The sequence below is a fragment of the Molossus molossus genome, unplaced genomic scaffold (genome assembly GCF_014108415.1).
Source record: "Molossus molossus isolate mMolMol1 unplaced genomic scaffold, mMolMol1.p scaffold_m16_p_4, whole genome shotgun sequence".
NCBI lineage: Eukaryota > Metazoa > Chordata > Mammalia > Chiroptera > Molossidae > Molossus > Molossus molossus.
In genome coordinates, this window is record NW_023425377.1 from 111,566,526 (window position 1) to 111,710,704 (window position 144,179).

The 144,179-nt window shown below is 39.8% G+C and overlaps 1 protein-coding gene and 2 long non-coding RNA genes across 7 annotated transcripts; 2 read left to right on the forward strand and 1 right to left on the reverse strand.

Annotated features, from left to right (window-relative positions):
* Positions 1-11,208: 11,208 nt before the first annotated feature.
* USP38 (ubiquitin specific peptidase 38) lies at positions 11,209-42,747 on the reverse strand. 2 transcript variants are annotated; one of them, XM_036240023.1, is made up of 10 exons: positions 41,583-42,747; positions 39,903-40,038; positions 34,315-34,444; positions 32,362-32,463; positions 27,777-27,935; positions 25,469-25,662; positions 19,321-19,414; positions 18,472-18,578; positions 15,751-17,113; positions 11,209-12,423 (listed from the first exon to the last, which is right to left on the reverse strand). In XM_036240023.1, the coding sequence occupies exons 1-10, from the start codon at positions 42,262-42,264 to the stop codon at positions 12,262-12,264; spliced, it is 3,129 nt and encodes a 1,042-aa protein (XP_036095916.1). In that variant the 5' UTR covers positions 42,265-42,747; the 3' UTR covers positions 11,209-12,261. The 2 variants fall into 2 exon arrangements, with proteins under 2 accessions (XP_036095916.1, XP_036095917.1); XM_036240024.1 differs by lacking the exon at positions 32,362-32,463 and having other exon boundaries at positions 11,218-12,423; positions 41,583-42,358.
* Positions 42,748-42,980: 233 nt separating this feature from the next.
* Positions 42,981-96,826, forward strand: LOC118615523. Of its 4 annotated transcripts, none has more exons than XR_004956443.1 (6): positions 42,981-43,461; positions 61,624-61,842; positions 65,705-65,779; positions 67,350-67,463; positions 93,542-93,710; positions 96,085-96,826. It is a non-coding gene; the product is annotated as an uncharacterized LOC118615523 (long non-coding RNA). The 4 variants fall into 4 exon arrangements; XR_004956441.1 differs by lacking the exon at positions 42,981-43,461 and adding an exon at positions 58,951-59,030 and having other exon boundaries at positions 65,690-65,779; XR_004956440.1 differs by lacking the exon at positions 42,981-43,461 and adding an exon at positions 58,951-59,030.
* A 28,530-nt stretch (positions 96,827-125,356) lies between these two features.
* On the forward strand, positions 125,357-126,424 carry LOC118615524. Its single transcript, XR_004956444.1, has 3 exons — positions 125,357-125,475; positions 125,978-126,136; positions 126,321-126,424. It is a non-coding gene; the product is annotated as an uncharacterized LOC118615524 (long non-coding RNA).
* The last annotated feature ends 17,755 nt before the right edge of the window (positions 126,425-144,179 follow it).

The following is a 144,179-nucleotide window of genomic DNA, read 5'->3' on the forward strand; positions in this document are numbered from 1 at the left end:
TCTGCACTCTCTGTCTCTGAGTCTGTTTCAAGCTATGACACGTATGTACAATGGAATACTACTACTCGGTGGCCATTAAAAAGTCTGAAATCTTACCATTTGTAACAACGTGGATGGACCTAGAGGGTATTATGCTCAGTGAAATGCCAGAGAAAGACAAACACCATGTGATTTCACTTATATATGGAATCTAAAGAGCAAGACCCCTCCCCTTTTTTCTTTATGAAGATCCCCTATAAAGAACACTGCTACTCTCGTACTGTTCTTCCTCAAAAGCATACCTTCAGTGTACAAGGTGTTGTTAACTGACACTGGGCTGCCTAGAAGATGAAGATGGGGCTGTTTAAGGCATTTATTTTGAGTCAATGGTAGATCCAGGAAGATAATTTATTTGCCAGATGGCAGCCAATCTATTATTTTGTCTCTAGTATTTAACACAAACTTAGCCCTTCATATACTTTATATACTTATATGTGTCTAGCCATGGTGAATAGTGAAATACTCATCATGTTCAAACAATTACTGACCCATTGATATTGACAGCCAGTGTCCTTCCTGAAGACTCAATAGAAAGTGTGGGGCAATCACTTCCCAAAGCAAGATTCTTGGATTTGTTTGGAATGTTTTCTGTTACAGTTTTGTTGGGGTTTAGGGAAGGGCAGTGGAGATTGAGAATCAAGTTTTGTATTATTATCATTATTACTTTACTTTTAGTTTTGTGTTCATCTTAGCCACATCTAAGGACAGTGACAAACTTATTTCTGACCTTTAGCTAATTTGATTATGCAATTGCTTATGTTATTCCTAAAAGCCAAGAGGGTAGACATTATCCAAGGCGAGAAATTATTCAGCAGAGACACACAGAGCTGCACATTCAATTATAACAAACAATTTCTTTTCCATGTTTCTAACCCACTTTTCAATATTTCCTCATTAACTCTGGACCATGTCTGAGAACAGATTGCTCCAGGCAGAACCAAGTTAAGGTCATGTCTGATCTTCACACCTAAAAATGATAAAGTTTTCTGGAAATATAAGCTGTAAAAAATACAGAATGAATAGTATTTATAATTATGAGCCTTGGACTTAGCCAAGCGTAGGTCATGGAGAAATTCCGTGCCAGTGGTGCGCTCTACTGGAACGTTGTGAGTTTGTATCAAGATTACGTACCACGAGGCAGACTTCCTGGAAAACGTTCACCTCTGTGATTGTCTGTTTTTTTCAAACAGTTGCTACTTGATGTTCTATTAGTTTCTGGTTGTTGTGGTGTGTAAAGAAACTAGGGTCAGTGCTAGGAAGTAAAGGACAGAGTACAACCCAAAACTCAAGAAATAAAAATAGACTTAAAAAGAAGACAAGATGTTCTAATGGGGCAAGCAAACATTATGAGTTATTTTATTCTCTATAGCCAGGAAAAGACTGGTTAATAAATGGTCAGTAGGAGCAGCATTAAAATAAGTCTGTTTCTCTGTTGCCTTGATAATGGAGACGTCATTAATAAGTTCCTCTTTCAGAAGTTGTATATGGTCCATTCTCTAAATATGATTGAGACTGAAATTTCTGACAGGTAGCCAGAACTTTTTTTTTTTTTTTTTATCCTCACCTGAGGACATTTTCCCACCTTTTGTTCAGATAGAGTGGGAGGGAGGGAGGGAGGGAGGGAGGGAGAGAAAAAGAGAGAGAGAGAGAGAGAGAAAGAGAGAAAGAGAAACATCCATGTGAAAGGGACACATTGAGTGGTCACCACCCGCACAACCCAGTCAGGGCCAGGGACAAACTGAAACCAAGGCATGTGCCCCTAGCAGGAACCAAACCCTGGTCTCTCTGGACCGCAGGCCGACGCTCTAACTGCTGAGCCAAACTGGCCAGAGCCAGAATTATTTTTATTATTATTTTTTATCCTCACCCGAGGACATTTTTCCATTTTTTGTTCAGATAGAGTGGGAGGGACAGAGAGAAAAAGAAACATCGATGTGAAAGGGACACCTCAAGTGGTTACCACCCGCACGACCCAACCAGGGCCGGGGACAAACTGCAACCAAGGTACATGTCCTTAGCGGGAACCGAACCCAGGTCTCTCTGGACCACAGGCTGATGCTCTAACCACTGAGCAAAACCAACCAGGACAAGTAGCTAGAATTTTTAAGAGCATTTTCAATTATTTCATGATTAGGGAATAGATAAGTATTCAATTTTTTAAAAGGGTACCCAGATATAACAGGTATTCAGGATGGGAAGGAGGCACAGTTTACTTCCACGATAGCTCATTGCCATTATTTAGGGTTGTCCTGTTCATGGTGGTAGCCATGAGCCACTTGTAGCCACTGCCCACACCCGAGGAACTGACATTTTAATTGAAAACTAAAAATAGATGCTCAAATTCTATGTACGCAAACAATTCATTTCCACCCTCCCTATTTTCTGCAACTCTCCCGACTTAACTGCTTTCTTGCCTCTGGTCTTACACTTCGCCAGGGCAGTCTCCAAGGAACTGGCAGTTACAATGGAAGACATACAGAGAAGCACAGAATTATAAGGATACAGTTTGATGAGTATGTATTCCTCGTCTGGTTTGTTTTCAATATTACGCGGTGACATCCATCCATGTTGTAATGTATATCCAGAGTTCATTTTCACTGCTCTGTAGGAATTTAGTATATGAACACACTGCAATTTACCTATTCTTCTCTCCATGGACATTTGGTGATTGCAGGTTTTAGGTTACCATGAATGATACTTTGAACATTTTAAAATGTGTTCTGTGCACACATTTCTGTAGAATCTATTCCTAGTAGTTCCTGGGTAATGGAGTATGTATATATCTAGTTTTCCAAAATAGTTTTACTGTCTACACTCTTGAAGGTTATGTTCTACACTCTCATTAATACTTGATATTGTCGCCCTGGCCGGTTTGGCTCAGCAGTTGGAGCGTCGGCCTGCGGTACAGGGAGACCCGGGTTCGGTTCCCGCTAAGGGCACGTGCCTCGGTTGCAGTTTGTCCCCGGCCCTGGTTGGTCGTGCGGGTGGCAGCCACTTGATGTGTCCCTTCACGTTGATGTTTCTCTCTCTCTCTCTTCCTCTCTCTCCCTCCCGCTCTATCTGAACAAAAAATGTCCTCGGGTGAGGATTAAAAAAATACTTGATATTGTCAATCTTTTAAAGTTTACCATTTTATAGCATTTAATGGTGTACCACTGTGGTTTTATTTACATTTCTAAATTAATGAAGATCAGCATCCTTTTGTATGTGTAGTAGAAATTTGTTGTCTTTTGAAATTCCTGCTCCTCTTTTACTCATTCTATGGATTGTCTTTTTAAATGACTTGCAACCGTTCTTTATACATTCATTTAGGAGTGATGAATATCCCACTCCATGGCTCTCTTGTTCATTCTGAATGATTCTTTGATGAACAGAACTTTTCCATTTTATGTTATCCACCTTACCACCATTTTCCTTCCATGCAAAGGCTTTTTGAGTCCCTTTTAAGAAACCTGTCCTATTCCTAAGATTTGAAGATGTTCAGCAAAAAAAATATTTTCAAAGTGTTATTTTTGTCTTTTAGATTTACAATCGACCTGAAATGCATCTTTGTATAGCGTGAGGTAAGGGCTAAGTTTCTTTTGTTTTACATGATGATCCAATTACTCCACTGTAATTTATTGAAAGACCATCTCTTCCTCCCTGTGATGTGCCATCTTTGTTTAAGGTGACCAGCTCATCCCGGTTCTAGCTCTGAAGGCTGTGTCCTGGGAGCCGTCTCAGTCTCAGGGAAACGAGCATGGATGGTCATCTTGTTTTTCTTTGGTCACAAATCATGTGTGCATATAAATATGGATCTATTTCTGGATTCTCTTGAACATAATAAGAAGCCCGTTCTGTCAATTACTTTAGCTTTATAAGGCTTGTTATCCTGAATGGATATGGCAAGTCATCTACCTTGTTCTTTAGTTCAGAGTCTTAAAATTTTTAGAATTTCCATTTTAGAATCCGCTTCTTAATTAATACAAACAAGAATTCCAAGATTAGGAATGCATTAGTTCTATAGGTCAATTTGAGAAAAATTAGGTATTTATATTAGCCTTTCTAAGCCATGATTTATTTATTTATTCATTCATTCATTCATTCATTTTTTTTTTATCCTCACCCGAGGACAGTTTTCCATTTTTTGTTCAGATAGAGTGGGAGGGAGAGAGAGAGAAAGAGAGAGAGAGAGAAACATCGACGTGAAGGGACACATCGAGTGGCTGCCTCCCACACGACCCAACCAGGGCTGGACCCAACCAGGGCCGGGGACAAACTGCAACTGAGGTACGAGCCCTTAGCGAGAACTGAACGCAGGTCTCTCTGGACCGCAAGCTGATGCTCTAACCGCTGAGCCAAACTGGCCAGGGCCAGCCGTGATTTATTTAGGTTTTCAATTTCCTAAATGTTTCATGGTAGTCTGTGTGGTCTTGTGCATCTGTTGTTAGGTTTCTAAACAAATTATTTTTTTATATTATTGTATTTGATATTATTAAATTGTTTATTCTGATACTTGTTCCTGGTATATAGATATATAATTGAATTTTATATATTGGCTTTCTATTCAGGGAACTCGTTAACTCTAAAAGTTTATATATATGTTCAACATGCTTAAGTTAATTATTTTGGATTTTCTACATAGATAACCGGGTGGCGGGCTCGTAGGCTGTAGCTGGCAAACCCTGCTGTAGATCGTGTTTATACTTCTTGGCCGGAGGGTCGTCTGTGGGGACAGTGAGCTGGCTGCCCCGTGGATGCGGCAGGAGGGCCGCATGTCTGCTCACGGGCACAGTGGGAGTCTTGAGCTTTCCAAAGATGTCCCTCCTTTCCTGAATATTCTGTAAATCGAGTCAGGTGCCAAACCAATTTCCAGCACTCCAGTTCTTCGTGTAGATCCAAGTTTCCATCTGGGATCATTTTCCTTCAGCCTGAAGAATTTTCTGTAACACAGCATGGAGTGCAAGTATTCAAAAAAAATCCTCTCAGCTTTTGTTTAAGTCTTTCACCTTCATTTTGAATGACATTTCCTCTGGTACAGTATCCACTAGGTTGACAGTTTTCTTTCTTGCATTTTTTCAGCTACCCTTCCAGTGCTCTCTAGCTTGCATAGCTTCTGATAAGACTATTGCCTTTCTTGTTTTTCCGTATCAGAGGTCACAAGCTTTATTTGTAAGTACTCTAGTGAATATTTTTGGCTTTGCAGGCCATACAGTCTGTCACAACTACTCAGCTCTGCCACTGGAGTGTGAAAACCACCAGACAGCAGGTGAACAGGAGAAAACGGAGATGGTGGTGGAGCGAATGGACAGTAGCTGAACAAAGAGGTGTGGCGGTGTCCCAATAAATACTGACAAATAACAAGGAGAGAGGATGGATTTGGCTTGAGGGTTGTATATAGTTCGCTGACCTCTGTCTATATGTAATGTGTTATATTTCTCTACTTGCTTTTAAGTTTCTCTTTATCACTTAAAAAATTTTTTTTCACTTACAGTTGACATGCAGTATTACGTTTCAGGGGTACAATATAGCGACTAGACATTATATAACCTATGAAGTGATCACTCCAATAAGTCTATTTTCCACCTGGCACCATATATACTTATAACAACATTATTATGTTCCCTATGCTGTACTTTACTTTTCTAAACATTTTTTTATTGACTTTTAGATAGAAGAAAGGAGAGGGCGAAAGAAACATTGATGAGAGCAAAACACTGATCGGCCATATGCCCTGACCAGGAATTAAAACCACAACCTCCCAGTCCATGGGGTGCCACTCAATCCACTGTGCCATACTGGCCGGGTCCTATGGTGTACTTTAAATCCCTGTGACTGTTTTTTTTAGAGAGAGAAACATCGATGTGAGAAACATCGATCAGCTGCCTCCTGCACACCTCTTACTGGATATTGAGCTGGCAACCCGAGCATGTGCCCTGATTAGGAATGGGATGATGCTTAATCCACTGAGCCACACCAGCTGGGTGCATCACTGTTTTTATATCTGGCAATTTGTACATCTTAATCCCTTTCCCCTTTATCACTGTTTAATTGCTTTGATTATGATGTGCCTTGGCATGATTTCCTTTATTCTGCTAGGGTATTGTTGAGCTTCTTGGATTTTCCATTTGTTCATGTTTTTCTTTACATTCCTTTAAGTTGTTAGTTTGTCAGTTCCTTCCTTCCCATAATTTTCTGAATGTTTCTATTGATTGGTTCTTCCCCTGGGTAGGAGTTACATTTCCCTCCTATGAATGTCTGATGACTTTTGATCAGATGCTAGCTATTGTGAATTTTACTTTATTAAATGCTGTGTTTATTGTATTCCTTTTGAGTGTTGGGCTTTGTTCTCCATGCAGTTGTTACTTACACATGAGTTTGATTCCATCAAGGACTTTTTTTTTATCCTCACCTGAGGACATACATCGAGGGGCTGCCACTTGCACGATCCAACCAGGGCCGGGGACAAACTGCAACTGAGGCACATGCCCTTAGCAGGAACCGAACCCAGGTCTCTCGGGACCGCAGGCCGACGCTCTAACCGCAGCCGGCCAGGGCTCAAGGACTTCTTTCAATCTTTGTTGGGGTAAAGGATCAGCCTTTACTCTAGGGCTAATTTAGCTCCATTATGGAGCCATAGCCTTTTCAAGAAGCATAGGATACAACCCAGGATAAAAGAGGAGACTAATCAGTTTGTTGGTGTAAAACTTGAGCCTAGTGAAAGGTGAGCAGGAATGAATCCACGGAAAGCAGGGAGGGAAAAGGGGGGGAGGGGAACTGTACGGAGACTTACATGTGGAAAACCTAGAGACAGCAAGTACATGATGTCATGTGAACAAGAACTATGCAAGGTTCAGTGTGACTGAAGGACAGAAAGGAAAGAATGGAAAAGACGAGGCTAGTAAAGGAAGCAGAGATTAAACAAGTATAGCAAATACGTTCGCCAGGAACCATGTTTCTCAGCCATTCAGAACACTACCTGCAAGTTTTAACAAAGCACAACTTGTAGCAATCATGTTTGGAGTGCAAAAGCACAAGTAAAACAGATTGTGGACAATTTCATTTCCTTAAATTTATTGAAAGCCTTTATTAATATGTAATTTGCTCACATTTTTCTACTTATTGCTGTTCCTCTATTACAGCATTGACTGTTAAGTTCTGAAGACCTGTGTTAAAATCTCAGTTCTGATTCTTAAAAATCTCAATTTCTGATTTTTTCATCTGCATAATTTTTGAGCAAGGCCCTCAATCTGTCTTGATTTTCTTTATCTGTAAAGGGACTGAGGGCAAATGAAGAATTCACTTACAGGGCTGGCTGGTATAAACTAAAAAGACATAAATATCTACCAATGTCTAGCACATGGTAGACATTCCACATGTTAGTCTCCTTGGACAAAAGCCCTAGGAAACCAACCCCTTTTTTCCAGCCTAGACATTCTCAATCCAGGCTGCATGTTAAAATCACATGATAAACTTCAAAAAATATTGATGCCTAGTCTTCACGTGATTTAATAGGTCTGGGGTAGAGCCTGAGTATGGTATTATTTTTAAAATGCTTTAAAAGTGATTCTAACATGAATGCAAGGTTTGAAACTGCTGATGGAGCCAAGAAAGGCTAACCTTTTCATCTCTCTGAAATCCAGGTAGGTGTGTGAGTGTGTCTAGCACACAAAGCAAAGCCTAAAACATGAGCTCTGTTAAGAAAAAACAACTGCAGGCCATAACTGACATGGATGAGAGCTGGCAACACACTTGGCCGACTTCTTAGATTCTATTTTTAATGTTACATCCACACTGGTTATGTAACATTGGGGCTAAAGGTTTTACATAACAAATCCCTTTGGATTTGTAAACGCTAGGTTGTTTCTACAAAAATATTTACTTCATTTCTTTAAAAGACATTTCTATAGCAAACTTTCTTATATGGGAGAGCTGCAGTTTCTTTACAAGCTAGTGTTATTATTTTAAAAGCACTGTTGACTTTGAATCTTTGTTTTTAAAAAATTCCCCACTCACTTTGAGGTTCCTTCACTTCCAAAGAGGACTCTGTGAGAAAATTAACTTAGTGAAAACAAAATAAGGCTAACACTGTGATGATATATAGCTGTTTGGTAAATGCTTATAAGTGTGTGTGTATATATATATATATAAATATGGAATAACTTATACTTTAAACTTGTTCTTTAAACTTGAGATAAGTTTTCATTAAAATTACCTTGCTGTTGCACTTGGACCTCTTAGTTATGGAATCGCATTAACCTTACTCCTCTAGAAGATATTACTGTGTTATTAAAAACAGCTAACTGTTCTTAGTAAGTTTTCATAAAATGTGAATAACTTATCCTTCTCTACTTCAAAAATATTTAGTTTTAGAAATCTAAACTCTTTAGGAAAATAACAGGATGAAAGTATATACAAAGTAGAGCATTCTTATGAGAAAAGATACCATATAAAGCAATGTTATTTCCTCTGATATATTAATTTAAAAAGCTCTCTTTGTATAGAGTATATTATGTGAAGTACACAATCACGGGAAAAGATGGACTAATATTTAAGAAGTGAAACAAAGTATACAGCATTAAAATGGTGACTTCCAGTAAGGCCTGTGTACTGGACAGACTATACCAATTATATTTTCCTTAAACTGTGCTAGGCACACAAGCATTCAACACTTAGAAGATGGGAAAACATTTTTAAAGAGGTAGCAAATAAAAGCAACTATTTTTACAAATAACATTGTCATGGCCCAGCTGGTGTGGCTCAGTGGACTGAGCATCATCCCATGGACTGAGAGGTGTCCCATGGACTGAGAGTTCCTGGCTCAATCCCCAGTAAGGGGCGTGCAGGAGGCAGCTGATCGATGTTTCTCTCTCTCTAAAAAACCAATAAAAACATATTAAAAAAAACAAACAAAAACCCAAATAACATTGTTTTGAAAAGAACAGAACTAAATGAGTAAGAACATTATAGATTTGAGTCTAAGACTTTTGAAATATTTTTGTTCTTTCCAAACTAGAGTTAAAAATGTAATAGGCATTTTGCCCTGGCCAGTTTGGCTCAGCGGTTGGGCGTTGGCCTGTGGACCAGAGAGTCCTGAGTTCAGTTCCCACTAAAGGCACATACCACCAAAATAAAATAAAGTGTACAATTCAATGGTTTAATATATACATATATATACACATACACACACATACATGTATATATAAGTATATATATATATACACATACATATACATATATATATATATATATATATATATATATATATATATATATATTAGGCATTTTGAACCTGTCACACTCCCCCAATAGCTCTGGACATTATGAGGGATCTCTATGTCTACATCCCAAGGATTCTTCTGGGATCTTAATCATGGAGACAAGTCAGGGATCTCTATCTAGCCCGGTGCTGCCCTGCTTCTCTACTTATTCAGCTGGAAGAGAGGTGGCGGGAAGACACTTGAATGGAGAATGAGCTGATTCCCCCCCAGCTCGGGCTACAGAAGGGCCATGGGTCGGAGATGCATGGGACCGGCTTTGTGGATGGGTGACAAGGGCTTGCACGACTGACCGAATCGCATTTATTCTCTTCTTTGCAAATCTCTCTGAATAAAAAATCTACTTTTTTTTCAATGTGTCAATAAAGACTTTGAAAGGAACAGACTTAGATTTCTAGTTTTTCACTTTTGTCAGCAGTGAGGACTAATGAGCTGTTTTTTGAAAGCAGCAATGAGCAGCTTCATAAACGGATTACCTTGGGCTGGACTAAAGAGAAATAGCAATAGTACTCCCAGCCAGCCTGCAGAGTCAGACCGTAAAACATTTGCAAAAGGCAGAAGAAAGTACAACGGTTAGGAATAGAGCAGGAAGAAGAAACCTAAAATGACAAATAAAGCTGCAAGTAAGTAACAGGAATGCTAATTACTAATTGAGGCATAAACAGATCAGAGCAGTCCTAAGTGGTAGCTTATTTAAAAAGTTCAGTTGGGTGGGTTTTTGAATGAAGCTTCTTCTGATTACTCTGATTCCAAGTCTTCCACAGGCATAACACTTTAAATTCAACAAATAATTAATGTTACTACATTTTAAATCTTAAAAGGAAGTCTTTAATTTAAAGTCTTTGATAATGGAATGAAGTTAGTTGAATGTTTCAGTATTATTACATAACTAGAATTTCATTTTTTTGTTATCATTTTAAAAGTTCAATACATATTACCTTGACACATAAAATTCTTAAATGACTTGATATTGATAGATAAAACTGTGTATAGGTCTAATTGTTTTTTATGGAAGTTTCTAGAAGCAGCTGAGCCCAATATCAATCCACCAATTATTAAATGACTACCAATTTCAGTAAATGCTAAGACTGATAAAATCTGATTATAAATCAATGTCTAATCTGTGGATAACTGATCACACAGGATGGCCTGGAAATTCACCATTAGAACAAGAGGAAGCGCACAGGAAAGGAAGTACAATAAAAATCCTTCTGGTTCAGCCCTGGCCGGTTTGGCTCAGCGGTTAGAGTGTCGGCCTGCGGTCCAGAGAGACTGGGGTTCGGTTCCCGCTAAGGGCATGTACCTCGGTTGCAGTTTGTCCCCCCACTCGATGTGTCCCTTTCACATCGATGTTTCTCTCTCTCTCCCCCTCCTGCTCTATCTGAACAAAGAATGAAAAAGTGTCCTCGGGTGAGGATAAAAAAAAAAAAAAATCCTTCTGGTTCATTCAGTTATAGGGAAGATAAATCTCAATTAATTCTGCGAAGAATTTCCAGTTATTAACCAATCCAGTTAGTTTACCTAATCTTCCCGGTGACTGGACTAGGGCCGAAGTGGGAGGCAGTGGAGTGAAGCTGAGGAGCTGTGTTCAACCACTATCATGAAAAGTATGGGAAAAAGATAAACCCTCAATCACCAAAGAACATTCTTTCCTTAAAATGTTTTCAAAATAAATGAGACCAATCTTCAGAACAATGTACTGCCATGGATAAGTTAAACATTTAGGAAGGCGACAATGGGATAACTCTTGAACACTGTATAATCAAGACTCAGAACTGACTTGTTTCAGCTTCCTGGCAAAAGAAAATGTGGGATGGTAGGATCTGACACGTTAACATTTTATCTGAAACAATGAAATAGAAGCAACGGTGCAAAACATCACTTAAACGAAAAAAAGAAAACCCAAAAGTACAACTCTAAATATATGTGATCAATGTTTAATATTTTGAGGATTAAGTAACAAAATCAAAAAAGATGTTTTTATTTGTTCATTTCCTCTGAAATACTAAGTGTTAAAAACAAACTATCATACTTATTGATTTAGATCAGATTTTACTTCAGGAAAATCTAATACCTTTCAAAAAAGTTATAATTTTAACATTAGCACAAAAAATTACTTCCTAACATTTCATTTTAAAAAAGCTTTCCCACAGCCAAAGATTTCTATTTTTGAATTACAGTACTGCAAGGCACATACAGAACTCACCTCCTTCAAAACACACCGAAGAGGGACTCCCTGAAATAGAATTTTAAAATCCCTAAACAATTAGAAATACTACAATGTTAGCAATTTTTAGGTAAAAATGTTGTTCTTACTGGATCATGCACCTTCCCTAAAATCAATTCAGCACATATGTATAAATAATCCCTTTAAAAACATTTGTACTTCAAATGAAGATACAGTGATGCTGAACAAGCCTGACAAGTTCTACAGCTTGATACATTTCATGTTATTGCCTTCATTAGAGACTCTATTATCTCCAGTATTTTCAAAAATTTGAATTTAATAATGGAATAACTACATAGGAAAAAAAGGAATTACCTTTCTTTTCAAGTAATATTTCCTTCACCTCTAACATAATTCTTTTATAAAGGATGCTAAATGTAATTAAAATTTTTGTTCAGTAAAACTGAGGATAGAAGCACTGAAACGAAATGCTTCTACTAAATTTACTGCAGCTTAATTAGGGACCAGGTACACATTTTCCTGTGAAGATTTTTGGTCAAGCATGTCTAACCATAAAAGCAAATGGAATTTTAAGAGGTAGATTTTTTCCCATGATGCATTTTGTTAATAAATGTATTGTCAAGAAAATAATAACAAGCACTGAGTGTGTTTTCTTAAAGTATAAGGGTCTAATGAAAATAAAAATAAAAGATAGGTATGATACTTATTACATTCTGACATTTTAACAGTCAAAATATTGGATGTTTTGTGACCAGTGCATTTTGAACTCTCTCAAGATCAAAATACGAGTCTGCTGACTGTATTAAATCCTCCTCCACCCCCTCCACCAGTTGGTCCACAGCTTCCCGGTGGGTCATTGTCATCAAATCCATTTGGCCGAAATGAACAGGAGGCAGATGCAGCTTGTAGTGCCCGGGCTCGAGCGTTCAATTCTTGTTCCTACAATTAAAAATAATTTTAACAAAGTTAAAGTCCTAAATACAATGGATGGATATACCATCTACATAAATATTTTAAAACTGCCTTAATCCTTAATAAGCATCCTTCTAATATTAGTAACTTAAAAAAATACTGACTACACTAATTCTTTTTTTTTTTTTTATCCTCACCCGAGGACATTTTTTTCCATTTTTTTGTTCAGATAGAGTGGGAGGGAGAGAGAGAGAGAAACATCGACGTGAAAGGGACACATCGAGTGGCTGCCACCCGACCGACCAGAGCCGGGGACAAACTGCAACTGAACTACGCGCCCTTAGTGGGAACTGAACCCGAGTCTCTCTAACCACTGAGCAAAACCAGCCAGGGCTGACTACACTAATTCTTTCCAAATCTTACTAAAGTACATAATCACTGATGGAGCAAATAAGAGCAAAATCTTGGTGTAAGTCTACATATGACAGGTCCTAACGGTTGTTTGTTTCAATATCACACTTTATAGAGGAGGAAACTGAAGCCTACAGTCCAAAATTTGTCTACAGAAATATTACAGTTCTTGTAACACTCATTAATACATCTAAGAATGGATTTCTTTTCTAATATACAGGATGCAGAATTAAAGGTTATGACAATGGATTATCTACTCTCTATCAAGTGGGACTATTTTAGAAGTGGGTGATTATAGTAAAAGGTATAAATAATAAAAGAAGGCTGAATTTTTCTACCTTTCCTTAGAATATTTCTCAGTAAGTAAAACATCTCAAAAAGCTACTAAGGAAAATGAAGCCTACCTTCTTACAGTAATACTTAAAACTTTTCTCTACCAGACCATTAAAAATTTCATCAGGAATCATATTCACCTATGTGCCAGATACATACTAAGTGCTCAATAAATATTAATGATCTCAGGTTAGAACACTATTAGGTACTTAGCCACAAAAGGAGAAAAAGTAAATAAATAATGGAAAATTCATTTGGCAAGTTCTAAAACTGGGCTCTAAAAACTGGCACCAACTCCTTGGAAGAATATGTAAAATATTCTGGCATATGTCTATAACTGTCAAATGAGGTCGATGTCACCCAGGTCTAACAGTCACTGTGGTAGCATAACCCTTTAACCTATTAGACATAATCATCCTCAAGAACTTTCAACATACAATTAACATTAATAACAAAAACTAAACTATATCCGATTTTTTTTCTTTATTGATTTTAGAGAGAGAGGAAGGGAGAGAGAAACACTGATGACAGAGAACATCAGCTGGCCTCCTGCATGCCCCCCACTGAGGATCTGGCCCACATCCTGGGCATGTACCCTGACCGGGAATCGAACCGGGGACCTCTTGGTGCATGGGTTGATGCTCAACCACTGAGCCACAACGGCCAGGCTATATCCAATGTTTTAAACTAAAAGCCCTGTTACTTTGTTCCATCTGGCAAGGCAGTATTATTATACCATTTTCAGCTAATTTTTTAAGTTAGAAATGAAAGCCTGACTGGGCTTTTATTTTTTATATAAGAGCTTTTAGTATTCCTATCACAGAAATTAGAGTAGTTTCTCATCTGTTCAAAATCCACATCTCTCCTTTGATAAATATCCCACTCAATCAATGATATATAAATAATTTTCATATTTCCAAAAATTACAATTGCACTGGGTTATATTTTCTTTATATTATAGAAAATTTATATTTCAACTTAATCCTCTTACCCTCACTCCAGCTCTTTAATCTTTAAGGACCATGATGCTTAACATCTAGGACTTAGACACTGTCTCGCAAGGCCATGGCTGTATACATTCTATTCCCTGGATCACGAGCCTTCTGATGGATGTGAGAATCTTTGTGAAACAGTTCTAACAAATATTCTGAGTTGCTAACTTTTGATTGTAAAATGTATTGTTTCTGACCCAGCCGGTGTGGCTCAGTGGTTGAGCGTCAACCCATGCACCAAGAGGTCACTGGTTCAATTCCCGGTCAGGGCACACGCCCAGGTGGTGGGCCCGATCCCCAGTGGGGGCCATGCAGGAGGTGGCCAGTTGATGTTCTCTCTCATCTCTCTCTCCCTCTTACTTCCTCTCTCTAAAATCAATAAAAGAAAAAAAATGTATTGTTTTTGTCACTCTAGTACATTGCATACTCCTTTAAAATGTATCATTATTTGAGTATTTTATAATACAGTAAATTTTGAAACTCTGGAGAAAAATTCCTTCTAAAAATCAGTAAAATCAGTAATATAGTGGCCCATTTCTTCTCTTATACTATCTGTATCTTTTAGTAGTTTTGGAAGTTTCAGAAACGTTTTAGAAACTTTAATTTAAACTCATAAAATCACTTGGATTACCAATACACCTATAATTTACTGTTGGTCCTTTATATTAATAGCAACTTGACAGATTTCAAAGAAAAATATTAAGAGCAAGATCTTTAACTTTAAAACAGTAAAATCACTAACTCCTAAAAAAGAGTGTATATATAAATAAATTTAGCTTATATGAAACCTTTATTCCATGACTTTTCTTTACTAATTGTTCATTTTTTTTCCTCCTTGGTTTTATTGCTCAGATCCTTAAATAATACAAATATCCTTTCTTTACATATTCCACCTTTTAGTGTCCTTTATCTACTGGAATGTCAATAAATAGCCCTTAAAATATTTATACGAAGGTCTAGAAGGAATAAACACCAAATTTAGCAGTTGTTTCCCCTGGTAGGTGTGACTAAAGGGAGGAGGGAAGACACTTCCATTTTATTAAACTTTCTATATTTCTGTATGGAGTGATGTAATAATAATCAAGTCTTTTGTAATTAAAAACAAGTAAGGTCTTCTATACTGCACCTAACCGCTACTTTTCATAATTTATAACATTAGAAAGTAAGACAACTTAGTTATATAGGTTGAACCCATTTTATATACACCTAGACTCAAATTTCAAAATTGCCACTCTTGCCCTGGCCGGTTTGGCTCAGCGGTTAGAGCGTCGGCCTGTGGTCCAGAGAGACCCGGGTTCGGTTCCCACTAAGGGCATGTACCTCGGTTGCAGTTTGTCCTCGGCCCTGGTTGGGTCATGTGGGTGGCAGCCACTCGATGTGTCCCTTTCACGTCGATGTTTCTCTCTCTCTCTCTCTCTCTCTTCCGCTCTCTCCCTCCCGCCCTATCTGAACAAAAAATGGAAAAATGTCCTCGGGTGAGGATAAAAAAAAAAAATTGCCACTCTGTAAATTCCTTGAAAATATAGAAGTTAGATTTCAAATTAGGGTGCTCATTGAACCACCTGTCAATTGTTTAAATATTTTCCACAAATGATGAAGCTTATTATTTCCAACTTACCTGTAAATATAATTTATTGTCTTTTGTTATAGCATCCATAAGTTCTTTCTGTAGAGGTGGGTCTCCATTTACCCAGAGTCCACTGGTTGAATTATTGCCACTCAAGCCATTAGTGCTGTTCTGTTTCCTATACAAAAGCACGTAAGCTGTGTCCTTTGGAAATCTACTCGTAATTTTCTGGACTGACTGAAATGAAGTAAATGTCACTCTACTGTCATTAAATAAAAACCATTCTTTTGACATTTCCTTGTTTTCCACATCCTGTTCAATAACTGCACTGGGACAATCTCTTGCTAGTAAATGACTCTGGGAGGAAGCCAATGTCCGAGTTGCAGACTGGTGGCACATCTGGAGCGAGGACTCCGTACCTGTGACATTTCTGGCGTACGAATAGTAATGCCCACTCTCAGAGGATATGCCGGAGTGGACGACAACAGAACTTAAGAGATAGGGTACCAGTTTTGGGCAGCAAGCTTCTTCAGTCCCAGAAGGCTTTAATTTTTTAGCTAGGTTTTCACTAATATCAGTGAAGTCAACATCTATAGACCAACTTTCTGACAACGAAGAGAAAGAAGTAGTTCTTTTAACTGGCAACTCTAAAACCAGTGGCAGTGACACATTGTCTAAAATTTTTCTTCTCACGTGATACTTCTGATCATATGAAAATCTCAGAAGAGTAAGAATAAGGTATTCAGGTTCCTCCGTGATTTGCATAGTTTTCTCGGCATTCTGCAGAGAGGCACAGTTTTCACAATAATACTGGTTGTCTCCAGTGAGAATCTCTGGAGCCAAAAAATAATTTAGTAAGTCAGTTACTGAAGGTGTGGTTTCACCTCCTGGTTTCTGAGGTACATCTTTATTAACAAAAATCTTGCTAGATTCATTAGGGACAGAAGTGTTTCCAGTACAGCAAAACTCATCAGGAGGACTGCCTACCATCCTTTCATCCACAGCTGAGTCACAGACAAAGGCAGCTGGTGCTGGATTACAAATTCCTGGTTCTTCCAAAGGACCAGGTACACAGGCTCGCATTAGACCACCATCCTGTGTGTTGGGTGATGATGCTGCATCTTGAAAAGACAAGCTGTCCATAGGAGAGGAAGGACAAAAGGCAAGGGAAAGATCCGTAAAGGCTTCCACTTTCTGTGAGGTACTCCTGCAGTTCAAACAACATATGTGAGTTCGTAGTTTTCCTCCAAACATCTTTTCTATCAAAGTCTTCTCACCATCACTTGTGTAAGGGGTCTCTGCCAGTCCAGCTGCCTTACTGACAACGTCCTGTAGAGAAGTGTCCATGCATCCCAGACTTTCAGGAGGCTTGTGCGAGGACTGAACTTTCAAGATCTTTTCTTCTTCATGGAGCCTGCAGAAGAGTACATCATTATACAGCTACTTCACTTACGTTTAAATGTCATTCCTATTACAAATATATTGGTGGTTTATACGTATAAACAAATTATTTTTATCAAATACAATGCTTAACTTAAAAAAAAAAAAAAAATTCAAGAGTTGCCTGGCCCTGGCCGGTTTGGCTCAGCGGTTGGAGTGTCGGCCTGTGGTACAGAGAGACCCGGGTTCGGTTCCCGCTAAGGGCACGTACCTCGGTTGCAGTTTGTCCCCGGCCCTGGTTGGTCGTGCGGGTGGCAGCCACTCGATGTGTCCCTTCACATCGATGTTTCTCTCTCTCTCTCTCTTCCTCTCTCTCCCTCCCGCTATATCTGAACAAAAAATGGAAAAATGTCCTCGGGTGAGGATTAAAAAAAAAAAAAAAGTTGCCTGGCTGGTGTGGCTCAGTGGATTGAATATTGTCCCGTGGACTGAGAGGTCCTGGTTCGATTCCTGGTCAGGGCACATGCCTGGGTTACGGGCTTGATCCCAGTAGGGGGCGTGCAGGAGGCAGCCAATTGATGTATCTCTCTCACATCGATGTTTCTATCTCTCTAAAATCAATAAAGAAAAGAAATTTTAAAAAAATATTTAAAAACTATAAACCCATTACTTGTAAATATAAGTAACATTTTTTTTTTTCTGAAAAAATAGTTATATTTCATAAAACCAAAAAAATTTAGCAAGAAGAATGGTATTGCCTTACATTTTGCAAATACTTCCAAGTACTTGGCTTAATGGAAGACAGCTGGATCCTGTCTCCTCTGCATTCAGTCTAATGTAATATGTTGTTCTGGAGAAAGTATATAAAGAAAATCTGGCCTCAACTACATACACAGATATACAGGTAGACAAAGAAAGACCCCTGAAAGTGTTTAGGGAACCTTTAGGGGTCCTTGTACCACACTTTGAGAATAGCTGGTCTAAAGTAAAACAAAAATAAAAATAAAAAAATTAATAAAAAACATAATAAACAAAAGGTATTTTAAAAATTAACACTTGAAATATATATTTTAAAGCTAAAAACAATATTGTACGATGTAATCTGTTATGAAAGAACACGATTCAAATCATAACTTTAAGAATACTTTTTACCTGGCCCTGGCTGGGTGGTGCATTTGGTTGGAGCATCGTCCCAACACCAAAAAGGCTGTGGGTTCGATTGCCGGTCAGGGCACATGCCTGGGTTTCGGGTTGGATCCCCAGTCAGGGCATGTGCAGGAAGTGGTGGGTCCATGTTTCTTTCTCATGTGGATCTTTCTCTCTCTCTCTCCCTTCTCCTTTCTAAACATATCCTCGGGTGAGGATTAAAGAAAATATATATGTACTTTTTACCTGTCCAGCAGAAACCTGAGGTACTCCGAACAGTCTTGCTGTGACCTGGGGGTAAACCATGGAGGTCTGGAAGCCTCAAAGAAGATCCGAGGTGCATATGCGTCTCTCTTTGGATATCAGTAGAGAATATACAAGGAAATGAGTCTCATATCAAACCAAATAACTGAAATCTTAATGTATGTTTAATAAAGATAAATCAAAATTACATTGCAGTTAATCTTTAGTATAAACTGTCAAACACGAGAGCAGATACATTAGTTACAAATAGATTTAGAAAACTGTCAGTCATAACTTCTCATTCTGCAGATGAGAATTAAGATGCAGAAAAACGATGTAACGTGCCCAAGGTCATTCAGTGAAATTAGTGGCAGAGGAGATTATATCAGAAACCAGGTCTAACTTAATATAATGCTCCTGGTATTATCCCTTTATGACAATCATGTGCTTGGGTCCACAAAATTATTTTAATTGTTCATTACTGTGAAAATATATCAATTTAGTATCTATAAAGTATTAAAATGTATTTTAAAAGATTTCTTCTTGAGAGCTTTTTTATTAAATGGAAAATCAGATTTTATCTATAACAATTAGAACAATGGATCAGCATTATAATCATTTATAAGAATGGAAAGCAGGAGAAAGAAATAAAGAACTTAGGGTATTATCCTGATTTTAGGCAGTATGTCTTTAGCATTTCTAAGTGGATGTGTTGTAAGTGGGTGAGATATATTATTTCACCAGTTAAAAAGGACTTACCAAGTTTGGTATAATGTGAAGTTTAAAGAACATTATCATAATATGTATATTATATGTATTAACATATTACACACTACACATACTTACACTCACCTGTGTATGAGCCAAAAAGGCAAACAGATGCTGTAATTTTTTCATTAACGAATTGCACCCATTTAGATTTAAAGATAATACTTGTCTCCGGAAACTGAGAAAATAAAAAATGATTTTTGTATTAATGTGTACATACACATGCATTTTTAAAAGCCAAAAGGAAGTTAGTTCAAGAACTTATCCTCAAATAAAACTACTGACCTGTTGGCCCTTTACCTAGCAAAGTTACCACCTACAATGCAGTAAAGGGGGAAGGGGAGAATGATGGGACATAAGCACTTCCTATGTGGCCTGGTAATGGCCTACGCACTGTCACATACCATTCCTATTTTCTGGATTAGCAAGCAGAAATAGACTAAAATATTAATTAGTAACCTAAGTAAGCAACTTTAAAAATCTTACAAATCTTCAAGAAATAAAAAATATCTTGTCATTAAAACATACTATAAAGTTAGAGTGATTCAAAGACTATAGTATAGAAACAACTGAGTATCCATTTGGGAAAAAAATGGAGTTAGATAAGATTTTACATCATCACTTGGGATAATGAGCTAAATGTAAAATACAAAACTACTGAAATATTTAAAGAAAAAAAGAGAGGAAAATTTAGAGGGGGAAGGGTTCCTAACATTGAGACACAATAAATGAAAAATAGCAGCCCAGCGGTATGGCTCAGTGGACTGAGCATCGTCCCATGCACCAAAAGGTCGCTGGTTTGATTCTCAGTCAGGGCACATGCCCAGGGTTACAGGCTCAATTCCCAGCAGGAAGCATGCAGGAGGCAGGCAATCAATGTATCTCTTTCATCAATTTTTTTCTCTCTCTCTCCCTCCCCCTGAAGTCAATAAAAATTTATTAAAAATAAGAAAAAGAGCATAAGTGACTACATGAAATAAAAAATTACAAATAAAACACTGCAAATTTGAGTTGCACAGACTGGAAGAAAGCATGTAACAAAGGGTTATCATTCAGAAATATATGTATATATAAGACCCAACAGAAAGGTGCACAGCACTAAGGAAAGAATATTTAGAAAAGAAACACAAATGAACAATAGAAAAAAGTATAATGGTCAGCAAAATGCGGATTAAATCAAAAGGCATTTCCACTCACACTAGCAAATATTTTAAAGACTGATTATATTAAGTATTGCTAAAAGTATGGGGTCATAAGTATAATCATGTACTAATTTGCAAGTGCAAATACTAGGGCCTTTTTGTAGAGTAGGTGGCATGTCCTATTCAAAGAATATCCTCTCGTAGGCATATGGGCTGAGAGAGATTCATTATGAGCAAAACAAGCTAACAGTCATCAATAGGAGTAAGGGTACATGGATTAGGGCAGACCCTTTACTGAGAATGACATCGTTCTGTCATTGCCCTAACATGGGAATATTTACAACACAAATCATTAAAAAGCAAAAATAGCCCTGGCCAGTTTGGCTCAGTGGTTGGAGCGTCGGCCTGCAGTCCTGAGAGACCTGGGTTCGGTTCCCGCTAAGCGCACGTATCTCAGTTGCGATTTGTCCCTGACCCTGGATGGGTTGTGCGGGTAGCGGACACTAGATGTGTCCCTTTCACGTCTCTTCCTCTCTCTCCCTCCCACTCTATCTGAATTAAAAAAAAAAAAAAAGGAAAAATGTCCTCGGGTGAGGATAAAAAAAAAAGCAAAGATAAAAGCAAGTAAGAGTATATGTATGTATATTGGTATATATATGTATTTCTTCTTCTTTTTCTTTACAAATTTATCTTTATTGTTGAATGATTTAGAGATGTCCCTCCTTTCCGCTGCCCCTTGACCCCTTCCTTCCCAACTCCTGCCCTCCCCACACCACTGTGTGTCTATTGGTCATGTATAATAAGTTCTTTGGTTTCTCTCTTCCCGCACCTCCTCCCCCCTTCCCTTTGAGGTTCCTCAGTCTAACAACCAATTTGTACTTCTTAATCCCTTCATCTTTTCACCCATCCCCTAACCTCCACCCCATCTGGCAACCAACAAAAAGTTCTCTGTATCTGAGTTTGTTTCTGTTCTGCTTGCTCATTTTATTTGTAGATTCAATTGATAGATATGTATTTATTGCCATTTTATTGTTCATATTTTTTTTATCATCTTCTTCAAGAAGACCCATCAACATTTCATGTAATGCTGGTTTGGTGGTTTTGAACTCCTTTAGCTTTTTCTTGTCTGAGAAACTCTTTATATGGCCATCAATTCTAAATGATAGCTTTGTAGGATAGAGTAATCTTGGTTATAGATCTTTGCTTTTCATCATCTGAAATATCTTTTATTTATTTATTTTTTCTTTATTGACTTGAGAGAGAAAGGAAGGGATAGGAAGAGATAGAAATATCGATGAGAGAGAACACTGATTGGCCACCTCTTCCATGCCCCACAACCTGGGCATGTGCCCTGACCAGGAATCAAACCAGTGACCTCTTAGTGCATGGGTAGCCACACCAGCTGGGCTAAATCTCTTGCCACTCCTTTCTGGCCTGCAGTTTCTTTTGAGAAATCAGCTGACAGTCTAATGGGAGCTCCCTTGTTGGTAACTAACTGCTTTTAAGATTCTCTCTTTGTCTTTAACTTTTGGATTTTGATGATGTGTCTTGGTGAGGACCACTTTGTGTTCATCTTGTTTGGGACTCTCTGTGCTTCTTGTACTTGTATGTCTGTTTCCTTCACCATGTTAGGGAAGTTTTCTGTCATTAGTTTTTTAAATAGGTTTTCAATTTCTTGCTCTCTCTCTTCTCCTTCAGGAACTCCCATGATGTGAATGTTGGTACACTTGAAGTTGTCCCAGAGGCTCTTTATACTATCCTCATTTTTAAAAATTCTTTTTTCTTCTTCTTTTTTTGCAGTTCTGATTGTTTTTTCCTTCTTGGCTTCACCTACTCTACTATTGATTCCCTGCAAATGATTCTTTATTTCAGTTAGTGCACCCTTCATTTCTGACTGGTCCTTTATTATGCTCTTGAGTTTCTCACTAAGTACACATTAAGTGTCCTTATAAGCAGTGTTTTGAACTCTGCATCTGATGATTGCTTATCTCCACTTCATTTCATTCTTTTCCCGAAACTTTGTTCTGTTCTTTTCATTTGGGACATGTTTCTTTGTCTTCTCATTTTGGCTGCCTCACTGTGTTTGTTTCTATGTATTAGGTAGAGTTGCTATGTCTCCTAGGCTTACCTAGGGTGGCCTGTTATAGTAGGTGTCCTGAAGGGTCCAGTGGCACAGCCTCCCTGATCACTCAGCTGGGCCCTCGAGGTGCACCCCTCGTGTGGACTTTATACCCTTCTGTTCTAATTGAGTCTTGATTGTTGTGGCATATCAATGGGAGGGTTTTATTCAGGCGGATCAGCTACAAGGACTGGCTGTGCCCACTAACCACCAACCTCTGACTACCTTGGAGGATCAGCTGTGCAGGGGCCACCACACAGAGCAGGACTTACTTCAGCAGTGCTCTGGTACCCCGAGTCCATTCCTTGAGTGTATCACTTGTGGAGGTTGTTGGGTGGTGGTGCTTTGACGTATTCTGAGCTGTCCCCTGGGTGTGTTGGCTCTGGGGCAAAGTCAGCCACTGCCTGTGTTCTACCTGGGGCATAACCTACAAAGTGATCAGCAGCTGATGGCTGCTTCTTGTGCTGGGCTTGGAGGTGCCCAGGCAAGGCCAAGCTGTGAACCAAGGCTGGATGCTTCTAGTGCCAGGCCTGGGGCCAATTAGTGAGAGGTGTGGGGCTCACTGTAGCCAGATGCTGCTTGTTTGAGAGGATTTAGGAAAATCTGAAGCAGGAGCCAAAACAGGCCAATCCTATGGTGAAGCCACTGGAAGCAGCTTGGGTGGGCCCAAAGGTTGGGTGGGGCAGGGCCTCAGGGAGTCACCAGGGTGGGGCTACCAGTGTGAGCCAGGTTGCTGGAGTCCCAGATATGGTGCCCATCTGCTGGCTTCATGGGGGAAGGGCTCAGCAAAGGAACACGGCTTCTGCCAGCACATCTGTCTGAGAGAGAGCTGCCTCTCCAGCTCTCACCTCGATGCTAAACAACTCAGTTCTTCCCCGTATGTCTCTGGTGCCTTTCAAGCTGCCTCCCCTCTGCGCTGGAGCTCAGAGGGAGAGAGTTCGAGTAAGTCTGTGCTTAGGCTCTTTAAGAGGAGCCGCCTGGGGCTCCAGCAGCCTCAGTTCCCACTGGTTTTACAGCCAGAAGTTATGTGACTTCTCTTCCTGGCACTGGAACCCTGAGCTGGGCGCCTGGTGTGAGATGGGGACCCTTGCTCCTCAGGGAGGACCTTCACAGCTGAGGTAACCCTCCTGATTTTTATCCGCCACAGGTGGGTATGGGACCATCCTGCTGGCGGCTCTGCCCCTCCTACCCATCTTGATGTGGCTGCTTCTTTAATTTTATAGTTGTAGGACTTCCATTCAGCTCGATTTCAGGCAGTTCTGAATGATGGCTGCTCTGTAGTTTAGCTGTAATTCTGATGTCTGTACATGTATATTTTATTTTATATTTATATTTTTATTGTTTACATTATTACAGATGTTCCCTATTTCTCCCATCTTTGCCCACCTGCATTTTGTTTTTGCACTGGATAAAATCTTATAACTACAAACAAAAAAGTCTGGAACAATGCACACAAAACTTAACAAATTATCTTTGGGATGGGAATATCTGATTTATTTTGGTTAAAAATTTTTTATTTTATATACTTTTAGATTTAATTTTTTTAAAAATATGTTTTTATTGATTTTTTTTTTAGAGAGAGGAAGGGAGAGATAGAAATATTAATTGGCTGCCTCCTGCATGCCCCCTACTGGGGACTGAGCCCGCAACTTGGGCCTGTGCCCCGGCCAGAAATCAAACTGGGACCTCTCAGTCCATGGGCAACGTTCAATCCACTGAGCCACACCAGCCCTGCTAGATTTAATTTTTTTTAGAAAACCATGAAGAATTTATATATTACCAAAGAAAAAAAATATGCAGGCTACCTATTCTGAGAGAGTATTATTGGCCACTGTACAAAAAGATGAGCTCTTTGAACTGCTGTTGCCAGTTATAACTGAATTGAGTCTCTGCTTTCTCTATTATCCGTGGAGTAAGATGGCTGGACTAGATGACCTCTGGTGGTGAGATACGGATTCTTTCAGGTTTATGCCTAGTATTACTTGTGTCTAAGAGTACACATTTTCTTAAAAACAACAAATCCCAAATACAAACAAACCAAAAAACAAAAGAAAACACTAAGCCAAACAAAAACATTAGTGTTGATAGTAAACAGGGTGGGGCAAAAGTAGTTTTATAGTTGTTTGTATGGGAAATAATACAGTATTTAATAAATAATAACAGAAGAATAAACTGTTTTGCATACTCACAACTGTAAACCTACTTTTGCCCCACCCTGTATTTTGGGGCCTGGAAATAAAGTAAAGCTAGCTCTTCATCTTTTAGTTTATGATTCCTCTAGGCAGGCACAAAAACTTACAAAGACTTGGAACTCAACTTGCAAACATTTTCAGTCAGGTTCCATGAATCTCTATTGTTACTGAAGAGAAAAATTCAACCATGTTTTTGCTTTCAGTAAAAGTTTATCATTAGTTTGTATCTTTATAGATAGCATTCACATTGCTAACAACCTCTGGTTTCCTATTTGTTTGGCTGTAAAAGTAAATGCATTTGAAAACAAATCTGTAAGAGGGCAAAGGAACATATACATTTGTTCAGTACCAATTAACTTGGGGTGGGAAGCAGAGCTTAAATTTAGCAGCAACAAAAAAGTTATTGATTTGATAAAGAGCAAAATCTCTACAAGGGAGAAAAAACTAAACAGGACCCCCTCAAAATATATACTTGTTAAAAAAATTCACTGTCTTATAGGACAATAACAAATTAGTACTTGAGGACACAAATTCATTGGCATAACCCCTGTTACAATAAATAAATAATAAATATATAATAATAAAGTAGAACTTACATAAGTTAATATTTTAATAGTTCCTGAGTACTAAAAGCAATTTCATTTCTAAATAAGGCAATTATATGAAAATATTAATATTTCTATTTATAATATGAAGATAATCTTACCATTATACATTTCATCAGCATTCATCTATTTCTACAGTTAAAATGAAAACAAAAGGTTCAAATTTTGACTTACTCTGTGGCCATAAACAATGCTTGTATAACACTGTTCATATAACACGTATTTCCTAGATTAATAAGACCAGTTTTCCCAGTTTCAGATTTTCCAGAAAGTCTAGACAAGCAAGATGCCAAAGCGTTGGATTGAGAAGTCCAGGCACTTTGATTGAGAATCAATTTAATCTTCTCTTCACTGGGTTTAGGGAAGTCCTGTAGATCATAAAAAAGAAAAAAGTTTAAAAATATAAACTATTCTTGTTATTAAATTAACACCACAAAGAAGAATCTGCCACTGATATCTAACCTATTTTTCCCCTCCCACTTAGTTTTGTTTTTTTTTTTTGGTTAATCCTCACCGGAGGATATTTTTCCCACTGATTTTTAGAGAGAGTGGAAGGGAGAGAGAGAGGGAGGGCAAGAAAAAGAGACAGAGAGAGAGAGAGAGAGAGATTGGTTGCCTGGTACACACTCCCTGACTGAGGCCAGGGATCGAATGTGCAACTCAGGCATGAGCCCTTGACCAGGAATCAAACCTACGACCCTTTAGCGTGTGGGCCGACACTCTAACCACTGAGCAACAACTGGCCAGGGCCCCTCTCACTTAGTTTTGATAGTACTTGACCAGTCGTCAAAAAATCAAATTACACCATATACAAAAATAATTGTCTCCTAAAATGAATGAAAATCTCCTAAAGGTGGAGTTTATCAAGCTGAGGAATAAAAAACCAGGAATTCAAGTCACATTTGAACTATTTATATTTTCTATTTGCCAGATCAGAGAGTATACTGCAGTGTTATTCAAAGGCAACAGAATTAGGACTTAAACTTGAACACAAATGAATAAGCTAAAAAAACAAAATTTTAAATTTTGTAATGAAAATAAAAAATACCTCCTTTTTATTCACTACTAATATTTACCCAGTATTAACCCTTATAAATAAAATATCAAAATAATCAGGTGATGAAAAATGAAAGCATCCAAGTCCTCTGACTTTTAGAAATAAAACTCAATCTCATGTTTAACCATATTAAAATTATTACAAAATACAGATTCTTCTTACATGATTTGTGATATATAAATAAAATTTTAAGAGTAAGTGATTTCAAACATGAGTAGAGCACTGGAGAAATAAGAACAGTTGGTAAAATCATTAAGGCTTTATTTTGGACTGCTATTATCATCTGGTACTTATACCTTACAGAACAAATAATTTCTGAAGGAATTTTAACCTCCTTATTTTTTGTTGCTGTTGTTGACAGTTATTAGAAGGTGCTTTCCTGGGTTCAGAGTGAGACCCTCACTTCTTCTGAGCTTATTTCAGTCAACAGAATTTTCAACATGTAAAGCACGGAAGAATAACAATCAATTAACAACAGCACTAGCTTTCATCTCTGGACACAGCGACATCATAGATGTTATTCAAATCCATGACAAACAGCTCCTATACATAGACATTTACTTCTGCAAGTGTCAAATGTCATACTAGTGGTACGCATTAACTGTTGAACAGTGTTGTGTTCTGGGCTCAACCAATAGCATTATGATTTAGTGAACTATATAAAGAAAATGTTTATTCAGTTCAGACACAGAAGATAGTAAGACCTTATATTGTATTTCAGACCTCAAAAAGAAATACTATTAATAGAACTGACTTATAATAACTTTGGATTAAGTCTGGCTGAGGCAGGTTCTCCAATTCTTTTGCCACACCTGATTATGCAGTAAGTTTACTAAAAGGAAAGTGTGCTTATTGTGACCTATTCTTCAAGACAAATAGAATAGTGCTTTTTAGGTCAAAAGTGTTTACAACCTTAAAAAACAAGTTCACAAATGGTTCAAGTAAAGAGTCTATGAAATATGGCTATTCATGAACAATTCGTAGCTAAAATGGAAAAACAGCAAAGAAACCAAGGTCAAATATTTTATTAAATTGTCTTTCCTTGATTCTAAGATGCATCTTACATATTTTAACACTTCTGATACTGAGATACAACTCTGATGTATGTAGTCACTTAACGTAGCATTTCTTTAATAAATTTCCTCAAAAGATGTTACAAATGTAAACAAATGCCCTATAATTGATGGCATTTTAGAACTGAGGATATATGGTTATTAATTTAAATTAGTTATAACAAATAAGAAAGAAATTACCCCCTAAATACTAATGAACCCTAATTTCAACTGCATTACTCAAACAAAAAGCATGTTACCATAAAGTAGCATACTGAATAGCTAGCTGGTTACAGGAATGTTTCGCCACCCACATCCATTGATCACATCACGAGCTACAGATTTATAAATATTGGTGCAACTATTATCATACCTTTATTGCTTCCAGAATAGGTTCATAAAGATCTGGAAATCCAGAGTAATGATACATCATACAGTGTATCAATTCTGTTAACTGTACTAAGAAGGCTGTACTGGAAGGCAGACCATCACTTCTGAGGGAGTGAACCAAATTAACCACGTGAGGAACAATCTGAAGAGAAAAGAAGGCAAACACTCCTCAATTTATACAAATTGGCAACGTTCTCTAGCCTACGAATAGAATTCAACTGTTATACCTTTCTACATGTTCATCTACAGACTTTTTTTTTTTTTTTAAAAAAGAGAAGTAAAAAATTTTGTAATATCAAGATAAATCTAGTTTCAGTCACCTGATTGTAATTCCATATAAGACCCCTCTCTTCATCCTTATTCTCCATCTAAAATGCAAACTAAGGTACAAAATTGGTTCCTTAGTCACTGCAATCTATAAAATATCTTCAGTTAAAAAATGTTAGTTTAGGGCTATTATATTACCAGATTGTTCAATAGGAACAAACTTAAAAGATGAACATAGAATTAGCTTAAGAGCTCCATCTAGTGTGAATTTGAGATTTTTTCACTTAAAAGAATTATACATTGCACATTCAGGTTCACTTCAAGAAAATTCTTCAAAATACCTTATGCATGTAGCTAAAGTTATAGCTCAGGCTATGATTACCTTTCTTTTAGATAAGCATAGGGTGATTTCTTATGTTAGCATTGTTATCCTTACAAAATGGCCCCATTCCCCCCTCTAAAAATAAAGGGAATCAGAAACTATTATTTTAAAGGAACTGGGGTTAAAAATAAAAGGGAAATCTAAAATGCTTATTGCTCATAAACATGTAGAAAACAGTGTTACAAGCACAACAATGTTCTTTCATTATAAAATTAGACTAAAAAGTCAATACAGAACTAATCACATATTTAAGAGATTATTAATAAAAACACAAACTATTTTGCAGAAATGGCTCATTTCATTATTACAGTGCTATACTTGTTCGAACTAATTTATTAATTGTAATATGATACTAGATATTTATACTTCATATATAAAACCATCTTATATTCTATTTGTAGAACATATTTTTGGTTGCTAACTAGTGATAAAAGTGAAGCTCTATGGTCTTATCATCAAAGAGCAGTAACAACAGTTATAGTAATATCCCAATCAACTCCCTCTCCTTTCCCCTAAAAAGAATAATTATATTCTTAAATTAACACCACTATTCCCACTGTGCGCTGTCTGGTTTACACTTATGCTTGAGGTCTTAAATCACATTTTAGCTTTTGTACTACCTTCTTTATCTTTATCAAAGGTATTAATCTCACCATGAAATTACCAGTTCTTAATGAGTTCACTCTACTGCTATCACCTCTTCATTTCTAAGCATATCTAAATGGTAATTTTACTGCATACCTATTAGATTTTTTTTTTTTCTAAAATAGCCAGAAATCTACCTTTATTTTGTTTCTTCAGAAGGGAAGGGCAAGAGAAAGATGGAAAAGGAGAAAATAATTTAAAAAATGATTATTTAATTTACAATTCCAAATCTTCCAAAAGCTTTTCTAGTGTAAATTTGGGCTTTGCAATCAGATAATATATTGTTGTCTACTACTATGTCCTATATAGTCAAAACTATCATCAACAAAGAAATAAGACTAAGTTCTTTACAAGCATGTAGATATATGTCCAAGCAGGCTATATTACCTTCTGAATGCTTGAAAGTTGATTTTTTTTTGAATGAGCAAATATAAATATAGAAGTGGGCAAAAGTAGGTTTACAGTTGTTCGTATGGAAAAATACAATAATAATATAAAAATAAACTGTTTCAAGTACTGTAAACCTACTTTTGTCCACCCCTGTATTTGTACATTATTGTAATACTCATTACTTAAGTTATTTCAGAAAATGCATATAATTTATTTAATTAGAAACTTTGAGATATATATATATATATATATATATATATATATATATATAATTTATTTTTATCCTTACCCGAGGACATTTTTCCACTTTTTGTTCAGTTAGAGTGGGGAGGGAGAAAGAGAGAGAAACACTGACGTGAAAGGGACACATCGAGTGGTTGCCACCCGCACGACCCAACCAAGGCCGGGGACAAACTGCAACCGAGGTACGTGCCCTCCTTAGCGGAAACCGAACCCGGGTCTCTCCGGACCACAAGCCGACGCTCTACTGCTGAGCCAAACCGGCCAGGGCTATATTTTTTTATTGATTTTTAGAGAGAGAGGAAGGGAGAGGGAGAAAGAGACAGAAACGTCCATGAGAGAGAATCATCAACCAGCTCCTCCTGCACACCCCCTACTGGGGATTGAGTGTGCAACCTGGACATGTGCCCTAACTGGGAATCAAACTGGTGACCTCTTGGTACATGGGTTGACACTCAACCACTGAGCCACACCGGCTGGGCAGCGGCTTTGATATTTTTACTTCTAATTTTTAAAAAATTTATTGATTTTTGAGAGAGAGGAACATCGATTTGTTGTTCCACTTACTGATGCATTCATCAGGTGATTTTTTTTTTTAAGTCCTTACCCAAGGATATGCTCATTGATTTTAGAGGGATGGGAAAGGGAGGGTGGGGGAGAGGGGGAGAGAGGAAGAGAGGGGGAGGAGGTGAGAGGGAGAGAGGGGGAGAGGGGAAGAGGGAAAAAAAAACACCGATGTGAGAGAGAACGTCACTGGGTGCCTTATGTATGTGCCCTAACTGGGAATCTAACCTGTAACCTAGGTATATGCCCTGACCAGTAATAGAACCCACAACCTTTTGGTATATGGAACGATGTTCCAACCAAATGAGCCACACTGGCCAGGGCCAGTTTAGTCTTGTATGTGCCCTGACTAGGGATAGAATCTGAAACCTTGGCATATCCTAACCTTGGTTAGGATGACACTCTCTAACCAACTGAGCAACCAGGTAATGACATATTTTCACTTCTGTTTAAAATTTTTTCCACTCATAAAAAGAACATAACAAGCAACTTAGTTCATAGTAACACACATAATATTAATCTTGGTTTGCTTTACAATACTCTAAACATACAATCAATAATAATGCTGGTGGTTCCACATTACTGTTCAGACTTAACAATTCCTAACCCGAGTCTTTTGCTGTTATTTAGAGTTACAGGTGATTTAACTACCACATGACTCATTACTAGATGCCAAGTTAATTTTAGTTGAGTAGCAGTTCGGGGTATCCTGAAGATGCAGTCTTTATTTTTCGGCTTTACTAAGCCAGATCACAATTTTCAATTTCAGATCTAACTGCTCCTTAAATTAATGATTTCATATTTACTTATTTCAATTAGGCAAATATTTCAAAGGCAACCATTTGTTATCTCAACTACATTTTCCTTTTCAGAAAGGTTGAGGAATGTGCACGTGCTCCACGGTAAGAGCAATAAACCTCAGGATGAATGACTAAGTTATTATGTCAGAAGATCTCCTTCTCGGAAATTTTGAAGATAAACCCTTTCTCAAATAGCTTACACATGCCTGGGCCTGAAGACAGGGACAAATAATTGATGGTTTCTTTCTTGGGAGGCTTTGCTAGTATATCTGCTACATTAGCTCAAGTCTGAGTTTTGTTTGTATAACAAATAGACATAAGGTTACTGACTGATGACCAAGCCCAACAATTAGGGCAATTAACTACAGAAATCACTCATCCTAACCGATGTAGATCGTGTAATTGTTAGTAAGGCTTACTTCCTACAAAGCCTGTCATTTCTTTTCTGTGGAGACGAGGCACTGAGCAGTCTATGTCACTATATGGTTTTCTGGGACTAACTACATTTCCAGTTAATAACCAATACCTGCAATCCTACACTTCATCGATCTCCTTTCAATTTGTCTGTGGTGGTCAGTATTCCTAAGACTTTCACATTGGGTACACTGATAATGATTTTAGTAAAACTGAGATCCTGTAAAAGTGAGGCTCTGACCCTGGAGGAAGCGAGTAAACAGATAAAGCACTGCTTTCCTGGGATGCCCTAGATAAACGGACCAGTTCCCAAAATAACATTTCGTCACTTCTCACTTGTAATAATTGATAATCAAATTACTGAAATCTAACAAAATCAAAACCAGTGATATAGCTGGTTAAAAGTGGTAGAAATCTGGATATATTTTAAAGGAGGAGTCAATAGAATTTATAGGATATGGGCTGAGAGAGAATGAATAGCCCTAATCTGGGACTAATGTTTTCGTGGTCTTGGAATTCTAAAGCAGTCAATGGTTTTCATGTATTTTATTCCTTTACACTGTTCACATGCGCAAGAGATAACCATCAGTGACAATGACATGTGACATCTCATGCAGACAGAGCAATAACTTTAAATTGCTGGTTGTGGTGACAAGTGGAGTGGTTTTGAGGAGATCCAAAACACTCTGAAAATATATTCTTTGGAGAGAAATGCCACAATCTCAAATTTGTAAGAAATCATAAAGTTACATGTAAATAGATTTAGGACTAATCTACCATCTTATCACTATACACAAATGCAACTCAACATTAAACTAAAATTTCCAGACACAGTTTTTCAATGTAGAAAGCTTGTCGTGACTTACCAAATGGAACGCCTCTGGAGAATGCTGAAAACTAAGCAGCATGTGAGAAAGAACTGCAAGAGCACCAGGTCTCACAAGAGGAAACCGAAGTCGATTAAAAACCTTCAAAAAAGACAAGACATCCATCTACAGTGTTTGTAAGGAAGCCATTAACCCAATCAGTGGCTATTTTGCTAGGGCCAAAAATTATTTATGTGAATATCCCCCAACTTTTTTTTTCAAATATATTTCTATTGATTTTTTTTTTTTTTTTTAGAGAGAGAGAGGAGGGGGAAAGAGATGGAAACATTGACAAGAGAGAAACACTGATCGGCTACCTCCTGCACGCCCCCCACAGGGGATTAAGCCTGCAACCTGGTCATGTGCCCTGATCAGGAATCGAACCAGGACCTCTCAGTCCGTGGGATGACACTCAATCCACCTAGCCACACCAGCCGGGAAAATCGCCTAACCAACTCTTAAACTTCCTGATCAAATACAACTCTGTCAAACCATGTTTAAAGATGGTAACTCTCTGGTCCATTAGTCATTCAATTAATCTGACAAATATTTATTGAGCACCTACTATTGCTTAGCACTGTTCTAGGCACTGGGGATACAACAGTCAATCACAAAAAATCTCTTACAGAGCTTACTCTCTAGAGGGTAGGTAGAGACAGTAAAAAGTACATGGAGCCCTGGCTGGTGTTCTCAGTGGTTAGAACATAGGGCCATTCACTGAAGGGTCATGGGTTCGATTCCCTGTCAAGGGCACATACTTGAATTGTAGGTTACAACCCCAGTGCCGGTGAGGGAGCATGTGGGAAGCAACTAATCAATGTGTCTCTCTCACATCAATGTTTCTTTCTCTCTACCCACCCCCTTCCAGTCTCTCTAAAAAGAAGAAAAAAAATCAATGGAGCCCTGGCCAGTTGCTCAGTGGTTAGAGCATAGGCCTGCGGTCCAGAGAGACCTGGGGTTCAGTTCCCGCTAAGGGCACGTACCTTGGTTGCGGTCTGGCCCTGGCCCTGGTTGGGTCGTGCGGGTAGCAACCACTCGATGTGTCCCTTTTACATTGATGTTTCCCTCTCCCTCCCACTCTATCTGAATAAAAAATAGAAAAATGTCCTCGGGTGAGGATAAAAAAAAAAAGTGGTAGCATTCTGGATATTTTTTAAAGGATTTGTAGGACGTGGGCTGAGAGGGAATGAAAGGAGACATGGATAGCTTCAAGGTTTTTGGCCTGAGCAAGGGGAAGGATGGAGTGGCCATTTGAGATCAGGAGACCAGTTCTAGAGGGAAAAATCAAGGGTTGATTGTGGATAAGTTGAATTTGAGATCCAAGTATGGACAACTGGATACATGAATATGGAGTTCATGGAATAATAACGGACTAGAAATATAAAACTGCCAGTCATTAACTTAGAGGTATGCTAAGTATGGGCTGAGAAGAAAATAAACCAAAGATGAAACTCTAAGGCACTCTGAGCTTAAAAAGATCCACTATAGGAGACTGAGATTCCAGTGAACTAGGACAAGAACAAGGAGAGTATGATGTTCTGGAAACTAAGAGAGGCAAGTGCTTCAAGAGGGAGTGATTAACTGTGTCAAATGCTGCTAACAGGTCAAATGAGAGGAGGGCTGAGAAATAACTCCTGGGTTAGTAGCACTGGAAAACACTGGTGTCAAAGACAGCTTTGGCAGAATAATCTTAATAAAAGCTTGATTAGCTGGATTCAAGGGAAGATGGGAGACACAGGTTTTCATATTAGATATTTGAAAACAGCAAAATTATTTTAGTTACCCATACTTAAATAACATTTTAAATTTCTATAGCCTATTCAAAATTATTATCCAAAACCAAACCAAACAAGAACATACTCAAAATTAAATGCTTTAAGGGGACAACCCAAAGATAAAAAGATTGATTATATAAGTTCATACAGTCTAACAGATCTATATACTCCCACTTACCAGTTCTATTTTCAGTAAAGTAACATCTATCAAAATAGTAAACTTTTGGACAGCTGCCAGTCCTTTCAAGAGTGCAATCACCCATGTATCCACATGCTGGGCCAATGGCCAGGACAGCCAGTCAATCATTCTGAAAATTAAAGAAAAACAAAATTATCAGCATTAATAATATTTTCAATATTAGTTAGTTATAACAGGTTACACAGTACATAATCACCCACTTAGTGACTCAATATTTACTGAGCTTGCTTATGGAAAGCACTAATCAAGATGTGGAAATGAATATAGTGGGTGCTTATACCCAAGGAGTTTCCAATCTTGTAAGAGGAATTTCTTATCTAACACATTTCCATAAAAAGGATTTCTGATAAACTATCATCTCACATTAAGTTTTACTTTCCTCCCTTCCTTTTAATCCTCACCCAAGGATACCTTTCCACTTTTGTTCAGACAGAGTAGGGGGAGAGGGAGAGGGAGAGAGAGAGAGAGAAAGAGAGAGAGAGAAACATTGACGTGAGAGGGACACATTGACTGGCTGCCTCTCACATGACCCCAGTCAGGGCCGAGGATAAACTGCAACCGAGGTATGTGCCCTTGACTGGAATTGAACCCGTGACTCTTTGGTCTGCGGGCCAACACTCTAACTGCTGAGCCAAACCGGTCAGGGCAAAACAGGTTTAATCTTAATTAATGGAGAATAAAACTAATTTTCCCTTTTAGATGGCAACTTTCGGGCTAGATCCAGCCTTCAGTTTTATTTGTTCCAATGTTCTAAAAATTGGGAAATTTCATATAAAAAATTGGATTTCTGACTTCTTTACCTTACTCCATGTGTACCCAATCTCCTCACCACTCTAAAGAAATTTCAAATCAGGAATAACACAAATTAGAATCCATAAATATTTGAGTGTCTATTATGTAACAGTACTGTGTTAAGTGCTGGTACTGTGTTAAGTACTGAGGATATAATAGAGTAAGATATGACTTCTGCCCTCAAATTGGTAAGAAAAGTTAGCAATTTGTCAGCAGCTACACTTTTATTCCAGTTCTGCTTCAATCTAATTGAACTTGCGTAAGCCCATGTCCTCTCAGGCACAGGCATTTATAATGAGTTATTTTTATGGTTAATTATGGTAATCTTACCCACCATGTATTGGTTACTATTTGAATTTTAAGTACACTTAACACTGATATTCTGATTTAATTTCTTACTATTTAACTATAGTTGTTACTTTTGTTCTTTGAAGTCTTGTTTCCTCCATTAGACCACAAGCTTAAGATTTTATCTTAATTTGTGAAGAATAAAATCAATTTTCACTTATAGATGACAGCTTAAGGGCTAGACCCAACCTTCAGTTTTATTTGCTCCAATGTTTAAAAATTGGGAAATTTCACATAAAAAACTGGATTTCAGCCTTCTTTTTATTTACTTTTTTTAAAAACTTATCTTTATTGTTGAATGTATTACAGATGTTCCTTATTTTTCCCCCATTGACCCCCTCCTCCCCATTCCCACCCCCTCCTGCCTTTCTCCACATTGTTGTCTGTGTCCATTGGTTATGCATATATACATATAAGTTCTTTGGTTTATTTCTTCCCACCCCACCAACCCCTTTTCCCTTTGAGGTTTGTCAGTCTAACAACCAATTTGACCTTCTTAATCCCTTCACCTTTTTCACCCATTCCCCCAACCCCCCTCCCATCTGGCAACCAACAAAATTTCTCTGTATCTGTGAGAATGTTTCTGTTCTGCTTGATTCAATTATCGATAGATATGAATTCACTGCCATTCTGTTTGTTCATATTTCTTATCTTTTTCTTCAAGAAGACCCTTCAACATTTCATATAATAATGGTTTGGTGGTGATGAACTCCTTTAGCTTTTCCTTGTCTGGGAAACTCTTTATATGGCCATCGATTCTAAATGACAGTTTTGCAGGACAGAGTAATCTTGGTTGTAGGTTCTTGCTTTTCATCACTCTGAATATTTTTTGCCACTCCCTTCTGGCCTGCAAAGTTTCTTTTGAGGAATCAGCTGACAGCCTTATGGGAACTCCCTTGTAGGTAACTAACTGTTTTCTCTTGCTGCTTTTAAGATTCTCTCTGTCTTGAACCTTTTGCATTTTGATGCTGATGTGTCTTGGTGTGGGCCTCTTGGGGTTCATCTTGTTTGGGACTTTCTGTGCTTCCTGGACTTGTATGTCTGTTTCCTTCACCAAGTTCGGGAAGTTTTCTGCCATTATTGTTTCAAATAGGTTTTCAATTTCTTGCCCTCTCACTTCTTCTGGCACCCCCAAGATGCGAATGTTGGCACGCTTGAAGTTGTCCCAGAGGCTGTTACACTATCCTTATTTTTTTGAATTTTTTCTTTTTGCTGTTTTGATTGGGTGTTTTTTGCTTCCTTATATTCCAAATCAATGATCTGCTTCTTGTCTTTATCTACTCTACTACTAAATTTGTGTAAATTACTCTTTATTTCAGTTAGTGCCTCCTTCATTTATGACTGGTCCTTTTTTATGCTCTTGAGGCCCTCACTAAGTCCACTGAGGTTCTCACTAAGTCCATTGAGAATCCTTATAAGCAGTGTTTTGAACTCAGCATCTGTTAGGTTGCTTATCTCCATTTCGCTTAGTTCTTTTCTTGGGGTTCTGTTCTGTTCTTTCATTTGGGACCTGTTTCTTTGTCTCCTCATTTTGGCTGCCTCCCTGTGTTTGTTTCTATGTACTACTTAACAAGAGGTGTGGGGCTAGCTGAGACCAGATGCTGCTCGTTTGAAAGAATTTAGGAAAACCTGAAGCAGGATCCAAGACAGGCCAAACCTATTGGTAAAGTAACTGCTTGGGTGGGCCTGAAAGTTGGGTGGGGCAGGGCCTCAGGGAATCACCAGAGTGGGGCTACCAGTGTGAGCCAGGTTGCTAGAGTCCCAGATATGGAGGCTGTCTGCTGCCTCAGGGAAGGGCTCACCAAAGGAACAAAGGTCTTTGACAACGCGTCTGTCCAGAAGTAAGCTGCCTCTCCAGCCTTCACTCCAGTGCCAAACAGCTCAGTTCTTCCCCATATGACTTTGGTGCCTTTCAAGCTGCCTACCCCACGCTGGAGCCTGGAGGGTGCGAGTCTGAGTAAGTCTGTGTGCGGGCCATTTAAGAGGAGCTGCCTGGCCCTGGCCGGTTTGGCTCAGCGGTTAGAGCGTTGGCCTGCGGTACAGAGAGACCCGGGTTTGGTTCCCGCTAAGGGCATGTACCTTGGTTGCAGTTTGTCCCCGGCCCTGGTTGGTCGTGCGGGTGGCAGCTACTCGATGTGTCCCTTCACGTCGATGTTTCTCTCTCTCTCTCCCTCCCGCTCTATCTGAACAAAAAATGGAAAAATGTCCTCGGGTGAGGATAAAAAAAAAAAAAAAAGAGGAGCTGCCTGGGGCTCCAGCTGCCTCAGCCTCAGTTCCCACTGGTTTTACAGCCAGACATTATGGGAACTTCTCTTCCTGGTACTGGGACCCTGAGCGGGGCACCTGGTGTGGGACGGGGACCCCTCAGTCCTCAGGGAGGACCTTCCCAGCCGAGGTGTCCTCCTGATTTTTATCCCCACACGTGGGTGTGGGCCCAGCCCGTCCCCTCCGCCTCCTACCAGTCTGGATGTGGCTGCTGCTTTAATTCTGTAGTTGTAGGACTGCCATTCAGCTTGATTTCAGGAGGTTTGAATGATGATTGTTCTGTAGTTGTAATTTTGATGTGGTTGTGGGAGGACAAGATATGGCGTTTACCTACCCGCCATCTTGACCAGAAGTCCTCTCGGGTTTCTTTTTAAAAAAATCACACCAGCAACACTTAACTCATATTTCCTTGTGGCAACAGGACGTTGGATTGAGGATCAGCTTTCTCTTTTTGAAGGTGGTTGGGTACCCATTCCCTATTATTTCAGCTGTACCTGGGTTAATTCATACTTTGATATTGCTTATCTGGTCCTGGTTTGGTATTTGCATTTCTTTGCATTACAGAAAATGACAGTAAAACATGTGTGGGGAAATATAGAGTATAGGAAAATATAAGGTGGGAGTATGATAAAAATAAACATTGCTATCCTTTTTTTTTTTTTTTTTTAAATTTTTTTCCCTTTATTGATTTTAGAGAGGAAGTGAGAAGGAGAAAGAGATAGAAACTTCGATGAGAGAGAACACTGATTGGCTGCCTCCTGCGTGCTACCCACTGGGGATCTGGCCCACAACCTGAGCATGTGTCCTGACCGGGAATTGAACCAGCGACCTTTTGGTGCTTGGATCAATGCTCAACCACTGAGCCACACCAACTGAAACTGCTATCCTTTTCAATTACATTTGTAATATAAGAATAACTCCAGGTAGATTATGGGTTAAACAGCATCACGTAACTAAATTGGAAATGCAATACAAAAACTGGATCACAACCTCCCATAGAAACAAATAGGTAAAAATTAATTTCCACATATGTTTTAACAACAAAATAAAATCATAAGTTGGATACTATGGTTGTTTTGAAAAGACTGAAAAATTAAGACCCGGAGTGCTAAATGCCAAGAAGTGGAATTTGCACCTGACTTAGTAGTTAAAGTCACTGTAGTTTGATCAGAAGGGTAAAATGAGTAGGTCAGGCTGACTTAAGAGAGAGATAAGTCACTTCTGGCAGAAAGACCAACTAGAGGACTCTGCTGCAATATTATGGCACAACATAAAAATGTTACCTATAATTACCTAGGCAATGAAGGTGATGGACCAAGTGATTTCTAATTTCACTTTCATTTGCGAAATCTGTAATTCTCTGCATCTTTCTATTTTACTTCGAGGACAACATAATTTATGATCTATTCATCTTAAAAAGGAATAAATTTTAGTGCTGTTGCAGTCACACTGACAAAGGAGTATAGCTGCTAAATAGGACACAGAAGTTTCGTTGTGGAGAGATGGGGGAGATAAAAGTGGTCCTTAAAAGTAAATGAACATGAGGACTCTACATAAAGACTTGGAACTCAACCACACATGTATGAGAATTGATCAAGTGATAAGAATAAAGGGAAAAGTAAATAAAAAAAACACTATGAAGAAGATCCTAACATTATGGTGTCAAAGGACTAGCTACTGAATAATAAGGAAGAAAATCAATATAAGGAAGAATAAAAATCCTCATTTTAAACAGACAAATGCTAACCGTGTAGTACTCAGAGACCCCAATTGAAAGAGAAAGTAAAAGCATATATATAGCGAGGAAAAAAAAAAAAGATCTCAGAGGGAAGAAATAGGTAGCAAGAAACAATGAGCAAAGGAATTATTAAAATATACTAATAATCCAACCAACTCCTGACTGTACAATAAATGTAAATGTATGTTTTTGGAAATTAAAAAAACTGGAATAAAAATGGATGTGTTCAATACTGGGATGCCTAGCAAGCCTATATGGTAAGGTAAACAATCCATTCCAATTAATTTAGAGAATTTTTATATATTTGATTCCATGATTTCACTTTTAAACATATCTCCTAAATTTTTCATTATTGACAAAATACAACAAAATATCTTCTCCTCCCAAATCTACAGTTACCATCTATAGTGTCATGAAGAAGTACCTGCAAAGAGCTTGGGTCATACTTGCATCTTTGACATTTGGATCCGTAGTAAGGCTCCTGATGAGAACTGTAATCATCTGAAGAGGAATATGCTGCACAAGGCTTGCCAATGCTACAGAAGGTTCAAATGATGCATCTATTTTTTTTTTTTTAATTAAAAAGAAAAAGGGATATGGCAAGAAGGTTCAAGTGAAGTATTGAGAGAGAACAATTAACAACAACAACAACAACCTGCAGCAAAGGTGTTAATCAGGAAATAGTTGTTATGCTGTACCTCATGGGTACCCTAACATAAAAGGAATGTTACATTACAGAAATTAGAGATTAAGAGTAACAATGATTGCTCCTTCAATATAGACAGAACTACTGCAATATAAAAACTTGTTCACTATTGCCATATTTGGTCCATAAATTACTTTATTTTCTTGCATTCTTTAATATTAAGTCATCGTCTGCTAAAATGTTCACTTAAAAAGAAATGTAAAGTTTAAATTTCCACCTTAGATCCTCCAAAGTAACTTATAACTATTAATTACAGTAGTCTCTAAATTGTTCTAAAGGAAGATTTTAAAAAATCTCTTAAAGATGTAGAAATTAAGGTGAATTTGGAGGGTATTTTGCTTAAACCATATAAAAATTAAGCAAATCCAAGGTCAGCATGTTTATTGCTACAGTTGACAAAGTTCTGGGGAAATGTAACAGCTCTAGCAACACAGGCAATGCAAGAAAGATTACAATTAAAAATAAATAAATAAACCAGCTCAGATACTGCAAGTACATAGTTGATAATTCTTTCATAAATGTACTTAATTCATCAGAATGCATGGGGCTTGTCAAAACTCTGTTCTTACTTCTGGTTCTCAAGATAACGGAGGACACCTCCTTCACAACTTCAATTTCCAATAACAGCCAGGGAGAATAGTTGTACCAAGTAGAGAGGAAGTTTTGGATCTATTGTTGCACAACCCACAGAGCTAGAAGCTCCAAGTCCAAATAAGGAATGTAAATGCACAGGTAAAATTCCTCAATGACAAAGCATTTTCTCACTAAATATCAAGTGACCTCTCCCTCCTTGCTTTATAAGGATGCAGTTCATGGGCTATTATTCCTTGAGTGAAAAACACCTATTTAGGTCTGCCTATTCTTTCCCTTTCCTCATTCTAGTTGCAGTCTTTCTCATGAACACTACTGCAGACAGAAAATGTCAATAATCAAAAACTACAGAGTTAACTCGCATAAGCCAGTAATGAACCGCACAGACCATGAATAAAAAATTGGAAAATTAAAAAACTCATGGTAACAAAATGACAGGGTTAGAGTGCAACAATAATACATATGGTAAACATTATTAGGCTACCATTAGTCACTAATGAATAGAAGCTTTACATACTAGCTGTCATCCCCAAAGCATTCCATATCTTGAGCAGAGGCTGGGTAATTAAGCAACTTGTTTAGTGCCAAAAGGTCTTAGACCTAGAAGTTTCCGGCCAGTTTTTTAAGGGAGAAACGGCAGCCTGAATAGGGTAGTGGATGGGAATAAAATTTTGGATGAAGTACTAAGATTTGCTCTCCACTAACAGTATTTTCAGGGTAGGGAAGCAAACATGGTGTTTGTGTGTGTCTGTGTGGGAGGCAGAATTTCCAAGAGAGATTTTTCTTAGAATAAATGATGACCCTTACCTGTGGAAGAAATGCTTGCAAAAATTTCTTGCAGGGAAGGCAGCAGTGTGGAGGGCTCGGCCTTCCAGATGTTCTGCAGCAAGTTACTCACTTTTGTCACCTGAGAGACATATTCTCGCAGCTCCTTCTCCTGGGTGGACTGGCACTGGAAGTGGCCGATCGTACGAACCAGCTGTTGACAGAACGTGACGGCCAATTTCCCCTTGGGGATGCACTGCACGAAGTCGGTCAGGAGGTCGCTCAGTCGGGCACACAGCAGCGGCTCCGGCCTCTCGCACACCAGCCGTAGCACCTCCACCTGCAGCAGGCTGAAGAGGTCCAGCACCGAGGGGCAGCTCATGATGAGCTTCAGGCCGTTGTGAATGTAGTCCAGGATGGCTACGTCCTTCCTGTCCAGCGAGTGGTAGCCCTGCTGAAGGAGGCTCAACACGAACGTCTTGTTGAAGAAGGCCTCGAACTCGGGCCGGTGGTACCGTGCGTAGGCCTCCAGCACCTGGTGCCCCACCTGCCGCTGAAAGGGGTCCTGGCCCTCCAGGATGAGCCGGGTGGTCAGGTCAAACATGGCCTCGCACTGCGCCTGGTCTAGCCAATGCTCCGCCGACTCCACCACCTTCCGCACAATCATCCGCTTTACCGGCAGCGGGTGCGAAGAACTCACCAGGCCCTCCAGGATCTTGTCCATTGTCGTCACGCGGCCAGGCCAGGGGACAGGGGACGGGCGGAGACAGCCCCGAAGCGGGGCAGGAGAGCCCCGGGGCGGAGGTGAACTTGGAGCGCAGCAGCAGCAGCGGGACCGACCACCGCCACCGCCGCCTCAGCAGCCACATTTATCGGGCAGGGGGTCCCATCCAAGCCCGGGCGGGAGTCGGCAAGCTCGGGGCGCGTCAGAACCGGCACGGCCCGCGGCGGGCCTAAGGAGCCAGGGGCCCGCACTCCGCCGCCGCCCCGGGCCCGCGCTCCTTCTCAGCATCAGCACGGAGGCGCCCGCGGGGCCCCCGGCGGCGGCGGGCGCGGAGGATCGGGGCTGCGAGCCGGCAGGTGGAGGAAGCACGCCTCCGCGTCCCGGGACGGGGGTGGACGTCGGGTCCCGCAGACAGGAAGATGAAACAGGCCCCGGGTTGAGCCTGGAGCCGCTGTCACCGAGGGTGTCTGATCAGCCGGGAAGAGGAGGTGAACACCCTTGACCCGGATTCAGAAGGTCCCGCAAACAGGAAGTGACGGAGTAGGAATCTCGGGGAAGGCCCGCCCCTCCGCCCCGCCCCAATCCGTCCCTTCCCACCGAATCCCTCCCGGCTGCGCTCTCCCCGCCCCCCCGCCGGCCCGCCCCTTCGCGGCTGCGCAGGCGCGCCACCGCCCTCGCCCCCGGCCCCGCCAGTCCAGTCACGAGGCGACGCTTGCGTCATCGGGATCGAGTGTCGAGTCACAGGAGCCTTTTCAGGAGGAGGCCCGAACCTGGGGCGATGGAGGTGGCCTCGACCCCAGGATTCCCACCTTCGGATCTCTGTGGGTTCTTTCCGGGTCAGGTGGCTCGTCAAAGCCCGAGAAGGTGCTGTTGATGTGACATCTTGCGAAGGACAGAGTTTTGGAAACGCAAGCATTTGGGGCGAAAGGAGAGAAAACCCTCAAAACTCAGATTGAGGAGAAGTCGTGTGAGGCCTTGGCTCCTCCGTCAAGAAATGAGCTAGGGTTCCTGAACGCGGGGGCCTCTCTCCTCCTCTGTGGTTCCTAAAGCAAGGGCCAGGCTGGCCCCGCGCTTACATTGACCAAGGCCGATCAGAGGTCTGTTTTACCAAACCTCTAGCACGTCTCTCTCTAGTGAGCTTTGGTGGCATATAGAAAAATTATAAGATTTCCAAACACTGGGAGGAGAAAATGACAGGTGAGAAAATGAAAGACGGATATGTATGTGCCTGTGTCACATTGAAGAGTACTTTGAAATAGAAAACGAGATGAAAGTTTTACATTATTTAATATATGTGTATGCTGACATTGAAGATGGTTTACAATAAGGAAGAACAGGTGCAGTCATCCAGCTTGTACTCTTTCAAGTTCAATTCCAAAGATTCACAGTAAGAATTTTGGCTTTCATCAGAGGCCTTTGTATTGGAAAATATTCCCTAATTATAGCCCTATACAGAGTTGGCCTGTAATAGTTGTGAAGTCAGACATTAATGGCCTGTAATATAGACGCAACATTAAACAAATGGTTTGTTTTAAGTGTTTAATAGAAAAATGAACAACATTGTAAGTTGTTTACTTTGCTAAGTACCGTTTTGGTGTTTTTTTTTTTTGTTTTTTTTTTTACAAATATATGAAATGATTACACCAATATATTTAACACATAAATTAGGGTAATCTTAAAAAGAATAGTAGTTCAGGTGAAATAGGAGCTGGGTAGAGGAAACTTGAGACTGAGTTTGTGGGAAGAGATTGGAAATAAAAGAGAAATGAGGAAACTGATGGATGAAAAAGTCAACCATTCTAGAGAATAGCTTCCGAACTTTTCCTTTTCGGATAGATGGAAGGCAAAACTAGAGAGGAAAGTTTAATTTTATGGACTGGTGCCACATTGGAAGAAAAAAATAATGTAGAAGGCAAAGCATTAAGAAGAATGAGTATGTGGGTTTGAAATGTAAATGTAACAGAAGATTTGGAGCCATTTAAGGATGAATGAGGATTGGTGAACAACAGTAGTGAAGTAATTACTCCAAAGCTGATAAGAAAAAAATATTGGTTAGTTAAAAATTTGACAAATGTTCTGAATCATCAATAACATTTCCGCCTTTCTGTTAATAATATGTCTTCAAAAACAGTATTGCAAAATAAGATGTCTGAGAGATACATAGTGCAATTTGTTCTCAGCCTATATAATATAGATAAGGTAATTTCATACTATCAGGCTCCAAAAGCACCATGACTCAGAATTTTTCAAGTACTTCTTGAGTGATAGATGCACAAAATAAAATATTTAATAGGTTTTTTACACCAAGTATTCAAAACATGTTTCTTTCTTTTGCCATTAGTAAAAATATATACATAATATATTCTGTTATGACTATAAGATTTCAGTTGGAAGTGATCTACTTTAAATAATTTATTTGATAACATAACTAAAAATTATGTAACAGCACCATATTCCTGTTCAACATTTTAAACTATTTTCAGAAGTCTATGGAAAGGTTTTGCTGTACTATGCCTTGCTGCTAATGATTAGATTAGTAGGTGCTATTCCTACAGGCTTTAAGATTTTGTGTAAAGATTTAGTCTAAGACCCCAGCTGCTAACTAAATGGTTTTGTAAATATACATCTGGGAATGAGAGTCACCATGATAGGGCTTAAAGAAAAAAAGCTCAGAATAGAAAATGATTATTTCTTAAACACCCTCTATTTGCCTGAAACTCAGTATTTATACTTTATCGTAGTTCTCAAAATAGACTTTTGGAAGTAGACGTTAATAGCTTCATTTTGTAGATAAAGTAATGAGGTCATGAGAGGTTAAATAAATAGGTAGTTAGGTGAAAAGTGTGTGTGTTTGTGTTTGTGACTGGCAAAGAGAAAAAGCATTTCAAAGAGCAGGTTAGAATTGGCCAACTGAAACAACTCTACATTAAATTAACTTTCCAATGTGATATTTATGTCACCCTATAGCATCAAAAGCTAACTTACTGTGTGCATTAGAAAGAGCTTTTGTTATCGTGGAAGTTGAGGTTTCCTTTCCCCACTGAGTGCTGAGGGTGGAGTCCTTACTGTATCCCGAGAAAAAGAATTTTCTGAGACTGGCATGGCAGAATGAGTGACTTTTATTTGTGTGGAAATACATCTCTGTGTTTCTCAAGCCCCACTCCAGTCGCAGAAGAAGTATAGCTGAGGTTTCAGTAGAGCTAAAAACAAATCCAGTGTCCGGTTTCCATCCCATGTTGCATCCAGGTCCAGTTCGGTGTCAGGATAGTTACAGTTCATTAGTCCATTGTGAGTGGGGGTCCACATGGCCATGGGCCATACGAGAGAATGCCAGGAAGCAGGAGTGAGAGCCCCGAAAACCAGGAGTCAATCAAGAGAGCAAACTCCTTTATTCAGGGGATTAACTATCCCAAATTTTGGCCCTTGCAGTGGCCACGCCTATAGTGGCCAATGACTTATTCCAAGGTGCGACTGACAGCAAGCACCTTTGCTAGTCCCCCCAACTTTCCTGGGCATACAGGTATTTTCCTCCCTGTTTAGTCTCTTCCCTCAGCCATCAGAGGGGAATAGACCAGTGGCTCCCTGGGGAGTGCAAAGCTTTAGCTACCTGGTGAAGCTGCCCCAATGACATGTCTATAATATTTGGCCTTCCCTTTGCTCCTTTCTTATTAATAACTAGTTAATTACAATGTTATCATTGTGATTAAGAAGTCATCATGTGAAGTAATTATAAGTAATCCCTTACTTTAAACTATGTAATGTATGTTTAACTATGTAGTAAATTTTTTTAATTATAAGGAAAAAAACTGGAAAGAAATATAGCAACCACTTTGGTAAGATGTGTTAATATATATATTTTTTGACTTGTATGGTACACCAAGCTAATCTCACTACCCTATTTTAAATCCTTCAGTGCTTCCCATTTTATTTAGAATAAAATCCAAGCACCTGCTATTGCTATAAAGCCTTACATAAAGTGACTCGAGTCTTTTCCTGCCATTTTCTTCTTGACTGTGTGAGCCACACCGGCCCTCTTATGGTTGGTCCTCTGGTCAAAATCTCAGGTTCTGGGACTTTCGTACTTATTGAAACTTTCTTCTACGGCTCCTGTAATTTAAGTCTCTGCTTAGAAGTCATCTCCTCATGGTGTCAGTTCCAGATTATCTACTACTTTATTTTGTTACTCTGTTTATTTTTTAAAAATTAAAGTATAGTTGACAATATATTAGCTTCAGGAGTACAGCTTAGTGACTCTATATTTATGTACCTTATGAAGTGCAAATCATGGTAAGTCTAGTAACTATTGAAAGGGACGGGAGAGAATAATAAAATAGAGAACTAATCGTAGTGGCATACCAGCCAGTTATAAGAAATGTTAATCATCCTTTACAATGTTAATCCTGGTTGGTTGAAAAGCCCACTCTGACCTGGCTGGGAGGTGTGCGCCTCGGGAGCTTACCTCAGGAATGCTGTCCCTTCTCCTGATCTGAGGACAAGAGGGACTGCCTGACATCACGGAAAGATTAACAACCTGATTAGCAGAACACTGGACTCGGGATTGTGACTCACTGGCCTTGTGATTGTGACTCATTGGCGACCAGCTCCTGCAGCCCCCAGCCCACATTCCTCTCCCGTTGCTTGTAACCATTTTACCCATTTTTTTTTTCCTTTTTGCCCACTGCCCTTTCTCACGTCCGTAGCCATTGTTTCTCTACCCTTTAAAAGCAGCTGGCAAGTGATGGGGGCGCAGAGGAGATTTTACAGGATGACCCGCTGCTCTCTCATGCTGCTGGCAGTATTGAAATAAATGCTCATATGCAATTCAACCTTGTCTCTGCTTAATGGGCTCAAGTACTGACAGGTGGCCTGGACCCATTTGTTGTCTGGTTTCACGGTCACCAAACTTACTACCATATTATTGACTATATTCTCTGTGCTGTACATTACATCCCTGTGACTTATTTATTTTATAACTGGAAATTGTGCCTCTTAATCCCCTTTATCTTTTTAGCCCATCCCTGTTTATTTTTTATAGTACTTGACCATCATGTGAAATTAATTCAATGTTACTTGTTTAATTTCTTCACAGTCCTTTTCATTTCTTCTAGAATCTATGCTCCATGAGGTCAAGAAGCTCTGATTGTCTTAGTAATTTCTGTCTACTACAGGTACTAGAGTTAGAATAGTATCTGGCACAAAGTAAACAATCTAACAATTTGTTGAATGAATGAACATTTTAATGAAATGAAATGTCTAAAAAATCCCTAGGAATCCACAGAATAACTTCTAGGACTAAGAAGTGAATTCAGCAAATATTAGCAATGAACACATGGAAAACAATAAAAAATATAACACCATTTGCAATCACTGAAAACTTAGGTATAAGTAACAAAACATGTACAGGACTCATATACTGAAATAAAAAAAACACTGATGGAAAACATCACAGAACTATGTATGTGAAGAAACATATTGTAATGGATTGAAAGACTCAATATAGTAAAGATGTTAATTACTTCCAAATTGATATACAGGTTTAACAAAATTCCGGTTAAAATCCTAGTAAGATTTTATTTTATTTTTTGGAGATGCAGACAAGATTATTCTAAAATGTGTAAGGAAGACAAACCAGAATAGTGACAACAATTTTGAAAAAGAAGAATTAAGTAGGAGGAATAACTCTACCCAAATTTAACTCCTATTATATATCACAATAATCAAGAGAGTGCGTTATTGGCAGAGGGATAGACACAGATCAATGGAACAGATTTAAAGTATCCAGCAATCAAAGCACAGAAGTATACTTAACTGAATTTTGACAAAGGTGTAAAAGCTATTCAATGGGGAAAGGATAGCCTTTTCAACAACTGGCCCTGGAGAAATTGGATGTCCATAGGCATAAAAATAAACCTTGACCTCAACCTCACACTTTACACACTGGGAGAAAATATTTGTAAACCAGATATCTGACAACAAACTTGTATCTAAAATAAACTCAAAACTCAATGGTAAGACTTGTATATGAAATAACACTATCAAGAGAGTTAAAAGATCATGCACAGAATGGGACAAAATATTTGCAAACCCTATATCTGATAAGTAACCAATATTCAGGATATATAGAGAACTCCCACAACACCACAATAACAAAACAACTCAATTAAAAAATGGCCATAGGACTTGAATAGATACTTCTTCAAAGATATACAGATATACAAATGGCTAATAAACACATGAAAAGATGCTTAACGTTACTAGCATTAGGGAGATGCAAATCAAAATCACAATAAGATACCACTTCATATGCATTAGGATGGCTTTTATTAAAAAAAAAAGTGTTGGTAAAGACATGGAGAAATTGTGCATTGCTGAGGAAACAATTTGGTGGTTCCTCAAAAGGTTAGACATAGAATTATGTGATCTGATCCAGCAATTCTAGGTATATACCCAAAAGAATTGGCAGGGACTCAAACAGATAACTGTATACCAAATGTTTATAGCAACATTATTCACAATATCCAAAAGGTGGGAACAACCCTAATGTTCATCAATAGATGAATGGATAAACAAATATGGGCGATTTATATATATATATTATTCAGTCTTAAAAAGGAATGAAATACATGCTAAAACATGGATGAACCTTGAAAACATTATGCTAAATTAAATAATACAGACAGAAAACATATATGATTCTATTTATATGAGCTACCTAAAAGAGTCAAGTTTAAAGAGACAGAAAATAGAATGCAGGTTACCAGAGGCTGGGGGAGGAGGAAATGAAGTTATTGTTTAATGGGTATCGAGTTCTGTTTGGGAGGATAAAAAGATTTAGAAATGGATAGTGGTGGTGACTGTACAACATTATAAATGTACTTAATGTCACTGAACTGTGCACTTAAAAATGCTTGTAATGCTAAGTGGTAGATATATTTTATCACAATTTCTTTTTGTTGTTGGTAAATCAAGCTATCCAATTAAAAATGAGCAAAGGCTCTCTCTCCCTTTCTCTCCCTCTCTCTCCCTCCAACTCTATCAGGATAAATAGAAAAATATCCTCGGGTGAGGATTAAAAAAAAAAAAAAGTTCTGGCCAGTTTGGCTCAGCGGCAGAGCATTGGCCCACGGAGCAATGAGTCGCAGGTTTGATTCTAGTCAAGGGCATGTACCTCGGTTGCAGTTTATCCCTGGCCCTGGTCGGGGTTGTGTAGGGGGCAACCACTCGATGTGTCCCTCTTGCATTGATGTTTCTCTCTCTCCCTTTCTCTCCCTCTCTCTCCCTCCTACTCTGAGGATAAACAGAAAAATATCCTCGGGTAAGGATTAAAAAAAAAATTTTTTTTTTTAAATGAGCAAAGGACATGAAGACATTCATTGAAGAGGATGTACAGATGGCAATTAAACACAAGAAAAGATGTTCAATATCACTAGCCACTAGGAAAATAGAAATTAAAGCAATCAGATATCATTACACACCAATTACAACAGCTAACATAAAAAATAGTGACAATATCAATATTGGCAAGGATGCAGAGAAACTGGATCTCTTGAATATCACTGGTAGGAATGCAAAATGTTTCAGCTACAATGGAAAAAAATTTGGGAGTTTTAAAAAAAATTAAATATGCAACTATTTTATGACCAAGCAATCAAACTAGGTTTTTATTCCAGAGATATGAGAATTCATGTTTATACAAAAATGTACACAAATGTTCATAGAAGCTTTATAATAGCCAATAACTAGAAACAACCAAAATGTTTGTCATTAGGTGAATGACTAAACGAACTGTGGTACATTCATTCCATGGAATTCTATTCAAAAAGGATCAAACTATTGATAGACCTGACAACTTGAATGGATCTCAAAGACATTATGCTAAGCAGAAAAAGCCAATCTCAAAGGTCACATAATGTGTCATTCCATTTATATAACATGTTTGAAATAAGAAAATTTTAGAGAGGAAGAATAGATTAGTGGTTTTCAAGGGTTAGGGAAGTGGGGTGAGGTTAGGGGTAGGGTATGACTATAAAGCATATGGTGATGAAATAGTTTTGTATTAGTGTGGGTTCTCCAGAGAAACAGAACTCATAGAAATAGAACCATATGAGACTTATTATAAGGAATTGGCTTACACAGCTGCGAAGTACCAGGATCTGCAATCTGAAGTCTCAGGAGAGTTGGTGATATAGTTCCAGTCCAAGTCTGAAGGCAGGCAGAGAGCATGAGTTCTCTCTTACTCTGCTATTTTGTTCTGTTCAGTCCATTAATGGATTGGATGAGGCCCACCACACTGGGTAGAGCAATCTGCTATGCTCAGTCTACTTAGTCAAATGTAAATCTAGTTCAGAAACATCTTTACAGACACAGCAGGGAATAATATTTGACTAAATATCTGGGTACCTTGTGGCTCAGTCAAGGTGACATAGAATTAACTATCACAAGTCCACCCCTTGTCAACTTGGCACCCCTACATATCTCAAAACCATACTTAATTTCCAAATAAGATCACAATTCTACCTAACCTGCATACAACCAGAAACACTAACCCTTCCCCAGAAGAGGAAATAAAGTCCTTGAGTGATGTTTACTTTTCTCCTTGATACCCTGTAATTTAAGTACTATGATGTAAAATTAATAATACTTAAGTACTATATGTTATATGTTATGTTACATGATAAGGCAATAAGACAAGAAAGAAAACAAAAATATTTGCAGTATATATATAGCAAATATTTTTGTTATATATATTATGCAAATATACACACAAACATTTTTATAACAAAATAAGGGGAAAATACCTATGACAATTAGTTTTCATTATTTTAACTGGCCATGTGATAATAGATGGTGTTTATAACAACTCTTTTACACTATCTATTCTGTATTCCCTTTGCCTTCAGCAAATACTTCAATTGGCTGTAGTTCTTTGCCTGGTGGAGTGACCCAAACCTTTATTCCTGAAGTCTGGGCCATTAGTGGTCCTGTGTGGACTGGATTGTTGTAGATTTCCATTGACTTTAACCGCAGGGCAAGTAATACTAGGAGATGCCCTAAGCCAAGGGATCTCTTGTAATCCAGACAGAGTACATTCCTTATTTCCACTGTAGAGTAGCAGTCCAATTTCTCCTTGATAGTCTGGATCAGTCACTCAGCCAGCACAGCCCTTCTTTGCCTGTTGATTCATAGGTATGAGGAGTCCAAAGTGGCCGAGTGGCATTCTTAACTCCCAGTTCAATGGAATCATTGTTGTGCTTCCTCATGGAAGCATCCCTCCCTTTGGAGCTAAGATTTATAAGCCATCTGAACATAAGATAGGGAGCAAAATTTTTGCTAATAGGTCACTATGGGTAATAGTGAGTGACACCACTCCCATTTCTACCCCTTGATTTTGGACCTGTGAATCCTGGGTATGAGAGACATGGCACCACATATCAGCATTTGATTCAGAGCATATACAGCCTTTTGGAGAACTTTGCTCAAGCCCTGCAAGTTATTGTCACTTAGCTGGCATTGTAATCGAGTCTTTAAAAGACTTTTATTCTGTCAAACCAGCTCTTTGGGATGTTGGGAAACGTGGTAAGGCCAGTGAATTCTATGATCATGGGTCCGTTGCTGCACTTTATTTGCTGTGAAGTAAATTTCCTGATCAGAAGCAATGCTGTATAGAATACTATGATGGTGGATAATATATTCTGTAAGTTCACAGATGGTAGTTTTTTGCATGAAGCATTGTATGCAAGGAAGGGAAATCCATATCTATAGCAAATGTCTATTTCAGTAAAAGAAAACTCTGACCCTTCTGTAATGGAATAAGTCCAATGTAATCCACCTGCCACCAGGTAGCTGGCTACCATCCTGGGGAATGGTGCTATATCAGGGACTCAGTGTTGGTTTTACTGTTGGCAGATTGGGCACTTAGCAGTGGCCATAGCCAGGATGGCCTTGTTGAGTGGAAGTCCATGTTGCTGAGCCCATGTATAACCTTCATTCCTGTCACTCTGGCCACTTTGTTTATGAGCCCATTGGGTAGTAAATAACAGTGGTGACTGGGAAAAAGTAATTGGGTACAGACTATGAATTGATATGCAATCATATTCCTGGCCATTTCTCCTTCTAAGCAAAGTGAACGATGAGGTACATTGCTCAAAGTTATGCCCATTGGGAGAATTTCTCTTTGCCACTGTCTTTCAGGTACGTCCCAGAAAGAGGGACTGTCATGTTGCAGTTGCCACTTTGGGTGGTGCCTGCATGTTGTCCAAGACTATCTGTACACCAGGCCAGTCTTCTCTTCCTCTGTCAACTGATGATAGGCAACTCCCTATGATACCAGACATGCAGATGACTGGTAGGAGTGGGGAACAGAGGCATTTGGGTCACTTGTACTGGTAACTTAGTTGTGCTTTCAGGGCCTGCTTAGGCCCAGTCACATATATAGCATTTCCATTTGATGACAGAGTGCTGCCGTGCATTCTACATGTATAGCTTGGTGGATCAGATAACACCTAGTCATGACGGGTGGCTTCGGTCACATGGTAGCTTGGTGGCTCATGGTTGTGCATTCAGTCTCTCCTAAGGCTCAATAGCAGTCCAAGAGCTGTTTTTCCAAAAGGGAAATAGTATAGCTGCATGCAAGTGTCTGACCAAAAAGTCTAGAGTAATTGCTGCATTTCGCTCATTAGGTTCAATCAGCTTAGTGTCATCAATTAAAGGACCAATGTGCTATCTGGTGGAAAGGAAAAGTGAATTAAATTAAATTATGACTCCTAAGTTATGGCTAGAGATTAAATAGTCCCATGAGGTAGGAGCAGGAAGGTGTATTTCTGGCCTTACTAGCTGGAAACAAACTGCTTCTGGTGGTCTTTACTAACAGATACCGAGAAGAAAACACTTGCCAGATCAATAGCTGCATACCCAGTACCAGGGGATGTCTTAATTTGCTCAAGCAACAAAATCACATTTGGTGGAGCAACTGCAGTTGGAGTCTCTACCTAGTTAAGCTCATAATAATCCATTGTCATTCTCCAAGATTCATCTTTCTTCTGAACAGGTTAAATAAGTAAGTTGAATGGAGACGTGGTGGGTATCACCACTCCTGCATCGTGCAAGTCCTTGACTGTGGCACTGAATCTGTGCAGTCCTTCCAGGAATATGGTATTGCTTTTGGTTTGCTGCTTTCCTAGGTTGAGGCAGTTCTAATGGATTTCACTTGGCCTTTCCCACTTTGCTAGTCCTCACTCCACATGTCAGAGAACCAGTCTGGGGATTCTGCAAGTTGCTGAGTATGTCTGTTCTAAGTATAAATTCTGGAATTGTGGAAATAATCACAGAATGGGTTAGGGGAACTACTGGGCCTACTTGGAGACAGACTTGAGCTACAATTCCACTGAACACTTAACCGCCATACTCTGGTGGATCACAATGAAGTTTGGATCTCCCAGAATTGGTGTCAGTTCTGAATCAGTGTCCAGGAGTCACTCAAAGCTTTGATTATTTTTTTTCCCCAGTGCACAGGTACCCAGGCAAAAGACTGTAGGTCACTTTGGAGGAGGCTGGGAGAAAGATTAACAGTATACGTTTTGGGCAGTGTACTGGAGTCCTTCCTCAAAAACACCCAGTCTCTCCCTTATTCAAGGATTTCTGGGTCTGTAAACTGGCTCAAGTCTGGGAACTGGTTGAGGGGCCATGTCTCTCTCTCTTTTTTTATGATTCACATTAGACTTTTGTTCAACTGACCTAGAATTTTTCTGCTTATATAGGTCAAGTAAGAATTCAGCGGGCTTCCTGTCTATTTCACTTCTAGCAACACCATGATAAACTAGCCAGCTCCATAGTTCTCTGCAAGTCAAGCTATTCTGATTGCTGCTTTGACTCTGCTATCCATTATGGTAATCACACCCTCCTTGCCTTTTGCAATAGAGGGCTGTCACTGGACTCCTACCACCCCAGAATCCAATTACTCCCATTGCATTTAGGTTTTCCAGTTCAGTGACTTCAATCTCCCCTGTAAGATCTGGTCTAGAGAGAAGAGCAATCACTGAGCTCTTCAAAGATGTTGGGGCTCTCCTACAAATTTATTTCTCACACTAGCAGTGAAAGGGATGTTTCCTGAACCCTCCCAAAGTGGGTAAGTAGGTCTTAAATGATAAATCCATGGTAACATTTTACTCTCTGTAAGCCTTCAAATCCCTTCTACATTAAACCAAGGCAGTTCTGGCATTTCTAATTTGCTCACTGTGGGGGGATTGAGATTACAAAGGGAATTAGTAGATAAGAAAAGAGAAATAGCTGGAACGTGGGCACTCCAATGTTAAGATAGTAGAAAGACACGGAGGAAAGAAGAAAGAGGCTATGAAGAAGCTACTAGTGTGGTAGGAAGAAAACCAAGAGAGGGTGGACTCCTGGAAGCCACATGAAGAAAACAATTAGCTATATCACATATTGCTAAGTGGTCTAATCAGATGATGATTGAGAATGGCTACTGGATTAAACAACATAACAATAAGCAGTTAGATGGAGTGATGAGTATTGAAGCCTGATCATAGACTCAAGAGAAGAGGACAAATTGGTGACAGTAGTATAAACAGTTCTTTCAAGGAAATTTTCTAATGAAAGGGAAAAAATGGGGTGGTAGCTCTAAAGTGAAGCAGGATCAAGCAAAAGTTTTGGTATAAGAGAAAAAGCATATTTTTTGGCTAATGGAAAAAAATCTAGGAAAGAGGAGGAACTTTTGGTACTGGAGAGAGAAAGAAGAATTGCTGAGACAATGCCCTTGAGTAGATGGGGGAATATCTTGCACACAAAGGGGTTTCCCTTTGCTAGGAGCATGAACAAGTTCACTCAGTAGCAGGAGACACAGCAGCTGCAGGTAGGTGGGTGAAGGTGGTTGTGGGAGTTTGTAGAAGTGCTCATCTGATCGATTCTGTTTTATCAGTAAAATAGAAGGCAAGGTTGTCAGCTGAGAGTTGCCATCTCTCGGCCTGCCAGGATCAGTGCAATGCAATGAAACTACAAGCACACACTGCTTGGAGTGAGGGGGAGCTTTGCAAGGGAGCAAATGCTCCAGATCTCTGGACACAGTCCCATTTATTTGCAGATTGGTACCCCCAAGTCACAAGTGGATTTAGAGTAATTATTTCCTTGAGATGGCATTACTGCATACACCCTAGCTTTGTCTCTTGCTTTTTACAGGAAGAGACCTTGAAGCCAAGAGATAACAAACCCTTATTCACATGCAAATGAAGCACCCAATACACATGGGTGGGCCAGGTCCCCCAGCCCCAGGATTCTGAGAACGCATTAACACAAGGTTGAGAGTGCTTAACACAAGGTTAAAAAACGTCCATCTTCCAACCCCAAACTCCACAAGAGTGAGCCTGAAAGAAAAAGGGTTGGAGATTTTAGGAGAGAGGTAAAGCTATGTAGTAGTTGTTGAGGAGAATGGAAACCAGTATATGTCATAGGCAGCATTAAAGGCCTATTTGAAATTAGAGCTCATGAATGTAAATAAGACCAGTCTATTTATTGTTTCCTGCAGCCATGTTTACATGCACAGGTGCAAGTATGTAAGAGGCAGGAAGCTGAAAATAACCAGGGCTGTGGTTTGGCCAAGTACAAGGAGACAAGAGAAAGGCAGGAAAGTTAAGGGTGTACATAAGTGTGTGATTATGATTGACCATGCAATTGAAGCTAGATAAGGATAAAAGTTAGTATGTGAAGGGTGAGAGATAATAAAAAGATGTTAGAATAAATAAGTTGTAGTTTCCAGTGGAGTCAGAGGGTTGTTGGAGTTTTCCAGATGTCAAGTAGAGGTAGTGAGCTAGAAAGAGGAGGTGGTGGTCAGAGAGTAGAATGCCTCTAACTGAGATGATGGAGAGGTTATAGTTATTGGGAATGACAATGTCTAAGGTGTGGTGATGAGAGTAAGTAGCTGGAGTAGGGTGGAGGAGAGGAGGTCAAGGCACTGACTTAAAACTTATTAGATGGATTGTCTATGTGAACACTGAGGTCAACTGAGAATTATAACAAGAATAGGGTTTGAGACAGTGTCAGGAGTTAGGAACTGAAATCTCCAAGGAATTGGGGGTGGGGGAGTGGATGTTGTTTGAGCTTGGCTTGGGTGTTGTTTGAGCACTGGAGCAGGAAAGGCAGTTAGTGCTGGAGTCTGACGTCACAAAATTTAAATGGGAATGTTTATGGAGGAGGGAGGAAGAACGGAAGGAGCAGAAAGGAGCGAGAATGTCCTCTTCTCTACCTGCAGTCCTAGTAGCAGTGGAGTTTGGGCTGCAGAGGAAGGCCTGCAGGGCGATCTGGTTTTACAGCAAGAAGTGAAGGGAATGTTCTGAGAAGGCAACTTTGTTGCTGATTGTGTCTTAGCGGGCACAGTGGAAAGATTTGAGGTATTGAACAGGGTAAAATGGGTCAGAAAAGAGGATGTTCAGAGCCTTATGGAAATTAGAGTCCCAAAGATGACTTTGGCTTTTTGTGGCAACTAAACCCAACAGGCATAAAGGACATAATGGGATTAATTTTGATTAAAGTCTTTGATAAAAAACTTTCAGAATCGAAGCGATAAAAGAAACAGATGTGAAACGTCAATGCCTGTTCAAGGACAAGCTGGGGCTTAGTGAGTGAAATGCCTCTTGGCAAAATGTCTGCCTTGTAAAGGGCACAGGGTGGTGTATGAGATTATGAAGAAATCCGAAGACCTTGAAGATAATCAAGGTTTATTGTTCATTACCTTTAATTTACATCATACAGCAATTATTGCTGCTATCTCAAAGACTTTCATTATCATAAGAGGAGCTTTTTCAAAAGCTAGTGGTAAGTTTCTGCACTCTTGCCTGAGAGGAGTTTGAACAGCAGTAGTGTCTTGTTTTATAGACATTTTACTAATTGGTACATTCAAACAAAATTGGATACTTGAAATTTGATTTTTTTAAAAATCCCAAAAGATCAAAGCAGTCGTAACTGGCTAACATGAATTGAAAATAAAAATGGTGGGGGACACTGAACCTCAAAAAAAGGACATAAATGTCTGTAGGCACATAAAAAGCTAATGGGTCTCTGTATGGTACCTAAAATCATCAACACATGATACAGGAAAAAACAGTGGCAGGGAATATTAATTATTATTTGATTCTTTTTTTTGATCAACCCCCTTCTCCTTAAGACTAGATCCATGTGTCTCCTCTTCACTTATTTATAACAGGAATTCAGAACTATTATTGCTACTTTTGAATGTTGAGAGTTGAACAATTTTCTGGTTGGGGGCAACTAAGGTTATGACTGGTTTGGAGAGGGGCATGTAACCACAGGAGTTGAAAGTTTTTTCTTTTTTTTTTTTTTCCATCCTCACCCGAGGACATTTTTTGATATTTTGTTCAGATAGAGTGGGAGGAGTTGCCACCCACACGACCCAACCAGGGCTGGGGACAAACCGCAACTGAGCTACGTGCCCTTAGCAGGAACCGAACCCGGGTCTCTCCAGACCGCAGGCTGACGCTCTAACCACTGAGCAAAACCAGCCAGGGCTGAAAGTTTTTTCTTAAAAGTTTTATAGAAATGATCCTCTTAATTTTGGAATGTTTTACATAAAATAATGACTCTGGTTGCAACAAATCTCTCTAGTTGTTTAGATAAGTTCTTTACTGTTGTGAATATATATGTGTATGTATAAAACTGTAGTTATCTTCCCTCTCACAGTTCCTTTTCCCAAGTCTCACTAGCTCATCCTTGCAGATCCCAGCTGTCCCATCTTCAGGGGACGCCTTAACTAACTACAAAACAGGTCAAATGTTCTGTGAAATATCTTCAGAGCATCCTGTAATTCTTTCTCGCACTTATCACAGTTCATTATTTTTTATTTAATTCTTGACTGTCTTTCTCCTACCCTGCAAGGTAAGTTCTGTGAGGACAGGGGTCATGTTTGTCTTCCTTCCAGCTCCTTTCTACGCGCCCAGCACAGTGTCTCCCAGTATGCAGCACTCAAGAATTGTTGAATAATGAATTTTGGTATTAGTGAAAATTCATTCTGGGACATCCTCAATTGGCATAATATCAATATTTTTAAAGAGAGATTTGACAGGAATTAAGTTCTTTAGTGATGTTATAAAACTTTAGGAATTATGCATATTAGCTTTCTTTACTGTAACTGGAATATCTATTGCAGGATTTGCTTAAGATGATGTGGACATTGGCATCATAAAGGTCATTAAATATTTCAAATGAAATTTTATTGCCTTATTTCTGAGGTTTTGTACATACTCCTTCTCAAACATGTATCAACAGGGAGCTTTATGTCTTAGATAAAACAAGCTGAGATAGTCTGTCCTAGGCTTTGATGTAGTAGAAAGTATTTGTATTTTAGGAAGATGGAGCTTGACTCAGCTTTAATTATAAGTACTCTCATGTAAAGAGCAAGCCAGAGCGCTCATTTGAAGTGTCCCCGGTACGCATAACCAATAGACACGGACAACAAAGCCAGGTACAGGGTGAGGGGGATGGGGAGGAGGGTGTCAATGGGGGAAAAAAGGAGAAACGTCTATAACAAAAATAAATTAATAAAAAATTTTAAAAAAAACTTAAGAAAAATAGCCTATGGTGGTAGCAAACAAAGAACCAGAGAATTAGGAACAAAGCAGGCCAGTTATCTTTCTGTTTTTTAGTGTCACATACTTTTTTAACTTTCAGATTAATGAAGTATCACTGTTTTTCAAAACAGACCTAACTAGATGGACTCTACCTTCTCTTTTATGTTGTGTCCGTGGGTAAGTTACATACTTGGACCTCTCCCTCCTCATCTGCAAAATCAGGCTAGTACCACCTTACCCCCAGGGATGTTTTGTGGGTTAAATATCTTAGTGTACATCAAGTGTCTGACACACAGTGGCACACAAGAAATGTTTCTTTCCCCTCTTGTATCATTTGGTGGTTAAGGGGGAGGGAGGTAGAACACAGAGGGTTTTTATGACAGTGAAACTATTCTATGTGATAGTGTAATGATGGACACATGATGCATTTGTTAAACTCATAGAATACATAACACAAAGTAAACTCTAAGGTAAACTGTGGCCTTTAGTTAATAATATAGCAACATTGGCTCATCAATCATAACAAATGTATCACACAATGTAAGTTGTAAATAATAGGGAAAATTGGGGGCAGCGGAGTATGAAAATCATTTAAAGTTTATGTGGAATTTTTCTATAACCTAAAGCTGCTCTACAAAAAAAAACTATCACAAAATAAACATATTCATCTATTCTGGACCCTGGGATCTTCAATACCATGTCAAGCAGGGTGAGTTTGTTCTAGGCTTTTACTTTACCATGCTTGTAAGCTAATAAGTCAGCTTGTTACTGTTTCATTGATGCATCAGTATGTTTGCATTGGTTCCCTTGTGCCTCATTGACATGGGGCATGGTTGGGAACCTGCACATGCAATTGTTTATATTATAAGACAGGAACACTGAACTTGGGAATCTGCTGTTTTTATAGCGAGCAGTAAGCAAGCCTGTTCTTTGTGTGGGATGGATGCATTACCTTATCTCTCAATTTACTCTCTGCAAATACAACCTTGAGAAATGGCCAGGGCAAAGGGTATTCAGGGCTGTGCATTCTTGGCATACCCTGAAAGAGTGTAGGATGCTAACTGCCCATGGCAGATTGCTTCTCCCAATAGGTGCTTTCAGTTATGGTATCTCTTTCTAACAATACGTAGGGAAATAAATTTTTGCCACAAGGACTTCTAAAAACAACAAATATGCATTTCTATATACAGTTGACTTAGGTATAGGTATATCAGATTAAATATTAATTATTTACAAATGGGATACTACTGTCAGTTTCATTTCTTCCTTAATAAGTATTCTTATCTTTTTTGGATTTATTTTCATCCAGGTCCTCCTAATCTTCCTTTGGAAGATTCAATGCAAATCTGCCATGGAATGGTGGCATTTTTTTGTATCAAAGCTGTTATTATTATTTGCAGAAATTTCTTTACCTTTTCATCTGTAGTTCCTAGTGCATACTTCAAGTATGGTGCTTTTCTCATATGACTGCTGTGCACCTTGTTTTCTTTGTCACACCCTATTTTCTGCGAATGCAAAGATTATGGTCTACTCCCTTGGGCAGGGAGAACTGCTTCCTGTTTGATATTCAGACTGAAAGCCAAACCACAATGGACAGAAACATGGCCCCTATAATGCTTCCTGAGTAACACTGTTAGGAGATCTTCCTTTTGCCGGCATCAGGGCCAGGGACACTGCTGTTTAGTCATTCATTCTCAGTATTGTGGGGATTGTTAAAATCCATGGAAATAAGATTTAATATTCAATATACAGTCATTTTATACAATGAATGTCCTTAAGGAATGTAATGGAATAAGACTAAACAGAGTATACCTATAGTTTTTCATTATAATTTATATAACAAAAGCTGTGGAAAGCCTAGGCCATTTCAAAATATAATTTCAAATCCTATCCATACTCTTTTATCGTCCGGAATAATATGTCAGTCATGTATGTTGATCTAACTATTGCTGTTAGCAAAGTTGATAGAGTTGACTCCTATCTCTCACTTGTCTTTGCTTATCCCTGTTGTTTAAAAGAAAGCAATGCAGGCATGAAAGAGCCTACATGATCTGTGGGCACAGAGAGAAAACGAGAAACTCTCCAAACCTCGTGCCAGTTTTCCTAAAGCTCCAGTTTTACCTCATTATTTCAGAACTGACCAGCCCGTGCCCCTTGTTGGGGAAGCACATGGGGGTTATGTTCAGTGGAATATCAAATGGTGATGACATTTCTAGAAATGGAGTAAAAGGAATAGATAGTGTTCCCTATTTCTACGTCTCCTGACGTAAGTGACTCCCTGGGTAGAAGTCACATATATTCAGAAACTGCATTAACATTTTAAGGCCATTTTGGTGCTAGTTAATAAATTATACTTTCATCCTACTAAAATAGCACCTGGAATGGTTTTCAGAGACAGAATAGTGTAACAAGGCAGTGTTATTGAGAATCAAGAACATGAGCTCAGTTGGGGAGTTAGACTGACTGCCTGGGTTTAAAACGCAGTAGCACAATATACTAGGTGTATGACCTTGGGAGCATTTCCAGGCTTCGGACTTCTCGGGATGGTGTTAGACATAGAACTTAGGGCTTTTTGGACAACTAAATGAGATAATCCATGGAAGGCACTTAGCTTAAGTGCCTGCCACCTAATATTCATTTTATAAATGAGAGCTCTCATTATTTCTTGGGATGATAATAATATATTAATAATAGCAATACTTAATGAGTACTTGCTATGAACTTGGCACTGCATTTTCAGAAGCATTGATTTATTTCATCTTCCCCACAGTTCCCTGAGGTGGTGATGTGACCACAAAGGATTGCATCATGAAACCAGACACACGGCAATCAGAGATCTTACCCTGCATCAAGCTTTCCTGATATTTGTTATCAGCAACCACGAGGCCCAGGCTTCGCAGAGAGAGGTCTGAGCCCACCAGCACAGATCCCCTCATCCTTCCTGCATCAGGATTCACTCTGGCACAGATTCACTGAAGTCTCTAAGGAAGTAATGCAAGTTACTCTGTTATTTACACAAAGGGAGCTTTTCCAGTAATGACACATTTCCATTTTATACTCAGTTACTAGTTTATATGACATTTTCTAGTACCATGGCCCATGAATCCTTAGGTTCCAGATTTTCTACTCTAAACAAACGTGATAGACCAGGTATGTCTTGCTAACGTCTTTCCATAGGTAAGGACTGTATTAGTCTGCTAGAACCGCCATTTAAAAATACCGCAAACTGGTAGCTTAAACCACAGAAATTCGTTTTCTCAGTTCTTGGGACTCAAAGTCCAAGACCAAAGTGCAGGTGGGTTTCTGCCGAGGTCTCTCCTCGGGGCTGGTAGACGGCAGCCGTCTCGCCATGTCCTCACGGGGCCTCACTGTGTGTGCAGAGACCGAGAGAGGGCTCTTGTGCATCTCTTCCTCTTCCTAGAAGGACATCCGTCCCATCAGATTTAGGTCCCACGCTGTGACCTCACATAATTTTCATTACTTTCTCATAGGGGCCCTGACTCCAAATATAGTCACTTTGGGGGTTAGGGCTTCAACATGTGGCTTTGGGGGAGACACAGTTCGGTGCATAACAAGGACTCTCTCACTAGTGTCATCTGATGAAATGATTGCTTGGCATAATTAACTTTGTTCCAAGTATGCCGGGAGCTTTGTCATTAGTATTTTCATAAGGAAATTTAAGTAGGGCAACTTCTTCCTTTCCTGGGGCTTCCCTTTAGTAAAGGGAGAGAATGGACTGCAGGAACTGTTAGCTGGTTTCTTCCCAGGCAGGTGTTGTATTGTCCCCTCTTGAAGGTGGAAGAAATTGAGGCACAGAGAAGTTAAGTGCCAAAGTCAATCACCTAGTAAATGATGGAGCCTGGATCTAAAAGATTATAGTTTATTGAATACCTACCTACATGAGACCCCAAATTGCATAAATATCCTCAAACAAATTCACATTTAATTTCTTAATAACTTAAATTTGAAAGAAGATAATTCAATAAATACATACAATATACAAATACGCAGACATACATTGAAAGAGAATATTATAAAATATGGTCATCTAGTCCGTTCATGGGAATGGCATCACCATCTAGTTATATAAACCAGAAGTGTTGGAATTGTCCAAGACACTTTCCTCTTCTTCAGCCTAGTACCCAATCCTCCATTACAAATTTTGTTGTTCCTACTGCTTAAATAACTCTATAAGTAATTTACTTCACTCCACTTTTTCCCCACCCCCTAGGTGAGCCCTCTCATCTCTCTCCTAAAATATTGCAATAATAAATTCTCAGTTAAGAAAATAATCTATACCGGTACGCTCTTAAAATATGGTCTCCACACCACTTGCAAAGTGATTTTTCAAAATGTAAAACTGATTGTGTTATTCCTCTACTTAAAATGTATTCAGGATCCCCATTCTTAAAATAACCGAAGTCTTTCCTGTGGTGTGTGAGAGACAGCAGTCTAGCTCCAAACTATATTTCTAGCTTCAGATGTCCTCTGTGCTCCCGAGTGTTCTCTGCTCCAGCCACATGGGCTGTTCTGCAGACTGTTGCAGTTTCAGTGCTTCCTACTGCACATAGGTTCTGCATATGGTGTTTCCTCCCCCTTTTGCTCATTGCTTTTAAAAATAGATCCTTCTCGTCCTGGCCAGTTTGGCTCAGCGGTTAGAGCGTCGGCCTGCGGTCCGGAGAGACCCGGGTTCGGTTCCCGCTAAGGGCACGTACATCGGTTGCAGTTTGTCCCCGGCCCTGGTTGGTCGTGCGGGTGGCAGCCACTCGATGTGTCCCTTCACGTCAATGTTTCTCTCTCTCTCTCCCTTCTTCTCTCTCCCTCCCACTCTATCTGTACAAAAAATGGAAAAATATCCTCGGGTGAGGATAAAAAAAAAAAAAAGATCCTTCTGACCTCAGTTCAGTTGCATTTTCCCTCAGTGACGCCTTTTCTTACCAGTCTGACACGGCCAAATTCCCTAGTTTCATAGCAGGAACTTTAGGTCATTACTGAGAAACAGTTAACTCAGAATCAATTCCATGAATGACCAATTTGCTAAAAATAAATTTGGCCAAAGTCGGTTTGCAGAGACCACTCTGTCACTCTGTTCTAGGATAGGTCTCTGCAGCTGTCTTTCTGGGAGAGGCAGAGGCAGGCAGAACTTAAGTCTGACGATAGTAAAGTGCACTGAAGAAGCAGCCCATGGTGAGGTTTCACTGGGGTCCTAGATCCCCGGGCATTAGGGGAGGGCTCGGCGTCTGACACGTGAAAACCTGAAACTGGCACTCAGCCCAGACTGTCGAATCTGGGGTTAGAGAGCTGCAACGAAAGGACTGTGTCAAAGCTTCTGTGGCATGAAGACTTCAAAACCTCCCTAATAATTCACTGAATTGGTCCTTTGGTGAAATGATGATTTGGCAGATTACTTTTCATCAGATTGATTTTCTAGAAATTGACTTTTGGCGAACTGGCTTTCAATGAGTTGTCTGTCAGGGAATCAGAGAATCAGTCCTTTGGAAAATTGGCTCTTGGCAAATTGGCTTTCTGCAAATTGATTTTTGGCACATTGGCCTTCTTCATTTACTTCACCTGGTAGATTTTTCATGGTTAGTGTTTCCCGGTTACTGGGTTGGTGGTCCCTCCCCCACTGCTCATAAGGGTCGCCGGGGGAGAGGTAATATGTGTTTTTATTCACCATTATATTCTCAGCTTACAGCGCAGTGTCCGCCACATAGTAAGTATTCAATAAATATATGTAGAATGCATGAAAAAAAAATAACACTTTGCTAGAGATAAAAATGGATTTTAGGCACCACTCAGTGGGGCTAGTTACCATATATCGAGAGGAGCTGATTATGAGGCAGTTGCTTTTAAATAAGTGTCTATATGAATCTCTGTGTGTATACCATTTTAACCTAGTAATAATAATAAAAGCTAACCCTTATATATCACTGACTACATGACAGACTTTATAGTTATTAAGTCATTTAGTCCTTGCAACAAGACTATGGGGTGGATTGCCACCGTTATCCTCACTTTCTAGATGAGGAAGCTGAGGGCTCGGTGGAGAGAAGGAAACTTGCCCAAGGTCACTCACCCGCCTGAACACAGGCAGTCTGGCTTCAGCATCAGTCAGTATATTGCAGCTCTCTTGATTCAAAAAACAAAAGTTTTGGTCCAAATCAGGGGATGAGGAATCAGTAGTTTCTAACTTGTAATATCTCTTAGGGTAGTCATGGACGAATAACTAGGTTGTGAGAAAGGAAGAGTGTTTTGGGCATGGACACTACTGGGATCTACAAATGCTATTTTGAAAAGTGCCATGGAGCATAATGTTTGATGATGGGCTAAATGTTGGAGGGACACAATGGGACAAGGGGATCTTTGAGGTCTTTTGTATCTCCATCAGCGTCCTGAACAGCTACCCCTGAAACATACAACCTAGATAAAAACAGGGTGCTTCTTTTGCAAGCACAGCATCAATGCAAAAGTCCCTCATTTACACTGAAATTCGTTGTTGTTTTTTTATCCTCATCTGATGACATTTTTTTGCATTTATCTTGAGAGAGAGAGAAGAAGGAGGGAGGGAGAAAGGGGTGGGGGGATAGAGAGACAGAGACAGAGACAGAGACAGAGACATTGACTTGTGAGAGACACATCAAGTGGTTGCCATTCGCAAAACCCCAATCAGGCAATCAGGGCCAGGGACAAACTGCAACTGAGGTACGTGCCCTCAGCGGGAACCGAACCCGGGTCTCTTTGGTCCTTGGGCCGACACTCCAACCCCTGAGCCAAACCAGCCAGGGCTGAAATTCGGTTTTAAGACAATTTTTCTAATGTCTCCTTCTTACCAGATTGTTGTTTCCAAGTTCTTTCTATATAGAAATTCTGGAGCTGAGTCCAGTTCTCAGAGGGCCACCTGGATGAGAATGAAAGCAACAGAGGTGAGAAATGGATCAAGGATAACTATGGAGAGCTTGTTAGCATCATCAAAATACAAAGTGTTCATTACCTTGCTGTGCAGAAAGATAGAGATCAAAAAGATAGAAAGAACTTACTGCTTCAATGTAAGCCTTTGTGTTTATCATTTGGTGGGGTGAGGAGTACATCTATATATGTTCTACATCTGATTTTTACAACAAATGTGCAAATGAAGTATTATTCTTCCTATTTTACAAATTGTGAAATAGATACAGTGCAGGTAATTTTCCCAAGGTCATGTGTCTACTAGGTGATCTTGGGATTCTAACCACGATCTGCCTTATTTCAAAACTCGTGTAATTTCTACTATGCCACACTGCCCTTGTAGGATATTGTAAAGTAGGGACAATGATGGAAGTGTTGAAAATGGTAGGTTTGTTCTCAAGCATATATTGCACAGAATGTGAAGGAAACCAATGTTTGTGCTAAGAAATGAGTGTTGGTGAATGATACAAAGGAAAGAGTTAGATGCCTGTGGTGAATAGAGTCCATTTAACTAAATGGAGTAGTGTGTCGCCATAGTCATCTGTTAAAGAATATATTAGCAGCACAGTCATCTTTGGCTTGAAAATAGGACTGAGAGGCTATTCTTGAGAACACGCCACTGAATTTACCTCCAGAGATGGAGCATACACTTGAAAGAGACTCGATGAGTCAAATGAAAGATAAACCATTGCTACCTGCAAAGTTTCTTTTCTCAACATGATGAAAATGTTGATTATTGCTAGAGATTTTTTCTGAAGAAGGTAATAGCTGTAGATCAAAATTGAAAGGTTCAAAAATGACTCATGCAATGTTTCACCAAGTTTCATCAGCAGCTGTAATCGGTCTTGCAGGGAATTGTTAGTTTCATCAAATTCTATAGAGGCAACAGGAATGGATTCATGTATATATTTTTAATCACCTTATGCTGTTTTTTTTTTTTTAATTGCCACCTATGGGAACTTCTGGTATTAGGCTAAAATTAGATATATTATTAGTCATAGTCATGCTTAAACTTTATTTTGAGTTAAATACTTTTCCCCCCTTTATGTGCTAAAAGCCTGGTGGGCACAATATGTAAACCTGTGCACATCTTTAGATCTGTGCATTTTTTTACATTCTAGAAAGAGTTAATGGAGGTATAAATTTGAGTCTCAAATATTTTAGAAGGAATTCAATGCATTGTTTACTAACAATTATTTTTTTGAAATATAATTTTTGTATTTTGGATGGAGGAAGAATTTAAAAAATACTTAAAAAAAAATGTTTCTCATCTTTAGCCATTTAAAAAGAAATCTCTGAATGAATTCCTTCCCAACTCTCCAAATGCATGCACATGTAATGACATACATTTGTAACCAGGATATGTTGTTTGGTGATACGGAACGGTGCCTTTTAACATTTTTTTTCTTTGGTATAATAGCGGTAACAGTTGTAAATTTCCTTCTGTCTGTATGAATAATGCTGCCTCATTAATTTTGTGGTTTCATCTGTGAAGGAACTAATTGTGATCTTCACATCTCTATCTTTTATAACTTTTTAATAACATAGCTCAAGATGAAATTACTTCCAAAGAAAGCAGTAATGAAGACATTAGTTATTCCGTAAGGTTTGATATGCAGCAGGATCTTTTCAAAGCGGAGCTGATTCAACATAAAAAATAAGGTACTCAGAATATTTCTTTCCTCTGGCTCTTTTGAGTTGATAATCAAGAGAGTAACATTGCTTTGTTTAAAGAGTGAACAATATTAATTTTCTGTGTGTTTGGCTAAAAATGGGGTTAAATAAATAATAGAAAAAGTGCTGTTTCATACGGTTATTATTACTATTTTTATTATTTATTTATTTATTTTTAAATCTTTATTGTTGAATGTAGAATGTATTACAGATGTTCCACATTTTTCCCCACTGACCCCCTACTCCCCACTCCCGCCCCCCTCCCGCCTTTTCCCACACTATTGTCTGTGTCCATGGGTTATACATATAAGTTCTTTGGTTTCTTTCTTCCCACCCCCCCAACCCCTTTCCCTTTGAGGTTTGTCAGTCTAGCAATGAATTTCTACTTCTTAATCTCTTCACCTTTTTCACCCATTTCTCCAACCCCCCTCCCAACTGGCAACCAACAAAATGTTCTCTGTATCTATGAGAATGTTTCTGTTCTGCCTGTTCATTTTGTTTGTAGATTCCATTGTCGATAGATATGTATTCATTGCCATTTTGTTTGTTCATATATTTTATCTTTTTCTTTAAAAAGACCCTTCATCATTTTATACAATAACGGTTTGGTGGTGATGAACTCCTTTAACTTTTTCTTGTCTGGGAAAGTCTTTATATAGCCATCGATTCTAAATGACAGCTTTGCAGGATAGAGTAATCTTGGTTGTAGGTTCTTGCTTTTCATCACTCTGAATATTTCTTGCCACTCCCTTCTGGCCTGCAAAGTTTCTTTTGAGAAATCAGCTGACAGCCTAATGGGAACTCCCTTGTAGGTAAGTAGCTGCCTTTCTCTTGCTGCTTTTAAGATTCTCTCTTTGTCTTGAACCTTTTGCATTTTGATGATAATGTGTCTTGGTGTGGGCCTCTTGGGGTTCATCTTGTTTGGGACTCTCTGTGCTTCCTGGACTTGTATGTCTGTTTCCTTCACCAAGTTAGGGAAGTTTTCTGCCATTATTGTTTCAAACAGGTTTTTGATTTCTTGTTCTCACTGTTCTCCTTCTGGCACCCCCAAGATGCGAATGTTGGCACGCTTGAAGTTGTCCCAGAGGCTCCTTACACTATCCTCATTTTGTTGGATTCTTTTTGCTGTTCTGATTGGGCATTTTTTGCTTCCTTATATTCCAAATTGATGGTTTGCTCCTTCATTTACTTACTCTGTTATTGACGCTGTGTAAATTATTCTTTATTTCAGTTAATGCCTCTTTCAATTCTAACTGTGCATCCATGATTTCTGACTGGTCTTTTTTTATGCTCTTGAGGCCCTCACTAAGTTCACTGAGGTCCTCACTAAGTTCATTGAGCATCCTTGTAAGCAGTATTTTGAACTCAGCATCTGTTAGGTTGCTTATCTCCATTTTGCTTAGTTCTTTTCTTGGGGTTCTGTTCTGTTCTTTCATTTGGGACCTGTTTCTTTGTCTCCTCATTTTGGCTGCCTCTCTGTGTTTGTTTCTGTGTATTACTTAACGAGAAGTATGGGGCTAGCTGAGACCAGATGCTGCTCGTTTGAATGAATTTAGGAAAAACCTGAAGCAAGATCCAAGACAGGCCAATCCTATGGTTAAGCAAGTGGCAACAGCTTGGGTGGGCCTGAAAGTTGGGTGGGGCGGGGCCTCAGGGAGTCACCAGGGCGGGGCTACCAGTGTGAGCCAGGTTGCTGGAGTCCCAGATATGGCTTCTGTCTGCTGCCCCAGGGAAGGGCTCACCAAAGGAACAAAGGCCTCTGACAGCACGTTTGTCCCAGAGAAAGCCACCTCTCCAGCCCTCACTCCAGTGCCAAACAGCTCAGTTCTTCCCTGTGTGTCTCTGGTGCCCCTCGAGCTGCCTCCCCTCCAAGCTTAGAGGGAGCGAGTCCGATAAGTCTGTGCGCGGGCCCTTTAAGGAGCTGCCTGGGGCTCCAGCCGTGTCAGCCTCCCTGAGCCTCAGTTCCCGCTGGTTTTCCAGCCAGAAGTTATGGGGATTCTCTTCCTGGCACTGGAACCCTGAGCGGGGCATCTGGTGTGGGATGGGGACCCCTCAGTCCTCAGGGAGGACCTTCCCAGCCGAGGTGTCCCCCTGATTTTTATCCGCCACACGTGGGTGTGGGACCTGCCCGTCCCCTCCGCCCTCCTACCAGTCTCGGTGGGGCTGCTGCTTTAATTCCGTAGTTGTAGGACTTCATTCAGCTTGATTTCAGGAGGTTCTGAATGATGGTTGTTCTGTAGTTTAGTTGTAACTTTGATGTGGTTGTGGGAGGACGCGATACTGCGTTTACCTACCCGCCATCTTGACCGGAAGTCATTATTACTATTTTTAGAACATGGTATAAAGGTTGATTAAGTTTTCACTGATTATTTGCACATTTTCAGGGTAATTCTTTTGCCTTGCTAAACTAAGCAATGCCTTTCTTGGGGAGACTTTTTCCAGTCTGAGTGATACAGATAGGTGCAGGTTGATTCTGTTTCAATCAAGACACATTGGCCTGGCCAAATGGCTCCATTGGTTGGAGTGTCATCTCTATACAGAAAGGTTGTGGGGCCCGTAAGGGGTATGGTGTACGGGGTGGGGTAGAGGGGATTGACCAATGTTTCTCTCTCCTCCTCCTCTTTCCTCTTTGTAAAGAGGATAAAAACAAAAAGACATGACAAAATGTTACTGGCAGCTGACATTATCAGGTAGGCTAGCATCTAATAGATCAGTATTTATGGACACAAATATTAGCCTGTTCCAACTGATCAGGTTAAGAGGAATTTCCTCTTAACTCCTGCTGTAGGGTTTCTTCCACTTTAGAATAGGGATACAGGATTTATTGGTGTAATTTTGTTTTTTACAAGTTTTTCACAGTACATCAAATGATAACTGTTTTACTGACATGATTTAACATTGCCTAGCCTTGTTATGGTTGAATTCGTAGGTTAAAACAATAAATTTCAACTAAATCTTCTTTTCCTACTGTATCCCTTTCAGTCCCTTAAGTTCTTTAGTTTGTTGACAATTCAGAGTTTTAAAAATGCTCGTAAAAATTCAGTACTACCCACCCTGGCTGGTTTGGCTCAGCAGTTAGAGCATCGGCCTGCGGTCCAGAGAGACCCGGTTCAGTTCCCTCTAAGGGCACGGACCTTGGTTGCAGTTAGTCCCTGGCCCTGGTTGGGTCATGTGGGTGGCGGCCACTCGATGTGTCCCTTTCATGTTGATGTTTCTCTCTCTCTCCCCCGTTCTGTCTGAACAAAAATTGGAAAAATATCCCCGGGTGAGGATAAAAAAAAATTCAGTACTACCCAGCTCTTCTTAGTGGACTTCCTTTGGTTTTGAGAATAGTTGTAAGCATTCATTTCCATTATGTTTTGGCCAATTAATAAAGAATCAGGACAATTAACAAAGAGTCTTGCAATAAAATGACCTTAACCACTTGCTTTGGGTAGGCCAAACTTAAGAGATATGAATAGTATTTGCTGTGGAGGAAGTTTGCCAACATTTTGCAAATGTGATCTGTGCGTGAAAGTTGATTACAAATCTCTATCTTTGCCATTTACCTGATACTAATTCTCAGGTAGATCCAATTTGGGGAGACTTCCCCCCTCCATGTGTGAATAACTAAGAGATGGTAAACAGTTCACTTCATAGTTCACTACATTTCTATCTTATGCTAATGTGTTTTAGATCAGACTTCTGGGCAGTGGTGTGAAGAATGGGCCGAGGAGGGACAAGATGATACAAGACCTGTTAGAACGTTACTGCTGATCAGTTAGGATGTTAGCCAGGACAGAGAGTTGAACTAATACAATGTCAATAGGGATGATGTTAATGAAATAATCTGTTCATTGAATACTTTCTATGTGCTAGGCACAGAGATGTGCTCTGTACATAGACCATAAAATTTAATACTCAGCACATCCCTATGAAGTAGGTTCCACCCTCAGTTTACAAAGGACAAAAACGAGGTCTAGAGAGGCGAAGCAACTTACATTTAATGTTGCTCAGTCAGCAACAGCATAGCTGCGATTTGACTCCCGAGCCTGGGCATACAACCAGCATAGAGCAGACTGAAATATTTAAGAGGTAGAATTAAAAACTGATTAGAAGCAGGGAAGATAATGATGGGGAACTCAGATGTGACTCTTAGGATTCTGGATTGGGCACCCTGGTGAGTGATAATGATTGTCTCTGGGTCAGAGAATACAGAACGAGGAACATGTTTGGGAGATTAGGGAGTAATGTGTTTAGTTTTGGACACCTTGCATTTCAGATGCCTTTGAGACACAGAGGGAGAAATCGAACTGGCTGTGTGGATCTGGGCCAGAGTGCTCGGCATGGTGCCTGGCATGGGATAATTGTCGGTGAATTCTTGTTGGATGCAATGACAGACAGATGGAGGTGGAAACAGAGACAGAGATAGAGAGGGAGATAGAAAGATATATAGAGAGAGACAAAAAGAATTGGTAATTAAAAGAGTACAGTCGGTACTTGGGACGATGGGAGTGAATGAAATTTCCCGAAGATAATGTGCCAAATGGGAAGAGAATCCAGAATAACTCTGGGGCCCATCAGTACTTAAGAGTCAGATAATGAAAGAGAAGCTTGAAAAGATGACAGAGAAGGATGCACACATCAAAAGAATGATACCACAGAAGCCAAAGAGATTGAGGATTTCAAGAAGGATATTATTAACACTATTAAATGCCGTAAAAAGAGGCCCAGTTAAATAATGATGATAAATAACAGTTACATGGCAGTCACCATAGGTCAGGCAATGCTTTAAGTATTTCACATGTATTAGCTCCTCAAGTCAAGTCTGTGATCTAGGTATTTCAATTAATCATGCTTTATGGATAAAGAAACAGAGATGAAATAACTTACCTAAGGTAGGTTGCAGAGCCAAGATTGTGAACCCTGAGAGTGATGCAAAGTTGATGTTCTTAAACCACTATGTTATTCTTGCTCACAAAAGCAAGGGCTAAAATGTGTCTTCTAGAGAGGGCAGTTAAGAGGACATTTATGTCTTGGAAAGTTCAGTTTCAGTGGGAGAGTGTGTGTCAGCTGAAGCAGAATGCTGTTGGAGGTTAGGAAGTCAAGGGTTCAGTGGGCAAAAAGTAAAACAGTGAAAAAAATAAAATAAAATGTTAAATACATAAATAAATAAATAATTTCAAAAGAAAATAAAAAAAAAAGAAATATATCCTATGTGTTATATGTGATGTGTGTGGGTATATATATATATAACATAGAAAAATATGTAGTAATTAAAATATATTTCTAACAACAACGACAACAAAAAGAATTCAGTGGGCTTCTCTTCTTGGGAGCTTGGCTATAGGAAGAAGGAGTTGGCCAAGAAGATACTAGGACAAAAGGAATTATTTTTAGGGTGGGAGAGATTTAGTCATGTTTATGTGGTGAGATGAAGTGTCCTAGGAGAGAGATTTTGGAAGATACTGGAGAGATGGCAAATGGAGAGATTGGTATGTATAACCTCTAGGCACTTTGGGAGATATTCAGCTTGGACAGAAGAAGGGAAATACTGGTTTACAAAAGAGGAAAGGGTAATGTCTGGGTAGGGATGTATATGGTTTTCTTTGAGTGGGTGAGAATGTCATTATGTTGATGGAAGTTCATGCTTATTCCCCCAGCTTTCTCTACAAAGATTACATGTTACTTATTTTTTTAAAAAATATGGTTTTATAGATTTTTTTTAGAAAGAGAGGAAGGGAGAGACCTACAGAAACATCAAGGTGAGGGAGAAACATCCATAGGCTGCCTCCTGCACGCCCCCTACTGGAGATTGGGCCCACCACCCTGGCCTGTGCCCTGACAGGGAATTGAACAGTCCAAGGGACGACACTTAATCCACTGAGCCACACCAGCCGGCACTTACTTATTTTTCAAGCAGCCACACTTCGATACTATTCCCATCCCATTCTAAACTCACATTGTTCCCTGTCCTCTATGTGAGCAAAGCTACAACCAGTTCTTACTCTTCCAAAGTTAGACCTTCTGTAAAGACTCCGAGTGATAGGAGGCAGTTAGAGCTGAGTCATTTGATGGCAATAATGTCTCGAGCTGGTTGGGTTCTTGCTCTTTCAGAGATGTCTCCTGTTCAGATCTTCTTTCAGTTACATGAGCTCCAATAAATCCTTTTTCTTTCTAATAATGCTGTTCTTGGTGAAGTCACTTGCAATATATACCCTACCTGGTAAAATCTCTTGAGGGAGCTTGAGTGAGGCATACAATAAAGAGTTTTGGGATTCTGGATTGGCTGTGATGGAACAATCAAAACAGGGTTCAACGAGAGACAGATGAAAGGTTTGCCCAGAAGCACCGAGGCCCCGCTGAAACAGAAACCATCCTCTTCATTTGTAATTGCTTTTTTTGTTTGCTTCCATCACCCCAACCTACAGTAGAAAATGCAATATAGGGAGTAAAGAGACAACTCATCAAAAAGTTATACTAATTTTTCCAATCACTGCTTTATAGTTAGGTGACTTAAAAGGAAGAGTTTTGAGGCAAGTTTCATTGGAGTTATCAAAAAATAAGCACTTAAAAAGAATTTTTAAAAAATCCTCATCACTTGAGAATATTTTTCATTGATTTTTAGATAGAGTGGAAGGGAGGGAGAGAAAGAGAGAGAAAGGGAAGGAGAGAGAGAGAGAAAGAGAGAGAGAGAGAGAGAGAAACATGATTGGTTACTTCCCAAACGACCCCAACCAGGACTGGGGATTGAACCCGAAATTGAGATACGCGCCCTTGACTGGGAATTGAACCCACAACTCTTTGGTCTGTGGGCTAACACTCTAACCACTGAGCCAAACCAGCCAGGGAGCACTTTTTAAGAATTTTTAAGTTAAGGATTATCAAAGGGAGTTATTTAAATGCTGAATGAAGTCTTTACCTTCCACCAAATTCTTCATCGTAGATTGTTCACAGTACAGTATTAACTACATTTTCCCAATTAAATTCAGGAGTGCTCATGTACTATAAGCATTCTCCATAATTTCACACTTGGATGACTGCTTTAACAAAAATAGAATCTGAATCTAGGACATACGGCATTCACTCAGATTACCAGGATGAAATTATCTTTTGTTGTCTGCCATTCCTCATGAATACGTTTTCATGATTTTGTAGAGTTTTACAGCTCTTATATTCTTTTGCTGCTGGTCACTTTTCACATATTGTGAATTTGTACTAAATTTTATTATTGACAATAAATAATAGAATAGTAAAAAAGGAAAATAAGCTAGTGGAATGAATAGCAAAATAGAAATATGCTACTATGAAATGGTTTGGTGAACAAGTTTTCCAATTTCATTTTGAACATGATTAAATTTCAAGAAAAGAGATTTATATTAAACACTTGCAAAAATTCTCTGACTGCTAGAATTGTGTTCATGACAAATTGGAGGTCTTCTTGACGCTCTGTGGGAGTAACACACACAATTTCTTTGTCCTGGCAGGATGCTCTTGAGTGATTCTTTAACTTGGTTTTCTCATTTGTAAAATGGGATGAAAAGGCTCAGCTTGATCACTGTAGCACTGAAAGCAGCCATTACGATAAGTAAATGACTGTTTCCAATGCAACCTTACAAAAACGGAAGGCTACATGGATTTGACCCGAAGGCTCCAGTTTTCTGATCCCTGCCCTGGCGGCACCTGTTTGGCAGGGAAGCTTCTCTCTCTCTTTCTGGCTTTTTAGTTGAAGGACATACTTTGATTAATTTGGGATAATCTGATAATTCTGTTTAATCGGATGGTTCTTGCTTAGTGGATTGGAGAATAGGGAAATAGGATTTAGCCTGAATTAAGGTACCCCAGACTCTTAATTTCTTTCCTTTTCTTGTATTCCTGACTATGTGAGAATTTGAAAGAGACGTGGCCATTTTCCTCTGAGTCAGGGAGAGTTGGCCACTGTCTTTCAAGGCCTTGTCTTCGTCCTGTGAGCCGCGTGCTGAGTGGCCTCGTCTTCGCCCCGTGTGCTGCGCTGAGTGGGGTCTGGGACGAGAGCGATGGCCCTGGCGGTCGGCTTCAGATCTGCTCTTTGGTTCTGCTTCTCTGCATGGCTGAGTGGTAAGGACCAGGCTCAGGGTGTTAGTAGATGCCTACTCAGGTCTCAAGTCCACTTCACTCTCAAATCTCACTGTTAATAGGAAGACCTGAATTTTAAAGTGACTGGGCATTTGTCAAACTTGAATAAAATAGATTCTATAGTTATACTTTTTTTGTAAGAGTACTTTATAGGTTAGAACTCAGGAGGTGAGTTTAAGTTCTCTGAACTTCCAGTGTTAAGAATCAGGTATTCAAACTATTTCAAAAGCAAAAAATAAAAAGAAAAGAAAAAAGAATTAGACTTTTCACTACTTCTCTCCAGAATAATATGTCTCTCAAACATTTCTCACTCCAACGAACCTGAGAAATATGACACCCTAAAGTGATTCTGCTTTGGAGTGAGGTGGACTTGTGGGGCATGGGACACTGAGAAGAACTCCTTGAGACGAGGGTGGCAGATGTTATAGATTGGCTACACCACATTCTTTTATAATCCCCTTTGGTATTTCCCCTTCTATTAGAGTGGTTGAAACTCTTAAAGGTTTGTGTTCTTTAGACTCCCTTGAAGCTAGGGTGAGCCATGTGGTAAGTGAAATAGAAGTGTGTCTTTTCCCCTTTCTTTCTGGTTGAGATGGTTCCTAGCAGCTGCCTGCAGGTACAGCAGCTGTCTTGCACGCGTGGACAGGAAACCTCCCCGTGGAGGGTGCTGGCACCGCAGGTGGGAGGAGGCTGCTAATAACACCACTGAGCCTTTGGACCGCCTGCGCCAGGCTTCCTGGGCCTGAGATAAATAAATTCCTGTGACTAAACAACTGCTAGTCAAGATTTTAGTCACTCAGAGATGAACACAATCCTAACTGACACCAAAAGAAGCTCAGCTTGTTAGGTGGGAATTGTTATAAAATAATACTAGGAGAACATGTCCTAAATAATGAGTGGGGAAAAAAGCTTTTGTTTATAATTTAATACTTTGAATGAATAAGTTGTAAGTTATTTATAATGCTAACCTCCCCTCCCCCCCGTTTTTTTTTAACTACAAGAGTCTGAGTGGGGCTCTTATTTAGAACTTTATAGTTATAGTAGTTTTCAAACTAGTTAGATAAAATTTAACATCTTTTCATCCCCAATGCCCTTCAGATACCTAGTATTATTAGGTATGTTCAATAAGTGGATGTCGAATGAATAATTAAAAATGCCATTGAAGGAATAAATGAATGTGAGAGGTATTTCCTGGAGGAAGTATCATAGGTGACCTCTCTAAGAATATTTAAAAACACAAATCAGGGCCCTGGCCAGTTTGGCTCAGCAGTTAGAGCGTTGGCCCACGGTCCGGAGACACCCAGGTTCGGTTCCCGCTAAGGGCACGTACTTCGGTTGCAGTTTGTCCCCGGCCCTGGTTGGTCGTGCGGGTGGCAGCCACTCGATGTGTCCCTTCACGTCGATGTTTCTCTCTCTCTCTCCCTTCCTCTCTCTCCCTCCCACTCTATCTGTACAAGAAAAAAAAAAAGGAAAAATATCCTCGGGTGAAGATAAAAAAAAAAACAAACACAAATCAGGAAAGGTATAAAAGTTCTTATACTCTTTTTCATTTACGTCAATAACTCTAAAAGATATATGTAGAACCTAACAACAAAAAATTTTGATGTTCCAAGAAGATATGATCACACCTAATATGAGACTGTACGTACAGTTTATTTAATCTAGGAGTGTGTGAACAAAATAAACAAATGGAAACATGACCTTTTGATTATATTATGAAAGTTGAAATTAATTTGGAAAATGTTCATACTTGTGCCAAATTATTTTCTGGAACTGAAAGGGAAATACAATATTACAGAATATTAAGAAGTACAGTGACATTTTAGAATATAGAATGATGAGTGATGAGTGTTTTGGACTCTGTTTTATAAGTTTAGGAAGAGTCTGAGTTGTATCCTTTATTATAAAGCTATAGTGGTAAATACAGTGCTTTCCTAAGTTCTGTGAATTATACTAGTGAATTATTGAATCTCAGGGGGTCATGAGAACCCTTGGACTTGCAGCCATTTGGTCAGAAGTGTGGTGTCCTGGGGAACCCCTGAACTTGCAGTTGGCATCTGATGTGAGGGCAATCTTGTAGGAGACTGAGCCCTTAACTTGTGGGATCTGTGTTAACTTCAGGTGGTTAGTGCCAGAACTGGATTGAAGTACACCCAGTTTGGCTTGAAATGGAATATTGTCCATGATTTGAGACAGCTCTCTTGCTGGATGGACACCTTTAAGATTCATAGTAGCCCTGGCCAGTTTGGGTCAGTGGTTAGAGCATTGGCCTGCAGTTCAGAGAGACCCAGGTTCGGTTCCTGCTAAGGGCATGTACCTCGGTTGCAGTTTGTCCCCAGCCCTGGTTGGGTTGTGCGGTGGTAGCCACTCGATGTGTCCCTTTCACGTTGATGTTTCTCTCTCTCTCTCTCTCTCCCTCTCCCTCCCACTCTATCTGAACAAAAAATGGAAAAATCTCCTCAGGTGAGGATAAAAAATTAAAAAAAAGATTCATAGTAGCCATTTGTGTAATTGAGAGTATCTTGTAGGTACCATCTTAAATCTTTCTGAGGTCTTAGCAAAGAGTCTTATGGCCACACCCTTCAGTTGATTTTTACTCTGAGGTCATTTCTTTTTTTTTTTTTTAGGGCTTTTATTTATTTATTTTGTATATATATATATATTTTAATTTTTTAATTTATTTTTTTGTTACAGATATTTTACCTTTTTTACCCCATTGGCACCCCCCACCCCACCCCCGCCCCTCCCCGTCCCCGGCTTAGTTGTCCAAGTCCATTAATCATGCATACATGCATATAAGTTCTGTGGTTTATCTCTTCCCACCCACCCCTACCCCCTCTTCCGAGGGATGTCAGTCTGTGCCCTACTTCCATGTCTCTGGGTCTACTGTATTCCTCAGACTGTTATGTTCATTATATTCCGTATATAAGTGAGATCATGTGGTATTTGTCTTTTTCTGATTGGCTTCTTTCACTTAGGATAATACTTTCCAGGTCCCTCCATGTCGTCTCAAAGGATAAGAGATCTTTCTTACTTACCGCTGCATAGTACTCCATTGTGTATATGTACCACTGCTTTTTTATCCATTCGTCTATTGGTGGACACTTGGGCTGTTTCCAGATCTTAGCTATTGTAAATAGTGCTGCTATGAACATGGGGGTACATATATTCTTCCTGATTGGTGTTTCAGGCTTCTTAGGGTATATTCCTAGAAGTGGGATCACTGGGTCAAATGGCAGTTCCATTTTTAATTTTTTGAGGAAACACAATATTGTTTTCCACAGCGGCTGCACCAGTCTGCATTCCCACCAGCAGTGTATTAGAGTCCCCTTTTCTCCACACTCTCGCCAACACTTGTTGTTTGAAGATTTGTTGATGGCGGCCATTCTGACAAGTGTGAGGTGATACCTCATTGTTGTTTTAATTTGCATTTCTCTGATGATTAGTGATGTTGAGCATTTCTTCATATGTCTCTTGGCCATTTGTATGTCCTGTTTGGAGAGGTGTCTATTCAGGTCCTCTGCCCATTTTTTAATTGGGTTCTTTGTCTTCCTTTTGTTGAGTTGTATGAGCACTCTCTATATATTGGAAATTAACCCCTTATCTGATACATCATTGGCAATGATGTTCTCCCATACAGTGGGTTGCCTTTCCATTTTGATGATTGTTTCTTTTGCTGTGCAGAAGCTTTTTAGTTTGATGTAGTCCCATGTGTTCATTTTTTCCGTTGTTTCTGTTGCCTTAGGTGATGTATCAGTGAAAACTCTGCTCCGTATGATGTCCGAAATTTGTTGCCTACATTTTCTTCTAGAATTTGTATGGATTCACGGGTCACATTTAAGTCTTTTATCCATTTTGAGTTTATTTTTGTGTATGGTGTAAATTGATGGTCTAGTTTCATTTTCTTGCATGTAGCTGTCCAATTTTCCCAACACCATTTATTAAAGAGGCTGTCTTTACTCCACTGTATGCTCTTGCCACCTTTGTCAAATATTAATTGAGCGTATTGCTTTGGGTCCATTTCTGGGTTTTCAGTTCTGTTCCACTGGTCTATATGCCTGTTCTTGTGCCAGTACCAGGCTGTTTTGGTTACAGTCGCTTTGTAGTATAACCTGATATCTGGTATTGTGATCCCACCTACTTTGTTCTTCCTTTTCAACATTGCTGTGGCTATTCGGGGTCTTTTTTGGTTCCATATGAACTTTTGAAGTATTTGTTCTAGTTCTATGAAATATGTCGTTGGTATTTTGATGGGGATTGCATTGAATCTATAGATTGCTTTGGGTAGTATGGACATTTTAATTATGTTAATTCTTCCAATCCATGAACAGGGTATGTGCTTCCACTTTTTTATATCTTCCTCTATTTCTTTTTTCAATGACCTGTAGTTTTCTGCAAATAGGTCCTTTACTTCTTTGGTTAAGTTTATTCCTAGGTATCGTAATTTTTTTGGTGCGATGGTAAATGGGATTGTTTTTTCAGTTTCTCTTTCTGTGAGTTCGTCATTGGTGTACAAGAATGCCGTCGAGCCCTGGCCGGTTTGGCTCAGCGGTTGGAGCGTCGGCCTGCGGTACAGAGAGACCCGGGTTCGGTTCCCGCTAAGGGCACGTACCTTGGTTGCAGTTTGTCCCTGGCCCTGGTTGGTCGTGCGGGTGGCAGCCACTTGATGTGTCCCTTCCCATCGATGTTTCTCTCTCTCTCTCTTCCTCTCTCTCCCTCCCACTCTATCTGAACAAAAAATGTCCTCGGGTGAGGATTTAAAAAATAAAAAAAATAAAAAAAAAAGAATGCCGTCGATTTCTTGATGTTAATTTTGTATCCTGCTACTTTGCCAAATTCGTTTATTAAGTCTAGTAGATTTTTGATGGAGTCTTTAGGGTTTTCTATGTATAATATCATGTCATCTGCAAATAATGACAGTTTCACTTCCTCCTTTCCAATTTGGATCCCTTTTATTTTTTCTTCATGTCTGATTGCTGTTGCTAAGACTTCCAGTAAAATGTTAAATAAGAGTGGTGAAAGTGGACATCCCTGTGTTGTTCCTGTTCTTAATGGAAATGTTTTTAGTTTCTGTCCATTGAGTATGATGTTGGCTGTAGGTCTTTCATATATGGCCTTTATTATGTCGAGATATGATCCCTCTATTCCTACATTGCTGAGCGTTTTTATCAGAAATGGATGCTGGATTTTGTCTAATGCTTTTTCAGCATCTATTGATATGATCATGTGGTTTTTATTCTTCATTTTGTTTATGTGGTGTATCACGTTTATTGATTTGCGAATATTGTACCAGCCTTGCATCCCTGGAATGAATCCCACTTGGTCATGGTGAATAATTTTTTTGATGTATTTCTGGATCCGATTTGCTAATATTTTGTTCAGGATTTTGGCGTCTATGTTCATCAGGGATATTGGCCTGTAGTTTTCTTTCTTCGTAGTGTCTTTTTCTGGTTTTGGAATTAGAATTATGCTGGCCTCATAGAACGTGTTTGGAAGTCTTCCTTCTTCTTGAATTTCTTGAAATAGTTTGAGGAGAATGGGTGTTAGTTCTTTTTTGAATGTTCGGTAAAACTCCCCCGTGAAGCCATCTGGGCCTGGGCTTTTGTTTGCTGGGAGAGTCTTGATTACCTCTTCAATTTCCTTAGTTGTTATTGGTCTGTTCAAGTTTTCTGTCTCTTCCGGGTCCAGTTTTGGGAGTCTGTGTGTTTCTAGAAATTTGTCCATTTCGCTTAGGTTGTCGAATTTGTTGCCATATAATTGTTCATAGTAGTTGTTAACGATCTTTTATATTTCCGTGGTGTTGGTTGTTACTTCTCCTCTTTCATTTCGGATTTTGTGTATTTGGGTTCTCTCTCTTTGTTTCTTGGTGAGTCTAGTGAAGGGTCCATCAATCTTGTTTATCTTTTCGAAAAACCAGCTCTTTGTTTCATTGATCCTTTGAATTGTTTTTTTTTTTTGGTCTCTATGTCATTTATTTCTGCTCTGATCTTTACTATTTCCTTCCTTCTACTTGCTCTGGGGTTTTCTTTTTGTTTGCTTTCTAATTCTTTAAGTTGTGAGGTTAGACAGTCAATTAGAAAATTTTCTTGTTTTTTGAGGTAGGCCTGTAGTGCTATGAACTTCCCTTTCAGAACTGCTTTGGCTGCATCCCATAGATTTTGTGTTGTTGTGTGTTCATTTTCATTGGTTTCCAGGATGTTTTTAATTTCTTCCTTGATCTCCTCGGTGACCCATTCATTATTTAATAACATGCTATTTAGCCTCCATGTGTTGAAATGTCTTTGCATGTTCTTGTTGCAATTGATTTCTAGTTTCATGCCATTGTGATCTGAGAAGATGCTTGATATGATTTCAATCTTCTTGAACTTGTAGAGATTTAGTTTGTGTCCTATCATGTGGTCTATCTTTGAGAATGTCCCATGTGCACTTGAGAAGAATGTGTATTTTGTAGTTTTGGGGTGTAATTCTCTGGAGATATCTATTAAATCCATTTGGTCTAGTGCTTCATTTAGAGTCTCTATTTCCTTGCTAATTTTTTGCATAGAGGATCTATCCAGTGCTGTCAACGGGGTGTTGAAGTCCCCTGCTATGATTGTCGATTTCTCCTTGGAAGTCCTCCAGAAGATTTTTAATATATTTTGGTGCTCCTATATTGGGTGCATATATGTTTATCAAGGTTATATCTTCCTGTTGGATAGATCCTTTCAATATTATGTAGTGGCCTTCTTTGTCTCTAGTTATGGTCTTCGTTTTGAAATCTATTTTATCAGATATGAGAATTGCTACCCCAGCTTTTTTTTGCTTTCCATTTGCTTGGAAAATTTTTTTCCATCCCTTCACTTTCAACCGATGTGAGTCTTTTGTTGTGAGGTGGGTCTCTTGTAAACAACATATAGATGAGTCATGCTTTCTTATCCAATCAGCTACTCTGTGTCTTTTTATGGGAGCATTCAATCCATTTACATTTAAGGTGATTATTGATATGTACTTATTTATTGCCATTTTTGTTTAGTGTGGTTCCATTTTTCTTCCCATTTCTACTGCTAATTATAGCAGTCCTTTTAACATTTCTTGCAGTGCTGGTTTGGTGCTAATGTATTCCCTTAGCCCTTTTTTGTCTGGGGAGCTCTTTATTTGACCTTCTATTTTGAATGATAGCCTAGCTGGGTAGAGTAGTCTTGGATTCAGATTTTTGTTTTTCATGACTTTGATTACTTCATGCCATTCCCTTCTGGCCTGTAGTGTTTCTTGTGAGAAGTCAGCTGAGAGCCTTATGGGGTTTCCTTTGTAGGTAACCTGTTGCTTATCTCTTGCTGCCTTTAGGATTCTCTCTTTGTCTTTAATGTGGCATTTTAATTACTACGTGTCTTGGTGTGGGCCTGTTTGGGTTCTTCTTACTTGGGACTCTCTGTGCTTCTTGAACTTGAATGCCTTCTTCCTTCACCAAATTAGGGAAGTTTTCTGTCATTATTTTTTTGAATATATTCTCTATCCCTTGCTCATTTTCTTCTTCTTCGGGGACTCCTATGATGCGAATATTATTATGTTTCCAGTTGTCCCACAGTTCTCTTAAGCTGTCTTCCTGTTTTTTAATAGTTTTTTCCTTTTGTTTTTCTGATTGGTTGATTTTTTTCTACCCTGTCTTCTTTTTTTTTTTAATCCTCACCCGAGGACATTTTTCCATTTTTTGTACAGATAGAGTGGGAGGGAGAGAGAGGAAGAGAGAGAGAGGGAAACATCGATGTGAAAGGGACACATCGAGTGGCTGCTACCTGCACAACCGACCAGGGCCGGGGACAAACCGTAACCGAGGTACATGCCCTTAGTGGGAACCGAATCCGGGTCTCTCCAGACCGCAGGTGGATGCTCTAACCGCTGAGCCAAACCGGCCAGGGCTCTACCCTGTCTTCTAATTCACTGATCTGGTCCTCAGCTTCCTCTACTCTGCTTTTTAAACCTTCCAATGTGTTTTTCATTTCTGATATGTCATTTTTTATCTCTTCTTGATGGTTTTTAATTTCCATCTGGCTTATTTTCAGTGTCTCTATGTCCTTACTCATGCTGTTCAGCTTCCTCAAGATCATGGCTCTGAATTCTAGCTCTGTTAACATGCCTAATTGCTCCACATTGATCTCATCTTCAGTGGAGGTCTGTTGCTCTTTCATTTGGCTTCTGTTTCTGTGTTTCACCATTTTGACTATCACTGTGGGCTTTGGAGCCTGTCAAGTTTTCCCTGTGGGTGTTGGTGTTCTGCTGTTTGTGGCTCCCTCTCCTATGTTTAGATGAGCGAGGAAGGACCCACATTAAACACCACTGTCAAGTCTTACTTTGCTGGTTAAAGTTGCCAGCCCAGGAAAGTTACTGTTATCCTCTAGCTTTTGCCTGAGGGTAGCAGTCCAGGTTACTTGAAGAGTTTTGGGTTGTCAGTTGATTGAAAAACTCCCTCAGGTGCTCAGCACAAGGCGCTTTCACGAGGGTGGGGCAGATGCTGGTTGTTAATGAGCCTCAATTAGCACTTCAATGGCCCACAGGGTGGGGTTGGATCTCCGAGGGAGGGGCTGCTGCCTCTCCTCAGAGCCCTGGGAAGGAGCAATGTGGCCACCGTCCTGGGTGGCTGGCACTCCCCAAACACTCTGGGTGCCCTACAAATCCCGAGTGTCCCCACACAGTTCCAGTCCAGTCTGCCTTCCCTCTGCGGAGCCCAAGGTGAGTGGCTGTGGCTGTTTCAGCCTCTGTCCCGGCTGCGCTGTGGGGCCGCCTGGGAGTGTAACCCGAGGGCGCTGCTCCCAGCTGAGGCCCTGCCGAGCTGCCGACCGTGGGCTCCCAGCCCCGTCTCGCGCCTTCGCAAGCCTACCGGGATGGAGTCAGTGTCCCTCGTTGTATGGTCCTCGCAAGCTGCTTTCCTGTTGCTTTTTCCCATCAATTTGTCTGTGTTATAGTTGTAATTCCAGTTTGGTTCTGGGAGACGGTCTGTGTAGCTCCGTTCACTCCGCCGCCATTTTTTTTCTCCCCCTGAGGTAATTTCTTATTTAAAATTTTTTATTTTGCTGGAGAAACTTGGGATGAGAAATAGTTTTATATTCCAAACTAGCAAATCCAGGACTCTCTCTGTTTCCTGTTACTCTGTTTGCAGACTGGTCAATTCCTTCTTTCTAATCTCTCTTCTTGTGCCTTATCATATGTAGTTTAAGGAAGATCATTGACACTTTCAACATTTTGTCTAACTCATTAGCTAGATCCACATATTTGTTAGATACATTATCTAGTTTTTAAGTGACTTCAGGTAACATTTAAAAAATGTTACTATATGCCATGGGTTTCCATTTTCCCAGACTCCAGTAACAACCAACACCTTTCTCAAACTCTCTAACAGTTGGTTCACCATTTCTCCAACCACCCCTGTTCCTTGTCTAGCCTCTGCTTATCATATGATCCCAAATACAATGATACATGTTTATGTTTTGTTAAGTTAGCACCTCAAGTCTAGTTACACATTTTTGTATCAATTACTTATTGATGTATAATAAAGCACCCCGAACTTAGAGGTTTAAGAGAGCAACTGATTTACTTATGATTTTGCAATTTGGGTTCAGCTGCGTGGTTCTGCTGGCCTTTCTTGGGGTCACTGGTGTAGCTGCAGTGATCTGGCTGTTCTCCTGGGAGTATTCTGACTGTTAACTTGGGCTGTTGGCTGGGGGCTTTATATGTCTGCTCTTGTAGGATAACCTGGGTTTCTTAATTAGTCCCTGCACACATTCAAGAGGGTGACAACAGAATTGTAAAGTTTGAGTCCCAAAACTTAGAAGTGACTAGCTTTACTTTGCCACATTCTATTGGTCAAAGCAAGTCACTGACCAGCCCTGATTCAAGGGGGTTGGGACACGAACTGCACTTCTTGATGAAATGTAAAAGATTCTGTGGTCAAATGAAATCTTTATATTTTAAAATAGTCTTAGTTAGCTCCCTCTGATAGCTTCCCCAGGCAATGTCTCTCATACTCACCCATTCCTTCATTCTCTTCTTTTTTTTTAATCCTCACCCGAGGACATTTTTCCATTTTTTGTTCAGGTAGAGTGGGAGGGAGAGAGAGGAACAGAGAGAGAGAGAGAGAAACATCAATGTGAAAGGAACACATAGAGTGGCTGCCACCCGCACACCAACCAGGGCCGGGGACAAACTGCAACCGAGGTACGTGCCCTTAGCGGGAACCGAACCCAGGTCTCTCAGGACCGCAGGCCGACGCTCTAACCACTGAGCCAAACCGGCCAGGGCCATTCTCTTCTTTATTCAGGCATTCAGAGGAAATTTAACAAGTATCTGTGGGATACTTAATATGAATCAGGTGTTGTGATGAGCATTGGCGTTGCAAAGATCTATTCTTTAGAAACTGATAAATTTATACATTTCTTTTAAAATTGTAAAATTCTTAGAGCTCTATTATGGCTTTTGCTCTTGAGTTTTAAACGCTTTATTATTGTGAAAAGCTTATAACTTATGATTCAATTGAACTCCTCAGTTGCAAACAAAAGTTATAAAAGCTGAATGAAATGTCAAGATGAACAATGTCTTTCTGTGAACAAATTTTTCTAACTTCATTTGCAGACTAGCTTGGTTTCAGACCACATAAATTAATAAAGAATAAGCAAGGCTTTGTTTTTTTTTTTTTATTTAAAACAAGACAAAAATAGGGCTTTTTGTTTGTTTTGTCTTAAAGGATAAGTTTATTTTTGTTGTTGTTAAATGATTCAGAGAGTCCTTGGATACCCAGGCATCTGTAAGTGCTACCTAACCAGCCCTGATGGACCGTGAATGGAAGTTGCCTCTCTGGCTGGGGAATTCTGATGCAATGAGTGCAGGTAGGGTGCCAGACACCATGATACAGGAATGAATAGAGACTCTATTTTTGCCATCAAATAGCCCACATCTAGCGGGCAAGGTGGATATTTAAACAAATCAAGACAGCGTGCTGCGATTCATGATTTGTGAGAAATATTCATGCTGGGAACATAGAAGAGGAGGTAATGAATCATTTAGGGGAGGTGGTATCAGGGAAGCCTTCGCTGAGAAAATGAAGTTTGAACTAATCCTGAAGATTGAGTAGGAATTTACCATTTAAAAAAACGTAACCTCTGGAGATAACAATTCCACTCTAAGAAATGTTCTGAGTCCCTAGGAGTAAGGGCAACATCAAGAAAAGGTCACCCTAAAATATGAAATGTGCATCTAAGGAGTCTTAGTGATAAGATGCTTATGACCTAATTAGCTGTTTTTATGTTTTAAAATTCTGCCACACACAGAATGAGAAAATAAAGAGCTATATATAACATAACATGATATGTATATAAAAAGAAGAGTTACAGTACTTAAGAGAAAGGAAAGATCGGTGTGATATGGAAAGTTCTGGAAGTCTTTATGAGAAATAAAGCTTGAGATAAAGCCTTAAAGACCAGGAAGGGTTGGGTGGATGGAGAAAGAGAGAGGAGGTTGATCATAATAGTACCATGGATGCACAGGAGGAAAAGAATGTCAAGAAGAAAGGGATGATTAATAGAATCAAATACCCCAGAGCTCAAATAGGACAAAGATGAAAAGGAGACCAACTAGTAGATCATTGATGGCAGATTGCAAGAGGAGGTTTGGGTTGGGGAATGGGCTCTCAGGACAAGTGGATTTTCTTTTTTTAATTTATTTTCTTTATTGATTTTAGAGAGTGAGGAAGGGAGAGAGAGACAGAATCGTCGATGAGAGAGGACATCAATTGGCCGCCTCCTGCATGCTCCCTACTGGGGATTTGGCCCACACTTGGGCATGTGCCCTGACTGGGAATCAAACTGGTGACCTCTTGATGCATGGGTTGATGCTCAACCACTGAACCACATTGGCCAGGCAGGGATAAGTGGATTTTCATTGCATTAGGGAATGAATGGAAAATAGATACAGTGAGCAAATCTATGAAGAGATACAGCGTGTCCTCCCTTTGATGCCTTGGCTTGTTTATTAGGGAGCCAGTTGTTTTAAAGTGAATGAAATGTCAAGACAAACCATGCTAGATTGAGCAATTATTAATGGCTGAAGAATGAAAGAAAACAGCCTTCTCCCCTCCCCCCAATGGAATTTGTATAATTTGAATGAAATCTCGTGGTATTCCGGAGGCTCTAGATGTCCTCAGCAGCTGATACTTCAACAGGGAGTCTGAGCTACTTGGAGGTACTGACGTTTCTGTACTAGGGACTTTCAAAGTTTTCTGACTGTATCCTCAGTAAAAAATACATTTTATATTGTGATCAATACACATGTAGGCACAAACACACTTAACTGAAACAGATGTTTCAAAACACAGCATTATTTCCCTTACTACTGTTGTAACCCAGGAGATCGACCACACTCAGACTCCATTTTTCAGTTTTGGGGGATGTTTTATTACCTGCGCAGGGACTGCAGCCAACCTACACAGAGGAGAACTGCAGCCCCGAGCTCAGGGGGAGGGTTGCTTATATAGGGCAGGGGTCATTCAAGAGTTTAGCAGAGCAAGCAAGCTGCTTGTACAGAAGCGGAGGCAGTCAGCGATAAGCAGGAGGGAACGGAGGTGGGGGGGGGGGGGAGCTGAGGAGAAAGGGAACTGGGTGAACTGGGTCAGCTATCTGTCCTGCTATTTATTCTATTATCCAAGTTTTAAAAACTAACAAATTCGAGACAGATATCAGCGGTCAGTCAGGTGCAATACACACATGTTGAACAGTTACAGTTTTATGGGGTAAAGGGAGCTTCAGTTTCTCCCTATCAGTTTCTTTACAGAGCATGCAGGACACTCTGGCCTTGGGGCCGTTTCTGTCCTCCCTTTTCCTGAAGGATGTTGCTTTTCAAATTCCCAGTGAAGGTCAAACTCTAGTTAATTTTTATGGGGCTAAAGCCCTCTATAACATTCCCCATTGTTCATCTTGCTGTCTCTGAGGTTGTTAATTAGGGCAGCTTAAAGACAAGTTGGAGTCTAAGGACAGTGAGCTACAACACTACAAGGGAAACACTGATGCTTCCTCTTCTCTTCAATTTATTTATTTTATTTATTTTTTTATCCTCACCCGAGGACATTTTTTCATTTTTTGTTCAGGTAGAGTGGGAGGGAGAGAGAGGAACAGAGAGAGAGAGAAACATCGATGTGAAAGGAACACATCGAGTGGCTGCCACCCGCACAACCGACCAGGGCCGGGGACAAACTGCAACCGAGGTACGCGCCCTTAGTGGGAACCGAACCCGGGTCTCTCAGGACCGCAGGCCGACGCTCTAACCGCTGAGCCAAACCGGCCAGGGCTCTTCAATTTAATTTTTAATAATTGATAATCGTGGCTTCTGTTATGCAGTGCCCTTCGCTTTGGACTGTCAATTTGAGTTTTAGCTCTCTAAGATTGTTTTTTTTGACTGTGGAAAGGATTATATATTTTAAAAATATTTATATTTAACATATTTTGAATATTTCTAAAATCTTTCTTGTTTATTTAATTTGCAGGTTACCAATTAATCTCATTTATATATTTAATTATATTTTCTGAAACATTTTAAATTGCCTTTAATAAATTTAATATATTTGATTTTCCTTTTAAGTACTTCAAATGCCAGACTAGGCAAGTTATGACTTTTTCTTTTTAAATTTTTTTTTTAATCCTCTCTCGAGGACATTTTTCCATTTATCTTCAAATAGAGTGGGAGAGAGAGAGAATGAGAGAAAGGGAGAGAGAGAAAAACATTAACATGAGAGGGACACATTGACTGGTTGCCTCCCGCATGACCCCGACCAGGGCTGGAACGAACCGCAACATAGGTACTTGCCCTTGACCAGAAATGAACCCGCAACTCATTGGTCTGTGGGCTGATGCTCTAACCGCTGAGCCAAACTGGCCAGGGCTCTTTTTAAATTTTTAAAAAAACCCTCACCCAAGGATATTTTTCCATTAATTTTCAGACAGAAAGGGAGGGAGGGAGAGAGAGAGACAGAGACAGAGACATTGATGTGAGAGGGACACAATGACTGGTTGCCTCCTGTAGGACCTGACCAGGGCAGGGGACCAAACTGCAACCGAAGTACTTGACCTTGACCGGAATTGAACCCAAGACTCCGTGGGCCAATGCTCTAACTGCTGAACCAAACCAGCCAGGGCTCTTTTTCTTTTTCTTTTTAAATCAAGGATATATTTTTAAAAAATTGATTTTAGAGAGAGAGAGCAAGAAAGCGAGAGAAACATTGATGTGAGAGAGAAACATGGATCAGCTGCCTCCTGGGTACACCCCGACTGGAGAGCAAACCCACAGCTCAGGTGTGTGCCCTGAACAGGAACTGAGCCTGAAACCTGTCGGTGTACAGGGGACGCTCCTAGCCCAGCCACCCGGCTAGGGCAAACTACAACCTTTTATTTATTTATTTATTTTTTATTTTTATTTTTAATCCTCACCCGAGGATACCTTTCCATTTTTTGTACAGATAGAGTGGGAGGGAGAGAGAGGAAGGGAGAGAGAGAGAAACATCGACATGAAGGGACACATCAAGTGGCTGCCACCCGCACGACCAAACCAGGGCCGGGGACAAACTGCAACCGAGGTACATGCCCTTAGCGGAACCGATCCCGGGTCTCTCCGGACCGCAGGCCGACGCTCTAACCGCTGAGCCAAACCGGCCAGGGCCAAACTACAACCTTTTAAAGCAACAATCCCCTAAGTACTTCACTTTTGTAAATGTAATACATTAAACTTAAAAATAGAGCAAATCTCAGGTTCTTCTAACAATGTTCATGACATGAAAGAATCACTCCCAAACTTAGTGTGGAGCAATGTAGTCTACAAACCTTTCTGGAAATAATGAACATTTCTCATCAGATGCTCAAAAGCAGTTTTACTGATAGATTTGAGAGCCTCTTCTGGGAGACCCCGCCTGATAATGAATCATGGAAGCACCCTAACAACTTTTAAGCAGTATTGCGAGGAGTTTAATGATCCTTAATCAGGTATTATTTTATATCTAGTCTCACAATGATTATCTAATCACTCTTTTTAAAAATCCTATAAAATATCACTAACAGGACACAAATCCTTGAATTGGTTCTTTTATTTTATTTATTTATTTATTTATCCTCACCCGAGGACATTTTTCCATTTTTTACTCAGATAGAGCGGGAAGGAGAGAGAGGAAGAGAGAGAAACATCGATGTGAAAGGGACACATCGAGTGGCCGCCACCCACATGACCCAACCAGGGCCGGGGACAAACTGCAGCCAAGGTACATGCCCTTAGCAGGAACCGAACCCGGGTCTCTGTGGACCGCAGGCCGACGCTCTAACCGCTGAGCCAAACCGGCCAGGACTGAATTGGTTCTTTTAGAAATCCCTCCTTCTTACAGCAAGTTTGAAATAAAATTTAAAGTATAAGAATTTGTAACATGTTTATGTTAAAAAATAATTTTTTTAATAAGAGGCAACATCATAGCTCTTGTACAAATATAAAAAGTACACGTTTCAGACATTTTATTTAATTAATAAGGAAACCAGTACTATGTAAAACAAAATGGGTGGCAATCGGAAACTCAGGAATGAATTTGCTAATAGATAGACATAGGTTCTTTCTTGGAAGGGGGTGATGATAGTAGTGAAATCAACTGTACTTTTCAAAATTCATTTACATCTCTCTGGATAAGAGTCACTTACATACTAGCAGTTCTTTTTTACTAGACAGACTTGTATAATAGTTCAGTTAGAGACCATGAAAAGGGCAGACTCCCAAGCAATCATAACCTGGAGGCATTCACTAGACAATGCCTTGTGTTCTACTGAAAAGATGCTCATTAATCTTCCTTTGCCCGTTCCTGTATCTTTCACAATTTTCTTACAATGTCCCCATCTGATGATCATAATACTCTCAAAGATTCTTAATCTCTCAAGGTTCACGTGAGGGGCTGGGCTCACTGGGGTTAGCCTTGTTTGTTACATAGGTGCAGCAGAGTTCACATATGCCTCCTTGGGTTGGCTAGCAAATCCAGGGTCATACTTCATCTATCCAGAAAATGCAACATTATAACAAAAACAACATTCCAATTACTACAGTAGAATTTCCCCCATCAATTTATTCAACTCTATGTAGGTTTTGTTCCACTGGATCTTAGGTTGGGGGTCTGCTTTTCTGAAATCTTCTGCTTCACAGAAAAAAGTTCTGGTAATTAGCCTACTGGTAGTTTTCTAAACAATATCAGCTCAAAAATTTGTACCCCAGAGTCAATCATTTGAAGTGTCGGTTTAAAGTACCTGTTAGAGTCCTTTCCCATGAGGCTGCGGGACACTCTTTTGTCCAAGAAGGCTTGCGGCTTTGTTCTTCGGGTTTTTCTGCTTCACTATCAGACATAAAAAGCCAACATAAAGCACAGGAAATTATATTCCAGTAAGAGAGAGAAGTCTAGCAAATTTAAAGTGTTAAGGGTTCAACTTCCTTATTTTCTCAGATTTTTAGAAGTGCTTGATTTATGTAAGTGCCTTTCCATTTCTTTAAAGCTATGCTTGTCAGTGGGTATATGGAGATGGAAAACTGTTTACCAATAGGGAACACACATAGGAGCTATTTTTAAATATATACTTGCTACACTCTGAGAATGGGTGATTTAAATGGGAGCCAGATGCACTTAGGTTTCTGTGGGCTCACTAGGTTTAAAAAATCTGTAGACTGGAAATTAATATTTAACCCAACCTCTGATGATACATATATTCTTTAGCATTCAGAGTTATTCCTGAAAATGTAGATATACAAGTTTTATTCTGAATTCTGGGGACACTTTACTTAACTCTGGTGTAGTAACTTAATTATACTTTTGTGTAGTAGCACTTACCTATCCTAGAATGATCTCTGCTTAAAAGCTTCTCTCTCCTTTGGATTCATATGAATTGAGTGCAAGGAGCTTGTCTTTTCTTACGTTTCTTATCATTGCATTCTCAGCAGTCAGCATAACACCTGGTGCACAGGAAGGGCTCAAAAGTCTTTTGTAAAATAAATGTTTAAGCCAATAGTTAACAAATACATTTCACTTTAAAAGCGGCAATATTATAAAAGGCCACAAGATGGGCTCATTACACTGTGCTAGTTCGTGAAACACTCCTGAATCTGGAAACGAACATGACTTTTTTTTCCTGCAAAAAGAACAAAACAAAACGAGGAATATTTTCATATGTTTCTGAATCTTAAGAAGGAATTAGAATGCTTTTAGTGACAAATCCTGGCAACATTTAGTCATTTTTAATTCATCTAAATAATTGTATTAAACAAAGTCATAGTGTTATTTATCATTTCCCTCCTGTGACTTTGAAGAACATTAAGGTTTTATCTTTATCACCCTCCCCATATATTTCTTACTATAAAATGGAAAAATGTGTCTTGCTATTTATGGAATAATAAATTATATCTCTTCTTAGAATTTAAAATGGTATTTGCCAATATTTTTTATTCAAAAGATTAAGCTTACTAAATTGAATAGCCCTTTTCTGTAAACCAATATTCCTTGAAAGTCAACTCTGCGAGGCCAGTGTACATTGTTATTTCACTTGAGCTACATTTTAGTGGGAAGACAGATACAAACCAAACAAAAACAAATCAAAGACGCACGAGAATATGAGCTGGCAATAAAGCATGGTGATTCGACAGAGAACGACCGAGGTCCTGCTTTAGGTTGGATGGCCTCTTTGAGAAGGTGACATTTAAGCTAAGCCAGGAGTGATTTTGTGAAGTTCTGGGAAAGAGTTTTCCAAGTAGAAAGAACAGTTGGTACAAAGGCCCAAGGTGGGGCAGCTATTGCTCTCCATTTGGGTGGCACTAAAGATTCATCCAGTAACACGATGACGACTTCGACGCAGCTGATGTTAGACATCTCCTGTCCCAGCTTCCTTTGGAGATAAGCAGACACTGGTGTGTGTCTTTATAACAGCTGTAGCGTTGTTGTTCATTTTAAGTGACTGGTATGCACCACCAGGCAGAAGGAAGAACTGTTCTGAAGCTGGCTGTTCTTTGGATGAACTGGGTCAGGACTGTCGTCTATCAGGACGACTCCAAGCCAAGCAGGACCTCCTGGCATCTGCTGAAGCCATGAGAAGATTGGAATGTTCCTCATGTAGTCAACAGGTGTGTATATAATACGTATCTATTGCCAGGCATTGAATAGAAAGCAAGGAACAGAACAGTCCCTGCCCTGAGGAGCTAGTATTCCATGACATCTGCTTAGGTAATTTACACATGGTTTACTTCCGTTCTGGTTAGTCCACCCACAACTGACTAAATTGGGAACTTATCTATTTACTGGGTATTGGAATAAAGAAGGAAGTGCTGCCGATGTCAGGATTTCTGTTCTACCACAGCCCCAGTTGTGTTCCTATAACAGTGGGAATTCTCTTGAGGACAGGTGTGGTTTCAGTTGTCCCTGCCTACAGCGATCTGAGCATTCCTGCCGACGTCAGAGACCTGACAGATGCAGAGGTTCACATCTGCATCTCGGTCTAGGCGGTCCAGGCTCCGCAGGGCTGCCTCACTGCCTGCCCCGCTCCTGTCCACCAGACAGACTCAGTTCTTCACGTTCCTGCTCCCTGAAGTTTCTTACAGGAGAAGCAGAAACTTGTCCCTCAAGGACTGAAATCTAAACCCAGTGGGAGTGTACTTACAGGCTCACCTTCCTTTTCTGGAATGTTTTCATACTTAGGCTCCCTGGAAGAAAAAGGCAGGAGAGAAAAAACAAACTACATTCATACACTGACCTTTTGACATGAGGGACTATACCACGCGAGAACACGGTGTAGTTTATGCCCTCACATCTCACGAATTCATAGGAAAATCTTCTAAATAGACATTGAAAAACCCTTCCCACCCCATGCACAGCTCTTTTACAATTTTTCTGTGATTGGACGAAAGTGATATTAATAGACTCTAGGTCTCAGACCATCTTATGTCAGGTTTTCTACTACTGCAACAGCAAATTACCACAATCTCAGTGGTGCAAAAAACCACACATTTATTACACAGTTGGATGGGCCAGAGTCTGACAACAGGTCCCACCGGGCTGAAGTCACAGGCTGTAGGCAGGGCGAGGTTCCTTCCAAAGGCTCTCGCAGAGGATGTTTCCTTGGCCGGCTTCTAGAGGCCACCCGCGCCGCCTGACTTTGCTCCCCTTTCTCCACCTTCAAAGCCAACAGCTTCACACACCTCTTACTTTCCTTCCATCATCATGTCTCCCTCACCACAGCTGGAAAAGGGTCTTCTCGAGGCCACACCGCAGCCACATTGTCAAAGCTCCTTTCCACGCGTACATTTCCAAGGATAAAGACTTAGACGTCTTTGGGGCCATTATTTTGCTCACCATACCCTTTTCTAAAAATGTAAGGTGCACTGAGAAATGTATACAGGTAACTCCTGTAAAGTCTCTGTATAGAAATCCCGCTATTTTATTTTATTTTTCTTTATTGATTTTAGAAAGAGAAGAAGGGAGAAGGGTAGAGAGAGAAACGTCGATGAGAGAGAACATCGATTGGCCACCTCCTGCACGCCCCCCACTGGGGATCGGGCCCACAACCTGGGCACGTGTCCTGACCGGGAATCGAACCGGCGACCTCCTGGTGCAGGGGTCGATGCTCCACCACTGAGCCACACCAGCCAGGTGAAAGCTTGCTGTTTTCAATGAAAACTCTTCTCCCTTCTCCTCTCTCCTCCCCTCCCCTCACTTCCAGTTTTCTTCTCTGGGGGATAGATGTGGAAAGAAAGTGAGATAATGCTGTGCTTTTGTCTACTCGGCTCCTTTTCCCTACTTCTTCTAACAAAAGTACCCCTCTCTTAGCCCTTGTTGGGGAAAGTGAGGCTTCTTTTATTCACTCCAATCCTGAGAGTCTGTTAGGGTTTCCACTCATAGCACCCCTCCTCCGCCTTGCCTCAGGGCTGTGCCCTTACCCAGCCCCTGCCCAGTTAGATGAGCACATCCACCTGGACACTGACTGCTCGGGGGGTGGACATTTAACCTCAGCTCAGCGAATCCGAACACTTCTCTGGAACTTTTCCCCTAAGTGGCTCCATGGGGGAAAATTTCTTTCTCTGTTGTGGGAAAGCTGAAAGTATGTGGTTCAGAGCTGCTGGTTCTGTCTCTTACCACCTGGAGAAAGAGAGACTGATGAGAGGCAGGAAGAGTCGATGGGTGAGTTACTCCTTGATTTTGTTCCTCCAGGTCTTGTTTCCTCTTTGAGTCTGTAAGTTACCCACGTTTGTTTCCAAGAAATCTCCCATTTGCTTAATCTAGTTTGTTTTGAGGTTTCTTGCAATTACAAGAGTTTCAATTACTATAGGTTGTTTTTTTCTCTCCCAATTCTATGCCCCGAACTTTATTATTTATGCCATTAATTCACTGTGTTTAAAAGCCAGATCTAAGGTCAATGATATCTCCCGTGGGGAAAACATTAAAAAAATAATCAGAAGAGATTTGGAAATGAGTTCACACATTATTGTTTATGTTAATTCTTAGCTCACACTCTCTGAAAAATGTACCTCCTGTCTCACGGTCCATCTTGGATTCTGCAACTCAGCTAATTAAAGAGGATTATATCCCCAGATGCCAGTAATCCTGTTACTACAATGACAGTCATGTGCAAAGCTTGAAATCGGAATACTTCCTGTTTCAACTGTCAGGTTTTCACAGTGAAATTAAAATCCTTCAAGTGAAATCTCCCTTTTCATTTTTGTTACTCTTCTTCCGGAACCTAAATTTCCCCAAGAAAACCTTTAAAGGCGACGCACTGTAAACCAGGCACTCCCGTGCCTGCCTTTGTCCAGAGGTTAGAAAGTTACGGAAGAACATTCCCCCGCAACACCCTGCCTGGGGCGTCCCGACAAGAGCAAGCTCTGCCGATGTGCATGTTGTCGGCGCCGATCTAGGATGGAGAAACCTGCTTCCTAACGCGGCCAAGTCCCCTCCGGAGGGATCGGTGGGTGGACGAAGGTCCGGCCAGCACACGAGGCCAAGCTCTCCCCTTGGTGGTGACACAGACCGACCGCAGCTGGAGGTGCTGAGCCGCGTTCACCGAGGACACCTGTTCTGTCTTCTGTTTAATTTCGGAAATAGTTCCTCCCCCGGCCCGTGGAGACGCCCATCACAAAGCAAATGGAGCTTGGGGCTCAGAGGGGGTGCTTTCACCAGTGCGCGATGGGGGCTGTGCCTCAGTTTCCCGGCGTAAGGAGCACATTTCATGCAGCAGAACCGCCAGTCCCGCTGGTAAGTAGAGACAGTGCACCAGCACAGTTATTCCAATTAATGTACTTATTCCCCGTGTGCTTGCGGAGCATACGCTAGGTACTTGGTATATATATAAAGGTGGACAAAACAGACCTGATTCCAGCTCTCACTGAGCTTCTTGTCTCATGGGAGACACCAAATAAGTAGCAAATAAAGTTGTAATTAAAAATTACCTCCTGGCCAGTTTGGCTGAGCGGTAGAGCGTTGGCCACAGGCCAAGAGTCTTGGGTTGGATTCCCGTCAAGGACACGTGCCTCGGTTGCAGTTCAGTTCCTGGCCCTGGTTGGAGTCTCTCTCAAGTCCATGTTTCTCTCTCTCTCTCTCTCTCTCTCTCTCTCTCTCTGTCCCCCACTCTATCTGAAGATAAAAATGGAGAAAAGTATCTTCGGGTAAGGATTAAAAAAAAATTACTCCATGTGCTATAAAGAAAAAGGGCAGGTTGCTATGCGAGAGAATTACAGCTGTGACCTATTTTAGGTTGGGTAATGAGGAAGACTTCTAGAAGAAGGTGACATTTAATCCAAGATCTGAATTTGATGGATGAAGAGGGACTAGTCAAGGGGAAACTATTAGGAAGCTGGTTCTAGGCAGTAGGAAGAACAGCCAAAGTTAAGTTTCAACTTTCTACCAGTTTGAAAACCTTCATCCATGTCCCTCCGATTTAGATTTATTCTATTGCCCTGCCCCCTTAATAAGAATTCTTCTCTTAGAATTGGCAAAGCTGAACTTTTGTTGCGAATGAAGCAGTCTATGTGTCCTGAGTGTCAAACTGCTTTTTAATCTCACCCTGAGCTTCTTCCTTCCTCAGTTATCTGCCCCTCCTTGGGCTCTCCTTCAATCACACGGTTGTGTCTCAAACCAGAGGCCCTGGTTTTCCTTAGGGAAGCAGAGGAATACCTAATTTATCACTATCACTCAAGACTTAATACTTCTGTGACAACTTCACAGATTGTGAGCATGTGTAAAAGGTTTATTTCAAACTTGCCACAGGGAGAAGGCTCCTAAAAAAGCTGATCCAAAGATTTCCTTTTGGTAGTGATCTCTTTGGGGAAAAGTAAATGGTTAAGTAATCATTGTTAGATCAAATTTCTTGCAAGATGACTGGAAGCTGAGTGGTGTTAATCTAATTTCTCAAAAGGAGTTTGAGTGTCATTTCCATCTATCTGAAAGTTGCTCCGGCATTTTATCATGAATACTAGAAATTTCCCAGAAGGTGCTGCTCATTATATCACACCCTAGGGGTCTGCCTCCGCTCGAGTATGGGGCACTCTTTTCTCAGTCTTTTTTTTTGCTTTTCTACTGAGAGATTTTTGGTTTTTGAAAGAACCATCCTGATCAAGAAAAATTTGTCTCATTGCGCTTTTATCATTGAATTTGTTCCTTTAGACACTTATTACATTTTAAAATGGTGCAAATTATACATAAGTTGAATTTACTCCATCACCATCAGCAATAATATTTGTTAACAGTCCATTAAAGAATCTGTTTAGTTAATATTTCTGAAACCAAGATATGTCTTACAACCGAATACACAACACACACCAGTAAAGCCATTGTGGAAATAATGGTGTGTCTTTTTCTTTTTTTAAATATGGTTTTTATTGATTTTAAGGGGAGAAGAAGGGAGAGGGAGAGAGAGAGAAACATCAATGAGAGAGAAGCATTGATCAGCTGCTTCCTGCACACTCCCCACTGGGGAGTAAGCCTGCAACCCGGGAATGTGCCCTGACTGGGAATCAAACCAGTGACCTCTTTGTGCATGGAACGATGCTCAACCTACTAGCCAGGCTGATGGTGTGTCCTAAATAAATTTAAAGAAACATGACATTATACCTATTGGCACATGTAGCTTTAGATTGTTAGCTTTTTGAGAGCAGGTTTTTTGTTTTCTTCATCTGTTTCAACCCTTTATTATATCTTGAACCTAAGAATGTGGGCTAATACAATCCAGACACCACTTTGTGAGAAGCAAGAAGCTTACTGGTTGTTGACAGTAGGGAATGTGAAAGACTGTTGCATAGTCCGTGTTGCATCCTCAGTACCTAGAACAATATCCACCACCAAGCAGGCCCTCCATAAATATTTGTTAACTAAATGAATAAAACTCTAGTGATGAATCTCACCTGACATCTTCAGAAGCACAGCAGGCTCATTATGCTACATATACCCAGAAGGAGGGACAATTATCAGAATTATGTGGAGGAATCTCAAATATGCAAATGACATGTAAATGAGGATTCTCTTAGAGATGAGCCATGGTTCAGCGGGAGGCGAAGCGGGGTGTCAGTGCAAGGTGAGGCTGAACAGATCAGGGACCCACACGGATGAAAACATCTAGGTGGAGAGGTCACGGGAAGCTCCTTATCAATAAGTTCCAGGAAGAATACATTTGTGTTCACAGTGAATGGAAGAACCCTGAAGTTATTTTTGTTTCTCTGGGAATAGAAACAGAAGCTAATAATTACTATTAAAAAACAACAACAAAAAACAACAACCCAAATAACACCACTGGATTCATGGTTGTCAAAGAGAAACTTACATATATTAAAATATTTATGCTATTTTCATTACTATCTCACTGACAAACCTTACCACTTGTACTGGTTTTGAAAGAGCAAGAAAGCAAGATAAATTATTTTATTGACTTATTTTTTTGGATGTATGCTAAAGATATTTTTATCCTTAGTCAAAGACTAATTTAAAAGCATGTTTTTTGGTATGGGGGTGGTGAAATGAAAAAAGCTAAAAGTTTCTATTTGTTCAGTTAAACATTAAGAACAGACAAAAATAAATAACACATGTACTACAGTTACAGCTTAGGGAAATTTAAGAAGAAATAAGTATCTAGGGCAAAGAAAGGGAGACATTCCACACAAGAAGAAGAAAGAGGACTGACTAGGAAAGCTTGTCGGAGGGTGAACTTCCATCCCGAGGGGCCTGGCAGACGACATTACAGGTACTGTGTCTGGTTGGCAACTGAGAGGATGCAAGATGTCTCTCTGTCTAGAGAGGCTGACGCTACCCAGGGCCAGCTCTTTGTCCCCATGGGACTGGGGCTGTGTTGCCAGATCTTTAGTTTGTTGTCAAGAGGTACCTGACATATGGAATGTCAAGTCCTTTTAATTATTATAACATTTTTTTCTTTATTGATTTTAAAGAGAGAGGAAGGGAGGGGGAGAGAGAGAGATAGAAACATTGATGAGCGAGAACATCAATTGGCCGCCTCCTGCATGCCCCCCACTGGGGATCAGACTCACAACCTGGGCATGTGCCCTGACTGGGAATCGAATGGGTGACTTCTTGGTGCATGGGTTGATGCCTAACCACTGAGCGACACTGGCCAGGCAAGTCCTCTTATTTTTAAATGTTGGCAAGTGTTTCAGATTTTTATGAAACTTAGAGCAGTTCATATTAAATATATCTCTAGGGTTGAATTCTTTAAGGGAAAGAGAGAATGGTAGAGAAATGCATAGGAATTTTGAGGTAAGAGTGGAAAGTGGAAGACAGCCAGGCAAGAAGGAGAAATAAGTAAGAGGGGGAGGCGAAGCGATAAATAAAGCCCTTTTTTTTTTTTTTTTTTGCTCACCCCGCCCAGTCTCCCTCTCAAACCACCTACTCAAAGCCCAGGTGAGATCAATCCTTCCCAAGGCCTCTGCTCCTGCTTCTGCTCGCCCATCTCTCTGTGCGCTTGAGTGAAATGTACACCTTGCCTTATAAGCGGCCGCCAATTCCATAGGGAGTGTCCACAAATTCTGCTAATGGTTTTGGACATTCTTCAAAAGTTCCACACATTCTTTTTTGTTTTTTTTTTTCACACATTCTTTTTTGTTTTTTTTTTTCACACATTCTTTTTTGTTTTTTTTTTTTATCCTCACCCGAGGACATTTTCCCATTTTTTTGTTCAGGTAGAGTGGGAGGGAGAGAGAGGAACAGAGAGAGAGAGAGAAACATCGATGTGAAAGGGACACATCGAGTGGCCGCCACCCGCACGACCGACCAGGGCCGGGGACAAACTGCAACCGAGGTACATGCCCTTAGCGGGAACCGAACCCGGGTCTCTCCGGACCGCAGGCCGACGCTCTAACCGCTGAGCCAAACCAGCCAGGGCCACAATTCTTTTTTGATCTGCCTAATTTCAGGTTTGTACCTGACTCTGCATCCTTCTCGAACTCCCTGCTCTCTTTAGCTTGAGCTGGCTTTCTAGTCCTTGAAAGATTCACTTCTCTCCTCTTCTCTCTCTCCCTTTCTTTCCCTCCCCATTCTTCCCTCCCTCCCTCCTTTCTTTTAAATACTTCTCAAATAACTTTTAAGTGGAAAAATCTGCCTCCACAGTCCCTTCACCTTGTCTGGGGACACACACACACACACACACACACACACACCCAGCATTTTAAAATTTGACATACATTTATCTTGGGTTTTCAATCAAGTGTTCACAAATGCTTTCCAGCTTCCTGTGGGTTATTGAATTTTTAAATGCTATCATTCAGTTTTCCCCTAACTAATCTCTATAGATTCTTCAGGTTCTTTTTCTAAAATTAAATAATTGGGATAGATTTTTGTTTCATTTTGCTTTCCCTCTCCTACTGGTATGCTCCAGTTAATTGGTATTTTCACAAATATTTATGTAGGGCCCCACACTGCGATGCACTGGGCAAGGGGAGAGGGACCCAAAGAAGGATGTGATGAACCTCTGGTTCTCAAGCTGCTTATAATCAAGATGGGGAGACAAGATTTCACTTGAAAAGATAAACAATGATAAAAGGTCATTTTTGCTAAGTGACACACAAGTACTATAAATGAATGCTATAGGAATTCAGTGATAGGAATTATGAGAGCCTGGGCTAATTGGAGAAAGAAGGGTAGAAGCAAATGCCCGTTGAGCGTGTATTATGTTCTAGCATTTCACATGTGCCACTTTCTGTTATTTAATTATCTCAAGAAACTGGTGAGGTTTATACTGTTACCTCTTTTTCAAACTGATGAAGCAAAGACTCAGAGTGATCAAAACGATACCTCCAAGAACACAGAGCTAGTACATTGCAGATCCAGGATGTGAAATGAATAGTTATGACATGTTTGGGAAGTAGAGTCTAGAAGTGGAGGGTGCTTATGGGGTGTACTAGAGAGAAAAGTTTTAATGATAAAGACCAGATTGGGCAATGCTTTGCATGCTAGCTTCTCAGTGTGTACTCAGTACATACTAGAATACTATTTTAATTCAATTAAATATTATGTTACTTTGGAAAGATAATATATCTACTAAAAATATTCTTATTTCAAACAGGAATTTAGAAAACACCTCCTACATATCTTTTGCTTAGAAATTCCTGGTCTTATGTCATCTTACAGAAATACTGGCAGAAGTGTGCAAAAATGTATCTGGAAGGTGTTGATTATAGCATTGCTTTTAATAGTGGAAAAAATGGTGGAGACTAGCTACATACTCATTAGCTTTCTTTTACTTCCTGGGCACAAACTCAGCAAATTTTCTAGCCTTTTTGGTGGGTTATATGACTAGCTCTTGACAGTGGAACATGAGTAGGAAAAATAGATCACTTCCAGTCCAAGGCAGTGAAGAGTGGTGTACCTTTGCACTTTCTCTCTCATCTTCTCGTGTGCTGAGTGACCTTGAAGAAGGAAGGAGCCGATCCCTGAAGGACTGCGTGTCCTACTGTGACCTGAGGTCAGCCATAACTTTACTGGGTTCAACTGTTGAAGTTTCTGCATTGTTTGTTCTAACTCTTAGCCCATCATAATGAATAAAATCAGATGTATGTCTGTTAGGGGACTGATTTCATAACTGTGGTACTTTCATATTGTGGACTGCTTTGTGGCTGGTTAAAAGAATTGGGCATATTTTTGGAACTGTCATGAAAACGTCTCCAGGCTACTCTGTTAAGTATAAAAAGCATTTCACAAAATTGTATGTATAATATCCCACATATAAATAAACACCTGCCACCCCAAACTCTGTGTGTGGACACATGCATAGGGAAATGGTTGAAAGGACACTGGGCTTGAACTAGAGGGTCTTCACATTTTGCCCTATGTACTGTGTCACTTAAACCTTAAATAGTGCGGTTGCAGTTTGTCCCCGGCCCTGGTCGGTCGTGCGGGTGGCAGCCACTCGATGTGTCCCTTTCACATCGATGTTTCTTTCTCTCCCTCCCTCCCTCCCTCCCTCCCTCCCACTCTACCTAAACAAAAAATGGAAAAATGTCCTCGGGTGAGGATAAAAAAACAAACAAACAAACAAAAAAACAAACCTTAAATAATGAAAATCTATGTATGGCTTTTATAAATAAAAAGGAAAAATCTATTTGGACCTTTCTACAGGCTTGTGATAAGTTTCAATTAATATAATTATAAAAATTCTTCAGAGAAAGTCCTAAATATATATGAGATTTTAATTATAAAGAACCCCTTCAAATATCTATTATATAGATGACTGTTTAGATTTCTGAACAATTTTTTTGCACCATAGGAACATTTTAGAAAATTGCAGGTTGCTATAGAAAACAAACAATCCAATTAAAAAGTGGCCAGAAGACCTGAACAGACACATCTTCAAAGAGGACATACATAAACATATGAAAAGATGCTCAACACTACTAATCATCAGAGAAATGCAAATTTAAACTACAATGAGATTCACCTCACACCTGTCAGAATGCTATCATCAGTAAATCAACAAACAAGTATTAGCAAAGACGTGGAGAAGAGGGAATTCTCATTCACTGATTGGTGTAGCCACTATTTAAAACAGTATGGAGGTTTCTCAAAAAATTATAAATAGAAGTGCCTTATGACCCAATGATTCTACTTCTGGGTATATAGCCAAAGAAACGCAAAACACTAATTAGAAAGAATATATGCATCCCTGTGTTCATTGCAGGGTTATTTACAATAGCTAAGATATGGAAGCAATCCAAGTGTCCATCATTACACAAGTGGATAAAAAGTGGTGGTACATATATACAATGGAATACTACTTAACCACAAAAAAGAAGGAAATCTTACCATTTGTGACAGCATGAATAGCCCTACAGAGTATTATGCTAAGTGAAATAAGTCAGTCAGAGAAAGACAAACACCATATGATTTCACTCATATGTGGAATCTAAACAATATAAACGAACTAACAAAACAGAAACAGACTCATAGATACAAAGAAAAGACTGATGGTTGCCAGAGGAGAGGAGTGTTGGGGGACTGGGAGAAAAAGGTGAAAGGATTAAGAAGTACAGATTGTAGTTACAGAATAGTCCCAGGGATGTAGAGTACAGCATAGGGAATGTAGTCAATAATATTGCGAGAACTGTAGAACTGTGTATGGAGTCAGGTGGGTACTGGAGATATCAGGGGGAACACTTTGTAAAGTATATGATTATCTAACCACGGTGCCATACACCTGCAACTAATACAGAATAATATTGAATGTACACTTTAATTGAAAAAAAAATAAAAATGTTTCAGGCTGCTGGGCTATCTAAGCTGCTCAGGAAAGAATCACTGTGACTGCAGTTTGAGATGTCCCCTGTCCTCTTGAGCTTTTGGCCTCACTCATTCTCTTCTTCCATTTAGTTCTAGAGATAAAATATTATTGGGGAGAAGGAGCGGGTTCTCTTTCCTTTGAGAGTAGCAGAAAAACGTTGCCCCATTAAATAAAAAGATTCTTAAATGGGTTGAAGAGGTGCCCCCATGGCAGGACTTTTCAGCTCTCTGCTTTGGGAAGAGGTAGTCAAGCGCGAGGATGTGATAAGGTCAGGAGGAACACTAGCTATTTCTAGCTGAAAGGAGACCGAAGTCAAACCGAGTTTGCCTCTTTAGTCCGTTTGAACAGGAAGTAATTCAAAGGCATTGTTTATGACTTCACATGAATCTCCGGAGCTCCCACGTTTTGGCTACATATGCCCTACTCCTGCCTTGTGGCTTTTCTGAGGTCACGTAGGGAAACAGTTGACATGGTGTTGAACGCTTAGAAAGCTGTGTGAGACCTATGGGTGGTCAGAATCCCAGCATTGTGTGATCTCTGGAATTTCCATTCTGCTTACAAACCAGCCAGGCCCTGCAGAACTTCCCCTCCTGCTCACACAGCTAAGGATCTGGCTGGAACTCAAGAGAACTCGTGTAGATTTATGTGTCCTTTTCTCTGCTTGGCTTCCTTCTCTCTGGCACCACGTATAGCAAATTTCTACTGTCTCAGCAGCCCCCAATTCCAATATTTATATTCTCCACCTAGTAAGACTGATTTCAGCTCCGCTTTCCTGGGAGCAGTTTGAAAGTGCTCCCACTAACAAAAGCAGTGTGAGTAGCATGTGCCTCTGTGTCCCCCTGTCTCAGATCACAGTCCCCTGCTTTATTTTTGTTTCATGCTGAAAACCTTTGCTTCATGTATTTATCCCATGTCAGTGTTACTTACGGCAGGAGGGTAAATCTGAAACCGATGACCCACTGTGGCTGAGCTCCCAGAGGACATTAGAAGCCAACCGGTGCTTTGTCTTTGCCATTGCCATGTGTGCTGTGACACAGGGAACTTCTACATCTTGTCACTAGCATGGAGATGAACCTAAAACCCAGGAAAGGTCAAACCCAAAAGAAACTGAGTCCGAGATCCTGGATCAGGCTAGCCTTGAAGAATACCCTCAGCCTGGATTTTCAGTTCTGTGAAGATATAAACGTCTTTTTATTGTTAAATTTTTTTTTATTTTTTATTCTCACCCGAGGACATTTTTCCATTTTTTGTACAAACAGAGTGGGAGGGAGAGAGAGGAAGAGAGAGAGTGAGAAACATCGATGTGAAAGGGACACATCGAGTGGCTGCCACCCGCATGACCAACCAGGGCCAGGGACAAACTGCAACCAAGGTACAGGCCCTTAGCGGGAACCAAACCCGGGTCTCTCCGGACCGCAGGTGGGCGCTCTAACCGCTGAGCCAAACTGGCCAGGGCTTTTTTATTGTTAAATTTAATTTGAATGTCATTTTATGTTACTTGCAGGCGAGTTGTTTTAACTGATATAAGCCCACAAAACATAGAATTTACATATATACACACACACACACACACACACATATATATATATTTTTTTTAATCCTCACCTGAGGATGCTTTTATTGATTTTTAGAGAGAGAGAGAAACATTGGTGTGAGAGAGAAAAACATTGATCATTTGCCTCTCATACACACCCCCAAATGGGATCGAACTCACAACTTAGGTCTGTGCCCTGACCAGGAATCAAACCCTCAACATTTTGGGATACAGGATGATACTCCAACCAACTGGGCCACCTTGCCAGGGCTATAATTTATATTTAAAAATTAATATTTAAATCATGTTATAACATACTGTGAAAGAATATTAAAATTTTTTTTGTACTGATGTTTTATGTGTCAAACAGTATATGAAATACTCCATTGGCTGGGGCTAAATATAATAGAGATTTTTTAATACCGTCAACTTTTGTACTAATTAATTCCTCAATGCTTTTGACATCCCACAAATATTTAACACTCTGTGAGGCACTGGGGATACAATGGTGAAAACACAAAATGATGCACAAGTCTGTATCTATAAGCACTTATGTATATATATATGCCTAGAGGAAAGTCTAAAAAAATTTAAAGAAAATGTCAAAAACAGTTAATATAGATAGTAGGATTATAGACTATTTCACTTTCTACTTAAGGTTTTCTCTAGTTTTTGAATTAAAAAAGTACGCTGATACTAATAATACAATACTTTGTATCTGGCACTGTCATATATAACATATATTAATTTTCTCTTAATTTTCACAACAAAAGAATTACATTATTCTCATTTACTTATGAAGACATTGAAGCTTTGATTTTATTTTATTTATTTAAAAAAATGTATATCGTTGAAAGTATTACAAATGTTCCTCCTCTCCCCACCATTGATACCTTCCTCCTCAATCCTGCCCTCCCTGCCTTCACCGAGCTGTTGTCTGTGTCCATTGGCTATGCATAGATGCATAGAAGTTCTTTGAATTATCTCTTCCCATCCTCCTACCCCCTTCCCTCTGAGGTTAGTCAGTCTGTTACCTACTTCCATGTCTCTGGATCTATTTTGATCATCAATTTAATTTATTCATTAGCGTCCACAAATAAGTGAGATTAAGTGATACTTGTCTTTCTCTAACTGGCTTGTTTCTCCAGGTCCTTCCATGTCCTCTCAAAGGGAAAGAGATCTTTCTTTCTTACAGTTGCACAGTATTCCATTGTGTAAATGTACCAAAGCTTTTTCATCCATTCATATGCTGATGGACATTTGGGCTGTTTCCATATATTAGCTATTGTAAATAACACTGCTTATGAACATAAGGGTGTATATATTCTTTCTGATTGGTGTTTCAGGTTTCTTAGGGTATATTCCTAGAAGTGGGATCACTGGGTCAAATGGCAGTTCCATTTTTAATTTTTTGAGGAAACACCATATTGTTTTCCATGGTGGCTGGACCAGTCTGCATTCCCACCAGCAGTGTACTAAAGTCCCCTTTTCTCCACACCCTTGCCAACACTTGTTGTTTGATGATTTGTTGATGGTGGCCATTCTGACAGGTTATTTTAATTTGCATCTCTCTGACGATTAGTGATGTTGAGCATTTTTTCATATGTCTCTTGGCCATTTGTATGCCCTGCTTGGAGAGGTGTCTATTTAGGTCCTCTGCCCATTTTTTAATTGGGTTCTTCGTCTTCCTTTTGTTGAGTTGTGTACTTTATATATTTTCAAAATTAACCCCTTATTCAATGTTAATTGGTAAATATGTGCTCCCATACACATATGTTCCTTTTTCATTTTGATGCTGGTTTCTTTTGCTGTGCAGAAGTTTTTAGTTTGATGTAGTCCCATTTATTATTTTTTTCCCTTTTTTTCTCTTGCCTTAGGCGATGTATTGGTGAAAATGCTGCTACATGTGATGTCTGAGATTTTGCTACCTACATCTTCTTCTAGGATTTTCATGGTTTCACAAGTTATAGTTAAGTCTTTTATCCATTGTGTATTTATTCTTGTGTATGGTGTAAGTTGGTGATCTAGTTTCATTTTTTTCATGTACCTGTCCAATTTTCCCTACACCATTTATTGAAGGGATTGTCTTTACTTCATTACATGCTCTTGCCTCCTTTGTCAAATATTAATTGAGCATAATTTCTTGGGTTGATTTTCTTGGGTTCTGTGTTCTGTTCCATTGATCTATATGACTGTCCTTGTGCCAGTATCAGGCGGTTTTGATTACAGTGACTTTGTAGTATAACCTGATAATCTGGTATTGTGATCCCTCAAACTTTGTTCTTCTTTTTCAAAAAAAGACCCAGAATAGCCAAGGCAGTCTTGAGAAAGAAATGAAGCTTTGATGTTAAATAAGTTGTCCAGGTTAGAACAGTTAAGTAGTAGAGGATATATTACATTTGGTCTTGAGCATTTCTTTTTGGATTTCTCTCTCTCTGCTTACATTGCCTTTTTTTTTTTTTTTTTGCTTTCTGCCTATGCTAGCCTTTAGAGACTTTATCATATTAATCATAACTTTAAAAATTATGTTTGATTTTTATTGTTGACATTATTACAGTTGTTCCCCATATCTGCTCCCCCACCCACCCCAGTCTACCCTTTTAAAAATCCTGTTATGATCATTTTTTGTCCCTGCTATGTCTGGTTCTGATGCTTCTTCTATCTCTTCAAACTGTGTTTTTCTACTTTTTAGTATGCCTTGTAATTTTTTCTTGACAGCCAGGCATGAACAATGGACTGTTATAAATAGACCTTTTCATCATGTGGTGGTGAGGTAGGGCCAAGCAGGGTAAGTATTCTATAGTCCTATGATTAGATTTCAGTTTTTTAGAGTTTTTTAGTAAGCCTGTGCCTCTGGACTGTAAACTTAAGTGTTCCTCACTTTTTTCTCTCCCCTTTGGTAGATGAGGATGGCTAGAGTGGGCTGGAATTGTTATTAGAACATGCTCGAAACATTTCAAACCATCTCTATGGTGGACATCTTTTTCTTTGTAGTGGAAACTGGTGGGATTGCTTGCCTCACTGGTTTATCTTGAAGCACTTGTGCTCTTCAGTAACTTAATCTACATGACTGTTGTGAGAACAACCATGTTAGTTCAACGGAACTGCTTCCTGGCCATGCCTATGCAATATGCTGGCCAGTCAGAGACTCTAGGAAATTAAGCTGCTAAATTTCGTCTTACTCTGGTTGGTCTTTTGAATATTCAACACTAGATTTATTGTTGGCTATGTTTTCTGCCCTATGGATTACAAAAGCAGAGACTGCCTGGCTGCAGAAACAGAAAGAACACTGGAGCTGACTTACACAAATGAGAAGCAGTGAACAGTGGAGTAAGAATCCGGAAGGCATTTGAATTCCTGGTTTCCATTTTCCCTGAGGCCTAGTCACATCTATGTCTTTGAGATACTCTTGTATTGTTATGATAAAGTCCCCTTTAAAAAAATGTATACTACTCTGGTTTGGATTTTCTTATTAACAAGAGCTCTAATAAACATATTTCTCAAGACCCAGAGTATTTAGATTAATATTGTCTATGTTATTACAAAAAAAACACAATATAAAAATGAAACAGACTAAGTTTTGCCAAATGAATGTAAAAAAAAAGTGATATATGTAATTTTCAGGTTGATTTTGTATAAGGAAACTACATTACATGTTTTCCACAACTTCATTTTCCCATTTTCCATGGCCTAGAATGTGCACATGATTGTCCTTGCCAGCATAACCACATACATGAGGACAATACTCTAACAGCAGAGCAAAAATGTAGAAGGAGTCTGGGTCCTCATATGACTTAATGGGACTGTCCACCTACCTACCAGGGCTCATCTTCCCTGTCTAAACTCTTATAAGAAAGAGAAATAAACTGGAATCTTATCAGAGCCACTGTGTTGTGCAAGTCTTTGTTTTAGCTTCTAAACTTGTTCCCTAACTAAACACCCTATTTTCAGGGTTTCATATTTTAAATACTTCACATAGTCCTTTTATACTTTTATTTTAGCATTCTTACTTTTAATTTTCCTCTTCTCTGAAGAAAATTTTTTGTTTAATTTTTCAAGCACGTGTGTGTGTGTGTGTGGTAGTAGTAGTAGTAGTAGTACTAGTCGCTGAGCATTTCATCATGTTATCTTGTCTGGGTATAAAATTATTGCCACATCTTTTTTCTCCTCAAATTCTGAAGACAATTCTGGTGTTCTACATTCGATGAAACAGGCCTGACTTTATTTTTTCTAAAAAGTAATCTATTTCTGGCCCTGGCCAGTTTGGCTTAGCGCTTAGAGCGTTGGCCTGCAGACCAGAGAATCCTGGGTTCAGTTCCCGCTAAGGGCATATACCTCGGTTATGGTTTGTCCCCGGCCTGGTTGGGGTTATGTAGGTGGCAGCCACTCAATGTGTCTCTCTCGCATCGATGTTGCTCTCTCTCCCTCCTTCTTTCCCTCCCGCTCTGTCTGACGATAAATGCAAAAATGTCCTCAGGTGAGGATAAAAAAAAGTAATTTATTTCTGCTTGAATTTTTATAAAATCTTATTTTGGAATTTAAAATTTTGTTTAGTTTATATTTAATTTAGCCTATTATATATTAATTTTACCCAGAATTTGGTAAGACTTTTTAATCTGTCAATGTCTACATTTTAATTTTTTTTTTTTTTACTTTAGGGCATTTTTATTTATGTTTTCCAATAAATCTTTTACAATTACATCTGCTCCAATTCTTCTGATTTTTTTTCCCCCAGTGGTGATGACTATTCAAATGTTGAATTTTCTTTCACTGTAACTACCACTGTCTTAGAGAATTTCTCTACATTGTTAATGATTAAGTTTTATGCAGTTTTAATTCTATACTTTACATACTCCGATGCATATTTTAATTATTCTATATTTTATTGTGCTTTTTTTGAGAGTTTCCTGTCCTTTTTATTTTTCTCTGCCAGTTCAATTTCTAACTTGTGTCTTTCTCTTCACTGAATTCATGATTTATATTTCATGAGATTTCAAAAATAACCCCAGAAACAATATAAACTTTTATTTATTGGATAACTTATTTAGAGGTCGAGATCTATGTACTTTTAAGGCAATAGCTAAGTTCTATCTTCTATATCACTGAAGGTTTTTTTATTTTAAAGGTCTCCTTTTACCCATTTCTTTCTGATTTTTCAGCGTGACTTGAGAAATTATTTCTCTGGGCCTGATATTTATAAAGTAATGTGATAGCTTCATTCCCTTTGAGTATGTTATCCACACCTTTATTGCTAGAATTCCCCTATCAGCCCTTAACCCGACGACAACTTCATGAGGACAACATCCAGCACGTTTCTGGTGTATATGAGACATTCATTTAGGATGGCTTTGTTAGATAGAATGAGAAATTTCTTCTGCTCTCAGTTTTTTATTTTATTTTTAATCCTTACCCGAGGATATCTTTCCATTGGTTTTTAGTTAGAGTGGAAGGGGGGAGGGAGAGAAAGAGAGAGAGAGAGAGAGAGAAAGTAAGAAAGAGAGAGAGAAAACATTGATGTGAGAGAGAAACATTGATCGGGTACCTCCAGCATGACCCTGACAGGGGCTGGGGACTGAACCTGCAACTGGCCAGGGCTCAGATTTTCTTCTTCTTCTTTTTTTTAACGTTTTATTGATTTTAGAGAGAGAGGAAGTGAGAAGGAAAGAGAGATAGAAATATCTATGAGTGAGATATCGATTGGCCACCTCCTGCACGCCCCCCACTGGGGATCAGGCCCACACCTGGGCATGTGCCCCGACTGAGAATCGAACCGGTGTCCTCTTGGTGCATGGGTTGATGCTCAACTGCTGAGCCACACCGGCCGGACTCAGTTTTTATTCTTAAAGTGTGAGGAAGTAAATTTACTTTTGGAATTTTCAAAGAATATTTTGAAATTTGGATAATTTGTTATGGGTGGTACATGACCAGTATAACCTCTAGAGGGCATGCTTCACTCTGATCTAATCAACCTTAATTTACCACCAAAAAGCAGCTGCCTCCACCTACCCTCTACTAAGTAGTCAGCACTAGAAGTTGTTGCTTCCTGAACAGATGGAGAAAGGGAGGTAAAGAGCATGGTGGGGGAAACCTGCAGTATTAAGTAGTTAAATGCTATGTCATCTAACTCATTTCTGTAAACCTTAATAGCTATATCAGAGGTCTTATCAATCATTATTTTATAACTTAAAAATACTATTTTATAAGCTATAGTTTGGGGTAGATAATTTATTAATAACTTATTTTTACATGTTTCTATTGCTCTTATAACTGATCACTTTTTCTTTTTTTTATGGGCAGATAAAGAAATATGTGTCCGTTTCAGTTAGCATCATCATGACCTAAGTGTTCTAATATTTCATCTCAATGTAGTTTTAAGCCTACTTACACTTTGGGGAGGATAGTTCTTATCTTTTGAGCTAAACAAAAATAAATAGTTACGAACTTCAAGCTGCCCGTCAGGCGGAACGTCGCCGGCATTCCCACAGGTGCCGAACTGCCGTGACAAAGCTGCTGCGCATCGTCCGAATGTCCACGACAACGAGAAAAGTCAGTTCTGTGTCTCACTGTGGGTCGGGAGACCGTTTCTTAGGCCTCCCAGAGGTAAGCAGTGTGTAGAAACGGCCACTCAGAGTATCTTGAAACAAATGCCTTAGATGCTTGTGAAAAGCACAAACATTTCCAGCAGCTTAATGATAATGCACAGCCATTCTCTACCTCAGACGTTAAAGTGCTTCTCTCACAGAACTTCTCAGGGTATAACTTCTTACAGACGTGGCAAAAGATTCCCAGGAACTGAGAGGGTATATTCACCTTGGCTTTGGATGTCACAGACAAGAATACCTCATTTTATTGCATTTTGCTTTCTTGTGTTTTGCAGATATTGCAATTTTCTTTGTTTACAAATGAAAGGTTTGTGGCAACCCTGCATGGAGCAAGTCAGTCAGCACCATTTCAACTGGCTCAGATGGTGATTAGCATTTTTTAGCAATAAAACATATTTTAATTAAGGTATGTACAGTTAATAGACTATAGTATAGTGTCAACATAACTTTAATACTTACGAGAAGCCAAACATATCACACGGGTTGTTTTATTGCGATATTTGCTTTATTGCAGTGGTCTGGAAACAAATCTGAGGCCTGCCTGTATTCATATTCATTTTGTTTTTTTGGTACGTGCCCTTAGCGGGAACCGAACCCGGGACTCTCTAATCCACGGCTGACGCTCCAACTGCTGAGCCAAACCAGCCAGGGCTGTATTCATATTGTTAATCTAATCAGAATAATCCATTTGACATTTTTCAAATGTGAATTCCTTTTGTATGTAGGCCCAGGACTATTATCCCGCAGAGCAGGCTTTTCTCCCAGAGGGAAGTGCACGCATTTCCTCATCAATCTGGTTCTAGTTCTCTCGTCCTCATCTGGATCTTTCCTATTCGCACAGGTCCTGGTTCTCGAGGTGATAACTTGTCTAAATCTATGGCAACTGTGTTCCCTCTAACCCCTGACTCTGTGTCTAGTTTCAAACTGCTTATCACCTTCCAACCTTCTCTAGTACCCGACCTCTGTTATCCAAGTTTACCTTTGGTTATCTGAATTTGGTTCCACTCTTTTAAAAAAAAAATTTTTTTTTTCTTTACTAATTTTTAGAGAGAGAGGAAGGGAGAGGGGAGAGAGATGGAAACATCGATGAGAGAGAACATCAATTGGCTACTTCCTGCACACCCCCTACTGGGGATCGGGCCCACAACCTGGGCATGTGCCCTTCCTGGGAATCGAACTGGTGACCTCTTGGTGCATGGATTGATGATCAACCACTGAGCCACACTGGCCAGGCTGGTTCCATTCTTTTTTTTTTTTTATCCTCACCTGAGGATATTTTTCCATTTTTTGTTCACATAGAGTGGGAGGGAGAGAGAGGGAGAGAGAGAGAGAGAGAAACATCGATGTGAAAGGGACACATCGAGTGGCTGCATCCAGCATGACCCAACCAGGGCCGGGGACAAACTGCAACTGAGGTACGTGCCCTTAGAGGGAACCGAACCCAAGTCTCTCTGGACCGCAGGCTGATGCTCTAATTGCTGAGCAAAACCAGCCAGGGCAGGTTGGTTCCATTCTTAGTCTGTGGTCTCAACTGCTGAAAGTCCCATAATAACAAAACCATTGGTAAATTCATATTTAATGCATATGTGTGTTTAGGTGTGTGTATGTGGTTATACCACAATTTAACAAAGTACAGAGCGTATGAATTTTCTAAATTGTGTCCAAAACTACCTACCATTTAAGTTAAAAAAAACCACCCCCAAATACAGAAGACTTTTGCCATACCTTCCTCTCTGTGACTTCCAAAAACTCAGTAAATTTTTTAAAGCCATCAGTATTGCAGAAATGGATAATTCTGCATTTTCAACTGCTCGGGTTACCTCGGGATCTATCCCAAAACCATACAGGTATGCCCCTCTTTCATTAAGTTAAGAATTATTATTACAGAATATTTTGTCTTTGTTATATTATGCCCCCATTACCTGAGAAATAATAAAACTACCAAATTAAAAGTACCCTTAGGTACGAAGATGATTGGAAGGTATTATATTTATTTTGGGGAAACTGATATATTAAAGAAAATACATTCTTACCTTGCTAAGCCTATTTCCCCTTTAAAGTAATGGGGTTAGCTTAGCTTAGATGGTCTCCAGGAACTAATGACAGCGTTCTTTTTAGACAACTTACTTAAAATTTCTGTCCTCATAACATTTTTCATTCCCATGAAAAATATATGAGGACAAGATCATTTTATATAATAGATTTCCTTTTTGAAATGTTAATAATATATTCTAGAGAGCAAATGAATCATGAAGGTGCAGGTGCATGACATTTAATAATGTGGAATATTGTACTATAGTTACCCAATGTGATAAATATTGCTATATTGGCACTCATATATTATAATATACTAAGGTATCAAAGTAACACACAGTATACCTTAAACTTACACAATGTTACACATCTAGTTTATTTACTTAAAAAAGAAAAAAAAGAAGAAAAAATTGGTGACCTTCATCTTGCACAGTTAGCATTTATTACAGACATGCAAGGGAAGGCCAGAGTGGGGAACCTTGACAAAGGGCGGAGTGACCAGGGCCTAACGGTGTCTGTTATGAAAGGTAACTAGCAATGCAATTTTTATTTAAATACATGATAATTCTTAAACTGTTTTGCTTTAGATAAAATTCAAAACATTTATTTCTTTGATATACTTAAAAACTTCTAATTTTTGCAGAAATGTTATTCTTCCTGGTCTCATGGTTGGAACTCCTTGGTGTTGTATTTTGATAAGTTAGCTGCTTTCTGGCGAATCAACTGTTAGCTATTTACATTACAGAATTATCATTTTTGCTGTAGGAGGTTTTCATTTTGTTTTTTGCTTAGTTTGTCCTTTTACTTTGCAGTACTCCATCCTTTCTCAGTTACTGTGATTTTCTTCATTTGGATTGATTTGTCATTGACCTCCCAACTTTATTACCGCCATTCATTATTAATACAGTGCCAGAGATGCACCTTGGGTTTTACACGGTTGTTAAATACCAATAAGATGGGTAATTGCTTGATGGGTAGAGCTTCCTACCTTAGAATATGATCATTTCAGGGTCCCGTGATACCCGAGTAGCTATGGCGGAGGTCAAAGGCTTCCATGGAAGATGGCTAGTATGACGAGGTCGGAAGGTACCCACCCACCTATGCCATGGTGATAAGAATACCATGTCTATTATTTACTTATTACAGAGAAATGGTGTGCCTTCTACTCCTTTAAAATTACACGTCAGTATGCATTGATGGGCATAGGAAAATATATTTACAATCTCATATATTTCCTCCCCAAATAGTAGGATAGTCGGAAGAAAAATCATTATAGCTCAGAACCCTAGGGGTAGCTAGTAAGAGGAACATAATGTTCGATTTGCAGATAGCTTCCAAGCTTGCTTCTGTGTACAGTAAAATGTTTTACTGAGCAGAGTAAATCAATAAGGAGAAGGAAACATGAGATAGGATACATATACTGAAAACTCTCAAGATGTTCTTCAACATACAAAATGACCAGACAAAACCAAAAAGATTTAAATATGCATTACTCTCTATAACTTGTTTGGAAAAAATAATTCAATTTTTAGTGCCAGAATGAAATTAAGGTATTAACACATGGCTGCAGTCTCGATATTCTCCTGAGAGGGCAATTAAAGTCACAAAATAAACCCACCGCTTGTAGACTTTCAGCCACGCTGTTGCCAAGCACTTTGCCTGTGATCTTCACCTTCCGTAAACAGCTGAAGCCCTTGTGATTTTAAGTCCAAGATTAAAAAAAAAATGTTTTGGGATCCTTCCTGTGGTGTGAACTTTCTGGATTCTTTCCTATTATCTTTGCCCAGTAACCCTATAGTGTTTGTACTGTGCCCTCGGGTGTGTACTGAGAGAAAGCCATTCAATCAATGTGTAATTCTCGTTTTGTAATGGAGGCTGGTCCAACAATCAGCTCATGTCTGAAGGATCACAATATTAGCATACTAACTAATTATTATTTTTTGTTCAGTTCTCAACATAATAGTTTTGAATTTAATATATTCAACTCGTAGTCTTATTAGGGGCTGTGAGTATAACATGGGTATTTGTGGAGCATAAATTAAACTCTGGTTTAATTGTAACATGCTCTTTAATATGTGGAGTAGGGAGCTGGGCACACTAAGTGGCTTCAAGGAGCAAGAAGAGAGATGCACAGAACCTTTAATTCTATTAACCTAGGGACTATTTTTCTTTTCGCCAAGTTTTGAACTTACACATTAATTTCCTATATTCTTAGTGAACTCTGTGTAGCAGTACAGAGTTACAGTGAGTTTAGTTTGATATTCTCCTCAAAGCCCATATTTTTAGCCCTTGTTAAAATTAGTGTTTAAACAGAATCTCTACCATATTCCTATCCACCTTGTTTTCATGTAATTTCCCAGTTCTCACAGTTTCCTAGCATGAAGACTTGGCATGGGATTCTGCAAAGGTCCATATCCCCTTTGAAAGAAATGGCCCTGTGCTCAGAGTCTGCTGACGGGGAGTCCTAGGCAGCCTGCTTTGTACCAAATCTGTTCTTCCCTCTACTCCTACCTGTGGTCTTTCCGTATGTGGTCGCAGGGGTGGGGAACATCTGACCCGAGGACCATAGAAGGCTGCAAAGTCAATACCAGTGAACATCACCGCCTCACCAAATTAGCCTGATCAAATATAGCAGGCTAGTTTTTAAGTTGATAATTTTGTATGGCTCCTGAATGGTGTTAGAAATATCCAAACGGAGCCAAGATTAGGAACTTGATGGCACCTAATCAAGGACAGTCAAGCAACAGCCTGGCAGATGACTAGAAGACGGTGCCTTGTGGAAAATGTGGCCCATGTGAAGTTGCCTGAACCAATTAGTTCTTGCTGTGGGTCATGTCAGTTTGGAAGTTCAGAGGCAGTTAGCAGAGGGAGCCACAGCTAAATGTCGGACACAGTGGAGCCAAAGTCACGGGTAAACAGAAGCTATAAGAAGGAAACAAAGATAAACAGAGGGTGAAGCGGTTGGGTAATAACAGAAAAAGAAAAAGGTACTGAGGGAGGAGCTTCCACATTAGTGATGGAACATTAGGGTGAGATCCCCATTCCTGCTGCTCAGCCTTATACTCTGAACCACCAGTTCCAGGTTCAGAGGGCCAGCTCTACTCCCCTCCTGTTCCTCTTGAGCCCCAGCTAGATTGTTTGGCTTTGTCTTGGCATCCCTGAGGTTGGCCATAGACACAGTTCTTTCTTATGTTCCTGGTATGGCCTACTTCACCACCTTGGGGTACAAAAGAGTTCATATTTATTTTACCTTTCAGTTTAATACTGTCTTGCATTCATGTGCCCAAGTTACTAGAAAGTTCAGTACCTTATTTATGAAGTTGTTATCTCATTATCAAGTTAAAAATGATTCATAACCTTTGGGGACTTACTTAGTTGAAGGAATAGTCATATCACCAAACTCCTGTTAAGAAAGAAGAGGTCTGGGAAAAGGGTGTCTCGGGGGGAAAAGGAGAAACATCTGTAACAAAAATAAATTAATAATAATTGAAAAAGAAAGAAAGAAGAGATCTTTGTCTTCTAATGACTCTGCTTCTGTTATAGCCACATGCTGCTGCTAAAAAGGAAAGGTCTTACAATTTTCTATGCTGTTCACTTCTTTGTTGCGATGACACCACTGCAGATGTACCAGTAGTTTCCAAGTACAGGAAGAGGTCTCTTCCCATAGTTTTAAGCCTATCTGTGGTCACGTTAGTGTTGTTACCAATATGAATGGTCTTTAACCATGATGAGTGGGGCAGATGCCAAGAGACTGCAGAGGGACTTTTAGTAATCTTCCTCCCTCAGTGTGATGTTTGCTAGGATATCCCGCGCTTAGGCTGCCAAGTCCAACTCTTTGGTTCACACTCACATTATAATCAAAACATGGGGACTTGTTAGGGAGCTAACTCAGCCAGGGAGTCAAGTCACAGTCACCTGGTCTGTGGCAATTAGCCCTTCCATCATGAATGTGATTCAGTTCACCAGTGTATAAGCCTTCCTCCTAATGGTGAAATCCCCCTTTGGGACTATTGCAAGTCATTCTCATCTGTGGAACTGTATTGATCAATTAGAAAGTTCTGGATCTCTTCACAGAAAACTACAGGTCATTGAAAAAAGAAATAGAGGAATATATAAAAAAGTGGAAGCATATACCTTGTTCATGCATTGGAAGAATTAACATTAAAATGTCCATACTACCCAAAGCAATCTATAGATTCAGTGCAATCCCCATCAAAATACCAATGACATACTTCACAGAACTAGAACAAACACTCCAAAAGTTCACATGGAACCAAAAAAGACCCTAAATAGCCACAGCAATCTTGAAAAAGAAGAACAAAGTAGGAGGGATCACATTACCAGATTTCAGATTATACTACAAAGTGACTGTAATCAAAACAGCCTGGTACTGGCACAAGAACAGGCAGATAAATCAATGGGACAGAATAGAGAACCCAGAAATTGACCCAAGACAATATGCTCAATTAATATTTGACAAAGTGGCAAGAGCATACAGTGAAGTCAAGACAGTTTCTTCAATAAGGGGTGTTGGGAAAATTGGACAGCTACTTGCAAAAGAATGAAGCTAGAACACCAACTTACACCATACACAAAAATAAACTCAAAATGGATAAAAGCCTTAAATGTGACTCATGAATCTATAAAAATTGTAAAAGAAAATGTAGGCAACAAATTCTCACACATCATATGCAATACATCATACTGATACAACACCTAAGGCAAGAGAACCAAAGGAAAAAATGAACACATGTGACTACATCAAACTAAAAAGCTTCTGCACAGCAAAAGAAACAACCATCAAAATGGAAAGGGATCCCACTATATGGAAGACCATAATCACCAATGATGAATCAGATAAGGGGTTAATTTCCAAAATATATAGAGTGCTTATACAACTTAACAAAAGGAAGACAAAGAACCCAATTATAAAACGGTCAGAGGACCTAAATAGACACCTCTCCAAAAAGGACATACAAATGGCCAAGAGATATATGAAGAAATGCTCAACATCACTAATCATCAGAGAGATGCAAATTAAAATAACTATGAGGTATCACCTCACACCTGTCAGAATGGCTGCCATCAACAAATCATCAATCAACAAGTGTTGGCAAGGGTGTGGAGAAAAGGGGACTCTAGGACACTGCTGGTGGGAATGCAGACTGGTGCAGCCACTGTGGAAAACACTATGGTGTTACCTCAAAAAGTTAAAAATGGAACTGCCATTTGACCCAGTGATCCCACTTCTAGGAATATACCCTAAGAAGCCTGAAACACCAATCAGAAAGAATATATGTACCCCTATGTCCATAGCAGCACTATTTACAATAGCTAAGATCTGGAAACAATCCAAGTGTTCATCAGCAGATGAGTGGATTAAAAAGCTGTGGTACATATACACAATGGAATACTATGCGGCTGTTATCCTTTGAGATGGCATGGAAGGACCTGGAGAGTATTATGCTAAGCGAAACAAGCCAAGCAGAGAAAGACAAATATCACATGATCTCACTTATTTGTGGAGTATAATGAACTAAACAAACTGCTGAACAAAATTAACCCAGAGACATAGAGGTGGGGTACAGACTGACAAGCCTCAGAGGAGGCGGGGTTTGTGGGGGAAGAGATAAACCACAGAACTTACATGTATGTATGCATGACCAATGAACACAGACAACAAAGCTGGGGATGGGGTGGGGGGGGTGTCAATGGGGGAAAAATGAGAAACTGTAAGAAACAAAATAATAACAAATAAAAATAAAAATAAAGTTCTTAATAAGAATAATCTCAAAAAAAGATGAGGTCAAGATCTCAATATCTATGTTCCCAGGGGGCTCTTTAATCTTTAACTTCTGTGCAATTTTGCTTACACTTCCTCCATAGAAAACAGCTTTGCACATCAAGTTGTATTAGTAAGAGTGGCTTCCTTCTGGTTATATAACTGTAATGCTGCACCCTTCCTTCAAGTTTTGGGGTACCCACTTGCTTTCCATGTATGTGATTAAGAAGTCCACTTAATAAAGAAGATATGATCCAAGATCATGTGTTTATTAAAAAGGAATGTATGCATGATTAAAAAGGAAATCCATGCACTGGATTCAAAAATTCAAAAGGTACAAAAGAATTTATTTTGGAAAAGAAATATTTTTTTCATACTGTCCCCTGGTCACCTAGTTTTCCTTTCCAGATAGATATATATGATTCTTTAATAACTAATATATATATATATATACACACACAAACACACACACACACACACACACACACACACACACATAAACACAGGCTATCTTCTTATACATATATGTAATTCTATAGTTTTCTTTGTTTACAAGGTCAGTTCCTTAACAGTATAAATAAAAAGTTGACTTACTCTTTTTAAAGGTGGCACATATTCTACCATATGCACGGAGTCTAATCTATTTAGTCATACATCTATTAAGAAACATTTAAGTTATTGCCATTTTTTTGCTATTATAAACAATGCTGCAATGTACATATTTCATTTAGCACATGTATAACACACACACCGAGAAATGCATTAGGTGCATTGAGCCATGATTCCCAGTAATGATAAAGGAGGCAGGCAGGCCACCCAACCAAGTGGGCGGGACTCAGAGCTCTGGGGATGCTTTTTTGAGCAAGGTTTGAACTCAGACATTGAGGCTGAGATAGTCTCAAAGAGTAATAGCTCTAAAGCAGGGGCAGTATTTGTGGGTTTGATTTGAGAAATATTAATCAAACATATTTAGAATACAGACAACAGCAATTCAAACATGCCTTTATCTACTTTTAGTTTTAAGACCTCTTTCCATTCCATATTTCTGATTCATGCATTCAATAAATATTAATACATATAATTTTTGTATATATGACTTTATTAGGCATCAGGAAGTTTAAAGAATTGGAGGCTATTGTCCTTGACATTTTGGAACTTACAAGTTGACATGAGAATTGATGAGTGAAGAAAACACGTATATGTGAAAAGAACATATTTGTAAGGATATGTATCAGCTAAAGCATTGCAAATGGTATTTATAAATGTGTAGAAGTCAGTGAGTTTTTAAAAGTGGAAAGTAGATTAAAGAGTAAATATTACTCTTTTTACGAAACCATTTATCATTGTTGAAAGTTTAGGAAACATAAGCAAAAAAGAGGGGGAAAACATCATAGCCCATGGGAGAGATCCATTTTGCCTGTAGTTTTTCTTGCTCTCTTTCTCTGATTCAAACTATACATTATCGGTACTGTTCAATAACTGTTTGTTTGTTTTTTCACTTAACAATAGACTAGGGACATCTTTCCATGTCATTGCACATTCTAAAACATTTGTGGTACGTTTTTGTAGAGAGAAACTCTGCCTGTTTAAGCCATATTGTTGAAATTTTCAATAGTTTCTAACATTCAAGATGATAAACAATGGTGCTAAATCATTATGTGCATCTTTATTTGTTAGGATAAATTGAGTAATTGGAATTGATGAGTCAAAAGCCCTTTCTAATGCCTTTAATATTTATTTACTTATCTATTTATTTAATCAATCTCTACGTGGAAACAGTGCTCCAATTTATACTCCCATATGACCTTGCTAATGTTAGAAATCGTTGTTTGTAAACATGTTGTTCATGTGATGTCCAAAATAGTGAATTGCTTTTATTTGGATTTTTCTTTTCTTTTTATTTTTTTAAATCTTTATTGTTGAATGTAGAATGTATTACAGATGTTCCACATTTTCCCCCATTGATCCCCTCCTCCCCACTCCCGCCCCCCTCCCGCCTTTTCCCACACTATTGTCTGTGTCCATTGGTTATGCATATAATTTCTTCGGTTTATTTATTCCCACCCCCTCAACCCCTTTCCCTTTGAGGTTTGTCAGTCTAGCAATGAATTTGTACTTCTTAATCCCTTCACCTTTTTCATCCATTCCCCCAACACCCCTCCCATCTGACAACCAACAAAATGTTCTCTGTATCTGAGAATGTTTCTGTTCTACCTGTTCATTTTGTTTGTAGATTCCATTGTCGATAGATATGTATTCATTGCCATTTTGTTTGTTCATATATTTTATCTTTTTCTTCAAAAAGACCCTTCATCATTTCAAACAATAACGGTTTGGTGGTGATGAACTCCTTTAACTTTTTCTTGTCTGGAAAAGTCTTCATATGGCCATCGATTCTAAATGACAGCTTTGCAGGATAGAGTAATCTTGGTTGTAGGTTCTTGCTTTCCATCACTCTGAATATTTCTTGCCACTCCCTTCTGGCCTGCAAAGTTTCTTTTGAGAAATCAGCTGACAGCCTTATGGGAACTCCCTTGTAGGTAACTAGCTGCCTTTCTCTTGCTGCTTTTAAGATTCTCTCTTTGTCTTGAACCTTTTGCATTTTGATGATGATGTGTCTTGGTGTGGGCCTCTTGGGGTTCATCTTGTTTGGGACTCTTTGTGCTTCCTGGACTTGTATGTCTGTTTCCTTCACCAATAGGGAAGTTTTCTGCCATTATTGTTTCAAACAGGTTTTCGATTTCTTGTTCTTGCTCTTCTCCTTCTGGAACCCCCAAGATGTGAATGTTGGCATGCTTGAAGTTGTCCCAGAGGCTCCTTACACTATCCTCATTTTTTTTGGATTCTTTTTTCTTTTTGCTGTTCTGATTGGGTGTTTTGTGCTTTCTTATATTCCAAATCGATGGTTTGCTTCTTGGATTTACTTACTCTATTATTGAAGCTGTGTAAATTATTCTTTATTTCAGTTAATGCCTCTTTCAATTCTGACTGTGCATCCATCATTTCTGACTGGTCCTCTTTTATGCTCTTGAGGCCCTCACTAAGTTCACTAAGGTTCTCACTGAGTTCATTGAGCATCCTTATAAGCAGTATTTTGAACTCAGCATCTGTTAGGTTGCTTATCTCCATTTCGTTTAGTTCTTTTATTGGGATTTTGTTCTGTTCTTTCATTTGGGACCTGTTTCTTTGTCTCCTCATTTTGGCTGCCTCCCTATGTTTGTTTCTGTGTATTACTTAACGAGAGGTATGGGGCTAGCTGAGACCAGATGCTGCTCGTTTGAAAGAATTTAGGAAAAACCTGAAGCAGGATCCAAGACAGGCCAATCCTATGGTTAAGCAAGTGGCAACAGCTTGGGTGGGCCTGAAAGTTGGGTGGGGCGGGGCCTCAGGGAGTCACCAGGGCGGGGCTACCAGTGTGAGCCAGGTTGCTGGAGGCCCAGGTATGGTGACTGTCTGCCGCTCACCAAAGGAACAAAGGCCTCTGACAGCATGTGTGTCCCGGAGAAAGCCCCCTCTCCAGCCCTCGCTCCAGTTCCAACCAGCTCAGTTCTTCCCTGTGTGTCTCTGGTGCCCCTCGAGCTGCCTCCCCTCCAAGCTTAGAGGGAGAGAGTCCGATAAGTCCGTGCGCGGGCCCTTTAAGGAGCTGCCTGGGGCTCCAGCCACTTCAGCCTCCCTGAGCCTCAGTTCCCGCTGGTTTTCCAGCCAGAAGTGATGGGGAATCTCTTCCTGGCACTGGAACCCTGAGTGGGGCACCTGGTGTGGGATGGGGACCCCTCAGTCCTCAGTGAGGACCTTCCCAGCCGAGGTGTCCCCTGATTTTTATCCCCACACGTGGGTGTGGGACCAGCCTGTCCCCTCTGCCCTCCTACCAGTCTCGGTGTGGCTGCTGCTTTAATTCCGTAGTTGTAGGACTGCATTCAGCCTGATTTCAGGCGGTTTTGAATGATGGTTGTTCTGCAGTTTAGTTGTAACTTTGATGTGGTTGTGGGAGGACACGATAGCGCTTACCTACCCGCTATCCTGACCGGAAGTCCTTATTTGGATTTTTCAAATTGCTAGGGCGATTAAACACCTTTTCACAAATATCTCTGTCTTGTATATTTCTTGGGGCAACATTTTGAGGGAAACAGTTTTTGAGTCAAGTGTTAAAGGAAAAAGTTGAAATTTTTTGTGATCACTAAGCAAATCAAGAATTGTTTGTGTATTAGATTAGTAAGCATTTTAAAGACAGTTTTGATTCACAATTTTTAATCACTTCCACTTTTCTTCACTGAGTAATCTCTATATATTGCAATGTAATGAAGATAGAGGAATACCAGGAAGAAACATAGTTTCAGAAAATTTCAGAGTTATATTGGTAAAAAAAAAAATACAGCAGCTTGGGTTTCAGTATTAATCATTTTCACCTCCCCTTCCCCAACAACATCTAAAGATAGATAGCATGTGGAACAACTCTGATTGTTGATGTAGTTCCACTTGTTGGTTTTTGCTTTTGTGGTTTGTTTTCGATGTCATATCCAAAAAAATATTGCCAAGACCAATGTCGAGGGGCTTTCCTCCTGTTTTATTCCAGGAGTTTTGTGGTCTCAGGTACTACATTTCAGTCTTCTACCTATTTTGAGTTAATTTTTGTGTGTTGTGTGAAATAAGGGTCCACTTTCACTCTTTTGCATGTGAATATTCAATTGTTTTCAATACCCTTGGTTGAAAAGACAATTGTTATATCCTCTTGATGAATGACTTCTTTGGTCATGTTACTTTTAGGATGTTAGTTTTAGACAGTTATACATGTACTCAAAATGTAAATATTCCATACCCACATATTGTTAAGCTCATTACAGACATGTAACAATGAAAGTAGGACATGTGGGCTTGGAGCCCAGAGGAAAGGTCTCAGTGAAGCAGATGTATGTGGACGTCATGCATGTATAGATGATTTTTAAGTCCATAAGGCTAGATTGTATCACCTTTGAAAGAATGTAGATAGAAGAGGAGAAAGGTCTGAGGACTGAGCCCTGAGTCACTACTGTATTTACAGGCTGGGGTAGATGAGAAGTAAAGTAAAAGGGACCACCAGGCAAGTAGGAGGAGAACCAAGGGGAACTGGCATCCTGGAAACCTTATGAAGAAAATGTCAAAGTGGAAGAGATTAGTTGTTAAAAGCTGATGACAGGTAAGCTAAAGACTGAGAATCCATCACTGCATATAACAACGAGTGGCAATTGGTGACCTGATTTCAACAGTTTCTATTAAGTGGGACAGACCAAAGTCTGTGTGAAGTGGGTAAAAGAGAGAATGAAGTTCAGGACATAAAATTAAGTTACTGAACAGCCTGGAATAGAGAAATGATGCAATAATGGAAGAAGGATGTGGAAACAAGGCAGGTTTTTTTTTTTTTTTTTTTTTTTAAAGAGATTATAAATTATTTGCTCGCTAATGATAATAATAATCTGGGAGACAGAAAGAAATGATCATAGAAAAGCGGAAGGATAAATGTTAGAGTGACATCTTTGAGTAGGTACGAAGTGGTCAAACCCAGACACAAGAGTAAGGGTTGGGCTTTGAGAAGAGCATGGATTGTTCACGTCAAGCATCAAGAAGAAAAGCTGATACAAAAGCAGATATGGTGATGGGAGGTAGGAAAATTTCTCATGTGATCTCATCTGTCTTTTCAGAGAAATAGGAAGCCAGATCATCAGCAGAGGGGTGATGGTGTGGGAGGTTTGAGGGCATGGAATCATTATCTGAGATGAAGATTGAATGGACTATGAAGAGAATGATTGCTGGAGAAGGGTTCCCTTGAAGTTAGGGATTATGGAATAGAAGGAAGACAGGTAAGCATGGTTGTGTTTTTTTTCAGCTCCATTCAGTTGTCCAGGTGCAAAGGTGGGGGGCTGGGCTTAACGACCACTGGGAGTTAGCCAAGTGAATCTAAAGGAAGGAGAGAGAAGTAGTGGGTTGCGAGTTTTGTGGAAATGAGTGGTTATAATGATCAACTGTGTTATTTCATTTGTGTAGGTGAGGAAGTGAGGACTTGATGGAGACAAGGGACAATGAAAAGCATGTTGGGATCAATGGATTGTGGGCAAAGTACTCATGGAATGTGTACTTGAGGACGGGAGAATGACATATTGGAGGTTTTGGTTCAATAATTTATGGAAGGAATGTAGATCAAAATGCAGGTCTGTCTTATCTATCCAGTTTGAATTCTGGGGTCCTTTATGTACATAACCCATCTGGGTGCTCAATTGCCTCATGTTCAAATTCTTTTCATCTTCTCAGTTCTCTAAACTACCCTGCTCACAGAGAGCAGTAAGAAGTATCTTTCTGAAGAGTCATTTTGATCTTGCTACTCACATCTTTAGAAGTCTACAATGATTCCAGTTCATTTTCAAATAAAATTGTGATATTCTTTACAAATAATATTGTCATAACTTCTTATTGTGCCCCTCTTTACTCCCTTATATATACTTTTTTTATTTTGCACATATAAACACAGTATATTTCCCAAGAGATCACTAAATAAAAAAAGGAATGCTTTTCTCCCTTTGTCTCCTACTGATTTTATTGTTTCAAGAAAAAGCAGCAGCTTAGGTCTAAAGTTGTTCTTTTGCTGTTCTATGGCTCTTTGTAGTATCTTTTCACCACCTCAACAGAGTAATTGTATGCAATCCCGGACCTTGATCTCTAAATGTTGATTTCGCTCCTCCTGTGATCTTACAGGCTCAAAGCGTAGAGTCAGGTTGTTTCTGTGTGGTGAGAATCAGCAGCACAGTCTTCAAACCTCCTGGGCCTTTGTCCTTTCTGCTCCCTCTGGCCGTTTGTGCCCCTGCCATTCCTTCCGAGTGCCAGCAAGGAGTTGCAGGTGGAGTCCTTACACTTTGCTTTCATCCCTGTAGTTGCTCCAGGCTCAGGGTTCTAACTGGAAATTTTTCCTTTCAAAGAGATATGTATTAGGGCCTTATTATTATTATTATTTTTCTACTGGCAGTTTATTCTGAATGATTAGTTCTCATTTTCATTTGACTGACCTCTACTGTAGAACCTCAGGACTAATGGTGCTTGGGCAGTTCTTTTTAATTTTCTTTCTTTATTGGTTTTACAGAGAGAGAGAGAGAGAGAGAGAGAGAGAGAGAGAGAGAGAGAGAGAGAGAGAGAGAAACATCAACGAGAGAACATTGAAACATTGATTGGCCGCCTCCTGCATGCCCCCCACTGGGGATCGGGCCTACAACCTGGGCATGTGCCCTGACCAGGAATCAAACCGGTGACCTCCTGGTGCATGGGTCGATGCTCAACCACTGAGCCACACCAGCCAGGCTGGGCAAGTCTCAATACAATGGATCTTAAAATGTCTTTGTTGCATGTGTACTCCCCATTATTTTTCAGAGCGTTCAGATAAATCATTAGTCTGTTTACAATGCTAGTTTAAGAAATCTATTCCTGATGTTTTTGAAGAGGGACGCAGGCTCAACAAAGCTAAGTTCTGGTAGGAAATGGTTCTTTTGACCTTAGGGTGATCCTTATGAGGCCTAATATAGGAAGCACCCATTACTCACAAGTCCTAGGCCCCCCCACCCTGCACCCCAGGCATGGATGTTTCCCAGGGCTGCCACAACAAGACAGAAAACGAGGTGCCGTAAACAACAGGAACGGATTCCCTGAGTTCTGGAGGCCAGGAGTCCAACATCAAGATGTTTGCAGGGCTCTGCTCCCTGAGAAACCTGTAGGGGAAGATTCTCCCCGGAGTCTTCCAGCTTCTGAGTGCTCCAGGCCTGCCTTGCCTTGTGGTCTCACAACTTTATCATCTGCCTCTGCCCTCACATGTCTTCCTTACACGTGTGTCTGTGTCCAAATTTCTCTCTTCTTGTAAGGAAACTGGTCACATTGGGTTAGAGTCCACCCATGTTAAGTTGGTATATCTGCAAAGATCTAAACAAGGACACAATCTGAAGTTGCGGGTAGATAGGCAGTTTTAGGGGACATCACTCCATCCAGTACAGTGGGGAAGAGAGCTATGAAAATTGCACCGAAATCATTTTGTGGGAAGGAAATGTTTCAGAAGGGCGCGTGCAGTTTGCTTGCCCAGGCCCCACTATGACCATTTTTTCCTCTTACACTTAGAGTTGAGATTAAGGAGTGGAAATGACTGTGGGGGTGACTCATTTCAGTCATTCGAGATTATTTTCTCTGAAAACTTTCTCCAAATAGCAGAACCATGAAGGCGTTGAGGAGAACTATGGACCTGTAACGTATCATTAAAGTAGAAACATGAAGAAATCGTGTCCTTTGCTGGATAAATGCCCTTTGCCTGTGAAAGAAAAAGAAACTGTGCACATTTCTCCGGGTCTTTAACTTACGCATTTCAGGCCCTCGCAGGAGATGCCTTAGCATATTACTTGGCTAAGAAGCCAGCGTGCTGAGCTCTCTCATCATGCAGAGCTGCCTTCCGCACCTTCACCTTTCTCTCCTCTCTCTTATTTCCCTCCTCCTCCTGACAGAGGCTGATTTTTCCACCTGCGCCCTTGATCGAAACTGTTTTTTTCCCCTCTGAGGTTTTATTCCTTCGGTTTTTCTTTTTCTTTTGCAAATTCGATCTTTCTCCCAACTCTTTCCCATATGTTGATGAATACATTTAGATCTCCGTCTCCCGACACGCTCCATGTGCTTGACCGTGTCACTAGAAGGGATACTGTTTTTCTCAGATCTGAACTCTTCTTGTTCTCTAGGCATCATTTGCCATGTGAACCATCCTCTCTTTGAATTTTCTTCTTACTCGTCTTTCATTTCTTCTTGCCTCACTAATATTTCCCCCTGTTTCCATCACTGGCTCTTCTCTCTCCTGCTGTGCACTAGAAAGAAGATATTTCCTGAGGTTCTTGCCTCAGAACCTTTCCTTTTCTTTGATGATTTTATAAACTCTCACATCTTCAATTTATATATCTATATATCTATATCTGTAGATACCTATATAGTGAGTGCCTACTGTGTGTTATACAGTATAGGTGATTTTTCTGTCCTTTAAAAAACACTCTCATCTTTAACCCTCAAATAAAGTCTATGAGTTGGATATTATTTTTCAGAGAACAAAACAGGTTTAGAAATATGAACCCAATTTTGCAAAATCACAAAGTCAGTCACGGTACTGAGAGAGCAGATGTTCTCCGTGTGGACTTCATCAACATCTCCGAAAGCCCAGCACACCTTGTTAACCTATTTTTTGTTAAACACAACACATGACTCCTTCTTTTGTTAATTTCAGGGCTCAGGTTCTCAATGTTAGGGTTATCCTCCCACTTTTTCTTTTTATAGTGCTCTTCACACAATCCCATAATTACTTGCCAAGCTCTTTATGATATCTTGAGTCCAGTCTCATGCCGCCACACTAATGCAAGTCCCATCTCTTGCCTTGTCTATTACAAAAATATTCTCACTGTTCCCTTTGCACCCCGTCCTGCACTCTCCTACATGGTGATTAGTCGTCCTGAAGCCCAGTTACAGGGGTCATCACTTTCTCATCGTTCTTCAGAATTTCTGCTTCATGCTGAATTAAGTATAGATCCCTCACCCTCGAGGGGATATATAAAATACTAGAGTTTGTTCTGAGGATACATTGAGAAAGTGTGTATAAAGCATTTAGCACGTTTGCATACAGAAAGATCTCAGTACACATTTTATATCTATAATTCAGTGCTCTTCATGATATGACCTAGACTTCTTCCAGTGCACATATTCCAAGGTCTTTCAACCTTGCCCTCTAGTCCAACAGGACACAGGAGCACGTGTGCACTTTCAGCTGACATGCTTTTGTTCATACTGGTTTCCTTTCTTGTCATTGTTTATCTCTGCTTTTGAAATCAGTTCATTGCAGATTTTTCTCAAAGTCCATCTTCATGAAGATTTTCCTGATTCAAGATTTACTGGTGCAAGTTGATAGAACTATCTCCTACTATTGCCCCATAACATCTCATTCATAATTCTCAGATAAAAGCAATGTAGACTATGGGAATGTAATTGTCTGGGTACTTAGCTCATCTTCTCTGGATTGTAAAGTCTCTGAGGGTAGAACTTGCACCTAATTAATTCAGCATCTTTTTTATTATTATTTATTATTTTTTTATTAATGAATTAATTTATTTTTGTTACAGATGTTTCTCCTTTTCCCCCCACTGATACCCCCTCCCCGCCCTGTCCCCAGCTTTGTTTGTCCATGTCCATTGTTCATGCATACATGCATATAAGTTCTGTGGTTTATCTCTCCTCCAACCCCCTCTTCTGGGGAGTGTTAGTCTGTACCCCACTTCCATGTCTCTGGGACTACCCCATTCCTCAGACTGTTATGTTCACTATATTCCACAAAGAAGTGAGATCATATGATACTTGTCTTTCTTTGTTTGGCTTGTTTCACTTAGGATAATACTTTCCAGGTCCCTCCATGTCATCTCAAAGGATAAAAGATCTTTCTTTCTTACAGCTGCATAGTACTCCATTGTGTATATGTACCACTGCTTTTTTATCCATTCGTCTACTGATGGACATTTGGGCTGTTTCCAGATCTTAGCTATTGTAAATAGTTAATTCAGCATCTTTATAGAGCCTGGCATAGTAACTTGCAAGGTACTTCCACGCAGTGTAGATTTGAATTTAATGTCTATTCTCTTTCTCTAAATTTATTAAGATAATATGCATCTGCTGCAATAAAAAGACCAAACATCGCTCTGACGTGAATGAGAGAGAAGTGACCAGGGAGGCATGGAGTCTAGGGAGGGTAGGCACTCTGCACAGGCTGACCTAGGGATCCAGTTTCCTCTGTCTTTGTGTTCAGCCAGTTCCTTGATTGCAGCTTCATCTGCGTGGTGGAAGCTAGCTGAGCTGGTTTACATTCTCAGGACAGCCTGTGGGAGAGGAAGAGGAAGGCAAGCGATGTTCTTGTAAGGAAGTGCACATAGTTACACAACAGCTTTCATTCACGTTCAAGTGATGACTGTTAGTCACATGGCCACACTGAGCTGCAAGGAGAGGAGAACAGGTCTCCAGACAAACGGGCAGTCGTGTCCCCTCATACATTTCTACTTCTAAAACAAAGACTTGGAGAATAAAAGACGGGGAACAATTAGCAGTCATTGCTACGCCTCTTCATGAAAGAATTTACTGTTATATTTTGTTTATACTCTTACTATCTTCTTATAATAAAAGCAATTAGGCCAGCTGGGGTGGCTCAGTGGTCGAGCATCGACCCAGGCTCCAAGAGGTTGTCGGTTCAGTTCCTGGTCAGGGCACATGCCCAGGTTGTGGGCTGGGTCCCCAGTGGGGGGCATGCAGGAGGCAACCGGCCGATGTTCTCTCTCACTGATGTTTCTATCTCTCTCTCCCTCTTCCTTTCTCTCTCTCTAAAATCAAAAAAAAAAAAAAAAAGACCACTTAGAGATTAAATCTTTTTGAATATATGAGTGTTTTGGATAGCTAAGTATATCTCTATTAGGGCACTAAAATTTTTATTTGGCCCTTTTGAACAAAAATCTCTCAAAATGGTATTGCATCTTTAATTAAATTATTGAGCTTGTTTTAATCATTCCTTGGATGCTTGGGGTCTTCTTCATAAACATCGACTATTTTATTGAGCTGAAATAGAAGTCCTTGGACATGAAGGTTCAAGTTCCTCTTTATAAACTTTCGCTACTCTATTGTGATGTAACCAAGTGATAGAATTGGGTACTCAACAGGTTTTCATTCCCATGCTCAATGCCTCTAGTTCTTATGTCTATGTCTTATGTCTGTTTCCCTCCCCTTACCAGTATAGACTTTTGGTTTAACTCTTGCTGGTGTCAGTGCAAATGCCTACAGAATCCCTGATCCTCTTCTTTCTTGCTGTTTATAATATTTTATGAACTTAGAGATAAAAAATAACGCTCTGTGCCTGGCACGGTTCTAGGTGTTTTTCATATTTTAATTAATTTCATCCTATAACAATTCTACAAAAAGGTATTATTTTATTTTCTTTCTCTTAGGCTGATCCAACAGAGCAATGAGTTTAAGTAACTTGCCCAAGGCCACAGAGCTAGTCATTAGCAGAGCTGGATTCAACCCAGTCTAACTCCAGAGTCTGTTCTCTTAGTAATCACACCAAACTGCATTTAGGCTTCTTTGAATTCTATTCAAAATAAGAATAAATAGATTCTGAAAGAGAGTAAGAGGCACTTTTATAAAAATAGCATTTGTGGTCTTTAGAGCATTCTCTCCTTGCTCTATTACATGCAGACTGAATCAAAAGAAAGACGGCCCTGGCTGGTTTGGCTCAGCGGTTAGAGCGTCGGCCTGCGGTACAGAGAGACCCGGTTCGGTTCCCGCTAAGGGCACATACCTCGGTTGCAGTTTGTCCCCGGCCCTGGTTGGTCATGCGGGTGGCAACCACTCGATGTGTCCCTTCACATCGATGTTTCTCTCTCTCTCTCTTCCTCTCTCTCCCTCCCGCTCTGTCTGAACAAAAAATGCAAAAATGTCCTTGGGTGAGGATAAAAAAAAAAAAAAAGAAAGACAAGTTCAACACAGGTGAGGTGGTATGGCAGCTGTAGTTTGGGCAGTTACATCAGAAAGCAGTGAGGAAACTTATTCTATACCATGCAAAGTAGGTCCATTCGAAAGCCAGGGTTCAGCGGTGACATCAAGTGTTTCTTCTCTTCTGCATTTGACGTCACTGCAACTAGAAACCCACCATTCTCCTTTTTACAGGGCCAGACTGGCTCTTGATTTGGAACACGTGTGAGACTGATGTTTTTACATATTGACAGTTCACGTCACCAGGATGTGCGAGGGAAAGGAAGAAAGAAGTCTAGAGAATGCCACCAGTGTTTTCCTTTGGTGCTAAATATAGAACATGTAATCATGCTTATAAACATGACTGATTTAAAGAAAAGATAGTCTCTTGGTCAAGGACATGGTGTCTAACTTGTGTGGAAAGTTGGTCCTTTGTGGTGTTACCTCAAAAAGTTAAAAATGGAACTGCCATTTGACCCAGTGATCCCACTTCTAGGAATATACCCTAAGAAGCCTGAAACACCAATCAGAAAGAATATATGTACCCCCATGTTCATAGCAGCACTATTTACAATAGCTAAGATCTGGAAACAACCCAAGTGTCTATCAGTAGATGAGTGGATTAAAAAGCTGTGGTACATGTACACAATGGAATACTATGCAGCTGTAAGAAAGAAAGATCTCTTATCCTTTGAGATAGCATGGAAGGACCTGGAGAGTTTTATGCTAAGCAAAACAAGGCAAGCAGAGAAAGACAAATATCACATGATTTCACTTGTTTGTAGAATATGATGAACTAAAGAAACTGCTGAACAAAATTAACCCAGAGACATAGAGGTGGGGTACAGATGACAAGCCTCAGAGGAGGGGGGAAGGGATAAACCACAGAACTTACATGCATGTATGCATGGCCAATGAACATAGACAGCAAAGCTGGGGATGGGCCAGGGGAAGGGGAGGGGGGTGTCAATGGGGGAAAAATGAGAAACATCTGTAACAAAAACAAATTAATAAATAAAATATTTTTAAAAAGTTGGTCCTTTGGGAGAAAATGTGCGTTTGAAAAATACAATGTAAAATATCTGAACAAGCCTGGCTGGCGTGGCTCAGTGGATTGAGCATTGTCCCATGGACTGAGAGGTCCTGGTTCAATTCCAGTCAGGGCACATGCCTGGGCTGTGGGCTTGATATGCAGTGGGGGGTGTCCAGGAGGCAGCTGATCAATATTTCTCTCTTACATCGATGTTTCCATCTCTCTCTCCCTTCCTCTCTCTCTAAAAAGTCAATAAAAACATATTAAAAAATAAATTATTCGAGCATTTTTTAACTTAAAGCATAAATGTGGCATAGGGTATCTTAAAGTGAGAAGACACTAGCTGGGAACAATGTCAATAACCAAGCAAAGTAGTGAAATGAAAAAATGTTTTATATGCATGTACGCATAACCAATGGACACGGACAACAAAGCCGGGGATGGGGTGAGGGGGATGGGGAGGGGGGTGTCAATGGGGAGAAAAAGGAGAAACATCTGTAACAAAAATAAAATTAAAAAATAAAAATAAAAAAGTACCTTGGATAGCTCACAAAAAAATGTTTTATAAATGCCGATGGTAGAGAAGGCACTATCTAAGATTGTGATAACCTCCACAAGACTGATAGTTTCAAGTGACTTTGAGGCTACGCTAGTTTATTTTGATGACTAACATCAGTTTTTGGAGTGTTTCTTGGGTGTTTACTCATATTTCTGCTTCAAAAACAACCCAGATCATTTTTTCTTGTAGCAGAGGAGGCTATCACTGATTGCAAAGTAAGACATCTCTTCTCTCATCTATTGCTATGAATGGTTTTATTTTAAGACAGCAGCATATTTGGAGGTTCACAATTTGGTTTATTACAAAACAAGCATAATAGTAGAATTTTCTGTAAAAGCACATACTTCTAGCATTTTGCACTCCTGTACCTCATTAGCCTGTCAAAACGAGTGGTTTCATTCATTTTTTTATATAACAACACATATAATTATGTTTCAAAACTTGGACTGAAGCACATAAAGAAAATAAACTAGCCTATATAGCATCAAAATAACTATGAAAAGTGTAGTGGTCTAACAGTAAAGAATTTTTATATTCCTAGAACCTGATATTGGCAGATATAACCATTTCTACTTCAAATTACTAGACATTCCTGTCTTCTTCTTCTCCCCATGTTACTCAGCTGTGAGAACACAAATATGCCTTGATGAACACAGAGTCCCTTGGGCAGGGGGAATATACTGATGTTAATTGTTTGCCTACTGCCAAAGTGTCCCTTAGCTTCTAAAGATTTCCTTAAATTTAAGCAACATGTGCCAGTGCCTATTTTCAGGGCAGTGGTAGCTTCAAGTATTTAAACCTTTTTAGAGACTACACTGCTACACTAAATGGGTGTAGGAAGAGGTGGCCCAAGGTCAAAGCTGAATTTCTTGAGTTCCTATTAGAATTTTAAGGGGATTTAGCCTTGTCTCTTTGAAATGTAATGAAACAAAGTCTTGCACAATCTCGAGGACCTGGTTTTGTGATTTTGGTTTGATCTTTTGGATGGGATCATTGTCCATCTGATCTGATCATCTGTGTCAAATTCCCTGGCAGAGGCTGAGGTCATGCTTCAGTTGCAACCTTGCTTTATGGCCAGGCTAAGTAATTCCACTATACCACGTGATTGCGAGTGTAAGCCCAGCTCTTCCTGGTGCTTTGTCCTGTGGCTTTTTGTCCATGAGTTTTGTCTCATTTTAACCCCATGTAAACTTAGATTCTAAATCCCATCATTTCACTGCATTGCAAGAACAAAAATACCTGGTCATGCCAAGCTTTCTAAAAAATATATGTTTTTATTGATTTTTTTTTTTTTTTTTTTTAGAGAGAGAGAGATAGAAGCATCAATGTGAGAGAGAGAGACATCATCGGCTGCCTCCTGCATGCCCTCCCCCCACACTGGGGATCAAGCCCACAACCCCAGGCATGTGCCCTGACCCGGAATCGAACCAGAACCTCTCAGTCCAGGGGACTACACTCAATCCATTGAGCCACACTAACTGGGCTGCAGTCTTGCCAAGCTTCTACTGAATTTCTCAGAGGTGACTGAAGATTTGAAAGTCATAGAGGTGAATGCATTGTCATGAACCCATTTGCCTCATCTCTCTCTCTCTCTCTCTGTGCCTTGCTCATTTCTTATTTTGCCTTGGTGAATTTTCCAAACTCTGTTTCTTTATCATGAAGGGTATCCCCCAGTCCCTCCAAGCTTTCACTGGTTGATATGTAAGCCCTGAAGGCCTTAATTTTTACTCTAAGGACTTCTAATAACATCGTTCCAGCTAAAAGAACTCTCTTACTTAGAAGAATTACAGTGTCAACTGTCAGCTGTTATCAACTTTATTCTGTTATGGGTAACAGCTCAGTAATTTTACTAATTGCTTTCTTCCACACATCTCCTTTCTTCTTCCTTCTCATTTCCCTTAATTATTTCTTTTTTCTCTTCTTCCCTGCCTCCTTTCTTTCCTTCCTGCTTTGTACACCTGATATGCACTAGATACTCGTCAGGCGCGGAGATAAGGAGAATGAATAAAATATATCCTTACTTTCAAGAAGTATCAGTATGGAGAGGGGAGACCCCCCCAAACATCCACAACTTGGGGAGGAGCTAAATGTCATTTCATAGTTGCTAAGTTGGAGGATTGTTTTGATAGAAATATCATTAATAGAGAGTACTAGAAAATGAGAAGGTTTTAGGCAGAAAAAATCAGCTCGGTTTTCGACGTGGTCAAGTTTTATGTACCGTCAAGACACCTGTAGAGAGGAAAATTCAGTTTGGAGCTTTGGCGAGCGATTAAAGTTGGAACATAATTTGCAGAATCACCAGCATGTATAGGTGAGATAACCCAGGAAGGAGAAAGAATAAAAGGAAAAGGGGCCAGAAAGGATGTCATCTTAAATAACATCCACCTTTTGCAAGTAGTTGGAAGCAGAGCCACTAAAAGTAAAAGTGAGAGTAAACAGTAAAAGTAAAAAAAATACGTGGAGACTAACCCAGTCCATTTCCAAACTCCTCTTATGACCCTGAAACCACGGAGACTGGATACAAAAAGAGTGATGAGCAAGGTAGGATAAATATCAAGATGACTACTTTAGGAGAGAGAGGAGCTTCGTAAGGGAGGAGTAATTGACAGGGTACAGAGCCTCGCAAACATTAAGTTGACGGAAGACTGAAAAGAAACCCCTGAGTGAGTGTTCTGTTTTCCTTAAGCTATTGTTGTAGGTCCTTCCAGTTCCATCTTATTTTATTTCAGTGAACAATGGAGGGCGGAAAGTAACCATCTTTCTCACTTTTCTTGCCTGCTACTTTTTCCCCCACCATTGCCATTATGTTCCATTCTTTTAAGTATTATTTTGTGAGCTTTCTCAGAAATGGATTCCACTTTTTTATTTCTCTAAAGTTCCTATTGGATTTTTATCTTGACAGAGTCCCACTGGTTGAATGGACAAACGCGTCATTTGACCTCATTATGTTTTTGTTCATCATTCCTCTGTAGCACTTGTTGGTGTAGAGGCATACTCAGTGCCTGGGTCATATTAGCTTGTGGTGCTTATGTTTACATTTCTGTGTAGGCCAAACTTAGTAGATCTTAGCACGTCATCATAGCAGCTGGTTTCAGAGGATATGGTTACAGGAAACCTGAGTATTTTGCTTGGTTTTGTTCTTTTGCCTGGGGTGGAGGGATGAAGTTTGAGTAAACATAATAGAGAAGACCACATAAAGACAGTTATAATTTTTTACTTAGATTTATTGGGGGTGACATTGGTTAATAACATTATATCATTTTCAGGTGTACAGCATTGTTATTTGGCATCTGTGTGCTCTATTTTGTACTCAACACCAAAGGCTAGTTTCTTTTTGTTACCATATGGTTGAGGCCTTTTACCCAGTTTTCCTTGTCCCCATACACTTTCCTTCCTGGTAATCGCCATTCTGTTGTCTGTATCTATGAGTATCAAAGACAATTGTTATTATTCTTTTAAGATATGTTTTTATTGATTTTTTAGAGAGAGAGGTAGGGAGAGAGAGAGAGAAACATCGATGTGAGAAAGCTACATCAATCAGCTACCTTCTGCACGCCCCCACTGGGGATTGAGCCCACAACTCAGGTGTGTGCCCTGACCAAGCTTTGAACCAGGACCTCCCAGTACATGGGACAATGCTCAATCCACTGAGCTACACCAGCTAGGCTCAAAGACAATTATTAAAAATATACTTTTTTTTGGTTAACAGATATTACACTGAGGGTTTCTATCAGTATGGCCAAAGATCAATAGAGTCTTTTAAAATAGACAGCCATAAAATGGCTTTCCAGTCCTGAAAGGGCACAAGAAATTGAACAGCTTTAAATGCTTAGAGCAAAAAGTTGTCTTTTCTTAAGTGATAAACTTCTTTGGATTTGATATCTCACAAAGTGATTTTATTCTGTTCTTTTCTATAAAATATGCTATTGGTTTATGATTGTCTTACACCATTTTATTACTTTTATAAGGATTCTTACAATAAATTTTAGTTTATTTTCTACAAAGGAGAACAAAAAGAGATTGCAACGAGGCTGAAATAATTCCTTCTTTTATCTAAACATTCATATACATGGGTTTGTGTAAAACTTTGTGATCACAGGACAATGAGCCTAAAATCTATTTATGTTTCATTTTGGGGGGGGGTGTTATTTCTATTCTTATCAAAGTTGGATGCCGGGGTACCTATGACCAAGACTCTAGTCCAACTCTTAAACATGTCATCAAGGATGGGATAGAAGCTGCTGGAGGACCTGGTCACAGACTTCAGGCACTTAGTCCTTCTTCATGCTCATTCATTCAGAGAAGATGCAACTGATGGCAAGGGTCTTTAATCCAGAGGGGTTTATCCTGTCAGGGCAGGGGCTGAGATGCCGAGTTTTCAAACATATTATTAGGATATTTTTCAAACACACAGTAAAGTTGAGAGAATTTAATAGTGAAAACCCACACTATATATAACCATAACCCCAATTCTACATTTATATTGTCCTATATGTGCTGTCATATTTATATCTCCCTTTATCCACCCTTTAATCCATTTTATATTTCTGATGCATTTCAAACATACATTGCAGATTACTTCTCCCTAAATAGTTCAGCATGCATATCATTAACTGGAATTCAATATTAGATTACTGTTTTTCATTTGATATAAAATTTACATGCAACACAATGACAAATATTATCAGCGCATTCCCTGAGTTTTGACTTATAAATACACTCATTTAAACCAAACAAGTGTGTGGAATATCACCACCTACCAAAAACATTCTCTCATGACTCTCCATACTCAAATCCTATCTCTATCTCCAGAGACAAATACTCTTCTTTTCCACAGTAGATTAGTTTTTCCTACTCTTGAATGTTATATAAATGGAATAGTACTTAGCATAATATTTTTGAGATCTATCTAAGTTGTTGCATGTATCAGTAGTTGAAGCATTTTTATTGCTCTCTCTATATATATATATTGAGTGCGTGTGCTGAGGTGTGCTACATAGGACACTGATCAAACCTTGTGTCACCCTCTTGCAGGAAGCTTATATCTCCCCCTCACTCATCCAGGTACAAAGAGTGGGTGGTTTGCTTGTAAGTCACAGGGAATTTGGTTGTGTTCACCACACAGCATCTCCCCAAGAAGTCTTGATTTTTGAAGAATGCTCTCATACAGGTACTTTAAGAAATCTGTCATTAGCCCCATGTAATGCTTTGGATCATTGGCTGTGCATGTTGTCCCTTGAGTTACCTACTTTTTTAGCCTGTACTCTGAGATGTGGTTTAACCTGTGGTTAAGTATTCTTATTCATTACTTACATGGGTTTCAGTGTTTTACAGTTGCATGTAGCCATTGGTTTTAGTGTCATAGATTTTCTTCATTTTTTTTCATTGTTGGGTCTTTCTCCTTGTCTGTTCCCTTGTTTTGACTTATATTTGGATCAGGACATCCATGGAAAAAAGATTAGAGTTCTGCAACTCTCCTTCTATTGTACAGTTATGTTGCACAACAAGTTCAGTCAAAGACAGACCGCATAGATGACCGTGTCCCATAAGATCACAATGGAGCTGAACAGGTTCAGCCTCTTCTTAGTGATGTTGTAACCATCATCACATTGTAGTGCAACATAGTGCACACATGTTTGTAGTGATGCTGATGTAAACAAGCCTATTGTACTGCCAGTCGTATAAAAGTACAGCACATACAATTATGTACAATATATAATACTTGATAATAATAAATTACTGTTATTTATATATTTACTATACTTTTTACTGTTGTTTTAGAGTGTATTCTTTCTACTTACTAAGAAAGGCTTGCTGTAAAGCAATATGCTGTTATGCCAGCGGCAGCCTCACACATCTTATGTTTACTGTGCCTCTTGATTGCCTAATTTTCTCTCGTGCATGATTTAATCTCATGTTGTTTTGTGCAGTAACACGCCATACAGGCTTAGAGCCTGGGAGCAATAGGCTAGGCTATGTAGCCTAGGTGTGTAGTAGGCTATACCATCTAGGTTTGTGTGCGTGTACTCTGTGATGTTTGCACAAAGATGAAACCACCTAGCGCTGTGTTTCTCAGAAGGTATCCTGTCATCAAGCGGTGCATGACTGTACGGCTGACCCTCTCCTCTCCTAGTCTCATACCACCATTTCCTCCCACTCATTAGTTATTTAAGAAATTTTAGCCAGTTTCCATTACCCTCCCAAACAGAAAACATCTCGATATTTATCTTGAAGTAATCCTTAAAGTAATATCATCAGTAATTACTACCATTTCCAAATGCACAGAGGAATGGCGTTCTCACAGTTGGTTAAGGTAGAATCAGGGCCTGAGGCCAGGCGTCCGAGAATGGCTGTCATGGTCCCTTAGAAAGGATGGAGGTAGGAACACACATTATTGGTGGTAGGATGGACAAAAGATTTCCTGTGCTTCCATTGACAACAGAAGTCCTGGCTGTTACTAGTTACACATGAAATACATCAGAGGCAGGCAGTATAACTGAGCACTACCATTTGGGGCAGTGACACCTGTAATCTGTGCCAGCATTTATTCATTGAACAAATATTTACTGATGGCGTACACTGTGCCAGGCAGCGTCCTCAGGGTTAGTGATACTTCAATGGACAAAAAGAAAACAATATTTCCTCATAGAGTAAACATATTTTTAGAGTGTACATTTTGATGGGTGGAGACAGAAAATAAAGAAAGTAAATAGAAATCTATTTAATATGTTACAAGATGGTAAGTGCCATGGAGAAAAATAATGCATGTGGTGGGTGAAATTTTAAGGGGAAGTCTCATTAAGAAGAGTATTGGAGCAAAGATTTGAAGAAGGCGAGGGAGCCAGCGTTGTGGAAATCCGAGGCGAGCCTGCCGCAGGCAGAGGGCACCTGCGTGATGCAGGAGTAAAGGCAGTGCATGTGCAGACCCTACAGGGGCCTTGTCTGCTGTTCAACGCCTTTGGAATTTCTTCTCAGTGAGTTATTTTTCCCGGTGGAGGAGAGACATGACTTCACATGTCTGAATGGATCACTGACAGCCATTCTCGGACACCTGTAGCTCCTGGTTGGGAATAAACTGAAGGGAGATTGTTGGTCAAAGTGGCAGAACCTTCGTGACGGCTGGAAGGCACAGGGATTGTGGGTGTAGTAGGAACAGAATGGCCAACAGGGAAATTACAATTGAAACGATGACTCAGAATCTCTTTGTGGAAAGACTATTGTGTGTTTGTGTCTGCCTTGGTTGTTGGTGTTTGCTGAGCCTGTGAGCTTTTTATATGTTTCTGGTGAATAAATCTGCAATTGGGAATTTGTCTTTACCCCTTGATATTCTCCTCTTTGATAGTTACAGTACTTCAAAAGTACTTACTGTTGCTTCAGTTATATCAGGTGGTTTATCTCGGTGAATATTTGCCCAACTGTCCCTGAAGAAGTATTACTACTCTGCTCAAGGACAAAAGCTCCCCCCAAAAACAAATAATAATGAACGTGGGAAGGCATTATGTTAGCGGCTCCTCCAGGAGCACTAAACTAGACAATCTCAGGGGAGAAATATTTACAAGAGCATGAGTCAAAAGAAATTAACTAAGCGTTTAAGATAGTAAATATTTTATATCTAAGACAAATTAGATTTTTAAGTCATCAAGACTATGGAATTAAAGCAAATAATAAGACAGTTCATTCTTTGCTATGAGAATATAAGAAGAATATCAAGATTTTAGGAAAAATGAAATAGGTAGAGAGAAACATTACTCATCAGAGTTAGCTATTCCTGAATTGTGGTATATTGATAATGAAGATGATCAAACCAATAGGTGCAAAAGATTAAATTAATTATATAGGTAATAATTTAATTGCCTGCAAATTTAGGAGTTCAAAAATATGATTTTATTTTTCTACAACTGAAATTAATTTGTTCCGTCCCATTCTGCCCAGTGGCACAAATTTAACCATTGTCACAGTAGTCAATAATTTCTTAATCCATTCAGGATGTTCTCCTTCCCATTCTCCCTGACAGTGTATTCTGAGGGCTCTCTCCAGTAGCCAGCACCAGAGGGGCAGGACCGCTAGTCCTCAGCCATGAGTTGTCCTTGTTGGCATCTGTCGTTGGTATCCACCCTTATGCGAAGCTACAATTGGCATCTTTTGTTCTTTGCATACTTTGTAATTCCTCTCAGTGTATGCCACTGACTTAGTAAGTAGAATGTCTTGGGATAACAGGGAAATGATGGGGTACGGTAGCATATTCTAAACTGGCTGGCACCCCTTCTGTCCTGACCTGTCCATCCACACTCTTTTCACATTACGGATTAGTCTGTTGCACCTTCCTCGTCTTGAATCTAGACTGACTCAATAGACTTGCTTGACTAATAGAATGAGGTGATATTAATGTTCTGAAACTTCCAAAGCTAGGCCATAGGAAGTCTTGAGGCTCCTGCCTGGACCTCCCTGTCCAGGAACCCCCCTCTTCTATGTGACGCTCAGCTACTCTGAGACTGGAGTAGCCCATGTGAGACCTCCCTGTCCGGGAACCCCCAGCTTCTATGTGACGCTCAGCTACTCTGAGACTGGAGTAGCCCATGTGGACCTCCCTGTCCGGGAACCCCCAGCTTCTATGTGACGCTCAGCTACTCTGAGACTGGAGTAGCCCATGTGAGAGGGCCCATGTGAGCATGTTGGTGACCAGCTTTAGCTGAGGCAGCCTTCCAGCCATCACAGTCAAGGCACTAGATATGTAACAGAAGCTGTCTCGGACCCTTTAGTGAACCCATCCACAAGCTGTCGCCACCAGGTGACATCTATTGACACTATGTGGAACATAAGAATTGCTCAGCTGAGACTGCCCAAATGTCTGACCTACAAAATCACGAGAGGCAATAAATTACATGTCGTTTTAAACCACTACATTTTAGTTTGTTCTGCAGCAAGACATCGCCAGAACAGCAGTGGGGCGCTACGTTCTCTTCAAATCGCAAATTTTTATCCCACCGCCTATCAATATCGTCGTTAATGACATAGACTATGTTGAGCGCTGTGACCTACTGGCAGAGACACGCTCCTTTCCCCATAACTGTACTCGTCGCTGTGTGCTGCTTTTATCTGGCATCACCCACAGGCCTGCGGAAACTTCCACCAGAGTTCTTTTTTGCATGAACATCCATTCTGTTTGCTTTGAAGCTGCTCCCTTAGTTTGGCCGGATCTTTTAACCATTAACTGTTTCATTACTTCTTTTCTTCTATTTCTTTGCGCTCTGAAAATTTCCGAGTCATAAATCATCAGCATAGATCAAATGACCCCAAAATTGTGCTCCTGCTATGAGACTGTTGGTTCTGTTCCATTGCTCTATTTGTCCATCTGGTGCTAAAACACGCTGACCTAACCCTAGCCCTTCAGTCCTCTTCTGATATGTAGCTCCCTCATTGGTCCTTTGGTTTTGATTGTCTTTGCTAATTTTTATTGAAGGATAGCACCTATATAGAGAAGTATACAAATCTTATGTGTGCTCTGCTAATCTTCCCAAAGTGAACACACCCGTGTAACTACCGCCCAGCTCAAGAAAGAGAACATTTAGTAGTACCCAGAGCCCTCTTTTTGCCAGGTCTCCACTCATTACCCCAAAATAACCTGCATTTTGACATTGTAACCATGGGTTAGTTTTGACTGTTTTGAAATTGTTTTGTTTGTTTTTTTATCCTCACCCGAGGACATTTTTGCATTTATCTTCAGATAGAGCAGGAGGGAGAGAGGGAGGAA

Coding starts and splice junctions, on each gene's coding strand:
- USP38 (XM_036240023.1), bottom strand. CDS start 42,264: ATGGACAAGATCCTGGAGGGCCTGGTGAGTTCTTCGCACCCGCTGCCG. Junction 40,039..41,582: donor TGCAAGCATTTCTTCCACAG/GTAAGGGTCATC, acceptor AAAAAAAAATAG/ATGCATCATTTGAACCTTCT. Junction 18,579..19,320: donor CCTTTTTGGCTCATACACAG/GTGAGTGTAAGT, acceptor TGATATCCAAAG/AGAGACGCATATGCACCTCG.